This window comes from Dermacentor albipictus, chromosome 7 (assembly GCF_038994185.2).
Source record: "Dermacentor albipictus isolate Rhodes 1998 colony chromosome 7, USDA_Dalb.pri_finalv2, whole genome shotgun sequence".
NCBI lineage: Eukaryota > Metazoa > Arthropoda > Arachnida > Ixodida > Ixodidae > Dermacentor > Dermacentor albipictus.
This window is the reverse complement of record NC_091827.1, coordinates 16,223,114-16,366,637: the sequence shown is the minus strand read 5'-3', so window position 1 is coordinate 16,366,637 and position 143,524 is coordinate 16,223,114. Positions and strand designations below refer to the sequence as shown.

The window sequence follows — 143,524 nt, the reverse complement described above, 5'->3', positions numbered from 1 at the left end:
GTCTAAATGATTTCGGAGTGCCCCACTATGGAGTGCCCTACTTTTGAGTACCCCACTCATAATAATATTGTGGTTCCAGCACGTAAAACCTCAGAATTTAATTTAGTTTTTTTTATCGAACAAACTACAACGCTTGCGATATTAAGTTTTGCCATAAAGCTAACGCTTGCGAATTTGGTTAAATAATACTGTCTAACTAGGCAGTTAAGCAGAATACATAAAGAAATGTGGCTAGCTCCTCGAATAAACAACAACATGTATTTGATAGCGCCCACTTTCAGTGCTTTGGCATACATTTAAACATGGGCTAAAGTTGGCTAGTTGATGTTTTAGCAGTGGGGAGAAAGCGCATAGTTGAGTATAAAGTAGAGAAGTGCAAGTAGCGACGTCTTGCGTCAGAGGAGGTTGGTTTTCCGAGGCTAGCTGCCTCAGGTCATGCTCCCTCCTGGTACGTACTTTTTCCTCCATGGTAAAATAGCACTCCAGGTTACCGGATGGACTTTTAAAAGAAACGTACCCTTTGAAACTTGGCGGTGGCTGCTGCCTTTGCGCCATCAATGCTCCAGCCGTCTCTTACTCTTTTCCAATGTTCAGATTCATTAACTATTCTTCTTGCAGTCGAATAATAGCAGGAAATGACTGGACAAACAAGAAATACAAACGAGAAAGGGCTGACCTTTCTTCCTCCTACGTCGTTGAGATTGGTGGTCAATTACCTGTCCGAGGCGCGATGATGAATAACTCACTGCAAACACTGACGCGATGCTTGGCCCTATGGAATATTCATTATGCTTGGCTGCCGCCAGCATGAGTTGGCCACCGATCTGAACGAAACGCGACGCCCAAAGCTCAGCGCTCTGCCGTTTGTGTTCTTGTTTGTCCAGTGCTTTCGCGCTGTATTCTACTCCGGTGGCTATAGCCCACGTCGACGTTCCGGTTAACCTATCCTCTTTCATCGTTGAAGGCCGAGTACCTCGTGCACAATAACTGCGTCTTAATTCTCAACGTCACTTCTGGCGAGTTATTGCACGTGTCATAAACGAGAAGAAAGGGGGTTAGCCAAGGGGCCCGATTTTTATTAGTCATATCATAAGAAGCCAACAAACACTGACACCAAGGACAACATAGGGGAAATTACTTGTGCTTAATAAAATGAAATTAAGAAGCCTTTCCCCACCCAAGAAGGTAGATATGGAAACGGCGCCGCGCGGTAGCTCAATTGGTAGAGCATCGCGCGCGAAATGCGAAGGTTGTGTGATAGTTCCCCACCTGCGGCAAGTTGTTTCTTCATCCACTTTCATTTCCATTAATTTATCGTTTCTTCATTTCATTTTATTAAGCACAAGTAATTTCCCCTATGTTGTCCTTGGTGTCAGTGTTTGTTGGCTTCTTATGATGTGCCCGTCTTATTGATATTCGTGGTGCCGGTCCGCAATTGAAGACGGACAGAGACAGACACAGGCCAAGCCCTCTCGGTCTACGTCTATCTTCGCCTGCGCTTCAGAAGTACGAATATCAGTAGCACGAATTTATGTCAGTGGTATTAACATAACAACATCAATACAAAAAAATAACATAAGTAAGAAGAAATAGAGAAAAGGGAAAATAAATCGAGCCAAGCTGTCCACCTTTCTCTGCTGAAGATTTCGGTTCTATCGAATTCCCGCTTTTGTCAAACGTGCTCTCACTGAGCGTACTACTCCTTAAAAGACAAACGTTTATAACGAATACTTCACTCACGTATAAAGCGTTCGGGGACAGACGGGCTGTTTGAACCTAAAAAAAAAGATGATATGATTGCGGATTTACAGTAAACTACTTCTGCTTGCTAATATATTCTTGCATGAGCGCGGTTTAGAATTTGCAATCCCGCATTGTCAACGCTGAGCATTAGCTAAATAGCCTCCAAGAAACAACTCTGGCAGAAATGAACTAGCGGTCTGATGTTTGGAACGAACAAGCGCCTGACCGTGGGTATCAAAAGTTTACCGACCGCAACATTTATTTATTTATTTATTTATTTATTTATTTATTTATTTATTTATTTATTTATTTAGCATACTTACAAGGCCCGAGGGCATTACGGAAAGGAGGGGTATAAGAAATAACAAATCCAAGAATAGTTTGTGACCACGAAGTAGTCAGAAAAACCGTGCAATAGTATACGTTGTTCGCATGTACTATAGTGCACGATAGATATCCAATTAGTTAATTAACTAATAAGTAATTAATTAGTTAACAAATTTATTTATTTATTTAGCTATTTGTTTGCATCAGGAAGATGCGGGACCGTCCCAGGCAAAAGGTGACGAATTCGCTTGAAGCAAACCTAAGCCCCCCTTTGTACGTGGCGTACAGGAAACGGAAACGCTAAAAAATATATCTATACAACAACAACAACAACAACAACAACAACAACAACAACAAAGATGAGTACAGAAATATATATATACGTACATAAAAGAAGTGGAAAACAGTACATTCTCACAACACTCCTCCTACAGACTTCATCAGTAGTTCAATGCATATATCAGGCTGCGTGCCGAAGCTGCAGAAATATTAAGCGTTTTCACTATAGAGTCGGAGCCGAATATAATGAACCCAGTTAACGGTAATTATCTTATACATCGGACTCGCGAAACTTGCTGACCGATACTCCTGTAAAACAACTCCCTCGTAACGAACTGCGCATTGGATATACGTCGAACTCGGAGCGCATCACCGAAAGCCTCGGGATTCACGTCTGCATGCGATGGACGGGCTGCGCCGGTAACTGTACGGACATTACTGAGTGAAGTGGACTGGTGCAGGTTCACACAATTTCGCACATTGAGAGCGCCATTCTTAGTGATGCCGAGGCACAAAAGAAAGTAATAAAGGAAACCCTAGTTTTAGTGAACTCGCTTTATTCGAAATATCTCATTATACGATTTTTTTTTCGTGTTCCCACGTTACCAATTAAGACTTTCCAATAGCTGCTCCGCTCTTTAACGAAACACTGCTTATAACGAAGTCAATTTCCTGTCCAAATGACTTCGTTACAACGAGGGTTCACTGCATTGTATAATACCCAAAGTTTTGTTTCAAAAGGTGGGCTCCTTCCTGGCTTCGTTTTCTCCATTGGAGCTAACAAATTCGTATGTAACGAACGCATCGCAAAATTTCGTTTAGGTGCGTTATGCGCTAGTACAGTTATATCCAAATCACCTGATATGTCAAACTATTTTAGGCGGTCAAGCCTGCTGTCCGTTAAAATTAGGTTTGATGTAATCCCGCAGTCCATGAACCCCTGCGCCGACTCCACGATAAGTCATTTCATTCGGTAAAATGGAGCGGTTGCCACATACGCGTCGACGATTACTGTGTTGTCGTGCATGTGCTAATACGGGTAAATAGAGCGGTTAAAATTACTATATATACTGTTGTTGCGTGCGCTTGCGTCCCTCAGTGCCACAAGCAGCGTCCTTAGCCGTGCAGCACCGCAAACTGACTAATTTGCATAATGTTCCGCCTTACTCTGTGATCAATATTCTGTAATGAACTCAACACTTAAAACCTAAAATTTTCGAATCCTCATACTCGATTCGAGCCGGAAATCTGTCCATTCCAATACTCCTGGTGAATATACTATTTATACGCTTACCGGTTATTTCCACGGTTGTGTCATCTGTAAGGAAAGTAAAGAAACAATATGTCACCGCGGTCATCATAGCAAGCTGGAAAATTTCTCTTATGCTTTTTCTTGTTTCATTGTTCGCTTAATATTGCTGAAACTATATACGTGCAGTGTAACTTCGCATTTGTTATCATGAACTAGCGTACCTGCCACCTTTTATTAGAGAAAGAGGGTTATGATCGAATGTTGACGGTGTGGACTGAGGCCATGAATATTTAAATAGCCTGTCGGATGGGGGGAGGGAGGGAGAGGGAGAACAGGCTTTCAAAGCCACGAGTCAAGCCCCGTGATGAGCAGTAACGCGAGCAATGCACGAACTGCTCTGAAACTGGATTAGCACTCCGGCCGAGCATTCACTCGTACGCCTTAATTCAGCAAACGGATAGCTGCTGATTTTGGACAGAGAATCAGCGAGCGTTTGCCGTTCGCGCGCGTACAAGCAAGGAGAACGTGGCGCACTGCCACTTTTGGCACGTTCCAGGGGTGGTTCGAGGGGAGGTCGGATCATTTATAACATCCTTGCCAACTCACCCGAAATTGTCGTGAAGTTTGGGAATTTGGGCTCGTTCTACAGTTTTTCGAATGTTGCGTTGAGTTGCGCGAAAAGTAGATTCTGCTTGCGAAAAAAAAAAAGGGTTTTGAAGGTGCCATATTGATGGGAGGCGTTGTTATCTCGCAAAAACTAATGTGCGTACTTGCTACGTGCTTGCTTCAAGCAAGCTTATTCAGACAAGTTTCTTAAGCACGCGAAGTCGGCAATGTACCAAAGCGCCTGGAAATGAATGTGGACCGACAATACACGCGTTGCTTTTGAGCCTCCACTGTTTGTTGCTTCTAGTCTGATGCGTCTGAAAGTACAAATTGTCGTTATTAAAGTGTATATGTGTCCCACAAAAGGTGTGTGCGTGTGTGCACAGGGCAAACTAAAATAAAAACACACATGCGTGTAACTCCTCTCCCTCGCGCATCCTTCGTGCTATCAGCGCTGATCGGCCTGTTCGAAGCGTAAGTATAAGGAACAATCGATGGCTGTGCAAAATGGTAAACTAAGCTTTAGATGCAGATAGCTTGAGGCAGATCCTTAAATAAACAGCACAGTCATGTAGGGAACAGCTAGTACTTTGGTTAAGATTTACTTCCGATGTTGTTGGTGGCGTTATAGGTACATGCTGCTCACCTATTTCGGTTGTGAATAGGGGCAACCCATTTAAAACACCTGAAAGTAAAAGAACACTCATGCAGCATTGAAATGTGTGGGCAGAAGAGAACGCTTTCAACTGTGCGTTTCTTTCTTTACCTAAAAAAAAGCAAAAGTATATCGCCGTTTATCAATGGATTAGGTTTTTGAGGTTCCCGAAGGAGGGGAGGGAGGGGGGGGTAAAACTGTACGTCCATCTTCCCGCTACTCCAATGATGATGATGTAGTTTTTTTTTTTTGGCGCAATGGCCAGGGATGGCCAAAGAGCGCCGAGGCGCTACTCCAAACGATATCAGCTACATACAACGCTCAAGCTCTATTAAGTCACAGACATGGAGACAATGACATGGAATGACACGCACAGTTCACGATGAGAGGTGCTAAACCGGAAGAACGTCAAAGCCCTCTGCTTTGACGTTCTTCCGGTGTTTCTCTATACGGCGTATGAACGCCCGGCATCACAGCACTGCGCTACGCGGCGCAGACAGCTAGCGCCACCTGAACACGAGCCAAGGCGTCAGTCACAGCTACATATCAGTCAAGGCCGCATTGATCCCCACAGTCACTGCGCATGTTTATGTGAGAAAGTTGAACGGGGGAAACGACATAAAAGTCAAGGTGAACGCTAGCGCCCGCTTTACGTGTTGCCTTCTTGTCAAATCCATCCGTCCTTTGGGGCTAAAATACGTTCATCACCGTGTCCCATTAGCAACTGCAGTCTACACACAAGATATTGTATAAAATAATGTTTCATTGCGTTAGTATTAGGGAAAGTAGAGAAACCCGCGAATACACGCATAGTGCCTGGAGCGGCCAGTCGCGCGGTAATTTTTCGTGTATCCGCGGCTTCTTTCATGCTTGGACAAACACTTTGATGTAGCAGGTATTGACCTACAGAAAGCTGTATCGGGAGTTTTTCATGCTGCTCTAAAATTTTTTGATTGATCCTTTTCATCTAATTATAATATTTGAGACGCCGGTTAATTAATTAAGACTGATTATGGAAGTAGGCGGAATGCAACAAATAATCTGAGTATTTCCAAGCGACGGCAAAACAACGTTACGTTGGTTCTGTCCAGCTACGTGGCACACGCATATTTTTGAAGTTTGGCTCAAGTCAAGTGAAACAGCCTATATTAATGGCACGGGTCACCACGGTAGAGCACGAAAGAAAAAAGACGAGCCGTATCTAAGCTGCAGAGCTCATACTCCAGCCTATGTATACGCCCCACTACTTTCTTTATTTCCTTCGTTGTTCCTTGCTGTGAGCGCTCCCTGGCACCGCAACAGATGCGGCCGGCGCTGCAAGTTCATACAACTGTCAGAAAAACATTAGTAGAAAATAATTATAGAGCCTAGGTATACTTTGTGGCACAAAATACATTTCCTGAAAAGGGCGCTTCACTGTCTTCCTTTCTTCTGTCCCTTTTCAGGATATGTATCTTGCGCCACAAAGTATAGCTAGGAAATCTAAATACCAACTTTCTCAAGAAGATGTCCTTTTGGAATAATTATAGAACAAATATAATTCATTCGGTGATCATAGACGCGAACCTTCATCCGTTCGGAGGCAACATTATCACCTAATAATTTCACTGGGCAAGTTTCCAACATTCATTGCACACAAAAAATTCCTATAGATCCCTAATTGCATATCATTACAGTAGATACAAAATAAATAAGAAGCGTAATACGGCAGTAATGACCGCAATAAATGCCCCGTTCTTTTTTCCTGTCCGAAGACTCCTCCTCCACGTCACGCCGGCATCCGGTCGCTTACGCTGCAAAATAATTTACACCCTTAAAAGTGAAAGGGTGTAAATGTGTCTATAACTCGCACCGTTAGGGTGCCAGCGGTATATAAATCACACCCTAGGGGTGTCAGTTATTCACACATTTACACCCCTTTTTCACTTTTAGGGATGTAAATTATTTTGCATTGTATAGGCCTATACCCCGGCCGGCTCGATTCGCGTCCGGTCGCCACGCGCTGACAGCTTTAGTATATTTAGTCCACTTTCTAAGTTTTCGTGTCATCTACCGTCTGTTTCACCGTCAGCGCGAGGATGATAGATATTCGCCAGATCTACTATATAGCTCACTTTGAAGCCTTGTTGGCCTGATTCATCTCAGCAGGTTCCAAAACTGTTCAAATATATCCTATAAGGGGGAAAGTCGAGCTCACGTGATACGACGCGTTCCCTGCGCTCGTCTTCAGAGAGGACGTCGCGGTTCCCCGTCGGAGGCTGCGCTTTCATCGACGCCATTGCCGAGTACGTGTTCTTGTTCTTGTCGGTCGAGAAATAGCACCCACCCACTACGGGGTATCGACTAGGATGAGGATGGTTTTAGTGATGATGATGGAGATGGCGGTCTCGGAAACGATTTTAACATAGCAATCGTGGGGGATCGGCCAGGAAATTGGCAGAATAAAAAATCACTCATTTATTTAGTGAATCAGTCACTTATTTACCGCGCACAGGAACAACCATGCGGCCTAATTGCTGACGCACGCTTAGATTAAAACAATACGGCAGGTAATATAAATAAAACAAAAGCAACGAATAAAAAGAATAATCTTGAAAAGGCGAGTGCACATAAATCAAGGCGTAAGGCGAATACAAATGTAAAAAAGGAGAAGAAGGGCAGTTGAACAATATGTGATTGCAACATCTAACATGCAACATCTGATCTCCCGCATCTCAGTTTTCTTTGGAACAACAAACGGTCCTACTCTAGAAAAAGTGCAGTAACGATTAGAAGACTACGGTGCCGAGTCCCCCCACTGAACTTTTACCTCCGCAGGTCTGGTCTGACTATATCGCCCTTGTGCCCTTTATGTAATGAGAGTGAATCTCTGGAACACTTCTTTTTGACATGCCGCCGTTTTCTTATTCAATGGAAAATATTTTTGGAAGAACCCTTCCAAAAGCTTGGCTTGATTTTGACTCTTCCTGTAAATCTTTCCTTTGGGGCTACCGTACTGGGTTACAGCCAAACGTTTGTGAAGCCCTCTGCATCTTTCTGCATGATACAAAACGAATTGCATGTTAGAATTGCACCCCCAATGGCGTGTCACCAGACCACCCCTCCAGGCGGACCTACTATGCCCTTCCTGCCGTTTTGCTCTGCCGCTGCCATGGCGACACCTTAACTTTCCTCCCTCCTATCTCCTTTGTTCTCCCTCTACCCCCCCCCCCCCTCCTCTTGGCCCTGGGCCGTGCTACCGCAAGGGCAGCTGAAGATAGCGTCAACCTTTGCACTTTCCCACAACGAATCACTTCTCTATCCGTAGTTACGACAATTTCCGTTGGTCGCTAGCTTAGACCCGTCAAAGTTGCCTTGTACGGCGGTGTCAAAGTCTTGCTCGGCGTAAGGGGGAGGGAGGGTATTGCGTAACTCGAATTTGTGTGACGATCGGGGTTCAGCTAAGCGTTTCTGTGGCCGTCAAGCAACAAACACTCCCATCCTAGCTGTCTAGCAGCTCTGCGAATCACTTCACGCCGACCCCGTAAAACTACCGGCGCGTCGCGCTTTCGAAGCTATGATACAAAGTCACCCTCTTGACATGGTTCTCCACCCCATTCTCACCCCTGGCAAAAATAATTAAATAAAAAAATAAAAGAATAAAAAAAACTGCAGACAACGGACAAGGAATACTTGCCTTGTCGAAGCCAGAGTAAGGTCATCTTTTGCCTCACATGGCAAAAGATGACACTGAAGGCATACGCCTCATTTTCCCATTTCCGCCGAACCACTAAGCCGCAAATACCTCTCTTTTCCCTCCCCCCCCCCCCCCACCCACCGAAGGAAAAGGAGTTCCGTAAAAACTCGCATATAATACTCTCCTTCCTCGTTGTTTTTTTCTTCTCTCAGCTTTTAGCTAGTCAAATTTGCGCTTCGTATTATATGCGGAACCAATAAATCTTCAGCGCAAACATGCCGTTCCGGTTTCCTTTATCGTGGCTGCTACGCTATCACGCCACCACGCTTACATCGCGACGTCCCCCTTGACAGAATGAGCACGATCGCTCAATGTCGGGACTACGGCTGCGTTTTGAAAAAAATCGTAATTTTAGCTGCCGAAATCACCGGTAATCGTGCCATCGTCTTGCGTTCTTATACGTCCTTCGTTCGCGTTGTAGTTCGCTTTCATCTTAAATTGTCCTAACTAGCGTGTTAAACGCCATTTGAAAGATATTTTTTTCGGTTTTCGTTGTCCCCAAACATCACTGCACTTGTACGCTGAGCAAGACGGTACCTGCCTGGCCCGGTGCATAGAAACATACACACTGCACGCGACAGAGAACACGGGGAATACGGCGATGGGCGCCTTTGTACAAGAGCGACGACCTGCTAGCTTCGAGAATAGCCTTAGTGTGTCATTCCACCCTCTTCCTCTTGTTCTTTCTTTTCTTTTGTTCCACATCGTGCGGGCGAGTTACATTCCCACTTGGTTCCGCTCGTTCGTCCCGTCAGCGTCCACAGAGAACGTCGTCGGCAAGACGCTTCAACGGCGATCTTTCTTTCTAGGTTTACGCCGCCGGGGTCCATATACTCCTGGCTGCCGCCTAAAGGGGGAAGAAGACAGAAGAGGATCTCCCGCCTATCCATCCTTCCCTTGACCCCATCCTGGGCACACAATGAACTTTTACTCTCCCCCTCTCTCTCTCTCCCTCTGTGTCTCGGTTTCGCGTGGCTCCGCGCGGCTTTTCTGCACCTTGACGAGATTCGACAAGTGGTGACATGCCGCAGACTGGCCGGCGCCCGCTCTGCGTACTTCTAGCAGAGACGCGTACAGTCTGAAACACATGTCAATCGACTGATGTGACAGCCATCTGTCCCAGAAAAAAAAAAGCACAAAGCTCAGCGCGACCCGTCGTTCCGTCTCTGGAAAAGCCCAACAGTGGAAGTTCCGGTTACGGTAACAAAAGCTATGGCACTAAAAAAAAAAGAAAAAAAAAGAAAAAAAAGAAGACGACGCGCGTTGTGGTCGTGTATGAATAAGTTCAACTGTTCTAATGTAATCGAAAACATACTAAAAAGAATGTTATGGGCATTGCACACGACGTGACCGCCAGTGAGCTTGCCAAAAGCTGAATTACCGCGCAGGCCTGCGCCCCACGCGGTAATTGTTGAAGTCCGTTTCATTGTTCTTGTCAGTCAAGTTCTGCGACCTATCTGAGCGCATATGTATACATAGCCCGTGAGTTACGTCGTTTGTTATAGGTTTCATCCGGCTGATAGGCCGACGAGCATTGGCTGCGAGTCGTGTGTATTCGTGTCACAAATGCCATGCAGAGAGAAATTCCCCCCGAACTGCGAGTAGTTCGTCCGGATGGGACTATGCTTGACCCATCTGAGGGCGACCTTAACCTCGGTTGGCAGTTCGTTCGGAACGTTCCCTCAAGTACCGGAGACGTTGTCGTGTTGCGAAGTGACATTGCCAGTGAAGAAAAAGTGCTTCCGAGTGGGCGCTGCATTTGTGCTGTACAGTTCAGTACAGCTCAATACAGAACAACTCTGCCACCTTTACTTTATAATAAAAGTCCCTGATGGCATTGCCCTGCTTATCTTTCTTTCACTGCACCAATCAATCCAATGCAAACTTTCCTGGCAAATATTTGAGATGCGTCGCATAAAGCCATCTTTCGTATTACAGAGGTAATATGCGGTGATGCGTACGCAATGTATCGTGGTGAAGCATAATAAAAGTGGAAAAGCGCTACATCTCGATGGATTACGAGCTAAAAAAATATTGTGCAGATACCATCGACGATGATTGTCAGTGTAAGCGAATAGCCCGAACGAACGAGTTAGTGAACGTTTTCCTTGTTGAGTTCGATCGCAGATATGCCTTTGATATATTCCTTTGATTTACAAAGCAGCTTCTCAAGAGGAGCATTACCTCATGGTTAAGTAAGCAGTTCTGCACACCTCGTGTGGTGCATGAAGTCATGTACAATGACTATCCAAACCGCTGCCTTTCTTTTCTTTTTACTGGCTGCTTCTTATTTCGCGAAATGGTACTAGGCCACGTTACGATCTCATACGGGGCGCTCAGGATCGACACAACACCGACTAATATAGCTACACCTTAGTCCGAAATAGCTCTGAAGGCCTGCCGACACACTTAATATGCGTATCGGTTCTGCTTCGACAGGACACCGCATGCTCGACATGCTCTTGACATGCTTCACCGCAATACAGCCTATATGCGTCACCGCATAACATTTTTGTGCTGCGGCAAAGCCCACATTAAAAACCAAAATGTGCAGCGTCTTTACACCCTTGCAAAGTTTTCTTTTAATTTCAAGCTGCCTCCATTCTTTACCGCTTCTTCAAACACATCTTATTCTGCATGCATGTGCTGACATGACTGCACTGTGTCTTTCCATACACTTTCTGGAGTATTTATATGTTACCACTAATACTAACGTGTTAGCCAGCGCCATTACTCACAAACCTTGGCGGCGGATGTGGAATATCCTTGCTGCCGCAGGCGTCACTATTACGTGATCTCTTTGGCTGACGACAACTGGTCAGTAAACCCACACGTGCTACCTGAAGGCACCAATGTTTCTGGGGACGAGACCCTTATGTAATGAACGAGAAGAAAGGGGGTTAACCGAGGGGCCCGATTTTTATTATTCGATTTTATTAATCCTTGCTGTCTTTGTTTGTTGGCTTTTTATGAGCATATATGCACACACACACACACACACACACACACACACACACACACACACACACACACACACACACACACACACAAACACACACACACACATATATATATATATATATATATATATATATATATATATATATATATATATATATATATATATATATATATATATATATATATATATATATATATATATATATATATATATATATATATATATATAGTCATATAATGAGAAGCCAACAAACACTGACACCAAGTACAACATAGGGGAAATTGCATGTGCTTAATAAATGAAATAAAGTAATGATAAATTAATGGAAATTAAAGTGGATGAAAAAACAACTTGCCGCAGGTGGGAACCGAACCCACAACCTTCGCATGTCGCGTGCGATGCTCTACCAAGTGAGCTACCGCGGCGGCGTTTCCCCATCCACTTTCTTGGGTATTTATGTGTACTAGTAGAACCCTGGGAGTGTTAGCCAGTGCCCCCACTCACAGGCCTTGGCGGCGGACGTGGAACGTCTTTTTTGCCGCAGGCGTCACGAGAACGTGAGCTTTTTCGGGTGAAGGCAACTGGTCAATAAACCCACATATGCTACCTGAAGGCATCAATGTTGCCGGATTCGAGACCCTCGTTAAGTAATAAACGAGAAGAAAGGGGGTTAACCGAGGGACCCGATATTTATTAGTCATATAATGAGAAGCCAACAAACACTGACACCAAGTACAACATAGCGGAAATTGCATGTGCTTAATAAATGAAATAAAGTAATGATAAATTAATGGAAATTAAAGTGGATGAAAAAACAACTTGCCGCAGGTGGGAACCGAACCCACAACCTTCGCATGTCGCGTAAATACCCAAGAAAGTGGATGGGGAAACGCCGCCGCGGTAGCTCAATTGGTAGAGCATCGCACGCGATATGCGAAGGTTGTGGGTTCGGTTCCCACCTGCGGCAAGTTGTTTTTTCATCCACTTTAATTTCCATTAATTTATCATTACTTTATTTCATTTATTAAGCACATGCAATTTCCCCTATGTTGTACTTGGTGTCAGTGTTTGTTGGCTTCTCATTATATGACTAATAAGTATCGGGTCCCTCGGTTAACCCCCTTTCTTCTCGTTTATATATATATATATATATATATATATATATATATATATATATATATATATATATATATATATATCGCATGTTGGCTGCCAAATTTAGCCGGCGCTGCTGTACGGCTCGAGATTATCGAAATGTCGGACAGCAGGTGTTGTCGCTTGTTCGATCTCGTTTGCGATGCTCCCTCCTAACGTTTTCCTTCTGATCATCTCAACGACCGCCATGTTGGATGTACAGCCGCGCCACCTACAGGCTGAAAAACTTGCGAATAGAGACGGCTACCTCAGGCCTTGATGCATGAAATCTCCTACGAACAATTTTTCTTTCATTTTTTTTTCATCAGCCCTATAGGCCTCGTGCACTGCAGCTTCAAGCCGCGCACGTAGCGCCCTCTGTCGCGGGTGACGGCGATTATAGGTTGGGGGTGAATGCGAAGTGGACGCGTTGACAACGTAGGGGAGCATGGCGCCTCGTCGCGTGGTTGTGAAAACCGGGTCCAGGAAAGGCAATTCGCCGTATTGCTGCGTTTATGGCTGTCACAACAGCTACAGGAACACTGCTGGATAATTGCCGCCGATCAAATTCTACCGTTTTCCTAGGAAATCGTATGAGAATGAAAGAAGACAGAGGTGGATCGCAGCTATCCGCCGAGCAAGGTAAACATGTCTTACTATCGATTAATGCCAGTATAATGTTGCACATTGGGCTTCTTGGTATATCATGATGGAGGCAAAGTAGTTGCGCATCAAAAACAGAACAAAAGAACACAGACAACACACACCAAAGCGCCAAATGTGTGTGTCGTCTGTTTTCTTTTGACCTGTTTCTGATGGGCTGCGCCTTTTGCCTTTATAATGCCAGTCTGTGCGCCTTATGTATTCAGACACGTTACCTTCTTGCTTTCTAACAGCTCAGAGGGAGAGCTGTGGCAACCGAAAAGGAATGAAACGCGAATATGCAGTGCTCACTTCGTGGGAAACGAGAGAAGCAACATCGCTCAGCACCCAGCGTACATTCCAACAATATTTCCACCTTGCTACAAAAAGAGTGATGCCGCCTTGCCCCAGACCATGTTTTCACTTTTCAGAATAAAAGGAGAGGTCGAAGTGACCCTTAGCGCACTGTGTATGCTGCCCTCCTTATCTAGTTTTTTTTTTAGCAACTCTCGGTCGAAGCTGTCGTCTGCTAGATGTGCCGTCGACGGCACCTGGATCATGTCCCTGCGCTCCTCAAGCTCCTTAATGGCACAATTTACACCTGCAAACTGCGAGAAAAGAGCTGCAGGGTTCACCATCTGCAGAATTGGTTTTCGCGAAGGTCGACTTGCAAAATTGATTGCGTCAATCAGCGGCAAAGTCGCATCACACACACACAAAAAAGTAAAAAAACGAACTTCCCGTACGGGAAAAGACTTCCTTGATTGATTTTTTGACATCGACGTTGGGACGCGATGATGGTTTCTTCCATGCGCATGGAACATCCGTGCACGATGTATATTCGTATTCATTTACGAATATCGCCATGGCCGCGGCGTGCTTGCACCAGCCTCCGCAGCCAGCTTTGCATGTACAGCTTGCGTGCAAAATATTTCTGCAATTTTCAGACAACTAAAAAAGAAAAAAATGAAGCGGTTAGCGATATTGAGGCACTTATTTATTTATTTTTTTTGAAGAAAGGATTGGTTCACCTCAAGACGCACATCGTAGTCCACGCTTTTCATCTGGACGACACATTTGCCGACGATATCCGACGGGCCTCTTGCGTTCACCGATTCTTCTCTTACTGCGTAAACGTGCCTGCTATAGTACAACCTCGCACCCATGCGTAAGAAGCTCTTCTTGAAGTAGCCATCGATATTTTCTATCTTTAGAAAGCCGCAAAACAACACACGCCGATCACTCGTCAACGCCATCTCCACCCATAGCGCAGTGCGCGGCGCGGCCGTAAACAGTATTGCCCCCAACCTGAAATCTCCGAGGATGGCCGCATGTGGCGCTGCATGTACCGGTACAGTGGCGCCGCGTAACCAGAGCTCGAGGCCTATACCGGGAGCAGCTTCTCAGAGCACCAGCAACAATGAAACACTGTGCTCCATGGAGGAACGTGCCAGACGCTGGCATCGCGGCATTGAGTAACCACGATATAGACCGGAAGGTGTTCATCTGCTACAGCCCCGCTCTTCCCTCCAGTACGCACAACGAGCGAGTTTCCAGCGTCGCCTTCTGATGTTACAGGAAAACGAGCGAGGATGACTGACGAGAATTGGGAAGCCAGCTTACTAAAGAAAGACACCGTGTGAAGGGCTGCGGAGGACGCACCGAGCCAACTGGTTCTATTCACTGTATTGGTACAATGTTTATAATAGTTGGGAGAAAATTAACCTAAAGCAATTGTGCCACTAACTGGTCACTGTAATCAATTATATTTTTGAAAATAATTCGAATTTCAACCGGTTTCATGTATGTATGTATGTATGTATGTATGTATGTATGTATGTATGTATGTATGTATGTATGTATGTATGTATGTATGTATGTATGCATGCATGCATGCATGCATGCGTGTATGTATGTGTGTGTGTGTGTATGTATGTATGTATGTATGTATGTATGTATGTATGTATGTATGTATGTATGTATGTATGTATGTATGTATGTATGTATGGCAGATCGCCGGTTGCCATAATACTTTGCCTTTTTTATTAAAGGGAACACTCTATGATAACCCATCTCATGATAACCGTCGACGCCAACGTCGACGGACGCCAACGTCGACGCCAACGTCGACGTCGACGCCAAAGCTGGTAAGGCTTTCCAGGGGTGCATCCACGGTTTTGATAAAAAAGAAAAAAAAAAGAAACAGATGCTTCCCTGGTTGAATGGGTAGAACATCGGGCTGTGCTGAGGGACCCGCAGTTCGAACCCAACTGTTTCTCCCCTGCTGCTGCGCCGAGAAAGAGGACGTGAAGCTGGAGTTTGTTGGCTGCGGGCGAGGCGCCATCCTGTCTCTCGTCTCGGCCACATCTCTTTCGTGTCGTCGCCTGCGCATCTTGCGCTCAGGGGTTCGAGAGAAGACGGCGAAAGCCGTGATCTCCTTTGTCGACTGGGGGACACACAGCAGCGGACGCGGCGCCGGTGCGATGTCGCTGGCCGCGGCTTAACCTGAGCGGTTTCCAGAAGACGGTGTCGCCAAAGCCGGGAGAGAAACCCGTCCTCGCAGCCACGGCCGCGCGACAATGCTGCCGAGAAAGAAGGAACACGTGCGGAGGCGTCCTTCACACCTCCCCCATCTTTCGAAGCGATGCCCGAAGCAGCACAACGACTCAAGGCAAATGGCCGCTGCCGACGCGTCCGCTCCCTGTCCCGAAACGACGAAGAGGCAAAGGAGACCAGACACCGATAAGTGCGTAAAGCTCCGGGGCACTGCTAATCGCATTAAAGGTTTGCACCCCGTTGGGGGTGTATCTTGACCCCCGAACAACGGTCTTCGTCAGTCGAGCTTGCGCTTTTTTTTTCTCCCCCTTTTTCTTGAAAGCTCTGCGCTCACTACTTTCCTGTCAAGAATGTTGTCACGCTGGTAGCGAGCATGCCATTCGTAAATGAAAGCACGCAAGAGATGACGATAATTGTTTGGGGGAAAGATAGGGACAAGGACAGGATAAGGGTTTGATAACTGAAGGTTATCTAACTAACTGAAGGGTTGACTTAGATTTCAGTATTCAAGTACGGGTGAAACGCATAACCGCTTTCGTTCTGTTGTATCGAATCTCTTGCACTGAAAGAAAAAGAAAAAGATTATATAGACTCTATCAAGCAGAACTTTAATTTATGGGGTCATTGTATTTACAAAAAAAAAAACATTACGAAAAATAGGTATGCTTTAAAAAATGTGGAAACTGAAAGTTGACAAATGCGCAAATCTGTACCACAAACAGATAACGCACTATTGTAAACAGCATCTCCTAGAGCATCAGAAGCGGACAACCTGATATATGAGTTCATAACTTACGGGAAACAATTATTGTGTGTACATAAGTTCCACAGAAGTTCTACTCACAAATTGGGGGTATACTTATGAGCGATGTGCACTTTCATAATGGGTGGACACTTTACAGACTTGTGATATAATTTGTTGCGGAATTACAAGCTTGTTAACTTACTACTTGAGTATACTGCAATTTTCAACACATATAAAAAGCTTATGACCTAAATCTGTAGGTAAGCTTAAACTTTTCATTTCAATGCAACAAACCTGATCGAATTCGGCGCAGTTAGTGCTGATGAAAAGGATTGCTCCGTTCCCATGCATATGGGAGCTACTGGGGTAATACAACTTCCTCTTAAAAACTACATCGGACAGGCCACCACTGGAAAATGAACCTGGCAACGTTCAACACACGAATCCTCTCGAACGAGGCTAGCTTAGCAGGACTCTTTGAGGAGCTATCAGGCATTCTGTGGGGTATTATTGGCCTTAGTGAGGTTAGAAGAATTGATCAGGCTTGTACAGTGCTGAATAACGGCCACGTCCTCTACTACAGAAGACTCCCAGATGCGAAGCAATGTAGGGTAGGATTCCTAATTCATAAGGAGATAGTGGGTAACCATTTCGAATTACACAGCAATAATGAGAGGGCAGCAGTAGTCGTAATAAAGCTAAATAGGAGGTGTAGAATAAAGGCAGTACAAGCCTACGCTCCAACCTCCACTTACCATGATGATGAAACAGATCAGTTTTATGGAGATGTTGAATTAGCCATGAGGAAAGTGCAAACAAAGTATAATATTATCATGGGTGACTTCGATGTAAAAGTGGGGAAAAAGCAGACTGGCAAACAAGAAATTCGCAACTACGGCGTCGATTCTATAAACAATAGAGGAGAGATGCTGGTAAAATTCGCGGTAAGGAATAAGCTGCTAATAATGAACACCTTCTTCCGGAAGCGTAGCAACAGAAAGCGGACTTGGAAAAGCCCTATTGGAGAAACAAGAAATGAAATAGATTTCATACCTTCTGCCCATCCCAGCATAGTGCAAGATGTAGAAGTATTAGGTAGGATAACGTTCAGTGGTCATAGGTTAGTGTGGTCTAGGATTTACCTCAGTCTGAAGAGAGAAAGAGTAAAGTATGTCAATAAGAAGCAGGCCAACCAAGACCCAGCAAGGGTAAAAGCAGACCAATTCAGGTTGGTGCTTGCAAACAGATATTCAGCCGTAGAAGAGACAGATGAAGATGACATAGAGGTAATGAACGAAACCCTAACTAGACTGGCTTCAGAAGCAGCAATTGAAGTAGCAGGTAAGGCACCAATGCAACCAATTGGTAAGCTCCCCCAAGTATCGAAGGACCTAATAAAGAAACGAAAGTGAATGAAAGTGTCCAACTCATGAGATCAGGTAGAATTCGCGAAGTTGTCGAAACTGATTAACAAGGAGAAGGTAAGGGACATTCGAAATTATAACCCGAGAAACACTGAGGAATCAGTGAAAAATGGACGCAGTATGAAAACAGTGAGAAATAAATTTGCCTTAGGACAAGCCAAGATGTATGCACTGAAAGATAAGCACGGTAATATCATCAGCAATTTCGATGATATAGTAAAAGCAGCAGAAGAAGGCTTTACTGACCTGTACGGTACCCAGAGCAGCCACGCTACCTCCCTTCGAAGTAGTAATAAACAGGATACAGAGGTCCCTTCTATAGCTAACGATGAAGTTAGAAGGGCCTTGCAAGACATGAACCATGGAAAATCGGCAGGAGAAGATGAAATAACAGCCGATTTAATCAAAAATGGAAGAGATGATATGCTTGAATAACTTGCCGCTCTTCACACGAAATACGAAAGGGAAGAATGCCTACATTATACTAATCTCCAAAAGGGGAGACGTTAAAGAATTGGAAAATTATAGTCCCATTAGCTTACTTTCACTATTGTATAAAATATTCACGAAGATAATTTCCAATAGAATGAGGGCAACGCATGACTCCTGTCAACCAAAGGAACATGCTGGATTCAGGAAGGGATACTGTGGAATGGATCACATCCATGTAATCAATCAGGTAATCGAGAAATATTCAGTGTACATTCAACCTTTCATAGATCACGAAAAGGGATTTGATTCAGTACAGATACCAGCAGTCATAGAGGCACTACGTAATCATTGAGTTGAGGAGGCTTACGCAAATATTTTGGAAAATATCTACAAAGATTCTATAGCTACCTTAGTCCTCCACAAGAAAAGTAGAAAGTTAACTATCAAGAAAGGGGTCAGGCAAGGAAACACAGTCTCTGCACTGCATGCTTGGAAGAAGTATTCAAGCTATTAAACTGGGAAGGCTTAGGAGTGAAAATCAACGCCGAATATCTCAGCAACCTTCGGTTTACAGATGACATTTTCCTGTTCAGCAATACTGGGGATGAATTACGACAAGTGATAGAGGGCCTTATCAGAGAAAGTGTAAGAGTGAGGTTGAAGATTTGTAGGCAGAAAACAAAGATAATGTTGAATGGCATGGCAAAGGAGCAAGAGTTCAGGATCGCCAGTCAGCCTCTAGGTCAATTACTCACAGGGGACCCTGATAATGAGAAGCACATTTATAGAAAAATAAGAATGGGTTGGAGTACATACGACAAGCATTGCCAGATCCTGACTGGGAGCTTTCAACTATCATTGAAAAGAATGGTGTACAATCTCTGCATCCTACATGTGCTAAAATATAGGCAGAAACTTGGAGGTTCACAAAGAGTCCTGTTCAGCAACACTGGGCACTAACTACAACGAATGATTGAGTACGTTAACAGAGAAAGTGTAAGAGTGGGGTTGAAGATTAATATGCAGAAGACAAATATAATGCTCAATAGCCTGGCAAGGGAACAAGAGTGCAGGATCGCCAGTCAGTCTTTACAGTCAGTGAAGGTGTACGTTTACCTAGGTCAATTACTCACAATTACCCTGATCATGAGAAGAAAATATGCAGAAGAGTAAAAATGGGATGGTGTGCATACGGAAGACACCACCAGATCCTGACTGGAAGGTTACTACTGTCATTGAAAATAAATTAGTGCAATCAATGCATTCTTCCGGTGCTAACATATGGGCAAAAACTTGGAGGTTCACAAAGAAGCTCGAGAACAAGTTAAAGAAAACGCAAAAAGCGATGGAACGAAGAATTTTAGAAGTAATGTTAAGAGACAGGGAGAGATCGAGCGTTGGGGATCAGAGGGCAAACGGAAATAGCCGATATTCTAATTGACATTAAGAAAAAGAAAGGAGCTTGGCAGGCCATGTAACGCGTAGGGTAGATAACGAGTTGACCATTAGAATTACAGAATGGGTGCCAAGAGAAGGGAAGTGCAGTCGAAGGGGGTTGGTGAAATGAGGAAATTCGTAGGCGCAAGCTGGAATCTGTTGGCGCAGGACAGGGGTATTTGGAGATCCAGGGAGAGGCCTTCGTCCTGCAGTGGACATAAAATAATGTGACAATGATGATGATGATGATGATGAAAACCTCGTTATAATGAAGTTGTAGACGAAGACAAAATTAGATATATCCATTATGTCGTTATATCCACAGTCGCACGCTCTGCAGAGTAAATATTTATGGGAATTACGAGGGGAACTTCACTTACTTCGTTATATTCATTGCTTTATTATATTCCGCTTCGTAATAACAAGATGTGGCTGTACTACTACGAGGGGAACTTCACTAACTTCGTTATATCCATTGCTTTATTATATTCCGCTTCGTTATAACAAGATGTGGCTGTACTACTACTATTACTACTACTACTACAATTGTCTCTCCGATGGTGATTCGTGTGATGTGCCAACGTGGTTTTGCTCGGAAGGCGGTCAAATGAATTGGTTTCCGAAGGGACAGACTCAAAGTTACCCTTTCGTCAACGGGCTGCAACTTAAAGCTGATTGCAATCGACGACAAGCAGCACTCGTCTCGCTTTCATAGTGTAACCCTAGTACAATAAAAAAGTTGACTTGTCCTATCTAGCTATCACGCCACAAAGTTAGGTTCTTTGTTCTGAGCACGTGACTGACTGGCGGAGTTGAATGTGCCAGGCCAACACTGAATGCGACGCCATCGCATCGCATTTCTTCGCGCATCATAATGCGACGCGCCAGCGTTTACATGGAACTTTTCAACTTTCGTGAGATGGCGCGTGGATCTCGCGCCTGATTTTTTTAATACAATAATATCGTAGGCAGACTGCACGCACTTTGTAGGTATCCGTTTGAAGGAAATTGCGGGCCGATCTCGAAGGCCGTGCAGCTTAACACAGCTTCTCAACGCTCTAGCTGTCGCGAGAAAGGAATGCAAGAAAAAGTCACACGACGTACGCGCAAGACGTACGTAATCCCTGCAAGTTGATTTTTTTTTTCATCAGGTTCACCTACAAGTTGCCGCGATTATGGGCTCCTCGGTGCGAATTGGTGCCGCAAAGACAGAGAAGATACGTTGTAAGCGTTTGTTAATCTGAGCGTCTGAACGAGTTTCCTGTCACGACTTCGGGCTTGCGCATTGCTGAACCGGGCTTAATCTTTTCCTGAATTAGGCTCTCCCATTTTTTTTTTTCATTTGTTATATCCTCTTCTCTTTTGTACGCAAAGGAAACGCAGCTCTGAAAACGCCGTGAGTGCCGCGGGAATCTTTTGTAAATATTGAGAATACCACCTCTTTACCTCTCCCCTCCTTTCTATTATTTATTTCACTACTTTCTCCTGTTCTCCCCACCCCCTGTAATTGCCGAGGCCCATGGGTCAACCGTCGGTAACTTCAATTAAAATTTATTTTCAGCATCGCGAAGACCTTGTGGGCAGTGGACACAAAGCCTCGAAAATTAGCTTTAAATCTTCCGCTGATCATCAGATTTGACAGACAGCGATACAGCAGCGGAAAAGATAATACAAATTGGAATTTGATCACATCTAAATACATTAAACAATGGAAGGAAATATTTTCATTGTTTGTGCGCCACTGCAGCTTAGAACACCCATTCTCTGCTGCATTTGATTATTGTAAGAATGTTTATTTTCGGAATGTATATTAATTGTAAGAGATTGGTTCTAATGTTTATGTCTTAGTATATATCCATGTTGACTTATATTCCCAATGAGACGACCTGCATCTGACTAATAAATACTAATTGGATCCACTCAGAGCTTCTCGCGACGGGTCCAAATGTTTTTTCTACCACGTGGGTATTATTTTGAAAGCCAAATAAAGAAAGAGAAAGAATGCATATTTCTCTGTTTCTTCCCCCCTCTCTCTCGCGTGTCACATAAGAAGGAGGTCCAGAGACCATTAATTAAATGGAGTGGCACCCGAAGCTTATCATCCCGTCATAATCCGTCGCGCTGTTCGCGGTACTATTCCTGGAGTTCAGCTTGGTTGAACTGGAGGTAGGCTCGGTTATGAACAGCGGGTTATCGCGAAAATAAAAAAAAAGCGTAATAGGCAAAACGAGGAGCTAGACAATTTTGACCGAATCGCCTGTTCGGTTGGACAACTTATAAAGTAAACGGCGCCTCCAATAAAGAAAGCGGCATTTATTAAGTGCGTCGTTCTGATCCCTGTTTCGGAGCCTCAAAACGTAAGAGGTTAATAAATCCCACTTTATTTTGGGGGGGCTGTAGATATTATTAAGCTTATCGCATAATGTATAACGGCACACTGTGATCAGTCTGGATGTGTGGGGCTGCGCTGTTGCAAAAGTAGGTAAACTGGTCTTCCGATGGAAGATTCTTATAATTTTGTGACTGATTCATGGTGTTTCATGACAACCTGCCAAAGGAACGCTTTGGCTATGAGCAACGCCTTGGTAGACGGCTCCAGCTAAATTTTGATAATCTGGGGCTCTTTCATAACGGGCACATTATATATATATTATCTTATTTGTCTAAGTTCCCGACCATTATCGCGTTTCGCCCTCGTCGAAATGCGACCGGGAGTCGGACCCCCCCCTCGTGCTGAGCGGAGGGACACCATAGCCACCCAGCCATTGTCATTATTATATGTTTTGAAAATTTTCGCTTATCCTGCGCCGCTTATCCTGCAAACGAAGAAGACGTTTCGTTTCGTTTACAAACGCTGGCGCACGCGTCCACTAATTAAGACGCTGCATAGCGGACGAGAAAGAGGACGAGCTATGCTCCGGCCCGCCATCTTTGTTGTTGGGGTTCCAATCGCTGCCACTGTGTAAATATTGTAGAGAAATCCTTTTTCACATCTCCCCGTAACAAATATGTACGCCAGACAGGAAAGGGAAAGCGAGGAGCAGGCTCAGCCGTTCATCTAGCGCTGCGGGATACAATTTAGTAAATTTTTTTTTCAAATTCAAATTCTAATTCTTTATTTTTCCATGAAAATACAATAAAAGTGTCCAGTACTGTTTGGACCCGTAGCCGTAGGCTAGTTATGGGTCCAAGAAATGAAATTATATAATGCAGACACTTCGTCACATAAACAATAAAAACTTGGAAAAGTGGAGAGGGGAATATATACATAATATATATGACAAAAATAAGGCATAGCAAGAAACAGTTGATTCAATTCAAGAACATCGTACACGCTATATATAATAAATGAAATGTAAGCAGCTGATAGATGTCTTGTAACTTGTTTAAAGCATGCGCTGCATCTTTCTATGTCTCTTCAACAAGTTTTACTCAACGGGACCACAGGCAGTTGCAGCAGCAAAATCCTTAGCATTGTTCCGTCGTCTATGTTACCTCCGACCATTTTTTTTTTCACTCAGTGGGATTGTAAGCTTTGTCTGCACAAAAAAAAAAGGAAAAAGAAAAGTGCATGCACTGGCTTATATGCGTGGCCGCCGGGGACGGTGGGTTGAGGGGAGAGTTGGGTGCAGAAGGAGGGACCGTTTCCTCGGAACGACTGGTCGTTGCTCCCGCATTCTCGCTTTGGACGTCGTCGGGCTCACCGTGGCGAATGAAAAAGAGAAAAACCCTTTAGCGCCGCCTGACGCCGAGCCTCCTGTTTGTGTTGTACAGGAGGCCCCCGTTCTTTCTGAACAATGTTCCGCCCGTCATCTTCCAGGGAACTTCTTTTTCTTGGTGCTTTCCTCGGCCGGGTAATGCTTAAGCGAATATACGCCGTGTGGACACTCTGCATTATCAATAAAAAGAGTTTCTATGTCTCTTTATCACGCGCGAATCAGAAGCAGTGTGTACGAATCGTCGGAAGGGGGTGGCTACCGCAGAAGGCCAAAATTCGGTTCACTTTGGTTTGGTGCCTGTAATGGTGTGACTCAATCCATTGCGGTGGATTGGCCATGAAGCGGGCGGAAAAAGGGAATGTCACCGCGCCGAAGCAGCTCGTCATTGTTGAGCTGCCTTTCAGGGACTGGCGAAAAATCGACGCATTGTACAGATGAGTGCGACCAAACCGTGTGCCTGCACAACGCCTCTGAAGATAACGCGCCAGTGATAATAGCACGGTATTTCCATATCGACAAGTTGAAACCGAAGAATGCGCGGTTCCCCCGTGTTTGTGAAAGACGTTCTTCGCAGTGACGATTCTATTGTATACCCACGTCGAGGCTGGGTGGAGGTATAGAGATCCCACATAGTGCAAACTATATGTGCGTGTTTAATGCACTTTTTTTACAGCTATAGCTAAGAGAGTTTACGTTACAGGGACATACATTAAGGATGTGTACTGCCGGAGTTTTTTTTTCTTCATTCTTTTTTTTCAGCAGGAGCCCTGGAAGGCTTTCGGAGATAGAAGCTACGCTGGAAGCTCGACAAAAGCACTGAAACTCCCATGTAGTTTAAATACACAAAAGTAAGAGGAGAGACAGGAACAAAAATGTACAGCAGCGCGATCAGTTACACAAGATGAATGCGAAAGCCAGTCATTGACGCAGAAAAAGAAAACACCTATAGCTTTTATAGAATACACGTGCTACGTGACAGCGTATTGTAGGTAGACTGCAAGGTTCAGGAGACAGCGCCATATATACATCATAAACACACAACGTGAGAGAAAATCACAGTTTGAGACAGACATTTCATCATTATCAGCCCATCTTTATGTCCATTGCAGGACGAAGGCCTCTCCCTGCGATATCCAGTTACCCCTGTCCTTCGCCAACTGATTCCAACTTATGCCTTCAAATTTCCTCGTTTCATCACCTCAACTTGTTTTCTGCCCTCCTCAACTGCGCTTCCCTTCTCTTGGCACCCATTCTGTAACTCTAATGGTCCACTGGTTATCTATCGTGCGCATAACATAGCCTGTCCAGCTCCATTTTTTTCTCTTAATGTCGATAAGAATATCGGCTATCCCAATTTGCTCGCTGATTCACATTGCTGTCTTCTTATCTCTTAACGTTACGCCTAACATTCTTCGTTCCATCGCTGTTTGCGCGGTCCTCAACTTGTTCTCGAGCTTCTTTGTCAACCTCCAAGTTTCTGCCCTCTATGTTAGTAAAGGTAGAGTGCAGCAATTGTATACCTTTCTTTTCAATGATAGTGGTAAGCTCCCAGTCAGGATCTGGCAATGCCTGCCGTGTGCACTCCAAGCCATTCTTATTCTTCTGTAAATTTGCTTCTTATGATCAGGGTCCCCTGTGTTTAACCCTTTACTGCACAATTTTTTGTTTCCTCAAAATATTATTCATGGCATTGTAGGGAAGCATAATAGTACCTGTACTCCCGTGGAAACTTACATTAGCGAATGTCTGTGGTTTCAATTTGCAGAAAAAGGGTATGTTGCATATTTGCAACAATGTGCAAATAAAGAAGAAGTTCAAAGTAAAAGATAGATTTAGTGCGATTCATACTCAGATGCCCATTTGCACAAGACAATCATTGGTGCACCTATGATTTAGTGTGGAACAAAAAGAAGCACTTGTACATGTTTGTGCAGCACAGGTGGTTCCCACACTTCGTGCAGTACGTCATGCAGATTCCCGTCCAGCCAGGAAATAATGCAGTGTTTTCGGGTTATTGACAAAATATAGAACATCGAAGCACAGACGTAAAGCTGTGCCCGTGATGGCGTGACACGGCAACGTGCGGAGGCACAGCGTACTTTTGAAAAGAAAAAAGGAAATCTGACCAGAGAACATCTTGTCCACATATTGAATCGAAACGGACTTACACTCGTGGCTGTCGTAGCTAATCGAATAGTCACTGCCTTCACTATCAGAAGGAATTTCTAGGCCATACCAGCGTTTCGAAGCCATGTCATTATTCCGAAGAAAATAAACCATGTACACGTTGTTGCATTTCTGCAACATAGCAACGTTCTGTCGCCAGGAACAAACTATTCCGAAATTACAATATTTTCTTGAACCTACAGAGTCAGAAGGATGTGGAGCATAGCGTAACAATTTTTTTTGCGCTTTGCCTTATGGAGAAATACATTTACAATTTGTAAAACTTACCTATATCACTGCTCCTGGGCGCGCGCAGCCTCCGCCACGTTTGTTTTGGTAGAAGATGCAAAGAATTAGCACAGATTGCAGCACAAGGTGCCGCGTTTTACAGACCAATGTTGCGGATATGCAACAACATGTACAGGAAGCTCGAAACTGACTTTGCTTCAGTTTTTAACGCCGTTCATCAGAATGTTGCGTAAATGCAACAAGGTGCAGTAAAGGGTTAATTGACCTAGGTAAATGTACTCATTTGCAGACTCTAGAGGCTGACTGGCAATCCTGAACTGCTGCTCCCTTGCTATGCGATTGAACACTATCTTTGTCTTTTGCATATTAATCTTCCACCCCACTCTTGCACTTTCTCTGTTAAAGTCAATCATTTGTTGTAATTCGTCCCCAATGTTGCTGAACAGGACAATGCCATCTGCAAACCGAAGATTGCTGAGATATTCGCCGTTGATCCTCACTCCTAAGCCTTCCCAGTCAAATAGCTTGAATACTTCTTCCAAGCATGAAGTGCAAAGGTTGTATCCCCTTGCCTGACCCCTTTCTTGATAGGTAACCTTCTGCTTTTCTTGTGGCGGATAAAGGTAGCTGTGGAATCTTTGTAGATATTTTGCGAGGTAGTCACGCATGCCTCCTGTACTCCTTGATTACGTAATAGCTCTGTGACTGCTGGTGTCTTTACTGAATCAAATGGCTTTTCAAATTCTATCATAAGAAGCCAACGAACACTCACACCGAGGACAACATAGGGGAAATTACTTGTGCTTAATGAATGAAATAAATAAATCATTAGGGATCGTTCCCCACCTGCGGCAAGTTGTTGACAGTTGACAAGTTCGCAAGTAGAGAGATGATGCAGATTTGGAGCATGCATTAATCGTAGTTTTTTTATCTCTAATGACAGCACGACAATGGTCCAAGTCCAGACTGCGGGTCGCACGCAAGCATGTTCGTGTAACAAGGCGTTTGCAACGTTTTGTTCTTCTGTTCTGTTTATTGCTGCTTGCAGAACAATTACGTCATTTAATTTATGTGGAATGCATTATTTTGGACTTCAGTTTATTTGTACTTGATGTGGTTCCTGCTGAGTGCGAATTATTTATCGGTGACTGTACTCGTTCCATAATAAAGTTTTCAACGCTATATGCACATTGTCGTGGATCACCGATTATATCGGTGGATCAAATATCGATAGATCATCGATGAGCGATCAAGAAATCGCGACATCACAGATTACTGATTTTTCTTCTTATTTTTTTTACTAGCTGCTACGTTCACTTCTCAATACTCAACATTTCTAACAACAATATTAAAAGGGTGTATGACATATAGTGCATTGTGCACATCTTTCTCGGTAAATGTAACTCCTGTTTATCGAAACACATCTTTCCGGTCCTTTGAGATTCCGTTTAACGAGATTGTACTGTAGGTTATATTGCTTAAATGTTTTTTTTTCACGCCGTAATAGGCTGTTGACGCTATTTCTCTGAATCTCAAAACTTTGCAAGGTTTTATCACTCGCTGTAGTTTTATCACTCTTTGTATTTATTAAAAGCTTGTATAATTTATTTTTCTGGAGCATTTATTCATGCAGTTCTTTGACTTCCATTTTATCTTGCTACAGCGGTAATGTTTTGGAGTTATGCATGAAAACCATTTGTCATAGACAGATTTCAGCATATAAAAAGTCAAAGGCTAATTCAGGATCTCTCACGCAATGAACATTGAACCAATCAACTGCTGATAAATCCCGGCTGGAGGCACGAAGGCTAGATATATTCATTCATTCAATATATTTCATTCAATAGATATATTCATTCAATGTTTGCATTCCTAGCTGTGCACGTGTTATGCACAGCTAACGCGGGCAGGTGACCTCTGACACCTGCACTTATTACACCTGACAGATGACTTGAATCGTGAAGGTTTGGGATAAGAATGTACTTATTACCTGACAGAATAGCTGAATTGTGAAGGTTTGTGATAAGAATGTCACTTATTACCTGACGGAAGAGCTGAATCGTAAAGGTTTGTGATAAGAATGTCACTTATTACCTGACGGAAGAGCTGAATCGTGAAGGCTTATCTTATTTTGTTATAGCGCAAGCTTGACAAGGACAACAGAAGGCACATTTGACACACACAGCGCTGTGTGTGTCAGATGTGCCTTCTGTTGTCCTTGTCAAGCTTGCGCTATAACAAAATAAGATATGCCGTACCAACAAGCCCCTATTGCTATCCTCGTGAAGGCTTGTTTAAAAACCTTGTAGCCATATTTACTGCGCATGGGAAACCGTTTACTTCGAGTGCTACTATAAGAAGTTGCGCATCCACATGCACAAACGCAGAAAAACACCGTCTTTTTTTGTTCATTTGAAGCTTCCACTTCGCAAGGTACTTCTGTACAGTTTCGTTAAACCGCGGTATTTTTTTGTTTGGCGCGCTTCCACTGAAGCTATACGAGAAGGAGATAGTGGCAGAAAAGGCAAAAAGAAGAAAGAAAGCTCGTCAGTCAAGGTGGCGGCACTTCTCCCCATTTCCCTTTCACCGTACAACTCCTTCCCTTTCTTAGGACTCTCTGTGCAACGGCCAGGGTCCTTCAAAAGGATTAAAGGACCCTGCTACTGCTTACGACTGAAGAGAGTAGTGGTTCGTTGTGAGAAAGGAAAGGTAGGTGCTGTCTTCTGCAGCCCTTGAGCTAGCACGGGTTAGTTCCAAAAAGAAAAATATACAACAAGAACTTTTTGACGAGGATGGGATTCGAACATACGCGAGCACAGCCCAGTGGATTAGCAGTCCAACACCTCGACTACAAAGACACGCCGCAAGGTGACTTGTGCGCCTCCTCTCTGGCTGGCTTGACTCGGCTAGTTGACTCGCTTCCCCTCCCCTGACATGCGGGACTCTGTGGGAGGGGGGCGTGGGGGGCGAAGGTACTTGCCCTCTTTTCAGATTCTTGCAGTCTTACTTTGCCTCCGCCACGTCTCCCTCTCTGTGCCATCCACCCCATCCTTCTAGAGAATTCGCCTCTAGTAGACTCGGAAATTCCTTTTGTTCTGGGGACAGCGCACCCTCGTTGGGGAGATGCCCCACTACCCGCCAGTGGCTGGGCTGGCTTGTTCGAGCGACCTGCCCTCTCTCCTTTACGTCACGAGGGGCGGAGCATCGCGACCCGAAGCAGGCTGGGAACTGGTCACGCTTGCTTATAAAAGAGAGCCGGCACGAGCATCCACGCTATAGGGGATAGCCTAGCGACTACTCTTAACAACAACTTGGTAAGTTGTTTGCGTCTTATTAGCTGGCCTCTTTGACAAAGCAAGCGAGTGTTTCATTTCTTACTCCGCCAGTTGCAATCTCTTTTTTTTTTCATTTTGTTGTAAAGTGCATCGATCTTTTCCTTATAGGCGTTTCATTAAACGTGCGCTGTTTACGTTTCGCTTTTCTTAATGTAAACCACTGTGCTGCATCAAACTCTGAACATACATTCGTTATTGTACGCTTGATCAGCTGCTATACCGGATCGTTTTGTTTGGTACCACTATGAAAAACGTTTGCGCGTGCGTGCAGTTGAGTGTAGGGTAAGCAGTTATTTATAGCCCTTATGTGAGGAGCCGCTTGTTCCCCCTTTGGCACTCAACGATTCGTAGGCTAGCTCGCAAATAATTCAAGGACGGCCCTCTCCCTCTCTCCCCACACACATCCTTAACACATTCTTGTTCTTACGTTCCGCTTATAAGTACGGACACAAGTTCTCTCGCCTCCAGGCTCAGACATACATTGTGTATCATTTGAGTTCCGCCTTCCTGGGGCCCCATTCCCCAGACTTTCCAGGCGGGAACAGCACTTAAGACGCATAAAATACTCTTCTGTTCGCAGTTTTACCTTTTCGGGTTCATTTTTGTGTGATTTGCGCGCAACCAACTCGATTCCTGGCCCATCCCTCATTGTGGGCAATGAAGCACTCGTCCATGGCGCTGTTGCCAACTAGCTGATGAATTAATGTTACGGGATGTCACGTTGTGATAACTTTCCACTGGTCTGCCAACATAGCGATGGGCTGGCATCTGCGTTATATGACGTAGTACGTGAGATGACGCGTGAGATGACGTATGATGGTCCGCTTTAGCGATCTACCTTTTCGCCGACTCTTGTTCAGTAGCATCTCTCCGCTTCTCAGGCCCACGACTAACGTGCGATTCGTAAACTCGTCCTTTGTGAAGTAAGGGATCGGGGCGCGTTCAAGTGTATTACAACCGCGCTATACATGCATATCTTTCGCAGCGCCTAACGTGCACTATTATCTCTGACTGACTAGCCGTAAATGCGCTGCAAGTATTTTATGTGATTTACACTTCAAATTGATATTATCGAGGACACTACACGAGCATCCCACTCATGGTTCTATTTGAAATCTTGCGAATTTCGATAAATCGTTCATTTTAGTTAGCGCTGTATCTTTAATATGCCCCTAAACCTATACACACAAGCCGGAATCGATCCCGCAACTTCGAACTCAACAGTGCAAACGCTATATCCATGTTTCTCGCTTATTTCGACTGCTGTCCAATGATGCTTCCATATGCTTTGAATCCTAGCAGCGTTACATATATCTTGCTGGATAAATATATTGTGTTCATATATCTTGTAAATATATATACATCTTATAAATACATAGCATTTCATTATACGATGTGCCGAGTCGTTTCCCGAGTTTTGCTGCTGCAGACACGTCTCATCCTGTGGCGAATATTTCCTCCGACATGCTTTTGTCCTAAGGCAGCCAGCTGGCAAGGCACAGCTCCCGATTTGTTTCTCGTCGTATTCGTAAATATCAATGTCCCCTTACACTGTCACTTACCACGTCCCATTATTGTCAACTTTCTTGACCCCTTTCTCCATTCCGCATCCATGCTTTGAAAGGGCACGTGACGTTTGTGCGCTTTAGCCACTCATCTCTTTTTTCTTTTGTTGTTCTCGTTCTTGTTTCTGAGTCTTTCTTCAAAACTAAATTTTTGCAGATCCCCCACTGCAGTGCCATCATGAGGCTGCAGGTCGTATTCGTCGGGCTGCTACTGTGCCTGTACACGGCAGATGCAACGATGCCCATCCTCCGCTGGCTGCCCAGCCTGTTCACCCCGCCGTCTCTGACCAGCCTGCTGCCGTTCCCGCTGGCGCTGCCCCTGGCCCTCGTGGGGCCCCTGCCGTTCGCGCTGCCCCTCTTAGTCGGTCTCAAGGGCGCCGGGCTGGTCGGCGTGGGCTTTGCCACCGGAGGAGCCGCCGGTGCCGGCCTGGCCGGACTAGGAGCCCTCGGTCTCAAGGTGAGGCGAGCTATCCCAATGGATACTGATATATGAACAGGACGGAAGGGTACGTGCAGTAATGGATGAAAGGGACTCGGGATGAGGTATAATAGGGGATACAGATAACAATTGACAAGCAGACAGACCGAGCAGATAGGTAGGTATATGTAGACGGCGTTCTGTTTGGGACGGCAGTATGGACAGTGACGGGTCAAGGTGACTTGGGACGGGTAGCTGGGAGTCCTTGGTCTCAAGGTGAGGCGAGCTATCCCAACGGATAGGGATATATGAACAGGACGGATGACTACGTGCAGGGATGGATAAAAGGGATGAGGTATAATCGGGGATACAGATAACGATTTATAAGCAGACATACCGAGCAGATAAGTATATATATGTAGACGGCGTTCTGTTTGGGACGTCAGTATGGACAGAGACAGGTCAAAGTGACTTGGGACGGGTAGCTGTGGAGGTAGACTGGCAGTAGCGGTAAACAGAGATGACGGCCGTCCGAACGAGGGATCACTCTTACGTATAAGAGAAACTTCATGATTATGGGGCCTCTCGCGCGTAAGCATTACTACGTTTCGAACGAGTCTGGACGTGTCTATACAACTAGTGTCCGTCCTTTTCTTTTTTCCCCCAAGGCTGCCCTGATCAACTCGGCTGCTCTCAAGATCGCCGGCTTGGGCGCCATGACTGCCAAGGCTAAGATCGTCACGGCTGCTGCCAAGGCCGCGGCCGAAGCCGGAGTCAAAGCTGTTGTCCACCAGGCCAAGTCGAAGATCGCAACTGCGCCCATCGTTTCACGCGTAGCTCCTGTCGCACCAGTCGTCGCAGCGCCAACTCTTCCAGTTGTTCCTGGTAATCACATCTACGTGTTTAATTTGCAAGTTAACACAGAAATAAGCGGCACCGTATACAAATCATCCTTGAATAAATCCATATAAACTTAATCCGCAAAGGGTAGAGGGCAGGTTGGATGGAGAGGTACCAGGATGGATGAACGGGAAACGATGGTGTCAACGTTGAGATAATAAGACTGCATGTTCAAAAGCAAAGGCGTATCGATGATACACGTTTGATTTAGGCGGAACGGGTGAGATTAAGCATAGTGCAAGCCATTCCAGGGTCTGGCTGACTCGAGAAGGGCGTAAGGGTAGGCGAGGCATCGTGCAGGTTGACTCGGGTAGCAGTTTTTCGTTGCCACATATGGCGGTAAGGCACTCGCATCACCTTCTTCCTTCCTCGCAGCGGTTACCAACGTGAAGATTATTAAGACGCCGCCAGTCATCACTGCCCGCCCCGTACCCGTTGACCCATGGAAGGTCGGCGCCACTCTGCCCGCTGGTTGGGACCACTCTATCATCTACGGACACCCATTCTTCGGATACGGCTTCACCAGGAGCGCCATCGAACTCCGCAAGTCAGTGTTTTTTTAATTATTATTATTAGCAAGCTTACGACAGCAGACGAAAACACGCATGCGCCAAGGCATGCGGTTGTCCCCGTAGACGCCATCTTGCCAATCGGGAAAACTAGCTTACCAGCCTGAATGACTCCTCATCCTTCTATTTTTAAGTTGGGTTCAAGAAATATCATCATTTTGGGTTTATCAGAAGCGCTGTTTGGTCTGGTAAGGTTCGACAGACATTTGGGGGGAAAGGAGTCGGCGATTACGCTTCTGCGAACATTGGGTGCATGCGTGCTTTGAAGCTTCATCGCATAATTCGAACTTCGCGTAACAGTCGTGAAGATGGACTGTACGCACTCGTGGCTGCCCGCAAGGACCCACTTTCTCTTGCACTTGCAGACTCCTCGCGCGAAATGCATTCCCTACGGAGCTGATCCACAGGCGTCGCCTGCACCGTCTGCGGCGCCGCTCGCTTGGTGGCGCTGAAGGCCAAACGACCGTGGTGACTCCTAGCGGAAGCGCGCTGTCTATACGAACACGGTAATGGATGTGCGGTAACGTTAACTTCCACTTCCAGACCATAGCGAGAACCACTCTTTCCCCCTCTATCCTCTCATCTTTCATTCCCCGCCCCCATCCCCAGTACGCTGCGCCGTGCTCCCTTATGGGCTGCAGAATTGAGCGTGTTTTCTCTCTCCCAAATCACGAAGAAGAATCGCAAATCGTGTGCATTGCTCACGAGTCGTTGTTCAAGTGTTTCGGCACGAATCGTTGTTCAAGTATTTCGGCAACAAGCATGCCTCCGATGAAGCGATGATGTGAGGTGCAGTTTTTTTTTTTTCGTTTCCAACACCAATATGTCGAACAGTGAAATTTCGACACTGCATAAACACATTCAAAACCGCGCAGGCGCAGGGAGGCCGTCGTGGCCGACACTGCAGCAGCAGGGATGAACCCGCAGATGCTGAAGAACATCTTCGAGTACGTGAGCAGCTACGACGCCGAGCGTTGCGTTCTGCGCGTGGTCTGTGAGGTGGCTGCCCAGCCTAGCCTTGCCGGGCCCCAAGGCAGGAACGTCGCCGATTTCATGACGTGAGTCTCGTCTTATGCTGGTTAATAGTATACATGATGCAACGCAGACGATGTTCACGTGGCGAGGTCATCGTGCCTGTCAACAGAAGTGTACTGAATCTATAGAGTGGAGAGTGTGTGCCCCTAATCCCCTAATTATGACCCCCACATCTCGCTCGTTTTTCTCGACAAGATCTCTGTCCAAGGACGACTCCGGAGCCCCCTGGATGCCGTACCGCGACGCCGCCCTCACCGGCCGGGTGTCGGCTGACCGCACCCGGTGCCACGAGCGCTACCCGACCTGCTCCCAGTCCACCGAGACGCTCGTCAAGATGGCACAGACCAGGATCGCTCAGGTTTCCGAGTCCGTGAGCGGGGCCGCTACCAGAGTCTAAATCCTGTTCATGCCGGCGATCATGGACCACGGTGACCGCCGTCCTCAACCGTTAGCAGTGTCGCCGCTGTGCTCCATGTCTACAAAGGCACTTCGTCAGCGCACGAGCAAGGATCGCACAGGCATCCGCTACCGGTGGTGCTACAAGTGCATACGTCCTCGTCAATCCGCAGCTGTATATTACTGCAGCTACAACTGTTAATATTCTATGTACATAGCTAGTAGCAACATCTATAATGAATCAAGCGTTAATTCGCTTTTTTGTATAAGTCTTTGCGTCCACTGAAATAAAAAGTACTATGTGGATTCGCAATGTTTCCTGCGTCTTGGGCGAAAGCTGGCGGCTTGCGGTCTCGCCAATGCTTGCGTACAAGGCTGTGAGCGGTGCAACGACAAAACGGTGACGCGAGTTAACATTTTAAACAGCTGTGCGAATGCTGCTCCAGACTGCCCTAAAAGGCAGATCACAGATCACATTTTCGAAGATGTGCTCCAAAGCTGCGCCAAATGGTGTTTTCTGAATATTGTGCACCTAATATCGATGGCGGAGTTTTCTTTAATGTTAGCAGTGGTCAGCGAAGTGCAGAGTCCGATCTTGCACGTCATTTTCGGCGATCCGTTGCCCGTTTTACTGCCGCACGTCGCTCTTACACTGGCAGACATCCAGAAACGCGATTTTCTTTTTTTTTTCCACAAAGTGATGATTTCCAGCGTTCTTATATTCGTCATGCTCAAGATGGTACAAAAACATACTTTCCTGCTCTGAATGCACTTTTGGCATGCCCCAAAAGCCTTCTTGTCTCGTTGCTAATCGAATACGAATTTCGCCGTAATATGTTGATATAAAAATGAAGGTGAAAGTTCGATTTTATGAATTTCGCGTGGAAACAAAGTACTTTTTTTTTCGGCCATTGAGGTTCAGCAACAGCTCTTGAAAGTTACAGGCGCCGTCAAAATTAATGACTTCATGGCGAACAGGTGTCATTGTTGTCATGTGTGTGTTTGTGTGTGTGCGTTTGCATTATAGAAGAGTCGTTCACTCACACAACTCAAATACATTTTCCTTTAATGTGCCCTTTTAAATAGCACAAGTTGGAGACTATGAACATATACGTCTGGACATTTCGTAGCATAAGTGGTCGAGCGCATTATATCAAAACGAAATTTTGAAGCGGCACTATTCTCCCCGTTATGTATTTTTGAGACTAACCCGGAAATGGGTGTATAGTTTTCGACGCTGGCCTAAGCGGAAGAAAGTGCATTTCTCTAGTTGGAATGACGTCAGCATAGTGGCGCCGCTATCTATTATATCAAATAACGTGTCACTGAAGCGTATTGCGATTTACTCGGAAGACAACAGGTGCTGGATCCACGAACAGTGCACAAATAGTGCCAATCAATGCCCACGGCCGAATGCCTCGTCTGAATGAAACATGATGTGCAAAAATAATCGTGGCTTATAGTCTGAAAAGTCTGACAATTTTCGACTCCTTTTCAAAAGTTGTGAATGTTCGCGCGCACCTACATAGCGGCGTATAGTAAAATATAATATAATAGTACAATAGTATAGTAGTAGTAGTAGTAATAGTATAGTGGTATATTAGTAGTATAATATAATAGAATAGTATAATATAATACTAACTCGACGGTCGAGAAGAAGTGTCCAGTCGAAGTCAGTTTGTGAATATGGCCGCAGTTTCAAAGTGACAACGCGAAATCTGCCCTCGATAAAGAAAGACGCAATAACGTGCACGACCGTACTCCGTGGCCTCCACGTGACCAGAATCACAGAAGGGAAGAAGAAGAAATCACAGAATGGCGATTGGTGGTGAGTACGGCACCTTATTAATCGGGGTATCAAATATTTACAGGCGATCCGATTTGCCCCTGCCTGCTGTTCTTGTCTCTTCATTTTTATATTTAAAAGGAGTTAAAAAATTAAGTCGCATTTCTATAGTAACCATAGCTCGTGTATCTAGCGTGTGGATGAGATGCGCAAACCTGCGTATAGTGCTCGTTAATGTTCTTCAGGGGGTCAAAAAGCGATGTGGAGTCATCCATTACGACTTCCATCGGGGCCCACTATTGAACTCCAATTCGTGAAACTTCATAAATCAATATCTTTAGCAAGTCGGTGGATTGTCGGTGGAGGGCTATGAGCATTTCACAGCGCTTCATACCGAGAACATTGCAGTCTCGGTTTTAATCGGCCGGTCGGTCATTGCAGCAACCAGTGACGTCATCCGCCTCTGTTTTTGATCGCTGGCGTGACTATTCGCTAAAGCGTATAGAGAAATGAGAGTTGTTGAAAGCTCTCAGCAGTACTGGACTACGAAAGCCTCCTTTGAGAGCACAGTATCATCCAGTCTCCGCTGGCCGTTGCCACGACCTGTGACGTCACAGAAAGCTGCAACAATCCTCCTTTGGTCGTTTTCTCGCTGCCTGCATGCTATTGCAGAAATGTAATCTACTATAGCCTAACGGGACATAGTAGTATACCCTTTTCAATGTCATTCTCATTGTTGACGTACTACATCCTTTTTCTGCTCCCTCCCCGCCCTTTTTTTCTGCCGTGCATTTTATTTTTTTCAGACAGAAACAGCTCCAGGTTAGTAGACAACACCCCTGTGATCATACGGCATCCATAATACGTATACATATATATTGTGCAATGGATGTGCCGTCGTTAATTTTTTCTGTTCAATCGCATGCCCAGGATAGTCGGAGTGGAATCGGGTGTCAAGTAAGTCAATCATCTACTTACAACGCGCTTTAGGCGCATGCAGGCTTTCAGGAGATACTAAAGAAATGTGCTTGAAAGAGCCCAGTATCACGTAATATATATATATATATATATATATATATATATATATATATATATATATATATATATATATATATATATATATATATATATATATATATATATATATATATATATATATATATATATATACATATATATATATATATATATATATATATATATATATATATATATATATATATAGCAGGATACAAAATCCTACTTATTTCCGAAAAGTGCTTGAGAAGTTGGTTACTAGGAGGATACTTACAAAATACAGTTTACTTCAAATTCAAAACGAAGAGCCAAGTATACTTCCGAAGGAGGCCTATTGACTTGTAGGAATTTGGGTCATTAGAGAAGCCAAGAGACTATGAACATCGTCTGGCAGTCAAAGAGCGCCTTTAATTATTGGAGTGACCAGTATGGTACTATAGGAAAATTATTTCCCTTACTATAGAAGTTAACACTTATTCTTCGAAGTACTTGAAAGAGACCGAGATATTTCGAGAAGTGTTGGAAGTTACGTTAAGTCTTTTGCTTTAGCACTTGTTATTGTGGTACAGCCTTTGCAAAAACAAACGAAGCCACGATGAAGGCGAGTGCCTCTTATGCGTGACTGCGTCGATTGAGACCGCGCTGTAATGAAGTAACGTTTTCTTAACGGAAACCTTAAGACTAGCGTCACTTACGACATGTTCAGTCCTAAAGGTTGCGTTAAGTTCATTGGATGTCCCGAAACTGCCGCTATAGCCGCAGTATTTCTACAGACACGACTTCACTCATGCTCGTCTTCAAGTTAGCCATCGGAAAGTGTGGCCTAAAGTGACGAACTACAAAAAAAAAAGTGAATTACTAAACGTTGGTAATTAGCTACCTATAGACATTGAGATTTGTCGCGCATTTCCGTTTCTCCTGGCAACCCACCTGACAAAAAAGAAGAGAGAAAGAATTGCGCAACAGGCCCGCTATTAAAAAGAAGTATGTGTAATCAATCCAAGAGGGTATCCAATAATGCGCTTAGCATGCTTGGAGAGGTTTTTTGTGGCCCCATGTTGCACTATGTGGCGTTCCCCTTATCAACGTTGTCTGGCCGTATACGCGGGAGCCAACCGGTACGTCGAGTGCCACTCCATCAAGGACCAGTTCTAATACCACGTGCAGCTTCTTCAACCAGAGGTGCTGCAGAGCCTCAACGACAGCGCCTCAAAATGCCATAGCTGCCGCGGGAAAAGCATGCAAAACGGCACCCCTATACCACCAAGCGGTGACACCGTCACCATGCATTGCGGGCTCGCTTCGACACTCCCAATGCTAAGTCATTAAGAAACTGGCAATGGGCTTTTCAGTCAGCCGTAGACATGACTGCAGTGGCTCCGTTTCTTTCAACCAAGGCTGTACCCCCACACCTGGTTGTGTTGATGTACCGACATTTCACCGCGGTGACATCTTTTCCCAAGTCCCGCAGGCAGAGGTGACTCTCCGGGACTACGAGCAACAAGAACGGTGAGGTGAGCACAGCCATCACGGCAAGTACTAATTGTGTACGGAAGAGTCGCTAAAGTTCGTTATAAGGAGGCAATATACTTTGCGACCTTCCGGTTACCAATAGTGGCCATCTCTAATGAAAGCATGGACGCACGCATAGTGAGATTTCCGAATCGAATCGAATACGAACAGTCGATAAAACAAAGCGAAAAGTGAGGTTTCCGCTTTGTCCGTTTGTTTAAGGATGAGTCGTATATACATTACTTGATACATGAATGTAACGCTGTTCGCAATTGAACGTCCGAACAACGGGATAGCCTGTAAATGAGAAACGAGCGATTTCAGTTATTTTGGGCATCGGGACAATGGCAGTAATGAATCGAGGGAACAGTGTGTCGCCAGACGTGCGTGCGATGGTCGTTAAAAAAAGCGAAGTCCTGTACTAGCACAAGCATTGTCTTAAAGGGAACTGAGAAAAACCAAAGCACGCAAACAAGCAAGCAATACACAGAACTGAGAAAAAAGAAAGAAAAAAACGCTGCACCTGCGCACATTAATCTAACAAACAGATATAGCATAGGAGTTAGGCGAGAATGACATAAAAGTAATATGGAATTAGCTACAACTGAAGGTATGAAAATAAGTAACACAAGTAACACAGGGATTTGATAAGAATGCCACAAACAAAGCTAGGGAACTAGAAGATGTAATAAACAGGACTAAGTAACGCGGAGATTAGGCAGTAACGCAATAACAGAACAAAGGAAGTAAGACGGATATTCGGTTCGAAACTTATAATAGACACGAATGGTTGCCGCTGCTCTTCACGGTTCGCGGGAAGGTGCTGCCTGCTACCGCTGCTCATTGGTCATACTCACGCTGCTGCGTTGCCTAGGCCACCACGGGGAAGCATCTACCCTGAGGGCAGCCGGCGGATGGTCATCGTCATCGTGGCGGCCCTGGTCATCGCCATTGTGGCCGTCATGGGTGCCATCGTCTACATCCTTATGACCGGTGAGCACGGGTGATTCACCCACTTGCGGTAGTCAAAGCAGTCTTAAAGGCGAACTGCAACGAAATTTCGGACCGAGTGAAAGACGTAGTTTTTTTATGATGTAGATATACAAAGTCTTAAAGGTGAACTGCAACGAAATTTCGGACCGAGTGAAATACGTAGTTCTTTGATGATGTAAATATACAAAGTTTTAAGGGTGAACTGCAACGAAATTTCGGACTGTGTAATAGACACAGGTTTTGATGATTTATATACGCAGAGTTTTAAAGGTGAACTGCAACGAAATATCGGACCGAGTGAAAGACGTAGTTTTTTGATCATGTAGATATACAAAGTTTTAAAGGTGAACTGCAACGAAATTTCGGACCGAGTGAAAGGCGTAGTTCTTTGATGATGTAAATATACAAAGTTTTAAGGGTGAACTGACACGAAATTTCGGACTGTGTAATAGACACAGGTTTTGATGATTTATATATGCAGAGTTTTAAAGGTGAACTGCAACGAAATTTCGGACCGAGTGAAATACGTAGTTTTCTGATGATGTAGCTATACAAAGCTTATACAAAGCGCAATACCATGTTGAAGGCGCGCGCGAACATATAGCAAAGTCACAAATCAGTGTGAACACATGCAAGGACTAAGTTTAAAATAACAGACTGGTGGGCTAGCTGGTGCTGCAGCGCTCCGTCTTCCTCCCCGTCTGTTGGCCTACGTGCTCTCTTGCGCTTAACCTCAAGTTAATAAGCTTAGGCAGATCCATGCAGTACCCAACATTCCCATGCTAAACTAACCACCGTGCTTGCAGCTCCCAATGACACTGGCGCCAAAGTTTCATCTAGTAGTTTTTGTAGGAAAGTCCATGATTGCATCATGACTTCCGATGACTCCGGTAGGCAGTTTTTGCCACAGCGCGCTGTCGCATTGTAGTGAAGGCTAAGAAAGACTCCAAGTAAAATTGATTGACAAGTTTACCTGTTTATTGGGCTAACCTGTGCCCAGCGAAACACGTAACGCTTAGCACAATGACAGGGGGCGAGCGCACTCGTCGATCGTCAAAAATCTTTAAAAGAAAATTAAATTATGAGGTTTTACGCCTCAAAAGCCCCTCTGTGATTATGAGGCATGCCGTAGTGGAGGACTCCGGAAATTTCGACCACGTGGGGCTTTTCAGGTGCACCTAAATCGAAGTACATCGGTGTGTTCGCATTTCGCCTCCATCGAAATGCGGCCGCCGTGGCCGGGACTCGATCCCGCGACCTCGTGCTCAGCAGCCCACCACCATAGCCACTGAGCCACCACGGCGGGTGATGGTCAAAAATCTGATGTGTACCAAGACAGGAGGCTTTTATACAAGCATGACTCGTCGAAGGTTCTTACGTAATCGCTGGTGCCCCCGTGTCTTCCAGAAAGTACTGTCGCACTACACAATTCATGTCACGCGTACAACCTGCTTACACAGGGTTGGCGGTATACAACAGACAACGCATAGAACCCATAACATTCGAGAAACTTCCGATAACAAAAAGGCGCGTACAATGTCTTGCGCTGAGCGATAACCTTTAAGATTTCTTTGCCGGTGAAATGCGGTCACCGGGAAAAAAGGGTAAACAAGTGCGCGTGCCAGTATGTATATACTCCGAATTGAAAATTGATACCGTCTCTATATAGAGCGCACGCTAAAGAAGCCTGGCACTTGACTGCAAGCTTGCTACGTTACAGATGACTCTGGACCGTCGTCCTACGGGGCGCCGCGACTGGGAGCCAACAAACGTAAGGTGTTTGCGCTGACGCACAGGTAAATCGGCGCTCTCGCGAAACGCACAACGGTGGGCTCGAGACGCTGCAGATCAGGCAAACGGCGTGTGTTCCTCACAAATAACGTATACATAGTGCGCTATCAGTGGCTGTTGTCTATATCTTCCCTCGTGCGTTTGTTGGTTGCAACGTCAGGGGAGCTTTAGCACATCGAAGTAACGTAATAACGTAGTCCCGGTCCACGTTTGAGCGTGACTGGATGAAGGTGGTACATATACGTCACTATACGTGAATACGATGTGCTAAAACTCGCTGTCGTAACGGCGGTATGTATACGATGTTACTATACGGGAGCATACGATGTGCTAAAAACTCGCTGTCATGGCGGCTCTTCACAAGCTGCGTGGGAGTTCACGGAGCCAAATCAACCACTTGCTTTGGGTACGTGCTTTGCCTCTACGTTTGTCTTCTCTGCAATCCGTCCATCACGGTTCCTCCCCCATGGAGTGGCGGCGCAGCATGGCTCCAGCACTGCGGCTGACTTGCTGCAGACGGCAACATCAAAGTACCTGCATGGACATCGACTAATTGGTAAGTGAAAGCTGTAACAAATTCGGAAGAACTAATAACAGAACTAATAGAAGCACCCACACAAAATCCCCGACTCGCCTTAAGAGACTGAATACTGACACGTTACCGACTTGTAATGTTCTATTACGTAAAAGTCCAGGAGCGCTAACAGCCCTTCTTTCTACCCTCCCCTTGCACCAGTAGAAATACGAAACAGAAAAAAAAGGGGGGAGAGAGGAGTAAATAAAGAGGGAAGAAAACGACAATAAAGTAAAACAAAGCGTCACAACGCCCTCAGTAATTCACTGTAGCTTCCAGCTTCCACGTGCGAAGGTTCCGCATTTGCGTAGACGCTGAAGAGAGAAGCAGGAAAATAAGTCAGACTTAACACTCAGTGCTGGTTCCTCTTTTCTTTCTTCCTTCTTTTTCTTATGCTGTGGTAAATGTGGTGTCTACATTTTATCTTCCCCAGCAGCTAATAAACTAGTGCGGATGAAAATTTGAGAATTATTTCAGGAGAGCCGTTACTTGTGCGCGCTTTGCTATATGCTGTGCTTCCGTAGCTTTCGATCGCTTCATTGTCACAGATAGTTGCCACCGCTAGCTCCTGCATGCTATTTCTGAATTGTTGCGACTGCACCACCCACGGACCCAAAGCTCTGGAAAATACACGCTCAGCGTTCTTGTCTATAAATGGCCACTCGAGGTGCGCTCACGCCATCGGCGGCGCCGCCGTGCTGTCCTGGTATCGACGGTGCAAGCGCGACTCGCGCGTGGAGGGTTGAGATGTCTCGAGAGACGCTCAGTTGGCACTTTATAATGCAATGTAGAACATATTTACAGACGACACGTCAACAACGGCCCGAGAAGACTGCGTCAAAATCCATGACGTCATGGCGAGCTGATGCAGGAACTTCAATGCGGCGTCGCCAACCGTCGTCCGTTTTACCAAGCCTTTTCCGACGGTAAGAGAATTTTGTGCGCGTGCGTGTGAAAAAAAAAGAAAAACTGGTGACACACACACACACACACACACACACACACACACACGTATATATATATATATATATATATATATATATATATATATATATATATATATATATATATATATATATATATAATGCAATTTCGGCGCCGATGGCGTGAGCGCACCTCGAGTGGGCACATATAAACAAGAATGCTTAAAAATGAAATTTTCGTAAGTGTGCTCTTTCGTTTCTTCAACTACCTATGCATCGGACCTACAGAACTCTTCCTTGAATTACACACACACACACACACACATATATAGGTTATGTACAAGGCCCTGCTTATTTCGCTGCGTACGTTAGAAAAAAAAAGACCAACCCTTCCCCTACACTCTTAAGCAAATGTACACCCTTTGGGGTGTATATATTTGCCACACATCTATAATTTTCATCTGTCTTGCTTGAGTTTTCTTCCTTGAAAACGCTGCACTCCCTACTTTCCTGTCGAGAACGCTCTGTCATGCTGATAACGGGCATGCCGTTCGCGACATGCAAGTACCAGGCTCGCCGCGTTAAAGAAAATGCGGACAAGACAGATGACGATTATCGTTGTGTGGCAAAAGGGTGTAATTTTGCCTAAGAGTGTACCAGAAATGGGGGTAAGCGAAGCTTGTCCTGCATGCACCCGACCTTCGTCACGTTTAAGTAACCCACAGGTGACGGTGCCGCATCGTTTCGGCCTCCGGCTTCCTCAGCTCGGGATCTTTTCGTTGCTGTCGGATTTCCTGGGCTCGGACGGCTCTATCGGCGCGCCGACGGCGAGTCCTTTCACGGGCGAGTTCTCGCCGCCGCTCGTCGAAGGTTGCCTGTTCCTCGGGAGAACGTGCAACGCGAGGCCGCCTCATCCGCATTCCGAGACTGAACGGAAACGAACCCTGCGCAGCGCACGCGACACCCTTTCCTGCCCTTTCCCTGCCCAGCGTAAGCGAAACGGCTCTGATTGGTTGCGCGCGTGGCAGGAGTGAGCGCCTATGCAGCTGGAATCCTTGCTGATGACTAACAAGGCCACGAGTGCTGGTAAAGTGCACTTTTTTCTAAAATACTGTCGACTAACTGTGCCAATTAAGTGTTATACTAAATGACGTGAGGCTTTTCTTTCGAGGATCCTGTATGGATTTCCTTTGTAGAATTGCTACGATTGGGCGGATGTCTCATTTCCCCTTAATTAATTTCTTCTCTGCACCTTGCGGGTTTCCGCGGAACTATTAGTTAAACGATGTGAACTCAGAAATTCGATCTTTCTGGAAAAGTTCAGCAAGAACAGTGCAGCAATAAGCGCAAAATCTTCTTTGGAACGTACGCAGCGAAATGTGCAGGACCCTGCGGGGGAGGGCATGGGGGAGACGCTGGTAATGATGGGTTAGGGAGAGAGAGAGAAAGAAAAGAGACTTGCTTTGGCAAAATAATACGGCTAAAGCTTTAACAATAGAAATGAAATTTTTACCATATAGATGGTGTTTGAAACCCTACCTTTACGCCATACAGATGCATACAATATGGGCTACGCATGTTTTCGGCTCTCAAAATCACTTCCTCCGCATTTAACGAGTGGCAACATAGCCTTTAGGATTTGTATATTAAATCTAGAGGGCGTAGGTTTCGACATACAAATCAAAGTAATTTTTAATAATTCAAAAATATTATCGGGTCTTGTAGCGACGGTCATATTTGGTGCGGCTCGGCGCGGCTGGTATCGGCCGTTCGGCTATACGCTTCGGCGGTGGACGCGATCCAAGTCGATCCGTGTCGAGACTGCGAGCCGGTTCATGGCCGGTTCGCCGGCTGCTCTTTAAAACACATGTGTAAATATTGCCACCTGACAGGTATGCCTATTCCGTATTCGCCATACACGCTGTCAGCTTTTTGACATCTTCGGGGGTGCACATTTGCTTCTGAACTTCTCGGCGGTTACAATTGTAAAGATGGCACAGGGCGTCACGGTGAAAGTCGAGAAGCTCGACGCTTCAGAGATAGAGCAAAAGTAAGCAAGCTTTCCGAGCTCTGTCGACGCATTTGTCTTCCCGACCACTCTCGCCGGCAACACACTTGTGCTTTATGCTCAACAAAATTATGGGAATGCAGGATCGTCGAGCTCTGCTCGGCCAACCCGACGGGCATCACGGACAAGATCGTGCAAATGCACATTCCCAACGTTGAACCCACCGTCCGAGTCGCGGCTTTCAACAGCTTGCTGGCACAGGTAGCTAATTAGTCACTGCTCTTACACTGCCACGCGTATATATTTCGCTCCCCTGCGTATGAGACCGTGTGACGGCTTCATTTTTTTTTCAATACAGGGTAAGCTAGAGATCCTGAAGCAGAAGAATCAGCAACTGCTGTATCGTCTGAAAAACTCTGACGCCGACAAGTAAGTCGCTGTTGGGAAACGCATTTAGACGTGTGGCTCAACTTTTTCCTTTGTCGTTCTCAGCAAATGCAAGGGCTCCGACAGAGAAGAAAAGGTCGTGTACAAGATCGTGGAAGAGGCCGGAGACAAAGGTGCGATTGAAACGAAGATAGTGTGGCGTGACTTGCGTTTGGTGATATCACCTTCTGCGTGCATAATCCGTACACGTCGGGCCCTCCTGTTCTGCAGGGATTTGGATTCGCGACATCCGGATAAAGAGCGGTCTCGTTTTGACCTCACTGAACAAGATTTTGAAGAGCCTTGAGAGCAAGAAATTGATCAAAGCTGTCAAATCTGTATCGGTGAGTGGCCTTTACTGTGCCTTGACTTCTGGTTTCTGTCATAGCAATCTGTCCCTGTTCATCTGCAATACAAACGAGTCCGTAAGAGTGGTTTAATCATTCCCCTATCAACTGCATGGCTTCGCCAGCATAACATGAGAGAGCATGACCTTCGAACACTGCTAACTGACAACACCAGTTATCAATGTTATACAAGAATTTATGTATGCACATGACTAAAAAGGCCTCTGCCCTGCTGCCAGTGAGACCATCTTATACACATAGGACAAAAGATTTTAGTTAAAATATCGAAAAATGAATAAAAACTTAAGGACATAAGCAACAACAGGACAACAAAGATAGGAAACAAGGACGACTACAATTTCAGTCGTAAAGGACGGGTGTCGTTATACGTGTTAGGGAGGCTCACAAGAAATCAAGAACTAAAGAGGTTCAAATAGCCAAATTTTCAAAACCATCACAATATATTCTAGAAAATCTACCGTTGGACAACGAATAGAAAACTGAATATTTTCTAAATTCAGGTAAAATGGAATGCAAACTGAGACAAAAAGTTCGTAGTCCAGCTAAAGGCAAAGCGTCCATATCTATCTTAATGACTAATGACAAAAAATTACAGAGAAGTTATTTGCTTAGGAAACTGGTGCATTGCATAACATTCGCAGCTCTCCTACAGCAAAATCACTCGGAACCCTTGTCATTTGCATTAGTGTTTTTCCTGTAGATTCTGATAAGTGTTGTTTTACATTCTATTTGGCAGGAAAAAAAAAAGAATATTTGTCGATTTCAGATAGTGAATTCTCTAATCGAACAGCAAAAGCTATTCAAATTGTATTAGAAATTTCAACTATTCACGCGCCCCTAGCAAAGGCACAGAAACAATACAAAAGAAATCTTGTTGTCTCTCCATTCCAGAAATGTTTTCTCTTTTAAAGACAGTCTTTTTTGGTGAGGTACTCCTACTTTATTGTGACCACTGTAATGCCCCGGACACATTTTCCCCGCCACGTCATGTCTCGCAATAGATCATAGTTCTGGCTTGTAAAACCCCCAAAATTATTTTAGGTAGCACGTCATACATAAAATGAGGGTGAATCCTGAAGATAGGGCAGTCTAAAGTTGCGGGCTGATCCCGATGGTAGTGCAGTAAAACATTTAAGCAGACCGACACTCTTCCTACTCCTTTCACATGAAGGGTGATGTAACAGAGTGTGGTGCCCAGTGAATCTTACCCATTGTCATTCCCAACTCCCTTAGGAAGACTGTCTTTCATCGACTTCAACTGAAGGTTGAATTGCCTTCCAACTTTTCGTATAATTAGGTAAAAGGGTGTCTTGTGCACTTCTCTTTTCTTATCCTGATGCAGTATGCTTCTACGATTTTCCGTCTCATCTAGTCAGGACGTTATGCATTGATATATATGAGCTCTTGAGCAAAGATGCGCAGTTGCTGTGGTTATAATGTGCCATTATGCCATGATGATCTTTGTCCTTAAATCTTTCCCCACCATGGGGAAAATAGGTATTTTTTGTAAGTTGCACCAGATTTTTTTTCTCAAGGATCTGCTGCACTCAGTACTTTATGTAATGCGTAAACAAAAAGCAGACTGAATGCGCTTTTCACGCATAAAAGTTTCATTGATGAGATGTATGTCATAAAAAAGGTATATATTCCAGGATCAAGACTAAAGGATAAAATTGAACAAATTTTGTAAGGACACATTTGTATCTGCTAAGAAAAAAAAAATTAATGAAAATGTTGAGATATACAAAATGTATTGCGATCTAATAGGCAATACAGTTTGACGTGGCGGGCTGCAGCCGTCGATTTTCAAGGCTGACTTCCGTTGTCATCGCTCTCAGAGTCAGTCCGACAGAAAAGGAATCATCCTCAGACTAGCTGCTGCTCAATTCATTGATAAAATCAGCTGCATATGCAGAGGAATTGCAAGATCTCCGATCTTTCGAAGTGCACGGGCTGCTGCCAGAGTTGGGCATTCTTTATTTCTGCTTTGACGATTGCAAAACTTCGAAGGGAATAAAAAAATTAATGCCTGGCAAGGAAAAAGCAAACTGCTTAGAAAACAAAAATATAGTTCTCCTCCTTCACGTGCCGTGGCACAGAGTGTCCGTGAGCGGCGCGGAAGGTCTCGAAAGCAGTGTCCGAAACCATCGTTAGTGGGCTAATGATGCCAAATGGGCGCGGTACGGAAAGAGTTAATCAGCAGTCTCCACGTTCCCCATTCTATCATCCCTGCCGGAAGTGAGGCTGGTAAAGCAAATTTATGTTAATGGACCGTTCTATTTTCAAACTGCATTCACGTTATCATCGTTTCATTTTTGCAGGCCTCCAAAAAGAAAGTGTACATGCTGTACAACCTCGAACCTGACCGGTCTGTTACGGGCGGCGCATGGTACAGTGAGCAAGAATTTGAGTCCGAGTTCGTGGAAGTTCTGAATCAACAGTGCCACAGGTTCCTCGTGAAGAAGGTGACTTGACATAAAGACATGTTCCCGGAGCTTAATCCAATCTAATCCGATCCAAACCTGCCGGCCTTAAAGTTTGAGAAATGTTCTAGTTGATGCCCCAAAAGGCTGAAATTTCATGAAAAATGCTATAAACTGTTTCATTGCTGAAGATGTTGACCTGTTATGGTAGTAATGGGTGCAGTGCGAGAAATAGAAGGGTGACAGAAGAGCAGACACCACAAGCACTGACTCGCAATGAATTTTTATTGCCTAAAAACTAAATTAATATAGGGTTATCTAGTAGAAACATGACAATGGATTGTTAACAACACTGTGTCTGGCAAATCAGCAAAAACCACCTAGAAAGCTTGTCTCCTGGACAGAACCGTCCGCACTTGGATCACGCATACATCACAATGTTTGCTGATATAGTAGGCTTCCATTCTCTAGTGATTGCCTGCCTATGTCTGGGCACCTTGTTGTGGTGTCTGCTCTTCTGTCATCCTTGTATGTTTTGCGCTGTATCCATTACCATGAATGCATGTCAACTCGCCCAACTTTCCATATTGACTGTTCATTAAAAAGTTTGCAGACTTTGTTCGATAAGGATGCTGTGAACGGGCACTCTGCCCAAATTTTGCAGCTATAGAATGGTCTGCACCATAGAAAAGTGCAATTATTTATTAACTTTGTTAATAAAATGTTCTGACATTTTCGTTGCCACCACAAAACTTCAACAGAGTAGGTATTGGTGCTGCGTACCGAATAAATGAGCATGTCTGAAAATTTTGGATTTAAAAGATGAGTTGATAGGTGTACTGATAAGCGTTGTTATAATGTAGCTGTATCCTGCACAAAAATACTGTCATTATATCTGATAATTAGCTATATTCATTACCTTTACAATGAAGCCTAACTGTGTTTATATTCTATTGAAATGATGATTGCCCTAAACTGGGCTCATTATTCCTACAGTGCAAATGCCGAAATGGCAAGGTGAGACACAAATGACAAGACTATGCGTTGGTCATTTGGATCTTGTTTCTGATTACTTCTGATGGTGTGCGCACGTTGTTTCCATCTTCCCTGTATCTTTTCGCTGTAGGAATAATGAAGGAATACCAACTCACCCAGTTTACCATTCTCCTAAAGTGCCAGAAATAAAAATTTGAAAAATTATCAGTTACTATAGTCCTAGCCAAGCTCTAAATTAGGCATTGTATGATAATATCATAGAAATTGGCAGATATGCCAGTCTTTGACGGATGCCTTCTCAGCTTGCAGTTGCCAAGGAGACGACAAGCGACCCCTTGTTGGAGAAAAATGCTTCCTTCGCCTCTTCAAAAGAGGTCTGGGAATTCATAAAGAAGCTCGGCATCAGTAAGGTATGTGTTGCGGTTACTGTATTTACCCATATTTAATGCACATCTTTTTTCTGAGAAAATGGATCCAAAAACCAAAACCACATTCATGGTATTGGCAACAGCCTACTGTCGGAGCCGTCAGACGCACCGTCATACAAGATGGCAACAGGGCACGTTTTCGTGAAGGCTGCAAGGGGTTCATTTTGTGCTCGACTGTGATTTGGAGGTCAATCACTTGGTCAATCACTTTCGCAAGATTTCGCATGACTTGGCACCGGATGTGTTGGTGTATACGGCCACCAGTGTTTCTGGTGCTGTGCTAAGCTCTATCTGTGCACAGTGCCAGGAACTTGGACAAGTCCAATGCAGACTCGCATAAAATCTTGTGAAAGTGGTAGTAGTAGGATGTGTGCAAAAACGTGGGATATAGATGGGAATTTGTTAGCATTTGTATGATATCTACAACTATGCATACTTTTCTTTTTTGAGTGATTATACAGTAAACGTGCAGAGCCTTTACTTGCAATTCTTGTACAGTGTCGCAGAGTAGAGCTGTTTCAATCTTCAACTAACGCTGCCGTTAAGAGTGAGTTAAATATGTAACTCCTTTTGGGTGAACTTGTACCCAGAGAGGCAAGCAGCACTCTTATCACCACGGTAGCAGTGAAGTGCAGTGTTCGGTTGTCAAATCTTATCTGATGGGTTGAATACATCTGCTATTTATACATCGCTTAATGTACATTCTGGATTGAAATGGTGTTTGCACACATTTCAGAAGGTACAACACTATTCACGATGCATGCACAATCAGATCAGACATGGCTGCTTTGCTGGATATAGTAATTGGTCACAACATTCAAGACATCTAGGATACTGTAGGTGTGCCTTGCACTCTGTGATAGCACCGATAAAATCCGGTGAAAATGAACCAAGAAAAATTTCAAAATGATGGCACATGGTAACGGTTATGATTTTTAGTGCAGCATTGCTTGTCCAAATTGTCCAAATTGCCATTATTATTTTATACCTTCTGACTCAAACCAACCTTAAGCTTAAGGGCCTACTCACATTTTTGCAAACTGTGTCCAAACAAGGAAAGTGATAGTTCACAGGGGCAAATAACTTTTGCTGACAGGAGAAAGTACTTCTTTAGATCGGCCACACAAAGAAGTAGTGAGTAAAACAATGCACTTACTGAGCGAAGCGCGTTGAAGAGCTGATTTCAGTGGGCAACTTCTCATAGTAAAAAAGAAGTCATAAACATGAGTGAAAGGCTGTGTTTTAACTGTTCCCCGTTTACTGCCTTTTAAACACACAGGTTTTCTAACCATAGGTGAGAAAACGTGGTAGACATTGTAGTACATTGGTCGCCTGGCAGTAAATTCAGTCTGGGCTTCTTGTTTGTTCAAACAAATGGGTATTCTTCCAGGGGAATTCGACGCCAAGCTGCTCCCCCATGCAATAGTTCAGGCAAAGATCTACTGGGGGCCATGTTTTTGTAACAATTACTTTGATATTGTTACGGTGAAGTGAAAGAAGAAGTTGAATTGGACTAGAGAAAGACAAAGTCTGGCAGTTGCCTGAACGCCATATCCATCATCTGTAAATATACGTTATTTTACTCTTGTGGGCCTGCTTTCTTCCCGCAACATTTTGGTGGAAGGTGCGGGGTACAACCACGGAACTTCGCAGCGGACGTCATCTACCTGCTGCCACAATGGCAAATCAACCAACACAAGCGACAACACCTCGGCAGCCCGTGCCAACGGTCATCCTCACTCACCCACAGGACGCGGCCTGCTTTCTTCCCGCAACAATATTTAATTCTTTTGATGCGAATACATCAATGGCTCATTGAGTGAAAAGCTGGCCTCAGGCGTCAGTAGCAGCAAAACGGCACCTAAATTTCCATTGGCTTTAATGTCACATCACGAGTGCGGCTTGATAGAGCTGAGCAGGCGAAAGGGAACACCAGCTGATGCAGTAGTGTGCTAGGTGTTGCGTGAGGGGAGAGGGCATCACGGCAATGCCAAATCATCCCCGCTCTCAGAAGGCTGTGTTATCCGTGCGCTCCTTTTCCTTGCAAGCTCTCATCTGCTTTCTAATTGCGCCTCAGTAATGCCAAATCAAAATGAACCAAGTGCCTGAATGCACTCACTTGCCCGTGAGGAGTTCATAACTAAGTAAGAAGTGCTTGGGTGTCCTCGGATTTTTGTCTTTTGTTGTTGGCTCGCATGAAGCTATGTCCTTGCTGAAGTCAGGATTGGCGATTTGTTGAGGTAGGGATTAAAAAAATTGAATCGAACAGAACTGAATGGAATTACTACAAGACATCATCCCAGGGCGTAGCTCATGAAAGGTGTTAATTGGTATTTGTCCTCCTTCAGGTTCAGCTAAGTGTGGAGGACATTGAAATGATCCTGAACACGCTCATCTATGATGGGAAAGTGGAAAGGACAGTCGTCTGCGGCTCGAGCAGCCTGGGAGGCTCTTCAAAGGACAGTTCTCCCGGAGAAGACTTGGTGAATCTCTACCGTGCCGTCGAGCCATTGATTGACAGCGCGGGCCTGATGCGCATGCCCTGTGGAACATGTCCGGTGAGCCATTTTTTCATATCGCACTTATTTAGTAGTATCTGCAGTCTAAGTCTGTAGGGCGTCCCACTAACTTTAGCCAAGTTTTAAAAATATTCTGGTGTGCGATAGCAGGATGCAGCTGAAAGCATGTTCGAGACTGTACTGAAAAATTTTGCCAATTCGTGGCATTCTGTGTGGTTGCATAGTTAGTCAAGATTACTTAATTAATTTCACAAATAACAAAGTTAAGGAAAACACCCAATCAGAAAGTTGCGAAGTGTTCCAGGAAACGTCAGATTCAGCAGTGCGTGATAAAGAAAGCTCCTGAATTATGAAAAAAATCCTTTTGACTAGCCTTTGTGTGGTGCAATTGCAGTGCTCTCAAGCTTGCTGCGCATAAACAAAGGATGCTTTTAACCTAGTGCGCTGCAGCTTTGGAGATGGGTTTGCCTGCGGCTCACCCTTGGAGCGATAGTCAGGAAAGGGCATGATGCTCCTCCACTTCGCAACGCACAAAGGTGCAGCGACAGGGTTTGTCGACTCTCCGACAAGCGCAGAGAAGGCTCTTGAATCAGATTTCCAACAAACACGGGTTTATTAATCCAAGATACAACACAATCTGACAGTCATGGCCCTTATGGGCAAAGGCTCTCTGCAAGACCAATCAAATGAGCGTGCCTGCTGCGCTAGGGCTAACTAGGTAGTAGTACACCAAGCGCGAGAATGAGACGTTGCGAGAGCAAATGTCCCAAGTAAGTGACATATGCTCGTGCGGTGACTCGACGCCGGGAGGGAGAAGCACAGTTTCCATTGGAAGCTTGCTCTGGCATGCAAGCAGTGTCAGCCATGTTGTCACTGGGATGGCAGTTCCCATTGAACGAACTAAGCACCCCGCACGAACTAGGATATGACACGGTGGAGGGCACTTCAATCCCCACATCGCGGAGAAAGTGATAAAACCGTGGTGCAGATATTGGCTTCAAAATTCATGCAAGCAGTCTTTATCGGTTGCACTGCTGAAAGCTACAGGCACTGCTGTCCGCAATTCTGATAAGCAGAATGAGGAACCTGAAATCTTTGCTGTTGTGTCACTTTCTCGGTGGCAGGGCAACTAGCTCAAATGTGCTGTATGTTCGTAGGCAGTATGACTGAAAGCACTGCGATTGCGACAGGCAGCCGTCACATTTTTTTGTGTGCATATTTCGGAGGCTTTGTTTGTGATGCAGACAAACTGATTGCATAGGACTTCAAATATTTCTTCAGGTGTTCTCAAGAATTCTCTACAATTTCCTCATTAAAATTTTCTAAATCTATGATTTGTGGAGTTGATCAATTACTTGAGCAGAAACAGCACAAAAAAAAAAAACTGGTTATAGGAAAGGGACAGACAGTAGCACTTTCTTACGTCTCCAGTATAAATTTGTACACCGATGAAACAAGACTATGGAACAGGGTAAATAAGTTAATAGGTCGGGAGTCGCATCCCCTACCCTTAGTAGGTAGCCAAAATGATAGCCTGCAAGATCAGGTGGATTGTCTGGTGGAATGTGCTAGCAGACCAAATAGCCTCATCAGTTACATCGCAAGCTACTCCTACCACTGCAGTCCTTGCCACAGATCTGTAGCCTTTCTGACGAAAGAAGTTGCAAAGCCACTGGCAACGCTTGTGGGACGCTGAGACAAATAATAAGCTACATGTGATTACACACCTATAGCACCCATAATATTTTACTGAATGGAAATGAGCTTCCAACCTGTGATAGATGTGGCGAGAGGCTGACTGGCTGTCCTCCACATCTTCTTGGAGTGTTGGGAAGCCGAAGCTGAGAGAAACATATTCCTCTAGCATACCGCCAGCACGCCCCTCTCCATCCTGTAATGTTTCTCAGCGCAGATCCGTTCTTTGACACCAAAGCAATTATAGGATTCTTGAATGATGTAGAATTGCATGTTTTTAGCCCCATAAATTCATAGCACATCCTCTTTCGAGAGGATGCCGCTGTGATAGTAGTTTTGTATAGCACATGCCTCCAGGTCCTTGTGTTTCAAGGGTTTTGTGAAGGCGGTAGTGCTTCTTGCAAAAGTTTAGCTCTGACATTTTACTATATCATCATTGTTTCACAATGTATCTTTTGTGCCCATAGTACAGCTCATTAACCATTGGCATAATTTTATCTCATATAGGTTATATGCATTCTGCAGTGACTGTTCTTTAGGCCTCTTTACAGCCATGTAACATCTACTTCTCATTATTCATGGCTCCACTGCGAACTCATTGTCACCAGCCTAGTGCTATTTGGCCATATTTGGCACTTGCGCCACAAAACACCACATTCATCATCGTCATCTTACGTCTTGTTCTTTTGCGCCACTTCTTCTGAAATTCTGTACCCACCAACTCAAATGCGTATGCTTTTGCAGTTAATGAATTAATCTTCACTAATTGCATAACTAAAGGCAGTACAAGAAAAGTTCATGGTTTTCTCGATAGAGTGACCAAGAACTTGCTTTTAGTAGTCTCATCCTCCTGTAGTTCAGCGGCAACCATGGCCACAAGGGGGCACTGGCCAACACTCCCGGGGCTAGGTCTATTACACATGCACCAATGCACAAAAAAGTGGATGGGAGGATGGCTGCCACAGCAGATCTATAATAGTGCATTGCATGTGTTATGTGGAAGATGTTAGGTGAGCTTTCACCTGTGACAAGTCGTCTTTCATCCACTTTCATTTCCCTTTTCATTATTATTTCTACATGTCAGTTAAACATGAGAGTCTTTTTCCCACATGCTAACTTTGGCTTCATTCTATGTTGACTTCACATGGTTGTAAAAAAAAATGTTCCTTTAATGGTGCCGCTTGATTCCTCTTATTCTTTTCAATTGGCGCTCCTGTATAGTTTTCTGAAACTCTGACAAGTTAGCTGGGACACCCTGTATATGAATGCTATAACGAGCTTTTTGTCTGGGCGTTGTGTACAATTCCAAAAGTAAAAAAGAAGCTACGTGACTGTTTGGAACTGTTCACTCATTGAGACGTAACAATGATAGCTGAGGTGATGTTATGTTTACTTCGGCAAATGCATTTATGCAAGCACTTCATATAGCATTTGTCACTCATGGTGTGTTGACACCATATTGAGGTGTGTACAGGCTGTTTATTTACTCTTCCTTCCTCCGACAAATGTTTCCGGTTTATGGTTCATTACACAAGCAATGTGGCTGCGCACTCCAAGTAATCTGCCTTTCCGCTGTCGCGAAAGGTGTTTAAATGTTTAATACACTCAACTGCAGTCCTCTAAATAGTGTGCACAAAGTAGTGCACCTAATTAGCTTGCTGCCCATGCGTTGAGATGCATAGTAATGCACTCCCAATTTTTGTCACTTCAACACTGAACGTCCATGCTGCAGTGGTTAGATCACCTGGCACGAAACTGATAATGCACATCCTCTGTGTTGCGGAATAGCAATACCATTAATGAACCTCATCTTTCAGGTGATCCACAACTGCTATGAGGGTGGTGCGGTTTCCCCAGCTACGTGCCAGTACTTCAAGAAGTGGCTGTCTGAAGACTTCGATGATAACGGGACGTTTGAGGACGGTATGCACACCTTGCGATGAGTGTTAACCAGATGTCCCTAGCTGTTAGATAACCTTGCCCCACAGCTTTGCTTGATTAGAAGATAACCTTGCCCCACAGCTTTGCTTGATATAGAAGTATAATGAATTGCTGAACCAATTAATCAAACGTCCCTAGCTTAGATAACACCAACCCACAGTGCTGTTTAATGTAGAACTCTAACAGATTGCTAATCTGCAAAGGATGACAACTCTGAATTTCGTTAACACTTTGAGGACAGTGCCTATAGGCCACCGATCATATATGATCGACAGTTTTGCGTGTGCTAGAATTATGCAGTTTAGTGTATATATCAGCAAGTGTGAGCAGTGAGGGCCCCATGGGTTGGCTTTCGATGTAGTTTGACAACTGTGTGACAAATATCCTGTTCAGGGGTACAGGATACTCATGCGTAATTTTTACACTTCTACATGTTTGTGTGGTAATTTCCTCGACCGAAAAACGTTGGCTTGCGGAACCACATGCAAAGGATTGCTGAGGATTTCCTGCCGAACTGAAAGATGCACGATGGGAAAAAAAAAAAAAAAACTTGGCAGCATTCGATGGTTGTGCAATCGTAACGTTCTGTACCTTCAGTGGAAAGACTGGTGTGTTGTTAACATGAGGAGCACAGTTCATACAGCAAACGACCCGGTCACTCAAAAAGGTAGGTAAAAAGGGGAAACACCTGGACTCTAAATAGCTGTGACGAAACCTTTGCTGGTTCATGATTATAATGTTGGCATGCTAAGTGTTGATAAATTAGATCAAATAATTGGCTACTATAACATTCTAATGATAAGCATGTGGTGGTGGAAGACTATTTTCTTCCATTGCGTCAATATTGCATGTGTGAAAAGTTTTGTACTATTCCAAGCGTACCGCACATTGCACCCAGAGATTCCTCAGCTAGCACGCAATGCCGGGTTTGACCGCCTGGCTTTTAGGGAATAGCTCATTCAACAGCTTCTGAATCTTGACTGTGCCAAGCAATCTCATACTCTTCCACCACCCTCCACGCTCCACCCTCCTCCGTTTGGCAGGCTCCTTGAAACAAAAACTGGCTGGCAAAAGAGCGCCTATGTCGTTGATGTCGCTGCCTACCCGCCTTTCGTCACGTCTCCGAGGTCACCGCCGATCCAACGAAGTTTATCACCTGCCTTTGCTACCCTCTCCACTGCTGCATTCTTCTCGTCGCCATGTATTCTCAGCATCTCCACACAGCACAGCGAAAGATACGAACGCATCAGAAGAAAGGCTCCTCCATTGTCTGCCCCTAATCGCCCTCCGCACGCCTGAGTGAAAGCTTCATAAAAGGTTCATTGGCACACAATGGGCTTAGCCCCCATTCCATTCTCAGAACACACAGCTGGCTCTTGCCATGTTGGTGCCATCATGCCGTGTTGGCTGACCAATCGACAGGTTTTTAACCTTGGTGACATCGTGCGCAGCACCTTGCCAGTGTTATAATGTGGGAAGAAGAGACCGGAAAAGCCTGGAGAGTAACACAGGATTGTTTTTTGAATTCATGGCTTCCCCATGGTAGGTAGCTCTGCTGTCCTCGCCAAGTATAACTGTCACGGTATACTGTACATGGTGCATTTTTATTTAGAATAAGAAAATATGTCAATGGTAGTTTAAAGTGCCTTTAATGCAAAACCCCTAGTAGCATTTGGCATGCTGGAGTGAAGTTTCAGTTGTGGATAGCCCACCAAACCAATTAATTTTTAACCCAAACAACATTTCGTTGTTTCTTTATTTTTAATGCATTAGCATTAAGTGTCAAAGTGGAAAAAAGTGTGTGTTTGTGAAGTGTGGGAAGCTAGTCGTGTTAGAGAAGGAATGGGAGAGCTTAGAATACATATATATATATATATTATGGCCATCCGATCAGCTCGGCTAAAGCACCAGCTTGCTGAAGGCCCCAAATGAAGACGGCACCTTTCTTGAGGAGCTGAGCAAGAGTAACGTCCGCAAAATTTTGTACGAACTGATGGAAGTAGGAGCAGAGGCCCAAGAAGCTGCGAGTATCCTTGGCGCATGTTGGCACGGGAAAGTCCTTCACTGTCCGCATTTTATCTTGATCAGAACCTACACCATAAGAATCTACAAGATGTCCGAGCACAGAAATTTAACAACTGAAGTGGCATTTGAATAAATTTAGTTGTAGCCCCACCTGACAGAAAACAGGTAGGATCATCAATAGGCGTTCAAGGCGAGTTGCAAAGTCAGAGAAAAAACAATCATACCATCCAGGTAGCAGGTACAGATGGAACACTTGAAAGCGTGTAGGAGGGTGTCCAACATTTGTTCAAATATGGCTGTGGCATTACATAAACCTAAAGGCATCACTTTGAACTGATAAAGGCAGTCAGGAGTAATAAAAGCTATCTTCTCGCGGTCCATGTCATCGATGGCAATTTGCCGGAAGCCGGAGTGAAGGTCTATGGACAAATGTCCATATTGTGCTCCATGGAGGCAATCCAGGGCATTGTCAGTGTGTGGTAGTGGATAGACATCCCTGTTCGTTACCTTGTTGAGGTCCCGATAATCCACGCAACATTGCCAATTGTTGTCCTCCTTTTGAATTAGTACAACAGGGGATGCCTGTGGGCTGCAAGAAGGTTCAATGATGTCATAAGAAAGCATCTTGTCAACTTCGTGTTCGATGATGTGTCATTCAGTGGGTGAGACGTGGTAGGGTCGCACATCACTGGTGTTAATTTAATGCTTGACAACAGATGTTTGTCCTGGAGGACGGTCTCCAAGGTCAAATATGTCCCAGTACAAGGCAAGGAGGCAGTGCAGTTTATGAGCACACTGGAGCAGAATGGTTGGGAGTAATCTTTTTTTTTTTTATTGCGATGAAGGCTTGCCCTTAAGGCATAATTGTTGGAGCGTATATGTGTATTATATGTGTGCTGTGAGGCCTGTGTTGTGTATGAATTGAAGCAGTGTTTTGTGAAATTTGTAATCATTTTCTTTAAGGCATTAATGTCTGAAGGGGCAGGAGGGGAAGCAAGAGTTGCACACGAGGAGTTGTCACAAGTTAAAGCTGAAGTGTGGTAGTCTCGGGCTGGCATGATTTACGACTGCGATATGCCGCAAAAGAGAGCTTGCGTACAAAGTCTAAACTTCACAAGTGGAAGACGAAACGTGTTGTCCATAATGGTAATGACAGTGTGAGAAAACGTGAAGTTATGCAAGAGCAGGACATCTAGATTAGGGAATACGATGTATTCATTATCTGGTATATGTGTAACAGGGGAAACACCTACGTAGGCAACAGCAAGATGAGGGAGGCGAATATGCTCTGTGGAACATAGCCGTAACAAAGCACTGTCGAGAGGATCAATAGCAACAATATATATATATATATCGTGCAACTGATGGTTGTATGCACCAGACCACAGTCAGTTGCACTTCACTCCATGAAGAGGCAATTATGTATGTGGAGTGAGCTCCTGAACAACACTTTTCAATGTGGTGAACACAGTTTGAATCGTGGAGCTGGGACGTCGAAGTGGTGCAGCCTAATGCTAATGCATTTTTCTTACAATTACCGCTACAATTTTTTGTGCAAATGTGCTCTCCATGGCTAGAAATAAAGGTGATAAAGTGTTTTATTATTCTTGAGATGGAATGTTTGGGCTTCATGGCTTCTCATTCAAACGTGAAAATTAAGTGAAATAAATTGCGAAGTGCGCCAGCGAAAGCTGTTGAGTAGACAGGTATTTTTGAAGCAACTTCTCGAGTCGGAAATGAGCAGCATTATGGCATAATTACAGGTTTAGCAGGTCCAGAAGGGATTTGTGCTCTTGGGAATGCATTATACTATGTGCTTACAGCATATTCCTTTTCCTCTCCTTGGACAGGGTAGCCATTTGAATGTTCTTGTGCCTGTCTTGCCTAGATAACATTGCCCAGCATTCCACTACTTTGATAATTGGGTGCTGTGTTGTAGTTCATCCTCTAAAATGCAGAAGTATTTCTCAAGCAACTCCTCACAGCAGGGATCACTGGCAAGTATTATTGTGCTAGCACAGTGACCCCTAGGTACATCACAGCCACAAGTTGCTGCTGCCACACTGTCTCGTGGATTTGCCTAGTCTTTGCAGCTTCAGATGACTGTGTCATATTGCAAATTGACGATGTTCAATAAAATATTGCACTATATAAATACAAGTTTACAAAGACTGATTGCCTTGCTGTGTTGAGGGAGGTGCGAGTGTTTTGACGCTTAGGATGAAGCATAATAGATGTCACAAGCTCAAAGAGCAGACAAATGCATGTACTGCTACAAACCATCATTCCTGCAGTAGTCAGACGATTGCAGGGCCACTGTTCCAAACGATTTTTGTAGGAAGCTTCATGGCTGCCACAAGCACAGAACAAACTGTTTGCTTGCTGATAAAAAATGTTGCTTAAAACTTTCTTCCTTTTCAGTGTTCTGACAAGAGGAACAGCAGCAACACCTTGTACAGTTAAGAAGACAAATTAAAACAGTACCAACACATTTGTTTCAACTTACTTTATTGACAATATTTTATCCTCATTACCCCCGCCCTTCTCTCTTCGCAACTATCTTGGAAACTTCATGATCTGCTAACCCTTTGCAGTGAACAAGGAGGACATCAACATTATGTCCAAGAAAAAACAAGCCTCATTCGGCAGCAGCTGCATTACATGGGCGGGTTGTTTTTTGCCAAGAAACAATTGTGCGCACACATTGGCCGTGTGATTTGCACTAGCTGCATTGCTTGCACAATTAAAATCACCGTGTGTCTTTTCTTTTTACCAGATTTTTTCTAAAATGCTCCTCGAGCTTTCAAAGTGGTTGGAGTGTGTCACGCATGTGCAATTCTTCTGTGGTTCTCGAAGCGAGTGCACAATTCAAACGGACAGACTTCGCTTCTGGCACACTTTGTAAAATAAATGCTTCAAAATCAAAAGGAAAGAAAAACTGTGGCAGCAGGGGAAAGCAATAAAGCAACGTCGTCCACATGCTTGTAAATAATTACATAAAGGAAAAATATACACAACATATCTCTCTCCCCAGTCCCCACCCTTGCTTCAGTTCTGGCCGTTCACGGAGTGACTCCCATGCTCGAACTGCGACTTATTTTTCATCAGGTAGTTTGCCAGGTATTCGATCGGGTTGGGGGGCCTGCAAGGAAATGGATGGCATTGCTGTTGAACACCTTAGCAGCAGTTCTGACCAAGTTTTCACAGCGTCTTATGAACATAGCACACACTACCAAGTCACCATTGTTAACCCACTGAAATAAGTTTCACAGGCAACGGCCGTACGGGGCCAATCAAAGTAAAATGTTAAGTCGAGTTAGATTGCAACTGAAAATACTACTGCTGCTTCTCAAATTTCAGTTGCCGATGCCAAAAAATACAGACATTAATCTCCCTGCCTGCTGCTCTCTCTGAATGAGCCATAGCTGGCATTGCCCAAGAGGTGCTACAGTCTAATTAGTCATTTTCTTGCTGACAATATGTCCGTTCTCACAACAAATCCCCTGTAATATTTTCAATATAGCTCAACTTCATACTTTCCTTAAGTGCCCCTTCAAGTTTAAAAGAGTACTGACATTGCTTGACAAACAAATGATGAAACCCAGCCTTCGAAGACGCGTACACAAGATGAGAGAAAAACACACCCAGCGTGTGCGTTTTTATACCTTCGTTATATCAGATAATTCATTATATTACAGTTCAACAGCAGAAACTGAAGCACAAGTTTGTGTGTAAAAAGGATGACACATGGATGGATATGAAACATAGGAAACCTAACGGTAAGGAAGCATAACGGCAGCGAAATGAAAAAATTTATACCATTTTTACTGCTTGAAATAGTCTATTGGCATTGACAGACTACTGCAATAACTACATGTTGTCGGTTCATAGACCTCTAAGCTAAGCATAATGGAAGTGGTGCAACGAAATTGCCCACAAGAACAAGAACACAAACTGCTTCACTTTCAAGTGAGGTTAGTTGGAAAAAACATGAAACATGTTTCGTGTTTTTCCCAACCAACCTCGCTTGGAACTGTAGCGCACTGTGTGTCCTTTCGTTCTCGTGTGCAGTTTCCTTGTGCTACTGCCATCATGCTTAGTGTAAACGAGCTAGCCCAATATTCTGTTCTATTAAGACCTTTACAATATTGCTGGCAAGAACAAATTGTCAAAAAACACACTGCCCAGGGCAAGTCATCAACAGAGCAAGGCAAGTTCAGGTAACTGAAATTCACCAATTCAAATGCACACAAGTAGAGCTTTCGCAATGGGCAAAGGGTAAACAGTGTTCATTTCTTTTCCTGGCTGTCCTGTTTACTTGTCAATAACTTTCGTTTGTGAAAAGTCTGATGTATGCCACTTCCTTTACCTCTGGCAAACTATGAGAGCAGCAGAGTCTGCCAATAATAGAGACCTTTGGCATATCCCGCATTCCGGTACAGGCAGTGGCGTAGCCAGGGGGTGGCACACCGAGCACCTGACATCCACAAATGACGCTCTGCTCGGGAAAATCCGATACGATATTCTTGGTATGCACAGGCATGTCCCCTTAAACCTCCGGCAGGCGCCAACGCTTTCAAGCAAGTCAACATGACGCGCAACGTAAGGCGTACACACGAGACGGAGAAAACGATGTCTTATAACAATACCAGATAACTGATTTTTAACGGAAGCTGCAAGGCTGCGATGGCTGCTGCGCCGCAATTCCGCATGCAGGCAAGACAAATTTCCGCGATAACAACAAAAAATTTATCAGCGGCACAACAGGTACCAGTAAATGCTGCTACGCCCTGCGTTGCTCATCTTACGAGCGCCCCGAGTACACGCGATTGGGGCTGCACGTAGCTAATATTACTGTCACACGTATACGGTTCAGCCAGTTTCATCCACTACCTAGCGGTTATTAAATGCAAACATTGCATGCCACACGCCGGTAAACATGAGCAGTACACAGCAATTCGAACGACTCCGTCGTCCATGTACGGCCCACATTTTGCAGCAAGAACATCGGAGCATCACCGCAAAACACGGACGTTCATCCCAAGTTTTACTGCACTCACCGCTCCTTGGCAAGCGTCGATAGTGCCTGAAGAAGAATGGGCACGACAGTCTGGTCCAGATACTGCCTCGTTGGTAGGGAGTGGAAGTCGGTGTCCATTTTGGACTTCTTCGGTAAGCTAGCGCCGATGTTCTCCTTGTCGGCGCTTGCCTGAGGGCGAGAAGAAACACGTTACAGGCGTCCAGTATTCTGAACCCTGTGCGTCCGTTAGTAAACGCAGCGGCACGTGCGTGATTAAGACTACCTGATCCTGCAATGGCGTGCAAGCAAATTTCACCTGAGTGTTTTCCGATGCGCCGGTAGTGACGGTGTCCGTAGCAGCGCGGACTTCGTCGGCCACTTCTGTCTTGGCAGCGTTGTTCTGGTCTGAAGCGTGAAAAAAAAAGTGCGTCGGCACTCTACAAGGCTGGACTTCTATCTGACAAGCTGGCCATGGAAGTAGCGCTGCTGATTGTTCTACAGCACCAACAATAAAAGGCAAATCACATCAGTCGGCCATTTCATGCAACTGTTTCTCAACCAAGCAAGGAAAGCGAGGAGATAAGGAACGCATCACAAGTGAACACGTGTTTAGAATCAAAAGGCGTAAGCCCGTGACTATCGATTTCCAGGAAATAATGACCCAATCTAATCGAAATTTGTTTATATCGAAGCGTCTGACGGCTAGGCAGCATCTTACCTTCCGCCATGATCCAATATAAAACGGAAAATGCGTCCCGGAAGCCAAATCATGTTGTCTTGTCTTGGCTTCGGTTGCAGTTTTAACCGGCCCTGAATGGCCCCGTATCGTGCCGCCAGGTGCCGCATCCTCCGCAGCCTGTGCCTGTGCGTTCTGCAACTTTGTGGAAGCTGTTGTCGCGAAGGGCGGGTCTTGTTTTTGGTCAGCGTATGTCTGCGCGCTAGAATGTTTAACTCAGTTTAACTCACTTTACCGAGTCAAACTGGTCAAACCACGTCAAACATCTCTTCGCAACGCCGTCGACGTCGCATCTTTTGCTCAAGACGAGCGTAGCTACCCCTACGTTATGGGTTCGCCGTTACTAAGAGACGGTGGCGATTTGCTTCAGCAAGTAAGCGCTGACAATCTTGAGTTGCTAGAACAGGTCAGACAGCGAGTACTTTTTTCCCTCTCAGCCTGCTTGAGCATCCCAGCAACGGAGCATTGCATGGGAGTCCACCGGCACCAGAGATTGTTGTTACGGCACTGCTGCTCCGGTTGCATTGATGTCCTTTTCTTCGTTTTCGTATTGTCGTGTCCTGTGATTTTCGTTCATTAGCTCTATTATTTTTTTGTCGCCATTCAGTCTAGACGTAGCCGAAGCACGCACCAGTCGACATCACGGAAAGATATATGTACAGATGTCTACACTTATGTCTAGAACGCTCGAGCGCTGTTAACCAGTCTCGGATGTTCAAGGTACCTGAGCTTATTAACGTGCGGTCTACATGACCTCGTAGCTTCCGCTGTTCACAAGCATCTTGTCTGAAACCGGCCGGTAACGCATACTTGGTCGATTTGCATTGCAATGCGCTGCTTCGGCGCTCTAGACTTGTAGACGACCGTACTGCATCTCTGCATGCTCTTGTAGAGAATGTCCGGTGCTACTGTTCGGGTAGTATGCCTGTAGTGCGATGTTTAGTGTGATTTTACGTCTGCCACGTAGGAAGCTTTGTGTATCTTTTTTTTTCTGGCTGAAGCTTACGGGCGCCCGTACATCACTTCAAAGCTCACTTTTATCATGTACACACTTTCTCTTCAGATTGGCTTGTTTTTGTCCCTGGAAAAAGTTGAACACGCGGACAAGTTCTACAAAACGGTAGTTGGTGCGAGGCTCCTGCAACACCTCTGGAAGAAGCTCAGCAGAGAAGATGAGATTGAAGCACACAGGGTAATGCAACTATACGCGTGGTGTGTGCAGAATGCACTGATGTGGGCCGAGTGCAAAAGCTTGACTCATCAGAGAATTCTCCGCACACAATTCTCCCTGCGCGGATCATACTGACCGTGGGCAAATTCGCCCACTGTTCATGGCCTTCGTGCTGGTGACAGTAATACCGCAGTCAGACTGTCAATTTGAGCAATTGCACCTTGCCACGGCGAGCGTCTTTGGCAGCTCATTGTCAGGCGTGAAATGGGTGTCTCTTAGAATTGATGGTAGTGTTGATTGATAAATCAGCCAGCACATTATATACGGGTGCCACACGGTGCACTTTCAATCGTGACTGAACCCAACCGGGATCGAGTTCAATTGTGGTTGGCTTATGTGCATAGGCTGCAGAAGGGAGCGAGTGGCATTCAAGAAATTTGATTGTGATTGTAGGTACCAATTCGCAAAATTAGAGTAGTCAATCGTCACAAGTGAACACAAAATTTCGTTGCATCCAACAACATGCTGTTCGTTTGGAAGTGCTAAATCTCTCAAAGCGTTGGTGCTCAAAAAATGAGATGCCTTTCGTTGGTAGAAGGCCGACAGTTTCCATCAGCATTGATAGTTAGAACTTTTGAAATAGCAAAATTGTGGTTTTAGAATTGGCACCAACCCTGTATAGAGAAATATTTTATTATTGAAGCACTGCAATCGGTGCTACACACTTGGATGCTGCAAAGCAAGGTGGTCATAATCAGCCCAGCCGATTGTTTAGTCTGAAGTCTGCTACTGCGGTATACATCACAATATCATGTTTCTCACATGTGAAACTCCAGCATTTACTTTTATTTTTAGGAATTAGATGCCAGCTACCCGGAGTATCTTGGCTTTTGCAGGGCCACAGATGCAAGATATAGTACCAAGCTGATTCTCTTGTATACGGCTACGGCCTCATGACCCTTCAGTAAGAAAAGCATGCATATTCAATGCAGTGTTAGAATCTAAACGATGCAAAGCTTGTCTGATGCAGTGATGTCAAAGCAACAGCTGGTGAGTCATGTGGCCTTATTGCCCATGGCCGTCAGCGCACACTGTTCAGAGGACAAAGGTTATGTACGGTACTTGTTGAGGAAAGAATGTTTGAGAGATGTACATACACTGCACAGGCCAGTACAACACATATCTAAATACATTTAAGGTTTGTATACCTCTTAGTCAGTGGCACACGCCCACTCTGAAGGATTGATCAAAGATGGGCACATAGAGGCCAGGTAGACCAAATACAAGAAGAGCAATGAAACCATTTACGATCATCGGGTTCGTATTCCATTAAAAGTTCTGTGTGCTCTAGAGATCCCCATGAGCAGACGCTACCTATACACATTTTATGTCATTGATTACGTATACCCTGTGTGCGCCCGCTTGCGCCACTTTGTTGGTCACAATTCGGGGCTATATAACTAGTTAAATTCTGCAGTTTTAGCAGCCAAAACCATTACATCATTATGATACGCAGCGCAATGCATGGTCCGCGTACATTTTTGCATTCTGCTTTCAATGGCTTGTGTCCACCACATCTGGAATCGCACCAGAGACCTTGAGCTCAGCAGCAGAATGCCATAGCCACTCAACCATCGTGCGTAATGCTACATAAGCTTGTCTATTCAGTGAGAAGTGCAACTTGCGTACTGAATGCCGTCACACCCTAAGGGGGTTAAGGTGAAAAAAAGCGTCGCTTTGAAAAGCTGAAAAAACCTTTTTATCCTTTTACGCAGAATGAAGCTCTGCTTGCCATAGCAGAATATGTCAAGAAAAACCCGAGAGCCACAGAAGAACAAATCCTCAAAGAGGTACAGACCCAGATAGATGCATTCGTTCAGAAGATCCAGTAACCCACCTGAAGCGCTGCCTTTCCACTGCGATTCCCATACTGCCTACTTCTTTACTGCAGCATGTTGTGCAGTCAACTTGGGCACAAACAAGGCACAAACAAAACAAATGCAGGAAGTGCAATGATTGCATAGCTTTTATTCTCCGTGTTCCAAAACCATCACGACACACAGACCTTTGCATACGTGATTTGATTCAGCGTAAGATCCCAAACTCTTTTCAAAAGTTAGCTGCAGATTTGTCAAGTGGAGGACAGTTTCTTGCCATTCCACTTTACTAGTCATCAATCATAAAAGAAAAAATACTTTGCTAAGCTGTTCTTCCATGACATTCAGACAGCAATGAAAAGGAAAGCTACAAAAAAAAAATACTGCAAGGCTGTAATTTGTCGCTGAAACACAGGCTCAAAACAAATTTGGGAAAACTTTTTTTTTTATTTCATTGGCCATTGCAGTGCTGATCGCTATCATCAGTGGCTGTCACTTGGATGCTAATTCTCTTGCAAGAGAAATTCGAAATTTCGCAAATAGCACAGGTTGTGCATTTCAAATAGCTTTCTGGAAAAAAAAAGAAACATTAATCTGCAGCTTACCATGTGAGGCACTGTCCTCGTTACGTATACAACTGTTTGTACATGTCTTCGTGATGCCGTTCTTAAGTATATTATCTATCTCGAAATGTTAAAAAAAAAAGAGAACACAGGAACAACCTTTTAAACTCTGTGGCACTACTGTAACACGCAACAAAAATACACGCTCATCTGTTGTAAGGCACAAAAGGTCTCTTTATATGTGGCACATGTGTGATTGTTTGTTGTATGTATGTATATGAAAAGAGAAATATATAGGAATACTACTTGCTTGCATGTGTATGTACATGTTCTGGAGACAATTCTGTTCAGTAATAAAATTTCGGCAAAGAAGAATACATTGTGCACACATTCTGTTCAGTAATAAAATTTCGGCAAAGAAGAATACATTGCGCACACATTATCAGTCACTCCACTGGTTGTCAACATCGAATACACCACAGAATGAAGCTCTTTTTTGTTTTTTTTCTCGGCAGTTCAACAGCATGCCATCCTGGCGGCAACGAACCTCTTTGAAAAATGCTAAGTTATAATTTTTAAGGTTACACAAACCCTTCTGGCACTGACAAATTATTGACAGAATTATTTGTGTCAGCAAAAGCTGGCTTTGTATTTCCAAAATAGTGGGACCAATCCTAGCTCTTGCGCCTATGTCCTCTGGTTTACAAAAGTGTTGGTGTCTGATGCAGTGGTGAATTTTCTTTCGAGCAATAATTTCTTAATTTAGAGTTATAGATTAACCTAACTCAATTGACTTAATTTTTGTTACTGTTCTTTTTTTAATATGATGGCGAAGTGTGAGGTGTCATCGTTTCTTTGAGGATGCTCTCGAAGTCACTTTGCATGCACATTGATATAACTTTATACTTAACATCTCTCTAGCGTGCTAGAAAGGCAACTTAACAGTTTTCAAAAGGGTCCGTTGCCAGAAAACCTTCCTCTTGCAAAGCCTACTACAACATGCAGACACTAGACTTCTGTCTCAGACTATCGCCGCTTCGGGCACCGTAATAAGCTGGTATCAAACTTCAGTGCAAAATACTGCACAGAGGAGTTTGTTGCCACAACGCCGCTGTTACCAATACAACTTTTTTACAATTCTCGGTGATACAGCAGTACAAACATGTATTTAGCACTCGTAAGCACTGTTGTGTTCTTGAAATAGTGTGCCATGAAGGGAAATGAGACATTTGTCCAGAAATTGCAGTATTCAGTTATTTGAATGGTTTGAGGCCACTTCAAACGGTATCAGGCAGCACTTATGGCCACGATGCTAAGAAAGGTCCTCCAGAATCCCTTCAATCTACTACTAAACTCCACAGAAATGAAAAAGAAACGGCAATATTTTAGTTCTCTTGGACCGTACGTACACAAACAGTGCAGCAGATGACGGGGTTGAGTAGAAGCCTACCCCCAATTCTTTGTTGCCTCTTACATTATGCCGGTGTCACATGTACACTTATTGCGATTGGGGTTGATGCACATTAAGCTGGACCTGGATCGTGTTACTACACGGTAATTTGCAATCGCGATCCTGCGGGATCTGGACGGTCATGATTGCAGGCTGATGCCTGCACCCTCTAGCACAGTATTCTGAAAACGCTAAGAACAAGTGAAGGCAGCTCAATAATTAAAAAAAAAAGAACATTTAAAAACTTTTTTATCAGCAACAGTAAGCTGTAAAATTGAAATATTACCAAAGTTTAACCATATTTTGCAAATCTAAGTTTTTAGCCAAAGCATTATGCAGTTCTGCGAGTCGCCAACGATCAGATGATGACATCAATTTGATCTGGATCGTCGGACCGTGTAGCAGCGATAAAAAAAATGCGATCCGGATGAGTCCCGATCGTGATTGGAAGTGTATGCGTGACGCCAGTATTACATATGCCAGCCTACACCACTGCCCCTAACCATTTGTTCTCTAAGCTTTGACAGAGCATTGTTTTACCCTAATTTCTGCAGCTTTAAGTTGCAGGTCGGCACTAACCGGTAAGCCGACAATGCACACTTTGTAGTCGATGAACAGTAGTTCACTGAATTTGTCACAATCTGCAACAGCCCGTCAACTTCATAGTTGTCTACACAAAGCATTTAGACAACTGTAAAGACATACACTTGCTCATCTTCTTGTTCCGAGTTTATCGACACAAAGTGGCCTCAATGTCGCGCTTCCTTGGTTCTCAATAAAGAACAGTATACTCTTCTTAGAGAGAAGCTGTTGCCTACCCCTCACCTAGTACCAAATTATCCTACTTTCATCAGCCTCATCAGCACATTTGCGTGAGCAGATGTGTCTAACAAAACACCCATCAACTGCTGCAATGTGTAAAAAAAGAAGTCTAGGTCACTTCCTCTTGTTGCTACAAGAAGGAATGCATTCGGCGTCGGCTCGAAAAAGAGACTGTGCTTGACAACACAGGGCCGAGACGATGCATTTCCAGCTGAGAATCGTGCAGGCTTTGTCTTTCTTCTAATGGCACTCGCGAGCATCTCAACGCCCTCTTCTGGTTAAAAAACAAACAAACACGATCAGTCGCCGCTACGAGACGACACACCTCCTTGACAGAACAGCTACAAATACCCTGGTTGTTTTCTTTCCGTTACCTTCCAAACATTTGCCTATAGAGGAGTTCACAACCTATATATTTACACTGGGTTCAAGTTGGGCACAAAACGCCCAGAAAGGCAAGGCACTTTTCGGCAACTGACAAAAAACAAATGGGGCAATAAAATCCCTAGAACCTTTGTGGCTGTCTCAGAGGAATAATAAAAAACAATGCACAAAAAACATAAAATCGCCATACTCAAACTTTGGTCAGCGATGGTGTGTCTGGTCAGGTTTGATAGCAAAATATAACGAGTTCATCACATCAAATCACGAGAGATCATTCTTTTTTACAGGTGATAACAAACATAAAAGGGAAAAGTTCATTATGTATAATACTTTTACAATCAGATGCTGCTATGCAGCTTAAGTTCTAGTGATGTGCTTACATGCTTTGGGCAAATGTTATTGCATTTTCATGCCATTTATACTTGTAAAAAAGATTAATTTTGTACACATCATAGGTAACGAAGCCAAACCCACTTACATAAAAAAAAAAAAACGTGATTCATGGAAAGCTGATGTGCCCAGAAATGTTGTATATAATACTTTTCACATGGAATGATGCTACAGCCTCAAATTTCCATGAATAGGCCTACATGATTTGGGTCAATGTTGTTGCATTTTTATGCCAGTCATCCATAGAATTTGATTGGTATGTTTCATAGAGAATATGGCCAAACCCCCGGACAACGAAGAAGTGGTCAAATATAAAAATTTGTTCAATTTGTCCAGTGTCTTGAACATATTCTGAACAGAGTACATTTAGATTTTTGATCACTGATCATAAATTCATTGTAAACATTAATAAAACAAATATGACAGAAAAATTACATGGAATGGAATTGAAAATGGAATGAAATCAAATGGAAAAATTAAAAAAGAGAAACTAGGCCTCCCTTAAATGCAGGAATAAGATGCACCATGCATGAATACAATTCAGCAATTCAGAGGAACAGCTTTACGTAAGGATCATAAGGGGGAACAATGTTCTTGCACACAGGCTCTATGACTGAATAAAATTGACATTTCACATGATTTAAGATGTCGGTAGCCATTTTTTAGCCTGCAGTGACAACAGCTCACCAGTGTGCGAAGTTATCTCACGTCATGAATGGGTGAAATAAATTTGGAAGGAGAATTGGGCCACATGTGAAAATAACTGTACTATCATACAAATAGCAATTGGAGGGCTACAGGTTATTTCTGGCTACTTGAGGTTCCTTAATGTGCACGTAAATCTAAGCACACGGGTGTCTTCACAGTGTTCCCCCACTTTATGTATCGTCGGTGAAGACCATGCTCAAAATACAACTACTACAATACCAACAGTAGGCAAGCAAGATCTTTCCTGGTGCTAACAGTGAGTCATCAAAAGAGGTTGATACATATAACACACAGTTTGAATATAAGCAATGAATTTGGTACTTAAAATCTAAGAATGTTCAGGTTGTTCAATGTCTGACACACCTCACTGTGTTTGAGTTCATTGTAACTGGGTTTCACCCTATTGAAATAGACTGATAGTTTTCTACAACTGTTTCCATACAAAAGATGAATCAAACAGAAATAGCATTCAAAAATATAATACTATTAAAAGCGATGTGATGGCGCAGTCCTACAGGACATCTCGGAAATAATCCTAAAGAACTTCAAGCAAAAGCTGGAACGCTACTGCGCTATCATACGAGTAGAACGAAATGCACTTCAGTCCTTGTCAGAAAACATCCCGACGTAGTGGCTAATGTTTTTCATAACATGTTTTCAAAACGCGAGAAGATGCGGTGAAGAATAACAAAGTGCAGAGGTGTAAATAGGAGAAAAATATATGCAGAGATTGCTTGTGTTTTGATTCTTCCAGCTACTGCTTCAAGCAGCACTCTTTTAAAAAGAGAGCATGACGTAACAATACTTGTATGCCGATAAGAGGATCAGTTGTGCCTGAGCTCACAAGAATCAATATCTTAGGTAAACATAACAAAGAGCAAAAGGAAAGACGGCACAATAGATAATGAACAAGTTCAACGAAGGATATGTCTATGAATGCTCGCCACCGTCATTTTTGATGGTCATGACTGTTGTGGTTTTGCTTGCGCAGAATTATACTAATCGCAAGCATTTGTGATGAGAAGGACGGAAAGATGGCCAACGTTATCATGAAAATAGTGGCCAAGGGGGAATGCACGAATGAAACTTAAGAGCGCAGAATGAATGAGAGAACCGTAGTACTCCTTTCCTGCTTAGCAGGCAAGCCACAATAATTCTGCAAATAGTGCAGTCACAGAAATCTGACTCCGTGCATTCCGCAGTGCACTTATTTTTGATCTGCGGTGCTTTCTTCAGAATAACCACTTCATATATTACAAATGCAATGTGTGCACATGGGATCATGTCAGATCGTACATAATTTGTGTGCCATTGTGCTTCCAGGACTACCTACTGGGCACAAGTAGTGCGCCATGGTCAATGGTCATAGAAACACGCCGCTTCTCTCGGCTGTCGGCAAATAGTTTCAAATTGGGAATTCCTACCACGTAATAATCGTTACATATTGTATTGATTTGATTTATAAGGCGTTACAAGATTATAAGGCAAAGGTGCAGCTGACAAAAAACATCAGTATACACACTAATACAATAAGGCGATATAGTAGCCTACGCATTATTTAGACTCGGTGGGATTTGCTCGAAATACCGAGTAATTACAATAACCGGTGCAGGTTTAAGTGCGCAATAATATGATACTGTCTCACTTGCCAAGGTTTAGCGATACGATTTGCATTGCAATCTAAAATTTGGATGTAACTGAATCTATCAGCCTTGCATTTAAGGCAGGCGGTGGACTTGGAGGCTAGTGACTCTGGGAAAAAAAACCTCAGCTTACATTAGAATTGCAGCCCAAGTGTATGAGACAATATAACACAGAATCACATCGCGTGTACATACACCGTTCATTCATATAATTCATGCATTGATTCATGTGAGACACACTAGTTTAGGTCACGAATGCATGCGGTGACAGAACTCCTTCTTAAACTTCATAAAGTTGCCTGCTATGCTTGAAACAGAATGTACAATGCAAGACTGAAAGACCGAAGTTGGTGGCTGGAAGGGGAGGGTTGCAATGATGATGAAGTAGTTCCTGAACTGAAGAACTTGAACAAGGGTGAGGAACACGTTAATTAGGGAGGTTTCATGTGCTCTGTGTTAGGGTGGTGAAACGTGCAGAACCAACTCTCGAATTCCGCAGAGGAAATGTGTTTTCCACTTCGCTGATCTAGAGGAAGATGTGTTCAGAAACACAGGTTCACTGTGCTTAGAACACGTTTTGGATACATTTCACTGCATGTTTTGGAAACACATAGAAAATGCATTGGGGAGACATTGCAGAAAGTGCAATTGAAAATATGTTCAAAGTGTTTCCAAAACCCATGCCATGTATGTTTTGGAAACTCTGGAAATGCGTTTCCAAAATACATTACGGTCTAATATGTTCAACGCATTTTAGGAACTCATAAAATGTGAGTTTCAACACAAAGGAGGTGGGCGACCACTTTGTGTGTCAGCCCATTGTAGTGTCTTCTTGCAGCAAAACCAATTTCAGAGCTCCAAATATGTGCACTGTGCTAACAGTTGTAGATGGCACGTCATCGAATAGATGACAGCGATATGCACTTCACGGGCCAATGGATGATGGAGGTGGCAGTCCAGCAAATTGGAAGGACGCTCCTGGCGGCAGTTTTGTTGAAGACTGTCAATGGCCATAATTGAAACATAATGCACATGTATCTACCTCGTCTTTTTTTTGTGTTCGTTCGTTCTTAGGCGCAACTCTTCCTAAAACAGCCATGCACCAACTCGCCCAGCAAAAAGTTCTTCTAAATGTGCATAGAAGCCACATGATATCGGCAATTGGACATGCGCATTCCCATCAAAGAACAAACGTTCTTACGACAAACCTGCTAAGTTTTCAAACAAAAACTTTCACAATGGAAGTTCATGGATGCTCAACGATAAGGACACTGTAGCACATTGCAGTGACAGGAACCAGCACGACCACACATGGCACTGGCCCGACATTCCAGCCCAAACCACAGCAATCAAAGACTCCCCGAAATCGGATGCACGGCAAGAAGTTCAGCATGCCTTGACAACACTGTCGCAGTTGCATCATACTGGCCCATCTTCAAGTTTCCGCCAGACAACCTATGTAAAAAAGAGAAAAGTTGAATGTTACAGATTAGTATTCAGCCTGGGTATCTGGCGAATCACATTTTTCTAGGGATGGGCGAAAAGTGAACTTCAGGCTTAAAATCGAGCTTAGGCATATAATGATACGGGTCGAATAATTTCTAATAGAATATTTTAAATAGTACAACTGTTGTACACCACATATATCGGCAAAAAAAGACTGCCGCAGCACTTTCTATAAGGCTGATGCAATTATGAATTTCTTGATACGAAGTGAATAGTTGTAATGTTGCGTAATACCTTGACCTAAGAGCCAGAAGTTTACTCGTAAAAAAATAAGTGTGGGTGGGGGTGCATTTACTTGGAAAGATGGAAGCAGCTTTATCTGCAGGAAACAGTTGACTTCTGAGTGCTATTATTCACATACATTTATGCGAAAATGCAATTTCAACCAGCTTTTTTTTTGCAATGCCAGCGGTATCGCCATTACGAAAGCAAATTTATTTACAGACTTTTACTCATTGTTGTAGCTAAGTGTACTTGAATAGCCTGATGGTTGAGGTTACAAGGCATTTTCCGTAGGCCCATTGCGAGGCTCAATGAGTGTCGCGCACCGTCAAGATTCCACGGAGTGCAGATGTTACACGTAACTTTGATTGTGCCAACTGCACGGCGCCGGCAGTTAAGGTGGTGTTGCGCTAATTCAGCTCGGTATTTTCTAGCTACACGCGAGCTTGACCCATTCTGTCCATAAAGCACACAGACAGACTTAAAGGCACATTCGCTGTAGTTTACGGCTGGTAGCCTGTGGACCCGCATGCCAATTATATGGTCCTCTGTCTATCCTGTGAGTGGTACAATCTCCGGTGTGATCATTGATGAGCCACTCCACGAGCAGCAAACTTCTTGCAGCGGTTTCCGCTCGGCACCACGCAGGCGAGCAGTGAATTTTTGTCACAGCAACATTGCCTTGGCTGTTAGGACTAGTGCTTCTATGCCAGGTGTTGGTGACTGAAGACTTGTTCACCAAAAAACGGTAGGTGAACACGGTAATGTGATCAAGCGTGCCCTAGAAAGACGAGGCGGGGGTGGGGGGGGGGGGGATATGTAGATGAGCATGGCAATGTGATCAAGTGCGCGCTAGTGGCTCCTTCCTGCTCCTTTTAAGTAGGAATGAAGGACATGGTTGGGGGGTCTCGGCTTCCGGCAAGCCGCATCTTTTGAGTAATGGATCAAACCTTCACCTTTGGCTCGGGCTTGTCCGAAAGGCGGTGCATGGAGTGAGCATGAGAAATTGAGCACTTTCTTGTGTGGACACCATTTTATGCTACACCATTTGTGTGGACACCATCTTATGACAGGAATTGCTAAAAAGCAGCCCCATAATGCATTGTCTTTAAATGCCAAGATGAAGTTCTCGGAAGATGTAAAGCATGCCCAAGAGTCAAAGACAGTTATCGCGAAAAGGCATATACCAAAGTGCACTCTTTTGAGCATTCTGACGGATCGTGACAAGATTGAGAAGGCATACAACAGAGGCGCTTTCGCACCCAATAGGAAAAGGATGCATGTAGCCGACCAATGTGGATCTCAAGAAGGCACTTTTACTGTGATTCAAGCGTGCCCGAAGCTCCAATCTTCCAGTGACTGGACCTGTTTTGGAGAAGGCGAGTAGCCTCCAGATGGGACTTATGGACTCCAGATGGGACTTATTTTACCCAAGATTTGCTAACCTTGGTTAAAATTCAGTTTTAAAGGGATCCTAAAGGCAAATATTAAGTCAAGCTAAAGTGATAGATTAGTGCGTGGGAATCTCTAAGGTGTCAATATTATCGCGAACAGATCCTTAATAATCGAGAAATTGAGGTAAATGCAGGACATGATTAGAGGCTCCCCCAGGACATTTGAGTACTTGCCCAATGACGAAGGCACTCCTCAGTTAAATTCTGTCACTAGTACTCAAGGACTCATTGCACAAAACATCCTTGTATTGTACTATAAGGCGGAATAAAACGTTACTTGTCCAGTTCTATACCACTTTTACAAAAAAGTACTTATTGAAATAACGCTGACAACGAAGCGGACGGTCGAAGGGTTTCATTTTCGCTCGACTCCACGCCGCCCACGCTTTCATGTTTCAGTAGCTATCGCGTGGTGCTGCGCTGGTTTTGCTGGCTTGCGAAACTCGCACAAACTGTTAGTAGCAAAGAATTCAACTTCCATGTGATGATGCGGAATGCCCGAACGGTCTACACTACTTTACCAAAAAGCAGCTGCAGTGGCGAATCCACCGCTCTGTCTTGGCTCAGTACCGCCATCTGTCGGGCACGGTTTCACTCACTGATGGCAGCAAAGAATGGAAATGGCGTATGCAAGGTCACCACTCCCCGGTTCGGTGGTGGGAGATTTAAAATGTGATAAAGGTATTAGGACCCTTCAGATGCAATTTTCTCGTAAGTTAAGTCTTGGCACGAAACAAGCGTTGCGAGATTTCTGGAATGGTATTTAAACAGTCCATGTTGACTTCGTATTTGCCTTTAGTGTCCCTAGCACTATCAGTTAAACTCAGGATGAAGTGACCTCTAACATGGAGTCAAGTATGCACTGGTGCTATAATGGCGTGCAAACTTTGCGATGCTGACCACCATTCCTCCTGAGGCATGGCAGACTCGTAGGCATGCAGGAGCAAGCTAGCACACATAGGCAAGTGTACGCAAAGTCTGGCCTTAAGCGCACGTTCGCCGTAGCACACAAGCATTCAAGCAATGATGCCCGCCACAGCTCTGCAGCTCACCAAGCTTGAATACTTGACAATTGATACTCCTTTTGAGTATACTTTAGAGCCACCAAAATACAGTAGTCCAAAGGGCACTCTCAGCCACCAGATACTTACATTGCACATTTCACGCACAAGTGCCTTCTCTCCTTCAGCAAGCTCTTCATACTCCAGCTCACTGTCCAAAGCCTTGTCGAGTTGCTCGTGAACCTCAAGGACCTGCATTTTATGATTGTAAATATGAGAAATGCACCTCAAATTTACAGCTACATAGCTTTATTAGCAAGAGCATATGTGCAGTGGCTAGTTAATTAATTGTACAATTCTAGGGAAAGAACTGCCTCGCATTCAACATTGTCATACTAGTTAGTACAGCATAGACCACTTATAACGTTAAGTAGCCAGAGTTGCAAATTTCTGCACTACAGTCGAACCAACTTATAACAATATTCAAGTGCCACGAAAATTCCATTGCTATAACCGATAAGTATTACAACCGAGTTGCAGGAAAAAAAAAAAAATGGGGAATGGCGTACCTATTCTGAGAAAACCATAATGGCGGGGTCGCCAATTCTCCCCACCACCTTTTTCCATCAGCTTCTGATTGTGTTGACTCATTTAACTGTTTAACTCTGCTTCCTTCACGCTCCGATCGCATGTTATTAACACGCCACGGCTTTTGGCATTCAAGAATGGCACTGGTATAACTGCAAAGAGGGGTCACGGGTGGCAAGTGACATACAAGCTCCGCCAAGGCATCGCTTTGGTGGCCCTGAAAGACGTCCTTTAAGAAATGCAGGAAGGTAGCCACGGCAGCATCTCAGCTTGAGAAATCCAGAAGAAACGCTGGGATGTGATTGCCACAAGCATCTCGCCACATACTTCCCACTGGCTTGCGCAAGAAAACCGCATGCCCGTCGGCCTTGCTTGCTTTACGCGAAGCTTGCCCACATCCTTCTCCAAGGCATCCAGGGGCTCCACATAGTGAAGCACAAGGTCCCTTGTGAAAACAAGCCCAAGCGGGACTGAATTATCTACAGAACCTTTCGTAGGGACAATGTTGAGTCGGCATGCCCCAGCGCGGCAGCGCTGCCGTCGTGGCCGTCATTGTCGCCATCCGATGCAAGCACAATCGCAACGATCTCCTCATGGGTAAGAAGCACTTCGTTTCCAAATCTATAGTAGTGCACATTCTTTTCACTGGGAGCGTCGTGCATTGCCGATGATCAGCGGGCGGATAAGCTATCTTCCATTTCGGCAACAAGTCAAACGAGGCTCAGAAACAAAGTGGCCAGGAACGACTTCGACGCAACGGACAAAGACAAGCATGAATGACTTGCCCAGATTGTGGGCCATAAATAAAGAACTAACTGTGAGGGCCCAGCAAGCAACCTTAAGGCAGCGCGGGCAGGGTTGTCGGAGCAGTTGGCGCGGTCCATTCATGTTTCGGAGGGTGGCACGGTGTAGAGCTATGAGTGCAGCCCATCCATATTCGAAGGGGTGGAACGGCAATGGAAGAGATGTGCGCAATGCTGGTGTGCATCTCTCGTGGAGAGGAGTGCACGATGGCAGTTAGGGTGGCGGGCGATTGTGTAGTGGCTCGCATCTCACTTTTTCTTTTCAAGGATTTCGCATTCCATTACCTTTCGGCATGGACACCCAGCAGCCAGACTTCATCATTATAACCGATGATGTGGCATGGGGACATTGTAGTAAGCGGATTATTTCCCCATAGAAAACATGAAAACATAGAAAAGTTGACGGTGCAGCAGCTTTTCGTGGTTATAACCGATATGTTGTTAAAACTGGTATCATTGTAAGTGTGTTGAACTGTACAACCAAAACATTTTTTTCAAAGGCTGTGCACGTGCGAAACATGTAGACCAAGCAGCCGAGTGTGTCAGGGAACTGAAGCATACGACGGGACGCATGTCTGCACTTTCGTTGGCGAGGTGGTACCTCCACTTTCCAGGTGCCGCACAGTCACTGCGAAGCGTTTATTTCGTTGACTCTGCACCGAACAGCAACTTCAGCCGCCGACTCCCAAAGAGACGACGCTGGTTACGCCTAAGCCGGTGGGAGTGTCAAGCAGCATGCTGTCGCAAGAAGCTCGCCTTTGACATACGTTTGCACCCGTAGAGGAATACACGGCGATGCAGCGCGAGATGACGTGCACAGGCTGCACTGAGGGGCAGTGTGCATGAAGCAGGGTTCGCAAGCGATCGGCAGGCAACTGCCGTGAACGCGATAGCAAAAATTCGTAGAAGGTGACGAAGTGGCACAGAACTCAGATGCCGAGTGTTTGAAAGAACTAGCTGGCTTGTGAGCAAGAGAAGTAGTGAGTGCAATCATGACATAATGGTTAGAGCACCTGGATAGTGTGCTTGATGGCAATCAGTTCCTGCATCGGTCACACCACATTTTTTTCTCGGAGCGAGGTGAGACCTACCTACCTACTGCAATGTGACAAGGAGGTGGCAAAGAATGCTTCACACTTTAAAAAAAAGAAAAGAGACAAGGTGGCTCACAGGTAGCATTTGCTCACCTTCATGGCATGTACCACTGCCTCTGGCCTTGCCACACCCACATATGGTTCCTGGAAACAACAAGCTCAAGATCAAGTTTTCTGTGGCACTGAATGCAAGAGGTCATGAGCACACTTGCACAGTCATGCTAATTACTGTTACCTTATTACTGACAGCTACATTAAGAAATCGTGCACCTTTCCCTTTAGCGAGAACCTTACATCACTCAACCATTCTGTCCATTCCTCAAACCCTGAAGTAGCGAAGTTCTACTTGCAGCAAAAGACTGTGCTAGAAAATTGTACGAAAAGAAGGGATCTGAGGGGCTAAATATTTTTTTGTTGCTCATTACAGCCATGTGCAGAAAGCAGACAATGAAGCCTGAGAAGGCACAGGGAGTATTAATGGTTACATTTAAACGAAATGTAGAAATGATAAGCTAAATAGAGATGGAAAATCGACGGAAATAAAATTTGTTGCATTTGGGAGCTGAATTCACTTCCTCTGCATTAAGAGCGCAGCGCTTTACAAATTAAGCTACAACAGCAGTTATCACGGCAGTGCATTGAAATACCGTATTTACTCAATTCTGATACGCCCTCGATTGTAACGCGCACCCGTTTGCCGTGACCTAAAAAAGAAAAAGAATTACAGTACCGCGCACCTCATTCTTTCATACAGAAAGACAACTTTGTCTCATGTGGAAAGATTTACTCCCAATGCGCTAAAGTTGCAATAAATAAATGTTGTAGATTCGCCCGAAAGGCGAAGCACTGAATATGATAGCAAATTAGTAGACAGCTATACGAAAAGTAAAGATAGTAGTTTTATCGGCCGTGTAAACTTTTAAACATACTACTTTACTACCAAAATTAACAAGCATGGTGACATGAGCGCACAAGCAAACATGAACACGTCTCACTCAATAACTGCAGAAACTCTTTATCATAACGCTGGAGCGAGGAAGTGCGGTAGCAGGAGCGAGGGAATTGATCTTTGTGCGGCCTCTTGCTTCAATGCGAACTAAGTGAGAAGAACACAGTGCGGTGGGCCTAGATGCTTTCAAGATAGGGGCAGCGCGGCAGCACCGTATGTAGCAGTCACTGGTGTAAAACGCCTCCCTTGTTTGCGCCAGTACCACACGCAAGTTTTGGGAACTCCGAACGCCTGTGATGCGGCCAGATTTCCATCCGTCTACGTACACGTGATCACTTTCCTTTTAATTGCGGCATCGTAATGAACTCAGCATGTCTTTGCAGTTGGCACTTCCATGCTGATAGAGTAAACGCAGAAAACGGGAAGACGGACGATGCACTAGCCTAAGCCAAAGGAAGCATTGCCTAAGCACACATATTGCAGCACATGGAGGCAGCTAGGCTCAAAGCGCGTACGACGTGGCCATTTTGAAATGCCAATGGCGAAAATTTAAGACAGATTTAGGGCCGTACTCAATTCCAATGCGCACGCAATTTCTGGACCCGTTTTACCGGCAAAGGGTGCACCTTAGGTTCGAGTAAATACAGTACTTGCTGGCAACCTTAAAACAAATTTTCAACAGGCAGAACTAGTTCGAGAAGAAAACAAAACAGACGCGGACTAAGATGAGGATATTATTAAAAACTTAGGTCCTCACAAGGAAGCTTTGTTGACAATGAACTAGTCTTGGCCTTCACATAAGAACCTTGTTCACACTAAGGAACTTGTTGTGAACAAGGCTCCTGTGGGGGGGGGGGGACGAAATAGCAAGTTTTTAATAATTTGTTCATCTTGGTCGGCGTCTGTTTTGTTTCTTAAACGAGATTTCATCAGACCATTCACTTGAGAACTATTTGGCACATAAAGTGAGTAATGTTAAGATTCAACTCTTGCATCATTATTTTTTCCTTGACGCGATCATACTTTCAAAGTGAGATGTATCCCATTCAGTACATCACATTATGCATGGTCGTTCATTCCCCTGCACCAATATCAACTGTAACAGCTTGTGATGTCATATTGCCACAAAAACTGAATTTGAAAATTTCTGCAACCTTTCTTACTGTTGTAACATTCTAATCGTTCGTTTTTTACTTTATTTTCCTCTCAGATTTGTTTGTGTTGACAGTTGTAATTGGCACTTAGTTTTTCTGCTTGCACTTCATATGTTTTCACAACATAAAACCAGGTGTTTCAACGAACACTTTCAAAAATTCTTAAAGGTTGCCTGTGGCAGATAGCACAATTCTAGTCCGTGAGCTGGTCTACTAGAAGAGATGGATATTACTTGCAAAAAAATTGAAATGGGTAAACTAATAATTAACAAACATTGGCTAATTAAGTTTTTAACTAATTACCTTAGGGCACAAATCGCAATTTACAAATTCTAGCCGGGGAGTTGGCAATGCAGATCAACTTGAAGCTAATTCTCAGGACGACACCAGTTTCGGGATAATAATTCCTAAACTTTTTGGAGAAATGCATTGGCGTTTCAGTTACTTTCATGCATTCAAGTGGATATGCCTTGCACTCTCACCTGCTAGAATTTGTAAATTACAATACGTGCGATACAGTAATTTAGTTGAAAACTGAATTAGTGAATTTTTGTTAATTACTTGATGATGCATTTCAATTTTTCGTGCAAGTAATGTCCACCTCTTCGAGTAGGCCAGCTCATGAACTAGAATTGTGCAAACAAACTTTTTGAAAGTGTTTGCTGAAACATCCTGTATACTGCACTGTGTAGAGTCTGCTTTTACATTTTTTTTTAACCAGATTATTTTCGCTATTGCCCCTGCCACTCCCTTGTGTAACACCTTCAGTTGAGGGCCTTTGATGGTACAATAAATAAGTAAATAAATAAATAAATAAATAAATAAATAAATGTACTGACCGTGTTATCTGAGGTATTTTTGTCGGTGCTGTGGGACACGGGTGGCGGCAGAATGTGACCAGTGTCTTCAGGTTTCCGATATTGAGGAGCACGTGGAATTCCACTTTGGTACTTTTTGTCGAGCCCTCCCTGCGGCTGCTGCGGTGGCTTATGCAGAACTTCCTCATGAGGCTGCATTGCATGCGGTGAAAAAAAAAAAAAAAGGCTAAGTAATGTCACTTGAACAAGCTTCAATCATCCTATCCTATTCTGAGTTCACTGCAGGACACAGGTCTCTTGCGACAATCTCCAATTGCAGTAGACTCCTGTTAAAGCTAACCCAATTAGGCTGAACTTTTGGATAGGCTTAACAATGAACATTCGGTTGGTTTCTCGATGACCCGTGGCAGAAAACAATCCGCTTAACACAACCCACATTGCTGTCCCCTCTCACATTTCATGCAATCGTTCTGAATTTGAAACATTTTGTTATCGAACTGGACATGCAATTTGGACACTTTCGCAGCCGCCAGTGACACTTGGAGGCCCAGATCAGTAAACTCGGAGGAGCAGACTCTGCTAGCTATACGTGAAGCAAATGGCATTTCTGTGGGCATAGAAACTATGCTAGCGTCGACGTTAATGCGGAAACCTGCAAGGCTGACGCTACAGAAACAATAATTAGAGGGCTCTTGCCTCTGCAAGCGGATAATGACGGCGGACACGTTGCCCAGGAGCCACAAGAACCAGCAGTGATCACATATCGCAGATCGATTCTGTTACGACAAACTTATGACAACTACTCCATGCTCAATTGATGCGCAAGTTTTTCTGCAGAAAGTACCCACGGTGGAGCATTTCACGTTTGCATTGGCAGCGCTGCTGGCAAGGCGTACAATATCAGTAAATCAGGCTCGTTTTTGTAGATACCATTTACGTGAACAAGGAACAAACAGGAAAGAAAAATGCACCAAGCTTCAATGCTAAGATATGGGCACACAGAGTTGGAGGTGGCGCCACCCTGTGGTGCTACCGCCTCCTATGCCCAGCACTATAATAAGGAGATACTCTATTACACTGGCTTAGCACATCTACCAGCACTTCTGCTTCTGAATCTGGTGATGCTGTAGTAGTTAATGTTTCAATCAGCATGCCATAGACAAAAGTGTCATAAAAATGCTAGCAGATCAAATTCAATAATACGTTAAAGGTAACGTGAAATGGTCATACTGCAAGTGGCTGCATACTGTACAAGGAAAAAAATAAAAGGCCACTTACAATGTTTTTGACAATGCCCTTCTCAGCTTCCAGAATCTCGATGCGTTTCTCCAAATTCCGGATATACCGCAAGACTTGCTCTGCCAAAAAAGAAATGCCAAGGTTATTGGTCGATGCTTCAGAGTACGAGCAAAGCTCTAATACAGCCATATTTTGGCATCTCAGACACAATTGTTCCCCAGAAATGAGTGAATCAGTTAATTATTCGATGCTTTATCCAGTCAAAGCATGTGTGCAACTTGGTTGAACACTTTATCCAAGCAATTATCATGACTGCAAGTCATGCTGAACAGTTTGCACTCTGTGAAGAGACTGAAATACAGTTTCTGTTACGAACATATACTAGAATTGAAATAGTGCTGCTGGGAGAATGTCATTAAAGGGACTGCCAGAATGTGCTGCGAGACCTTGATGGAAACGAAATGACCACGACTTACAGTGATAGAATCCAGCATGCTGTTTCGCCATGTAAGTAGGAATTATAATTTTAAGTTGGCAAAGGAAGTCTCAAAAACCAGTAAGTGGTGAGGCCTGGCATCTTGGTACTTCAGATGTAGTCTATGAGATTATTGTATGTAAGTTGGCTGTTATTAAGTATAACATAATTATTGCTTAAAATTGCAGTTGCTACCTATATTATTATACGCTCGTGCTTTATGCTGTGCTTCAGAAACCAAAAGCACGTGCAAAACTTTGATAAAAAATTTTCCACAATGTTTTCCGCGTTACCACTTTCTGATCAGACACTCTGACCACTAAGCTTTCCATTGCATTAAAGAAATAGGTACCATGAAAGTTGCTTATCAGTCCCCTTTAAGGCAGTTCCTCCCATTCTCTCAAATATAAAAGTTTGACAGTGGGCTAGTTTGTGCACTAATGTTATAAAGCATGCCTGAAAGAGAACATACAGACACAAATTGAAGTGCTTCATGCAATTTGTGACACAAATGTTGTTCTAGAATCTCTAATCTGCTCAAGAACCAGCAATTGCTCTAGATCGTACAATGATGCGCACATGCACATATTTGACAGACCAGAGCAGTGAGATTAGCTTCAATGATTGATGGTCATGCTCGCTGCTGTGTGTGTCGCCTAAACATTTCCTCTCTGGCACAAGTTTGTCCAATATGGAAGTTAGATTCTTTTTAAAGCGCGCCTCACCAAATCCCAATGCATATTTTAGTCATACACTGGAAGTTCTAAAACACTGTCTAAAGATAGTTCTACCAACATAATTTTTCAATTCTGCTTATCTTTGGGGCAGATAGAGGGAATTGAATGCCTGGTTACCATACCGCCATGAGGCAAGTGCGACTGCCAACGGCAGCACTCTCTACCTTGAGTAGCGTCCGCAGGCAACATTCCTTTCCCTCCTTCTCCTATACCGGAGTCATGGGACTGCATCACAATCACGTGATTGCTTCACCTCTGTTTTTTTTTTTAAATTTCCCCTTCTCTTCCTTTTTAGCTGTGCGTCGCATTTCCAGTGGCAGCATTGCACGTTCCTCATTGGACGATTTACCAAAGTCACATGAACTGCATTTACATCATGGCATGTGGCTTGAAATTTCAGCTGTTTACACGGGCGCAGAGGCCTGTAAACCTTTGCAGAAAAAATCATCAGTGTGTGAAGAATGCGCGGCGCTTGTCTGTTTAAAATGGCCAAACCTAGTGAGGGGCCCTTTATCCACTCTTACCAGCGGCGTTTCTGCCATTTCACCATCGTTACACTCCGACGAGATGTTGAGAAATGCTCTCACCATTGATGACGGTTCTATGCCGATGGATCGCCTCCTTGATGGCAGGCGTTCTCATGGGCGGCTGGCTCCGGCTGGGCAGCCGGCTTCCGTTTGGGACAACAGAGGGCGGTCGTACGTGGCCGTTCGCCGTGCCGTTGGGTACGCCACTGGAAGGCACGGGAGGCAGCGATGGTGAGGGTCGTGGAGGTGGGGAAGAAGGCAAAGGGGAAGGAAGCTCATCCTGAGTGGTGATGGTCGAGGATGAACTGCCATCGCCATCATCACGTCGACCCTCGGGCAGAACGCCGCCGCAGTTTGTGCAGAGCGTCTGCGACCGCTCTTGATCCAGGTAGAGGCAGAGTTCCTGTTGGGGGCAGCAGAAATTGACGAGCCTTGTCAGTTTGTGAAAGAGTTAAGCAGGAAACCTGTCACTTTTGTAATGCCAAGTGCTGTACCTTGGGCATATTGGTTCCATTTATACAGCCGATGCTCATTACAACAGACTGTAATAACCCAGCTCGAGAAGTCCATTTATCCTAAGTCCATTCAAACCAAAATTAGGGCCATGGTGTGTTCTCAAATGGCAAAACTTTACATACCGTCAACGTCCGATATTTCAGACTCCCAGGTACAGTGAAAACGTCCGAAAAATCTAATGCATGCAGAAAATCCGCCGTTTTACAGGTGTTTCTCAGATGGAGAGGGTCATGGACGGAGTATCAGACTTGCGCAGCTCCGCCAATGCATCACTGAGGTGGCTCCAAAAGAAGCTGTTTACAAAAATAAAAATCCGATAGCAGATTTCCGATGGCAAATCCGATAGCCAATAACGCATTGGCCGTATGCCCTCAACACTGTATAGTCGCCATCAATGATCATGTTGACAGCAGCTGTAGTTTCTTTTGCAATGGTTGTGGCAAACAGTAGTTTTGTTTTTATTCAGTGCAAAGCTGTCAAACATTAAGAGCACTGTCTAGCTCGTTATGGGTGGCAACCTGGCAACATTGGCAATAAAAATAATCTGGATGTGCACGTGGCAGTGAAAAGCGCCTCAGATGAAGACGCGCCGCGGCCACACTGTAAAGGAAGCCGCAAGGCCTTTACTGCTGCAAGCGCTAATCAGCCATGAGATGAGAATTGCAGCTTCCACACTGCTTTCGTGCATAAAAGAAACAGGATTTGCTGATTCATTCAGTAAATAAAGGTGTATTGACATAGTGTGCATTTGCTTATTATTTTCTTGATAGCGTAAATAATTCGACATTCGCTTAATTCAGACACATCTTTCAGTCCCGTGAAATCCAAATTAACGAAGTTTTACTGTAACTGTAGAGCCACGCGGCACGGTGCCTTTCTGTCTGCTGTTTTCCGGATGCTGGTTACAGAAAAATGGTAGTTTCCCTGCACAAGATTAACAGCTGGCGCAATGGCGGGGAGCCAGCCAGCCAGCTTCTCGTTGTGCTGGCCGCCCAGCCCAAGTCTGTCTCGCCGCCAGTGGCACCAACATCGGCTTCAGTTATTGCACACAAAACAGTGGATGGCAGAATAAACCGCTGTCGTAATTTTATCTTTCACAACAAGTGACAACCACTGCCAAATCTGTAGCACAATCAAGAGCTGCGGTACAAGGCAAGTTAAACTCTGAGCCCGCTCCTGGCTGCCACTGCAATGCATGCGAGACGGCCGGACCGCATCATGCACTCCGCTGTATGGACGCCATGAATAGCAGTCTATTTTCATTTTTGTGCGAATTGGTGCACCGAAAAATAAAGCGTTATCAAAACAATGGATTTTGAGATCATCAGCGGTTTCTAACGTCAATGGCCTCGCACAACCAAGCTGGCTGCGAAATACACGGGGCGCGTGGATTTGCCCTACAACTTGAGCATTGCGACTGACCTTCAACTGGATGTTGTCGCGGATGAGGTCCTGCTGCCGCGCGTCAAGGCCCCGCAGCTTGCCCTGGTAGGCGGCCACCTCCTGGCGCATGACGGACGCCGTGTAGCGGCCGAAGCGCTGCCATTCGCGGGCCAGCTTGCGCCCCTTCTGCCGGTCGTCGTCCAGAAAACAGCATAGATCACGCAATTCCTGGCTGTCACGCTGCAGCCGCTCATTCACCTCACGCAACTGCCGGATCTCCATCAGGTGCACCTGGGGCGAAAGGCACCATGCAAGATGAACTGCTTAGAAAAGTCACCAGACAATGCTTGCGCAATAAGACCTGAGTCAGCCGTAATTATTCAGATAAGGCCCGCCCTTCTTTAAGGACCGGACCCCCACTTTGGAGCGCAAATATTTGGGAGAAAAAGTTTCACTAAGCGTCACATACATACTCGCATGCATGGCTTCTGAGATTGCAGTTGTGACCTGTTGCAATATCAGAGAGGGTGCCTGCCTGCTGTTTACTTTCTGCAAGCCACTGCTAGATAATACTAGTTACTGTCCAATGCGTAATTGCATTTTCATCGTCAATGTGTCCTACCGAATTGTGATCATGCTCATCACGCGGCATAGATCCAGTGTGTGTACCTATCCGCTTTGTGATGAAGTGTGTTGTTTAGTAGCTTAAGCTGCATCGCACTTTCAGATGCATTAAGAGAGCATCACTGCAACATGTGCATGTGGATGTGGATGTTGAACACATGGTGTGCGCTGTTGCACGGCAATGTCATAGAGAGCTTCAAACTGATGGAGAAAAGAATCTGAAACACTAACGGAAGGTACAGAAGACAACCACAGTTTTGAGAGAGTGTCAAAGATGTGAACTTGGGAAACGAGGACTGAATAAATGTTTTCATAGCCAGCCACTAGTGGCTATGTTATTCTGCAAAGCAGTCTGAGCTGCTGGCTTTCACAGTTGCCGCATGAAAACCACTGCAGAACTCCCCTTAAGAGTTTTGCTGCAAAAAACTATTAGTTGCCAGTGAAACGCTTGCCCTGTTTCATTTTCGTCTCCAACATTCTCGTGGTTGTTGAGTTTTAAAGAAAATTCAACATGAACATCAATAAACTAGCCCAAATCACCATTTTGTCCCACTTCGCTCACCTGCATGCGGCGGTTGACATCCTGCATCATCGCACCATGGTCGTACATGAGCTTGAGGTTCTCCCCTTCGACCTTCTGCAGCCAGCGGAGGATCTCCTGGGGCGGCTTGCGCAGCAGCTCCTCGTTGCTGGGTCGTCCCCTAGGTGTCGCCACCGCAGCCATGCCTTGTGGTGGCTCTGGGCCACCTGCAGGCTTGGCCGCTGCCGGTGGCTTGTCCCAACCGTCCGGACCCTTGGCTGTGTTCCGGATCATTCATGGTCTGGGGCTGACGACAGGGTGGTTAGTTACCAGCCGCAGCTTGCTGCAAGTGTAGACAAGAAAGAAGGCTCAGAATCAACACGGACTAGCATGCCATTTGTAGACAGAATGTAAAGGGCCCCTAAACTGCCACTGACATTGTCAACAAATTTTAAGTAAACATGCCCATCGTGTACAAAATACTGTGATGATCATCTTTGCCAATCATGCCAAATTAAAAAAAAACAGACTTCTCATGCTCCTCTCTGGCCTTTGCCAGTTTCTTCTTCACACAATGTGATGCCAGCAGGGTTGTGCGCATGTCATAGGGCTAAAAGCTGTCAATTGGTCAGTCAGCAAAGAACAAGAGAACACAATGAAAGCTGGCTGTGTGGTCCGAGAGGAACATTCTGCATCACTGTTTATTGCCTTGACACTACACCTATCACCCTATCAGTACATACTGACTGGCTAAACCAATGGAAGTGGGCTTGACGAAAAGAGTTGTGGCCGATGAACCTACCACGAACATCTCTTCCGTGTCATGTAATCCTCAACTGTGCTGACACGACACTTATCACTCCAGTAAAGTGACCGCAGAATGTTGAGTGATGCAAAAGTAAACGCATCCCCTAAAGCGAATGATTGGGAACATAGCCACCTGGGCTGTTAAAAGGGCCCTGAAACACTCTTTTTGAACATAGTAAGAAAATGTTTTTGATCTGTTGTAGAGGCTGCTGTGACCATGGGAACCAAATATTACTGTACTGCATGCAGCAGGGAATTCATTATCTCCTGTCAAGCACAGTGAAAAATTGCTTGCTCTTGCTTCTCACTTCTGCAGCATCATCAAAAGCAACTGGGCCTGCCAACACTACAGGCTGATTTCGTGATCGCTAGAGTGTTCCCAGTAATGCATAATTGCTAATTTTGAGTTGCACAAATAAAAATTATATGTGACCGAGACCTCAAAAAGAGAGAAAAATCATTTCATTTTTGCACTGTGCATAGCTGTGTCTACTGTGCATGGCCTCTGAGATGGCAGGGGCATGCTGCGAAGGCTGCCATGGGGTGCCGCGACACAACTTTTGGCCGAAGCTTTGCCCTCTTGGCTTCTCTGCTGTGTAGCTTGCAGCATTCTAGCGGAGACGATAAGAGTGACAAGGCCGGGTATTTTGTGCAATAACTCCACTTATAGTTGAAGGATGCGAAAAACTTTTGTGCTGTGAAATTCACGAGATGACGCTCTTAATAGTGAGGCCATTCTGTGATCAGTTAAATAAAGTGCTTCAGGGCCCCTTTAAGGTATGACACAGTGGAGGGCTCCAGATTGACTTGAGCCACACATGTGCCTTAATGTGCACTGATATTTACAAGTACTCAGGACTTCTGACTAGTTATGGCCGAATGGGCTGTTATCACAGTTCAGCTTGTCAGTTATTTTTTCACAAGGGAATCACAACTTTTGTGGCTTGGAAGCAGCGACAGCTACCTGAACCTGCTTGGAACAAAATTTCAGCACGGTGACGACAGAAACAGAAGTCATGCCGTCCTCAATATGAACACGTGCGAACAACAAACTGTCAAGATCAGAAACTGTGTTGCTAGTTAACAAGGTCAGCTAAAGCTTGCGCTTCCATTCATTCACATGTGCTGATACCAGAATTTCTGCTCATTTACGAAAGTAGTTGACAAATCAAGGGTCCTATATGTGAAGTGGCTTCTTGAACTGCAGTTGCTGGCGCTGTCATTCAGTGTTTCCGAATACGACGCGCACGGTCACCGATTATTTAGCATACAGTTACCGGTAGTGCGCATGCGCATCAGGCGCAGCGTAACGCATGCTAAAGTTCGCAAAAATGTAGTCTTGCGAGCACCACAGGAGGCTTGCACACAGCCAATACTGTCAATTCCATGCCACACTCATCCGGAAAGCACAGAGATATCAGTCTCTCTACAGCACTTTCAACAAATGGAAGCGTTTCTGACGTCACAGAGCTGCATACGCGCGAGTAGCGAGCCCGTCATATCGGGCGAGACACATTTCGTACGAACCTGAGAGCAGCCGTCTCAACGTAACCCCAGTAAAAAAGAGATGCGCCGAGGTCGCGTACGACGCGTCGAACGGCACGGGTCACCTAGGTTCAGGTTCGCGACGAACGCGTACTCGTGTACTACGCACTTGTGGCACCGCCGCCGGCTTTTCGCGTAATTGCACAAGTCGTGTCGCTTTTATATCGCACTTTTTTTTTATTTTTATCTCCGCAGCTCCGTCGCAGTCGGCGACAACACACTCTTCTTCAAAACCTTATGCACCAAAGTTGCCAAATCCAAATAGGTCAGGGAGACCGGGAGCGTGCGAAACCAGCGGCACGTCGTCGTACGTGTTTCAAATAGTAACGATCAACAAATCAAAGTAAAAAGCGATCACGCACGCTTGCCCGCCCGCCCGCCCGCTCGCTTCGACGAACTCGGTTGCGGCGGGGTTATGCCCCGCAAGTAACTTTTGACACCGCTTTCGGCGCGGCCTCCAGGACACACCACCCGCAACGCGGACGGCTCGCAACAACGAAATATTTGGCACAGATCGCAATAAAATGCGAAGCTCATACGGCAGCACGTGCTCCGATATCGCTTCGCAAAAGGCGACGCAACAGGTACTGCTACGCGAGCGCGAAAAAGCCTAGCAGCGCGCGCCAAGCGAACTTTCAACCACTACAACAACGTGTCACGACAACGAAAAGGCTGTTAATTCGAGCACGATCGCGCTGCCAGCGATTACAGACGCGTGCACGGACGGTCAACGGCGATCGACAGCTCCACGTGACTTACGTGTCTCCAAAGTGTCGCGCGGTTGCGTGAGGTTTTCGATCCGATTCGTGTATTTACATACGGTCAACATGGCAACGAAAAGTAAACAACGAAAACGAAGGTATGCGGCTGTTCTATCCGGCGTGCAGCATCACGCAGTTCTACAGCGATACTAACCACGAACTTTGCTTCAAAATTCGGCCCACAGATTTACGAACGCTCGCGAACCGTGGAAAAGCTCGAAGAGCTACAATGTATGTATTTTGCTTTTAAAAATACTAAAAATAATTTATATTTATTTGCATAGATGGCGCTTTAGTCTCTTAATGGTCAATTTTGGCTTAAGAAATGGTTCGTTTTTGAACAAGAGTTTCTTAACTGGCATTTAAAGAACACATTTGCCTCTTAACAATTGTATGCTCGTATGAAAATTCAAAACAAAATTATTACATTTTATAATTATTGTCTACTATTGATCTACTAATAAAAGCAGCAGAAAATTGTTCTTTTTCAGACAAGGTGACTTTTGTAGGGAGGGAGCCCACTACAATGAATAGCAAAGATGGCGGCTTTCTTTTTCGGTCGTAGTTTTTGTTTTCGTTCCGAGCGCGCCCGGCAATTTGACTTGGGGTCACGCCTCGAGCAAAGTGCACGGCCTTGGAGCGTCCAACATAAGCCTCAGATTGTGATAAATCACAAACCGGGCTTCGTGGCCGCTTCGTCAAGAAGCTGCAAAAGGGACGCGCGTCACGAAACATTCAAACGACGGCCGTTCGCCGGCTGCTGTTGGAGCGTCGCGCGTGCCAGCTTCAAAAATGAATTTCAACGGACTCGAGCGGTTACAGAGCGTTTCGGAGCTTTTCGAGGAAAGCTTTAAAAAATCGCTCGCGGACCTCTGATTATTTTGACACGTTCACATGCGCAATAAAGGCTTTGAAAAATCGACAATCCAAACTTGATGCGTCAAAGACGAGGAGGAGGAGGTGCCGGTGCCTGAATGCTGCGGCCGCGAGCGGCGGCCCATCCGATGCCATGGACGACTGTAAGTATCTTTTAAATCATTTCATGCTCCACTTCTGGATACAATAAATACTCCGGTTCGTTATTTTTTGAGGTGCCTGTAATTGCGAACCGTGTACTTTGGGTGGTGCAGTGAGCATTCTCGAATTGCTTTGCAGCGGAATCTACTGAGCAGTCCCAGTCGCAGCTGTCACAGGCGTCAGCGTGAGTACCCTATTCATTGTACAACTGTCGATAACGCGGTAAATGCCGCTCAGTTCGATAAAAATTTCGCTTGGTGCACATGTATTGTACTGGTGTACACGTTGTACGACATAAAGAGACATCATTTGAATCACTAAGTCAGTCTAGGCTCATTCTAGACTGATAAAGTATTCTTTTAAAATACAATTTTCGTAAATTTCACCGTATTAGATTTATTACCATAAGAAAAAACAATGAAAGTGGAACTCCCACATTTGAATTTCGCGCTGAAATTCCGGCGCCATACAGTATAGCCTACGCTAGAAAGTCTACAGCACGGTTCTACAGTGTACTGCTCGGGTTTGAGAGCCACGCCCACCCGTTACAAAAGAGAAAAACACCGTAGGATCATCATCATTCTGTGGTGAAGGGTTGTAATGCTGCCCGTCTCGAGATTATCAGCAGCAGCACCACCACCTGCACAATTAAAAGAAAGCTTTAGCTCAGGCAATACCTTTTAAAAATATCTACTTGAAATGCAGTAACGAACCTAATGAACTGACGTCGATGTGAATGTTGCATTTTGAAATCAGGCTACTAAGTGTTAAGAACAAAGGTTCTTTTACATGTTTTCACATTTTAAAGAAATAATGATGAATATTAAGCGACAGTGATAAAGATATCGAGGGCCCGGATTAAAGAGACACAGAAAGATCAACGTTAAATGGCTACTGGGAAGGTATTATGCAAGAGTCCACCTAGTGGACATGTCCATTTCGTCTGCTGCTGAAGTTGTGATTGGCTGTGACGCCTGGTTGCTGCGGACGCGCAGCCCATCCGAACCAATCAGAAACATGGCCAAATGAACATGTCCACTATGTGGACTCGTGCAGAGTACGTCCCCTGGTGATATTTTCTTTCAAAACTCCACTTTCGTTCATTATGCGGGAAAAATTGTTTATCGTTATCGATATTTTTTTAATGTCGCGCCAAAACATCAGCACCGTTACGGTATTGTGACGTCAGGGATTTCGTTACCTCCCCCTTCCCATCTCCTCCGTATATATTTGGGCCGTCCTGGGACAACAAAATTTATCGGAACTTACTAGGATGAGCTTTTGTGGTTACTTTTATAGAATGCTGTGAAGTCCTTCATTGCCGGTGAACAATTGATTAGTCACGACTATAGACGCCCTCAAAATCAATGACGGGACGGCCGACTGGCGCGAAAGCTTCACGGTGACGCCGCCATCCCCTCACCTTTTCCTTCCTGCGTCCTCACTGGCTTACAATGCATGCTCTGAGAGTAATTTACTAACAAGGCTGTGCTTTTTCTTAAAAGAGTACGGACACATATTTTAGAAGTTGCAGAAACTCTCCTACGGGCTACTTGCGCGTACAAGGATGAAACTTTGTGAGCATGAAGGTTGGGAAACACGTATACGATATTCTAATTTGGTGCTGAAATTGGTCTAGAAACGCCGGAGTTGTTATCACCGACGTTATCCTGGTACCATGGCACCGAGCACAATGTCCGACGTGACCTTGTCATTGGGCGTGGAGGGAAGGAGTCACGTTAGCCCTACCTCCTCTCTCGCATGGGTGAGGCGTGGCGTGCTGCCGAACAATTTGGCGATGTTTTAGCTCGTTCTCCGTGAAATTTACGCGATGTCAGTCATACGAGGTCAGCGAAGAACCACTGTGTACTGTGGGCGCAGCAGTAACTACAGTATGCGGAAATCTCAAACGACCGCGCCAACATGCGACGCGCATCATCAGCCGTGGTGCGCGGGCGTCTGGCGAACAATTATGGCTCTATCGGTTTTAAAGCGAAGCTTTCGTTGCCTCTTCCTTCGTCATTCCCACTGCTGCTGCTGTGGGCTGCTACGGCTGCTGCTGTCCGGTATGCCGCTAACGCCGTTTACGTCAGGACGTAGTCGAGACGTGGCCATGTCAGAAAAACATAAAAGGCATGCGCTGTCGATGCTTTGTTTCGTGACATTTGTTTATGAGCCGTCGTTCTCAAAATTCCTAGGAAAGACATTGTAAAGAATGAAAGACAAAGTTTGCGCCACGTGGAGGGCCTGCGCGGTTGTAGTTCAGAATGATTATGCGCCAGGCGACGGCGTCGATATCGAATCTTCAGCGTTAAAGTACGGCAGCAGTGTGGCACAAAGGAAAGACGGCCAGAGAAGCTCGTGTCAAGATTTACGCCGCATCGCATCTGCTCAATTCCCCGTGGACGCCTATCTAGGCGTGACCCCTCACAAACGCTGTGCGCATCAACTTAACTGCCGCGCTTTTCTGTCTCCTCCGTGCTCACCCGCAATGACAGTAGAGGGAGGGGGTGGGGAGAAGGTTAGCGAGGGAATACATCTCTCTCTCTCTCTCTCTCTCTCTCTCTATATATATATATATATATATATATGTATATATATATATATATATATAGAGAGAGAGAGAGAGAGAGGAGGCACTTTTCTGAGCTACGTTCGCTACAACCCAGAATAAAGCGTCGAAAGGAGCAGGCAAGGTAACATTTCACATCCCGTCACGGCTGTCGTATGCCGTCGATATGTCACAGTCAAATAACGCCAATGAACGCGAAGGGCAGACAAAGCTTCGCTTATATCGATTCTTACAGCCCGTAGCGTCTGCATATTTTTTATTCGCTGAAGAGCAGCCGCGTTTCTGAATTGCCAGGGTGAATTGGAAAACATTCTCATTATCCGGTCGCTTGGCGTATAAGAACTAAAATATAGGAGTGCTCTTGTATATTTCCAACTCAATGGAACCCCGAAACATCTAAGCGGCAATCCTTATAAAATATTCGCGTCAGCTACCGACATCGTCTAGTCTAGTAGACCTGAAGTCAGTGTGCTATTTCTACGTTAGCTTCCTATGTGATGCCGATGGCGTTGCTCAATACAGGGGTCACTGCGGTTGGCGAACCAGCATGATGGTTGATAAGTTATGTGCGTCGGCATTGCCTTTTGGCCCTGTAATGCAGTAATATCCAAAGGGGACCGCATTAAAGGTACCCGACGGCTATATGTGAGGACACAATTTCCGATAAACGGGTGAGTGCGTCTTAAGGAGGGGATGAACAAGAACGAGAGAAATATCGGTTTTCATACTCTTCTTAAAAGAAAATAAAAGAAAAAAAAACACTGGTTAGCGCAGCGATAAGACCTCGCATGGTCATGCCGCATGCTTCAACGATGCGTATAGAACAAACATAGCTATAGCGCAGCCTCTATCACTGCTTCGCGCTCTGTACGGTATGTTATTATAACTAAGCGAAGCTATTTTATTCGTAGAAGGAAACCTCGTACAACGATTACGAGGTAGTTGCGCAATGTATCTACAGATAACAATTTGAACCCTTGTCAAAGCAAACGCCACTTATTCAACAGCAGAACGGTACCCACGCTGTTATATTAGGATCGTCTAACGTTTCGTGTCTACTCAGTGCTGCTAAACCACAGCTTATAATTACAGCTGGAATGCTGCAGTCAGGCGCTACTGCTTCCCTGGGCGTGAAGCTCTCTTATATGAATTAATTTTTGTTTTCGTGGCCGACGTTCCCTCCACCCCGAAGACATATGCATTCGTTCATTCTCGTTTGAAGTCGCGTTCCCGCTGAAGGAGCTTTTGAATACGTAAGCTCTCTTCGCATCTTGCTGGTTGAGTCCCCCATTTCAAGATCAAGAAAAAAAAAGATTACAACTTAAAGCAATAAAAAATAAATTGAATTCATTAATTTCGCCGCCATTGGTTAATTCGGCCTTTTGGATAACTCGATCAAACATTTCAGCCCCGCAAGGGTCGAATTAAGGGGAGTCGACTGTATACTCCTTTAAGTGTTCCCTTAAATATACATCTCCGAGTGCTGTATAATGTATATGTCCCGTCCTCCTGCAAGTTTTCTGACATGACACCAATCCTCTGGTCGCCTACCGAATCCGAACGACAGGAATGTGACCCTTTGAGATCCCTTGTGCCCCTTCGTGTTCATCGGCTTCCTTCATTTTCAATATTAAACAGGTAAATGAAAACTAATGACCAACTTAGCTCACTGAGTATGTGGTAATGTATATTAATATATATACCGCTCTTCAGTGAGCCTCTTTTACATTGCCACACACTCAGTGATCCAAGTTGGTCGGATGGTTTGTTTAAAACCCTGTTCCCTTAGCCCAGCAGCCCGATGAGCTACACATTTGAACACTGACTACCCAGTGACCCATGCAATCGCGAAAACAGTTAGATACAAACATACATAGATACAAACATAAGTGGATACACACATACAGAGCACCCAGATATGGAGTGATAGTCAAACCCCGACTTCTATGATGTGCTTCCGGTTTCAAAAATCGCTTCCGCCGCGTTCAACCAGCAAAAGCATATAATTTAAGATCCGAATTTTAATTATAGAGGGCGCCACCCTATGGGGCGTGGATTTGGACGCCATTTATTGCGTGAAGAACCCCAAGAATGCTAACGAGTTAATATTCTGGTGCCAAATAAAGCTAGATGTAGGCAGCACTATATGTTAAACGTTTAATCACTTCCTCTTTACCGGCTTTCGAGAAAATCGTTGTCTTTCTGTGAGACGTACCGCCGCATCGTCATCGGCGACGAAAAATAGATGTTTGGTACGTGCATTTTAGATGTCGCAAGGTGACGCGGCAGTGGGGGATCAAAAATCAAGGCAACGAACCGCCACGTGATGCTTAGCCTGTGTCTACGCATAGACAAAAAAAAAAGAGTGCTTTCATATGAACAAACTGGAAAGTGTAAACGCGATTTTGCAGCGATGCTTCCCGCGCTGCGTCAGGGGTTAGAACTACGCTTAAACCGCGTTATCATTGAGCTCAGCCGGCCGTGAATGCTGGATCATGAAAGTGGCATAGGATCAAGCTGAAAGCACCTCTGCAAAATGGCGGCCACGGACTATTCGCAGAGTACTGCTGTGAGCATGCACCAGTGCCACCTCATCGCCGAATATAGTTCTTCAGGTTTTTAGAAGACAGGTTGTTGATAACAGTCGACTTTAAAAGCTATTTTGTATCACTACTCAAACCTCGTATAACGAAACTGTATATTGCGAAATAACGAATATAAGGAATTAAGTGGAATTCCCCTTGAAATGCTCTTACATATTCATATTACATTACATGCAAAAATAATGTAAGGACGCAATCAATTTAACGAAGTCATTCTGGCTTCCCCTTCAACTTCGTTATAACGAGGTTTTACTATTTTATTACGGGTCCGAGGAGGTTATGGGGTGGGATGGGCGTCTTATCAAAAGACGGTAAAGCATACGTCGGGAAAGCTGCACTGTCGATGCTCACGCGTTGCCGTGGCCCTCGGCTTTGGCGCTGCGCGCGCAGGGTGTCTGACACGCAGCTGCTGGACTCGTCGGCGCTGAACGAGGAGGCTCTGAGCAGCACGAGTCGTCGGCAGGATGCGGTGATCCCGGACTCGGCCATCTACGTCGGCGGCGCGTTCATCGCGCTCGTGGTCGTCGGCGGGATCCTGGCTAGCGCCATGGCGCTCAGGACAAGCACGTCGCGTGCGTATGGCTTCGCCTTCTTACGGCAGCGATGGCCCTTGTAAAGCCCCTTAAACTTCGTAAAGTAGCGGCACGCTTTGCAGAATGCGGTCTCCTCCTCGCGCGCTCTGGCCGAGGCCGACGTCGCGTCGCTATTGGCCTAATATCATCACGTGGGCCCTCGCGCCGTGCATCAGCGCCATTTTTGCTCGAGAAGCGTCTATACGGAGTGGCGAGGAGCGCATGTTGGCGCCGTTGCTACGCGCGAGCAGTGTAGGCGCCGCCACGGTCGAGGATGCAGCGTGAAAGAGAGTGGAAACGAGGAGGAGTGAAGGCGGAAGAGGAGAGTGTCGCTACTTTACGCAGTTTAAGGGGTCTTAGGCCCTCGGTGTTCAAGCCTTTCCAGATCGCCGTCGCTTTGCAAACTCCGCTTCTTCAGGCGTCGCGGAGACGTGACCCCATTTCCTCCGCCCCCGGAAAGACAGGTCGGGCGTGCAGAAACACGACGGGGAACAAAGGGGGGCATATAGAATGCATGGTAGAAGCGTGGCGTACGGCTTTTGAAAGCACGTCACCCGCCGGTCGAACGGCCCTTTCTGTCGCCTCCCCTAAAGCTGGCGCTGTGGTCTGGAGGAGCCGCGCAGTGTCCCTGAATCATACAGGGTGTCCCACGTAACTTGTGCCAAAACTTTGAAAAAAAGAAAAAAGAAATATGCGAGTACCTCGTCGCTGGACTGACTCATGGAGGTAATGTTCGCCATCGCTAGGAACAAATGAGACAATTTTTTTTATTTCGCCTAAAAAGCGTGATTAGTTATATTAATTAACTTCTCAAATATTATAATCAAAGCAGAATTGTCAATCAGAGAATTGTAGGCCATCATGAAACTTTACCGATCCATTTTTCTGTTGCTCAATACGTGCTACGTAAATGTTTTTCTTTTTTTTCCCGAGCGTTTAAGATAGCCCACAAAACAAAAGAAAGTACCGAGCGAAAAGTCGCGCGGCATTTTTACAGTGCTCTTGCGGGCTTCCTGAAATTCTTTGATTACTTTTCTTTTGCTTATTCGAAATTATTTCAGAGTTTTCAACTGCATTGAACCATATTAAGCGTGCCAGAAGACGCTCAGAATGCAAAAAAAAAGCAACAACAACTTCTTTGACGTGATGAAAAAAAAAAGCAGTTGCAATCTAATGCCGTTGGCATTTGTCGCAACGAGCGCATCGGTGTACACGATTGTGTTCTTCGCAGATCTGGACATATTGGGCACGGGCCTCCCGCTCGCGAAAGAGGAAGAAGGCAAGTGCGGCGCTCCGCAGCTCTTACAACATTTCAATAAATAAAGGAAGTATAGCGAAAACAATATGGACCCCTTACCATAATGCCATATATGATAACATGTTTTAATGAAGGAAAAGTCAGACATACACCCGTTCGTAGCAACTGCTACAAAGCAAACCCATACGGGTTCCTCGAAAGAAAAGCCTCACAGTTGAAGAAAAATTCTTCCTAGTCCGGGACTCCAACCCGGGACCACCGCCTTTCCGGGGCAGCCGCCCTACCATCTGAGCTTACCAGGCGGCTAGCAGATGGCAGGGCGAAGTCGAATTTGTTGACAACACGAAGCAAAGTCAAGAGTTTGACGTAATAGTTCTGCGGAAACCCACAAGGTGGAGAGAAATAATTAATAAAGGGAATATCAGACATCGCGGGTTCGAGTCCCGGACCAGGACGAATTTTTCTTCAACTGTGAGGCTTTTCATTCGAGGAACCCGTATGGGTTTCCTTTGTAGCCATTGTCACAAACGGGGTTTGATGTCTGATTTTCCCTTTATTGATAACATGGTTTATATGGAGACATGCGGGTTTTCATACTGTATCCCGTATAATCGTATAGGGTAATGGGCACGGAGAATTCGATGTCAGGTGCATGTTTAGAGGAGAGGAGTGAAGGGGGCTCGGGCTTTATTGCACTGCAATATAATTTACACACTTAACCATGAATAAGAGTGTAAATCGGGATTTAACTCATATGTTTATACCCCTTTTGGTGTACATGTGAGAGTTATATATCTATTTACACCCTTTCTCAGTTTTAACAGCGTAAATTATTTTATAGTGCATGACAGCGGAGTTCTCATCACAGACTTTCCTTTTTAAAATTCCGTACGTTTACGTCATCTAGCCGGTTCTCTTTTTCATTTCAACTGCACCAGGAAATTCGTCAAAACTGAAAATAACAGTCACGCTTGGCGTCGAAAATGTGGGCATCGAAGAAACGCTTAGAGGAGAAGCACAACCACTCATAATCTGGTTGACTGCGGGACCTCCTAGGTGACAAAACGTACGTTTTAATTAACGAACGCAGAAAACCATCGAAAAGGACTGTAACAGCAACGCAAGCACAAATATCTGCGGTATACGTGCATGTTGTTAAACGAGTGCTGTGTTATTTGTACAACTGCACATAAACGACAGCAGCTGCGCAGGTTGCGATGTCGTGTGACGCTTTGCTCAACCGCAACACGTTATAAATGTTTTTGCGTAACCTAAGCGTTTTCAATAAAGGAAAAATAAAAAAGAATAAATAAAATGCCAATATGTGTTAATAATCATGTCGCTGCCAACGTCCTTACGTCTTCAGCTAAGTACGGCATAGTCGGCCATTGCTGTAAGAGTTCTATGTCCTACGGTTGAACCAGTAGCGGTGCTCTACTGTATTCGGTATTCCGCGAATTATATACCTGTAGGTATATAATACCTCTATACCCGCGAATACCATACCTGTAGATACATACTTAAACTATAAGCGTGGAAAGTACGTTAGGGCTGATTACATTTCAAAGTGGCTGCGTTCAAAATAAAAGCAAGTGATTATAATTGCTTCCAACCACATGAAGCAAAGGGAAGTGTAGATGAAATTATCTGTTCTTTCTTAATTGAAATGCGCGAAACAAGGCAAATTGAAACGAGAACACAGAATTAAAGAGTCAACAGCCGTCGGTGAAGTAAAGCTTAAACCACACCTTCCGCATTATGCATGCGATGTTCTATAGCCTCGAGTTATAAAGCGGCTGCTTTTCGTCACGTGTCAGTACTTTAGCCAATTGACTCTTTGCTGAGTTTGCTAAACTTCAGTTCCGTATACAGGCGGTCGATGGAGAGAGTACACACACAACAAGATTGTTGTCTATATATTGTATATATATACATACTCTGTGTCTGTATATGTATAGTATAACCTATAAGACTGAAACTGTCGCAGAATCACCTTCTCCGCCCATGGTTTTGCCGAGTGGAGTGCAAGGCGGAGGTGCGCCGCACGACCACGACCAACCTTCGAACCTCGGCGTGGACAACGAGCCGGAGTCCGACGAGCGCAGACAGACCAGGCCGCGTGAGTGCGACCGCGTCGCCCTGATGTGGTTCCACGAGCACACGTCACCGCGTGCACGTTGCTAATCACGAGGTCGCGGGATTAAATCCTCGGCCGCGCTTCATAATAACGTCGCGGTTTTGGCACGTAAAACCCCATGTAATAGAGACGTTTAGCGTGTCCGATATTCCGGCAAACCGGGGCGGTTTGGGCGGATTACCGGGTGGTCGGGGGCGTAAACGTGAGCGGCCACATTGTTAGCGCCAGCTGGTGGTGCAAAGATCAACCACATAAACACAGAGCGAATTACTATATTTTTCTTAGCTGGGGTGTAGCTTCTCAGCAGCGGCGTAATTGTGTCCACAATTACGCCGCTGTTGAAAACTTACGCCCCAGCTATGAAGAATAGAGTAATTGGCTCTGTGTTTAGGTGGTTGAGCGCAATTACGCCGCTGCCGAAAATTAGCACCAGCAGCGAAGCAGAATAAAGTAGGTTACTGTAATTTTAACTCTGTATTTGTCTGATTGAGCTCTACAACACCAGGCGGCTGCATCACGTTTATGCCCCCGCCCATCCGGTAATCCGCCCAAACTGCCCCGGTTTGCCGGATTAGCGGACACGCTAAGTCTCTAATGTTTTGTTAAGCCTTATACCGCACGCTTTTTGCTACGCTGCGTCGCTGTGTAATCATGAAGCCGATAACGCAAGTTGTTTTCTTTGCACTGAGCTCCGGCTTGAGCCCTAAGAGCGGAGACAGACCAGAGCAAGTGCATGGTCGTGTTCCTGAGCACTGAACGAGGGCGTCGACGCGGGGTGACTGGTACGTGTACACCCGGCCACAAAAGTTTACGGACCACGGGATCTCGGAAAACGTTCAAATCCCGAGCAGCCTGTGGCAGTAGCCAGTAGAACTGTATACACGACAATGTTGTTAGCACATTATAGACGAGGCCAGAAATGCAGATACCAAGCTGCGTTGTAAGGTTGCGTAAATATTCAGCTTTTTCTCCGATTTCATGCATGGTCCATAATATTTTGCGGCCGGGTGTACATGTAGGGTCCATTTGGCCAAACGAGGCGAAAACATGGGACGAAAGAACGCATGGCATAAAAAAAAATGGACAGAGTATGCCGCCTGTACCACCGAAGTATTATAATTTTAGCTGTCTTGGGGCAAATTATACTTTAGACAAACGGGCCGTTGTATGAAGAACAGACAGCGGGTGCACGCAACTTCTTTAAAATGGAGTAGTCAGCAGACTGGCACTGCATTGCAAAGATTGTCGGGTGCTTGCGGAATCTTAACGACAGCCCCCTGTGGAAGTATAAAACAAGAGGACACGCCAAATCGACGAAGCAAAGCAAACAGTAACAAAGAAGAGCGTCCATTACAGCAGCTTCAGTTAATCTAGTTGATGAGGAGATCAACATTTTGTGTGGATGTTCACGTGCGCGACGACTGACAGTTTGACAGACCCAGTAATATGTTCTTACCATTTTGTCCCTCCTCCCTCCCACTCCTCCCCCTCCCTTTTCCTATGCAAGTGTATTTACACTCCATGCGTAGTACGCAATAAACGTTAGTTGCAAGCAGCGCAGTGTCGTCCGTTTATGACGCTGCTTCCACTCGTATTCTAAACCGCTTCACCACGTGCTTTACTGCGTGGCATAACTGTGGAACCGTGAAGCCACAATAAGCAACGCAACTTGCTTTCCTTGCATTGCGTGAGTGCCTTGTAAGCGAGCGCATTGACAGGGTCAATTTCTTGATTCATCTCAAATTTCGTTGTTCTCGTTTTCTAAATCACAGCGAAACAGCGAAAAACACAGGCAAGGGAAGGCAGCAAAAGTAAGCACTCTTTGGTGTTTCGTTTCTTAAACCTGTTTACAAAGGAACGTTCTCTGGCATCATGGTAGCAGAGCCACGTACACGATGACTATGACGATGACGATGATTAGGCGCACTAATGCCTATTCAAGCCAATGAATAACGTGAATTAATTCTACTTTCTAGTAAAAAGAAAAGTGATAATGGTGAAGCACGTGGAAGACACCGTTTGTTGAAAGTTCACTTTGCAATACTCGGTGTGAAACGTACAAGCTGATATCAGTTCTGGAATAGCATGCTTACGCGAATCTAACTCGACACTCTGTTATCAGGAGCACAAAAACAAACAAACAAATAGCTGAAATTACAACAAAACAACTTCTTGTGGCGAAGTCCATTGAAACCAACACTTGTGGAAGGTTGTCGCATATATATATTTTTTAACGATGACTTTTTTATTAAGCCAACCACAATTTCAACGACATTAAATCGTTTTACGTACTTTTTGTCGTACGCTACGTTTATTTTTTGTCGCAAATGTTTTAGATGATTGCGCATGACAGGTCGTAAGCTTACTTCTCGTTACACGAGCTCATCATCAATCGCCATTCATATAGACACGATTTCCACGAACTATTCTGTTCTGCAGCGACGACTGGCACCATTTTTCGACGCTGTGCGCAACGAGAATGCGTCAGAAACATCCCCGCCGTAACGCGAGTCTTCTCTGATTCACCACGCGGGATGCAAATAAGGGCGGAAAAAAAAGGGGGGGTGGGAGAATGACGGGTATACGAGCTTCGACTTTCGACCAAATTTACCTTTGAAAGCAACAGATGTTATACAAGCACGTACGATTCCACAATCGACGAGCCATTCAGCCGTGACGCTCGTCGAATCTGCAAAAACCAAATCACAATTTAAGAGGATCGAAGCTTTAGCGTGAAAGCGTAAATGAGCGCAAAATGCAGAAGTGCTCTCGCAAGTCAACTGCCGGACCGACTTGAATGAAAGTTATTGCACTCGAGGGAGAAAGTTGAATCCTAGCATCTGTAGAAAGCAGACGTTTCATAGATACCTCATACATTAAAAAAAAAAGAAACAGTGAAAAAGAGAAGCCGTAATTCTCCATGAATAAAAAAAGAAAAAAAAAACGGAAGCACGAGATTGTGCATTTCTGCATAAAAGACAGATATCACACTTTTGTCAGCTGCATCTATTAGAGCATCTAAAACGCACGAATGTGGTGTATGTGTTTATGTGTTACGTGTAATTGTTGCAATGCTTACGGGTGTTTAGCAAAGCCCTGCTCGCAAATTGCTGGTGATTTGTATAATGGATCGATTTTATCTGCTTTGAATGCCTTAATAGATGCAGTCTGCAGAATTGTGACAAAAGTTGCAAAGTTCAGAACATGGTATCTGAGGTTCCTTCTTTCTTTTTTTGCATTTGAAATTTTCAACAATATCTGTAAAAAAAGAATTGATCACCTAAATATAACGTCTGCTTCCTAGAGTCATTGGATTCACTAGCGTCACCGAAGATGTTTTTGCTAGACAACCGACTTAACTTGGTTGAATGAAATTTATTGAATTTGAAAGCGACAGCTAAATTCTACCGACTTTATCAAGCAGAATTTTGATTGAGGGCATCAGCCATTGTATAGAATTTGCCACAAATGGGCAAGTTTAAAAAAAAGATTAAAAAATACAACTGAAGCTCGAAGTGTAGAACTCGTAGCTCCGCAACAAAAAAAAGATGTCGGAGTTCTGTAAACGGTACCTTTTAGAGAATACTGAGCAGGAAAATGTGATGCATTGGTTTACAGCCTACGGAAAAGTATGAATACGAGAGTCTTAACCATGGCGTAAGATATATATATATATATATATATATATATATATATATATATATATATATATATATATATATATATATATATATATATATATAATATTTAGGTGACACTCGAGAGGTGCGATGAAGCATATAAAGTAGCAAAGGCGCACGCCCGTCGGTCTATCTATCGGCGGGAGGACGCAATTTCAAGACAGGAAAGGCTTTATCTAACGTTGCTATAGCAACCGTCGCTTCGCGGCTATATCTGAATTCCCCGACAGACGGGCGCTCTTTCTGCTGCGTCACCTCTCACATGTGCAGCCGCCATTGTCAGGAGCAACGTGACGGGCGCCTTTCTCCGCGAGCCCGGTGTCCGCGAGTGACCGTGCTTTCGCCGCGTCACTCAATCATTTCGGATTTGCCGCGGAGCGCCGGTTGCTATAGCAACGGGAGAGAAATCCTTTTTTGTCTTGAAGGTGCGTCGCACCACCGATAGCTAGCCGCTGCCACCGGTGGACCGATGGCAGAGCGAACTTCACCGTTGTTACTTTGTCTGGTCGATCGCGCCTCACCAGGAAGCCGGGAAGTGTCACCACCTAAAGAGTATGCATCTTACACCGCGTTCTTCATCCAACTCCCAAACTAATGGCATGTTTCACAGTTGGTCACGACACATCAATTTCGTCCGCTTTCGACGTCTCAATAGATGCATCTTATACCTAACTGCGACGTCGTTTTTTTATTGCTGAGTTAGAGTTGCAAGCTTGGTGCTTCAGTATTTTTGGCAACTTTTAACAATTTTTGTAAGACAGTTCATGGTTTAAATAGCTAATGATAGGGTACTATCGGCGTCAAATGAAAGTTGAACAGCGGAGCGCGTGGCCCAAGCATAAGCGAAGATATAGTGCGCGCCGTCCAGTCATCACCATTGACAGGCGCGCACATCCGATTTGGCCGCACTGCGCGATCCCCCTCTAGTGAGATAATTTCGCTTCTGTCCTGGTTCTTACATTTGAGAGGGAAGATATAAAAAATAAAAATGAAGCTAAAATATCGCAGTTTACGGCGAGTCTTGTCGCACAGATCGCCGAAGCCACAAGTGCTGTCAGCGCGAATAGCGGTGCGCGTGGTGCAGTTTGCACCGTCATCGCCCGCACCGTGCACCGCCATCGCAAAGTAGATTCGCCCGCGCGGTGCGTGCGATGACGGTGCAAACTGTACCACGCGCACCGCTATTCGCGCTGACAGCACTTGTGGCTTCGGCGATCTGTGCGACAAGACTCGCCGTAAACTGCGATATTTTAGCTTCATTTTTATTTTTTATATCTTCCCTCTCAAATGTAAGAACCAGGACAGAAGCGAAATTATCTCACTAGAGGGGGATCGCGCAGTGCGGCCAAATCGGATGTGCGCGCCTGTCAATGGTGATGACTGGACGGCGCGCACTATATCTTCGCTTATGCTTGGGCCACGCGCTCCGCTGTTCAACTTTCATTTGACGCCGATAGTACATACTACCTTTTTAATGTAACAAACGTAATTAATTTCCAGCAGTGATTGCCGAGCAAGGCTGTTTCTCCGACACCGTTTATTTAGGTCGAAGCTCTCGAGCTAAAGCTTCTTCCTTTTACGGGATCACGAGCTAGCTAAAGTAAGATAAAATAAACGCGAAAACAAGGGCATGCAGCTGTACGGACAGGACAGTTTTTTTTTTCGCTAACTGTTGACGCAGACTCTTCAGAATTACTCAGCTCCGAGACTAGGCGTAACGCGCTTGTATCCCGAATTTTTTGTACTTCGAGATAACGGGATTGCTGAACAGAACATTCGATGCTTGAGTCAATAGAGGAACTTCGCCGCAGGAGAACGTCCTGTGGCGCCACCTGACGTGCGATGCGCGCGTTAACTGCAGAGCAAGCGGCTCGTACCAAAAGGCAGCCGAAGGCGACACCAGCGCCGCCGCCGCTCGTCACGGCCGAAGAAGATGAGACGGCGGAGTCTGAGGCCAGCGAAGAGGGTGAGGAGGCCACCACGACGTCTGAAGGTGCAGTACCTCTAAAGCGACAGTGCACTGCGCACTGATTACTGGGGAGCTTTAGAAATGTGAAACCCTATGTTAAAGGGACACTAAAGCGAAACAATAAATCAGTTCAGACTAATGAAGAATTGCTTCAGAACCCTGCAGGCAGTCATTTAAAAAAAAATAGTTTGATTATTAGATGAGAAAATGAAGGTTCAAGTACCAGTATTTGAATTTCGCGTCGAAACCCCCATGCCGGTACGTCAGCGTGACGTCAGGGATTCCAAAGTATGTTTTCGCATTTGGGCCGCGTTGGCTGAGTAAAGGTTCCCGAAATTTGCCATGTTTAATATATGGTTCCTTTAGAACAGAATGTAATCAATCTGTGCAGCTATATATAATTAGTAGGCCCTAGAAGATGCCATAAAAATCCATGACGTCACAGCCACCAGGTGCGGGAACTTAAGCAGGTGTCGGCACCCGTATTTCGTTCTTGCGCTTTTTTTGGCTTACCAGACGTCTTATCGTTGTAAGAGTGGTGTTTTTGGTGTTGTAAAAAGGTAATTTACTGATGCAGAAGAAATCATTTTTCACTTTAGTGTCCCTTTAAGGAACATTAGGGAGTTCAAGGAATAGGGGACCCACACAGGCGTTCAAAACAGCGCGCAAAGCGTACAAAGGAGTTTGCGTTTTTTGGCCAGTAAGGTTGAGGAGAGGTTCGACTCAAGCATAAGGTTTGTTTATGAAACGCGTTGAGGCGCCGAAAAGGTAAGGAAGGCAAAATATAAGTATAAGGTTGGTTTGTGAATACGGGCCTTAGAGTATAGGGACGTAGGAGGCTTGCGTCCGACTTGAATAATAAGCAATCCGCATGAGTCTCACCAATAGCCAAGATGAGGCGCCTTGCGTTCCCTAATCTAAAGCGTTCTATTACACCCAGGGCGTACAAGAAGCAACGCAAGCGGAGTTTGGGTTTATGGTTAGGCTAAGCCACTCGGGGTGTTAGTGCTCTTTATTACCTAAACATGCATTTCTAACCCATAAGCTCTCAGAGACGAACTCGGCTGAAATTCTAAAAACAACAACAACAACAAAAAAAAAAACGATTTCGGATCGCTTGTCGGTAATAGAGCGAGCATACCACACTGTTGATTGGTTGGATGAGTTTTTTATTAAATTTTTTCACGGATGGGCCTTCGGGCAAGTACGGGGAAAGGAAAGAAAGGGAAAGGGAAAGCGCGCTGCTGGAGCAGGATCTATACAGCCGGCGTAAGACGTCAGAAATTCTGACAAAATCGAGGAGATACTTCAGGGCAGGGGGATGACGGTCGTCTAGGGTTTTCGCTAGTGTGAAGATGACTTCGCAACTGCCCGGCTTCAGTTAAGGAATTTGCAATATGTGGTCCAAAGGGAATAATTAAGCATGCATTTAGCGGATATACGGTGTTTGTCGAGCAAGTAATGTCTGCACCGCCGCGAGTAATCAACTTGAAGAACTGGAATTGTATCACCAGCCTCAAGAGAACTATAATTTAAAAGGACACGAAACAGAACGGTTTAGTCTGTTTAGACATGCAAAGTATTTTTCAAGATTCTGTTTTCATTATATTCGCTAAATATAATGTCGGTTACTCGCAGAAGAAAACAAAATGCGATGTATTTGTTGTTCAATTTGGCGTTCAGGCGGCAGGACCAGCGGGTCATTGTGTCCTAGGTGATTCCAAAACATTTTCGACAGTTTGGGCCCTTCTTGTATATACGCAAACAGTTCTGCAATGTTGCTAGGTCGTCCTCAGTTCCTGCAGAATTTAGTGCGAGTTTTTCCCTGTTCATTGATAAGGCACTAATTTACAGTTTCGAGTACGCGCTGTCGCAGTAGCAACGGTCGTCGCGGAGAACTAGTGCGGGAACCTAAAATTTGCGTCGCCACCGCCATTTCGTTCTTTCGCATTTTTTTTTTCCAAGACTTCGCTGAACGCTGCTGTGCGACCTATATTTTTCTTACTTCCCAAGTGTAGAGTTTACCAATTTAGGCTTGTGTACCATTCTTCTATAGTGAAATTTATTGCATACGTCCGAAGAAAAAAGAAAGAAAGAACAAAAGCGGCGTGTGCGATTTCGCAACGTTGCGGTATATTGTGCTGGCGTCGTCTGTCATTGGCTGCAGCTTCTTGCGCATCTCATTAGCCGCGCTTGTCAATGACAGCTAACTTGCGTTAAACCAGCGCGTACACTTTTTCCCAGCGACCACCCGTCGCCGGACTACGAAGAAAGTCAGCGGAGCCAAGGGAAAACGACGACGCAACGAGGGTATCGTCTTTTCGCTCCTCCTCACATCGTTCCCGTTGATTTGACGTGTGCCATTACTGCAATTGGTTACGTTGCTGCAGACGCCTTTATTGCGTCAGCTAAGTGGACCCCGCAGACGTTCCAATTATAGTTAAATTAGCTATATATGGTTAAACGCGGCCTCACAAGATGGCGTCACCAATGTTGCCGCTAATGTTTTAAATCCTTGGTATGTTGTAAACGATAAAACATATACGCACTGTGAATGTCCTTTAAGTTATAGTGGGTTTACTAAAAACAGAAATCACCGATCATTACGATACTCACTAATGAGAAATTTGAGCGTAGCTCTCTCTCTCTCTCTCTATATATATATATATATATATATGTTTTTTTCATTTCGCAATATATTGGCTGACGAGGACACTGTCTCGCGGCACTTTGCAAACGGACCGAAGTGTGGCGCGACTGCCTCGCTAACCTGGAGATCGCGAGAGACGGCGCGTTTCACACCAGGTGCCGCCGACAAACTTCCCAGACTGCGCCCGCTACTCTGGCGCCAACTCGTAGCCATCGTCGCCGCACTACCCTTTTCTTCTCACCCTATCGTCATACCCTCCTCCTCCTCCTCCGCTTTCCTCCTCGCGTCTTTCATCCCTCGCTGCACTCGGCGCTCGCTCTTTCGTCTTTTGCTGTGGTCGTTCGCTCGGTTGCCGACGCTCGCCGCGGGAACCGGCGTCTAACCCCCGTATGCAGAAATGCAACTTAAGTCGAAGCACATGCTTGACTTGATTTAGATGACGGCTGGCGTTAACGTGCCCAAAGACGCTCACTGCGTTTCCTTCGGTGCGTTCCCGATAGGCGTCACTCGGATCAAGTCAAGCATGGGCTTCAACTTAAGTTGCATTTCTGCATACGGGGGTAAGAACTGCGCTCTAAAAAAATGCAGTAGCAGGTTTGCTATTTAGCTGTGCTACTCGAAGAGCCTAGGGTTATGTCTGAGGAACCACAACATTCAATAAGCTATTTAAACCGCAATAAATATATGTATGCCTAAATCATATATTTGTTCGGGAAATATTCATACGCAAGTGTTCAGTAAGGAATTAGAGTGCTCTGAGCATTACTAATGCAGTATTCCGCTTAAGAGCAGTCAACGTTGCCAGTTAGCTTGCCTCTCAGCGACTACTTCCTGCGACTATCCTTCTTTATGCAGGACAGTTGCATCCATTTTTGTACACGCACTAAAACTGAATATATCAGAAGGGGGTGCCAAGGGAAGGGTCGAGGGCGATAGTAGATTAGGCGCTACATCAGGAAATTTGCAGGCACAGCACGTAGTCAGCTAACGCAGAATAGTGGTAATAGCAGATCGCTTCTGGGAGAGGCCTTCGTCTGACTGTGGACTTAAATAGATTCATTATTATAGTTTTTTAAAAGTATCAGAAATAAAAACTAACACACACACACACACACACACACACACACACACACACACACACACACACACACATATATATATATATATATATACTTATATTTCTGATACATTTAAAAAACTATACTTTTTAAAAGTATCAGAAATAAAAACTAACACACACACACACACACACACACACACACACACACACACACACATATATATATATATATATATATATATATATATATATATATATATATATATATATATATATATATATTTATTTATTTATTTATTTATTTATTTCTGATACTTCTAAAAAAACTATAATAATGAATCTATCTAAGTCCACAGTCAGACGAAGGCCTCTCCCAGAAGCGATCTGCTATTACCCCTGTTCTGCGTTAGCTGACTACGTGCTGTGCCTGCAAATTTCCTGATGTACCGCCTAATCTACTATCGCCCTCGACCCTTCCCTTGGCACCCCATTCTGTTACTAGAGATCAGCTATTGCCTCCACTATATGTATTACATCACCTGGTCATGTACAGTTCTTTCTTTATTATCCCAACGCCGCTGAGTAATATACTAGAACACAGTAGCTGAGGCCAACCCCTTACCGTTCCCAGCTTTTCTTTCATAAATTTCTCTCTCTCCTAATCAATATACAGTTTCAGCTAGCCCATGTTTCCTCTCTGATCGATACTACCGTCTTCCTTTCTCCTATCCCGTTAAGCCCCTCCCCTCCCGCCACCCTCCTTTTCCCTATTTGCTCGCTGCGTCGTCTTTGCTTCATTTGAAGTTTACTTGTAGCACTGCCCCAGAAGGTTAGCACACTTCAAATAATACTCGGCTGGGATTCACAAAATAATATCTGGAACGCTCCCGGGCATTGCGTAGATAAAGCGCGGAAATCGCTGTGCCAGAGCAGCACAGTCTTCCGAATTGAAGGCGGCTGGTTTGGTGCCGTGTGCAGTCGCCACGGGACGGCGCCCGACCCCTCCGCCGGAAACGCGCGCGCGGGACGGTCTCCCACGCCGCGACAAAAAAGATGATGAACCGGCCGAAGAGGAACAACCCGAAGAGGAATCCGAGCACGAAAAACCTGCGGTGGAACAACCTCCAGGGGAGCATCCCGCAGCGGAAGAACCTTCAACGGAGCATCCCGAGGGTGAAGAACCCTCTGAGGATGAGAACAAGGCCGAGGAAGAGCGCCTTGTCGCCACATCGACTCGACGTCCTGCTGCCAAGTCCCGGACGAAGTCCCGGACGAAGTCTCGGACGAACGTCAAGGCGGGTGAGAGGTTTCCTCCTAGTACCCCTAAGGACGATATGCAAAATCCGCAAGTGCGCTTTTTCGCACATGTAGTTTGACCGAAACAAGAGCTGACAGCAAGTCCGACCTCGTACTGCAGTCGTAAGCAATTTAGGGCGTTAACGTGCGGATTGGCGCAGCCATCCCTATTTTACCAAGCTCCCTTCCTATATCACCATCAAAGCTTTCAAAACGTGTCTCTTCGACGCACATACTACTAGCGAGATCGCGGCGATCTTGCCTGTAAGGCAACAGTTTGGAGAATGAGGGAACCCTCAACCTGGGGAGCCAACGTCTCCACAAAGGGACTCGTCTTCTTCATAAACCACAACGAAGAGAAGCCCTGACGAAGGCACGTCAGCTCTTGTCGACACGTTGGCTTCAGACTAAGGCTGTCCTCGTTCTCTCACTGCTGATCAAGTATACCCATCTTGCTGCAACCAATGTTTTGTTTGGACTGGTTAGGACTAGTTAGATGAATGCACCTTCCTATAACCTGCCCAAGCACGTTCGCGTAACAGTTTGCACCATCGTGGGCACCCTGTGTACATTTAACTCGTTGACAGTGCTTGGTTCTCGTGTGCCGTGAATGTTTTATTCCAGTTCTCGCTCAAGCTGCGCTCGCAGTTATGCTTGACGTCGAGCCACGAGCGTATTAACTACAGCATGATGGGGCAATCATCACGTGTACACGCTGCTTGTGCGCAGTTTGGATTTATCTCACTGATCGCTGGTTGCAGCTAGGATGGACGCCCTGTAAGTTACGAGGCCGATTGCTTACACTGTTGCCGTTGCTGAGTTGTTTCTTCTGCGGGCACAGTGGCCCCCGATAAGACAAGCATAAATTTATCGCATCCCTGACATCTGTTTGTCTGCCTTCCTGCGCTCTCATCACTATATGGCTTGCCAAAACTGTTAGTTTGGCGAATAGGCATGGTTGCGTACGTAGAAAAATAACTCCGAAAGATATAAGGAATGACAGACGGGGAATGGACATGTCCCCTTCTCCCTACTCCCATATTCTTCTTATCTCACGTCGTAAAGCGAGAAAAAGAATGAAAGAAAAAATTCAGCGGTAGTTGAGGCGCCAACTTCGTTCTCGAACATGAGCTGTCGCTGCTGGAACCGATATCGCGAATCCTTCGGTGTGTGAGGCTTGCCAAGTCTATCAAGATATATATATATATATATATATATATATATATATATATATATATATATATATATATATATATATATATATATATATATATATATATATATATATATATATATATATATATATATATATATATATATATTTACGATCCTTGACTACAAAGGCTAAGTATAACATGCGACAGTCACCAGCGTCGTTATCAGTATTCGCGTTGTCGGCAAATAAATGTACAAAAAAGAAAGCAAAAAGAAAATGGACTTGGAAAACCTAGGTAGAAGGCGACAACAAATACCTTTAACCTCAAGTACACTGAAACCCTCAAGTACTTAGCAAGCGCCAATGAGCGAATGCCTCGAGGACCGTACTCGCAGCGTTTTTATTGTTTTCTTTTGTTTCACAAAGAACGTGAGAGGTCGCACGGGAAGAACGTTACACGGCGTTATTTGCTCGTAAACCCGCGCTCTCGCAGGGAAGAAGGCGCAACCGACGTCGCCACGGACGACGGTGACAAAGACTACGACGCAGGAGCCTACCGTCGGAGTCCAGCGGCTTCCGGAAAGTGAGTGGTGCCTGGTTCAAATCAAGGCCGCGCGTTTAACCGAACGTCCTGTAACAAAAGTATGACGTGAGTGGACGTGGTCTGAGGCAGAGAGCGAAGTTTTCGAGCTAAACTATTTTTCGCAAACCCTCCCGGTATTTGGCGACCGTGGCTGCTGTTGCTGCTGCCGTCTTACCGAATGGCTCTCTCACACGCAAGACAGCTCTCGCTTGTAACGGATAATCTTATATCTGTAGCCCCATCTCTGGTGCTACTATGGCTGTACCAGTGGCCTGCTGTATTTTCTACGGAATCACGCAGTGAAACGACAGTATGTCTGCAACAGTTAGGTGCGGGCCTTCACGCTCATCATTCCGTAACTGTACTGTACTGTACTGTAACTGTACAATGTACTGCCTTTAGCCTTGCCATCCAAGACCTTCACTGTGTCTATATCAATGCTGAATAAATAAATAATAAAAGAAAATTGCTCACGGCCGTCTTCACGCGTTGAGGCTTCACTGTAGTCCACCTAGGTGCTGCAGCAAAGCATCGATAAACGCGTGCAGGCGCTGCCAGGCAGCCAGGCAAGTGGCGGCACCGCGCAACTGATTGGTGTACTACAGCGCTGGCGCCATGTGGAAGCCTTCGTGCCGCCCGCGCCAACGCCACCAACATTCCTTCAGTGTTCCTACAATACGATGCGCGTTGAATCGAATCGACAAATCCGGCTGCCGCCGAAGTTTGTCAGCCTGCCTCGTAGTTAGCGAAAAAGGCGGAACTCATTGGCAGTATTGGTGCTTTTGTGGCTCTCGAACACTCGTAACAGAACAGTTTTACCTTGATCGAATAGCTGCTAGGTTTCGCCGAACCGTGAGCAAGTGTTGGCTTCCAGCACGTGTCTTTTTGGAGGCATGTTTAGGATTCTGCCCGTGCCAACGTCCATTTCGTGCGACAAGCAATTAAGGCACTTCGGTGTGCGCGACGCGTAGTTAATATTTCAGCGAAATCGCAGGCCAGATCTTGTGGCGACAGCTTTTCTTTTCCACACTTTCCACCCGTTCTAATCAGGTCGTACCGTGGTGGGTTGGACGCAGTCGCGCCCTGTCCGATTGCTCGACTGCCTACATCCCAGTAGCCGTCATGTGTTGTAAGTGGGAATAATGGAAAATGAGATGGTTTATTTGACCCGGCTTGGACATCGCATAGGTTGATAGCGAGAAAGAGTAAGGCTTCAAACACATTTTGTACTTTATCCTTGGTTCGCCGTCACTTTTTCAGTTTCTAATGAGATCAGAGAAGAAGATGGCTTTATATGGTGGCGCTTACCGGGATGACATCATACCTTAGTTTCCTTGACTGACTGTGCTGTAAAAAAATAAAATAAAAATACTAAAGAAAAGAAAAAGCCATCATGGGGTTACTGCTGGAGTCTTCGAGGGTCCCTTGTTCATCTGCTTGAAGGAAACATTGAATTGTCGCCGTCATCATCATTACTGTCGTTCTCAATAATCGCACATTGTTCTTGATGAATGTATTGAAATACAACAACAACGATAATAATAATAACAGTCAGCACTGGCATTGTGCTTGAACATGTATTGAACTGTCGGCGTCGTGTTGATACCGTCAGCAGTGCCGCGCTTCGTTGAACAGTTCGTTGAACTATATGACGCTGTGGCAACCATGGTCATCTTTGTTGCCAGTGTCGCACCCCCTGCTGTGCACGGTGTCATCGCTGGCCGTCGAGGAGCTGCGATACCCGCACCAGTACTGCACGCACATAATCTACACGCACGCCGAGTTCGACTTCGCCAAGAAGAGCTTCGTCGCCCCCATGGCCTGTGAGTGACGTGTCGTTCTCTCAGCCTGGCGTAACTGGAACGCGCATGCGCGGCAATGAATGAGAAAGTGACGTCACCGATGTCGTCATTGACCGGAAGCAGTCGGTGTCGCCGACGCCAATGTTTATTTTACTATGACAGTGGAACGACAGTCACCGGAAACCATGTGCTGATTGCAGGGTCATAGTTGTCATAGCCGGTGGCTATTTATCGTGACAGTGGAGAGCGGACAAGGGAAGCGCGCACAACATTCACTGAGCCTTTGTCAGGTCGTACCGTCTAAAAGTTCACGCCTCGTACGATCCCAGTACTTAGGTGCACTGAAAAGCATCGATAATTGTCGACTATGTGCCCTCCTCCTACTCGGCATCGCCATAATTATTGCCACGACCGCCACCGCTACTGTCAGCCTAATTATGTCGCACGGCAGGACAAAAGTCTCTTCGGGGATCTGAATTTGCCCCGGTTTTCTGTCGACAGCCACTATTTATTTCAATTTTATCCTCTCATCACTCCGACTGATACTTCCACCCTCGATTGCGTCCCATTTACGTTCGCATGCTTCGTCGCATTCTAATGTCTTGCCGCCTACCTGTTATACGCATTACATGGCCTGCCTATGGTTTCGCTTTTCTTGTTAAACGGGCCATCGAACACCTTTCAAGCCGCCGTTTTTCGGTCGTGGGCCCCTTGGCCACTCGCATATCATTTTCTATTCCATTGTAAAGTTAGCTTTCCCGCTAGGAAGTTTGTCGAGTTAAAGGTGCCATATTCATTTTTTTTTAATTAGGCGCGTGCAAGCACAGTTCGCTTGTCTTAGGACACTGGAAGTGTAGGCGAGGCGCTCAGGACGAATTCCATGCTCGAGGGAGAAGCCCCATCATGGGCAGCTAGCGCTTCGTCTTCATTGGTACCATTCCCGGTGCCGCCGTAATTTGGGCGAACCTGCATTGAAGAGAACCCGAATTACAAGTTATGGAACGGGTCTAATCACATACACTGGCGCGGCAGCATTTACATGCCCTGTCACGCATAGAAGCATAAGATTCGTTGGTCACGGGTGTTGCTCGGGTTAATCCTTCTGCTTTCGCTTACTTGAAAATGGTAAATTAAGTTTGATTTAAAGGGACCGCTGAAGGGAAACACGAAATCAGTATAGAATGATAATATATTATTGGAGAACTCTAATTTCGCTTATTTCGCGGTAATAGGTTCATTGTTAGAAAGTAAGCGGTCCAAGTTTCAGTTTTGAATTTCGCGCCGAAATTCCAGGGCTGTTACAATGTATGTGTGACGTCACATAGACAAAGCAATTTTTTTTTACATTTCGGCCGTTGTGGTTCAGTAAAGGTTCTTGAAACTTGGTATGTTCAGTCTTTGGCTTTACTGGAATACGATGTAATTCATTTTCATCGATAATCCGTGACGTCATGGCGAACTGGTGCTGCGGGAATTTCAGTGCAGCGTCGCCAGCCGTCCTTCATTTTTTTGCGTGTTTTCTGGCTTGCCAGGCGTCTTCTCTTGGTGTGAGTGGCTGTTTTTTTTTTTTTGTATTGCGGACGAACGCGTCGCTCATCCTCGCAGCGCTGAGCTTCACCTCGTTCCTGGAGAGCAAGTCCAAGTGGGCCAACAACACCGAGGGTCCGCGCTACTTGGTCTCCCTGTCGCCGGCGTTCGTGGCGCAGCACGCGCCAGAGATGGCGGCGGGTCACAAGTCGGCTTGGGACATGGCGGCCTGGCTGGAGGCCAAGGACCTCGCGGGCCTCGCCCTCGTCGAGCAGATCCTGACGCCCGAAAACGCGGACTTCTACGTCAAGTTCAGCTTGGTATGGCTGCGCTTGCGGGGCGACCGTTAGTGTGTCGCGCGCATAGAGTTTCTCACTACATTACCCAGAGGGAAATCTGGCGCTGCTGCGCTGTGGTATGCATGGGAATGCCGGTATATTGTGGATTCAGATTGGCATCGTTCTCGTAGAGACAGGACGCCTTGAAGACGCGCTTGGCAAGTACCGTTCCGTCTGTCACAATGATTCATTTTCTACTAGAACAGCACGTGAAAAGCTGTTTTAGCTTTATTATTACGCGAAAACATGTTTTGTTTAACTATGAGAACTTGTTATTGTGTGTACGACTACATGTTACGTAAGAAGTATCAGCGGGCCGCTAAAGTTGGAGGACAGACGACAAGGTTCGCGCTCGCTTTGAAACAGTTGGTCGTCTGCTCTTGCTTTTCTTCGCTTGGTGATGCATCGTGGGTGAGTAAAGATGTAATATGCGTGAATGGAAACATTTTATGAAGATTTTACTTTGAGAACGCGTTATTTGCGTAGCCATATCCACGTTTTAGCGAAGCCTCTTACAACACCAGCCAACACGAGCCTCGCAGACACATATACCGTCATTCCCATGACGGCACGGTGCCCCCTTAAGAAACTCCCATAGACGGTGGCGCCAGATTACCCTCTAGGTGTTATAGTGAGAAACTCTATGGTCGCGAGGTCCCGCCAGCCACTACCACGCCCTGGCCTTCGAGATTGCGCACGCTGGTGCAAATCTTGGAGGCCACGACCTGGCGCAATCTCGGAGGCCATTTTGTGGTCGTTGGCCGGCGAGATCGGGCCGCACGCTGACGGTTGCTCTGGCCTTCGAGATTGCGCACGCTGGCGCGAATCTCAGAGGCTACAACATGGCGCAATCTCGGAGGTCATGCTCACGCTATAGAATTTCTTATCGAGACTTCTAGAGGTAAACTTGGCGCTGCTATCGTTCAACCACCGCTTGTAGGAGTCCTATGAGGGCGTTACGAGAAGTTTTTTCAGTGCTGATGCAAACCTGTAGATCTATAGACATTTTTTTGAGATCGATATTGATTATTGGAAATTGAAATGGCGCCGAATTGTGGGTCATAAGCTTGTTTCCAATAATTTGTGTTTGGAATAACTTTTATCATAGGTGGCGCGTACAGATGTGCAAATGCGGCGACCCGTTACAAAGTGAAAGGCACCACGTCATCATCATCATCACCATTGCTAACTACTCACCCCCCCCCCCCCCCCCAATTGAGACAGAATATACTCTATATATCGTCATTTATTCTAGATCAAGTCGAACTTGCTGGAGAGTTGATCGTGTAATTAACATACGGCATATACCATACTTACTTTACAAGGTCTGCCTTCGTGCAAGGACTGCACGGCCACTTCAGCGTGAGGAAGCTTGAAAAAATTGAAAAAAAAATAAAGCTTCACTAAGCGTCGATTGCATACCACGTGCTGGTTAATTTCCGCGAGCCGCTACTAGATAGAACTATAGTTGTCCTGTCAACGATGGCATTATCGTCACCACCGTATTCCGCACTCGGCACCGAACACGAGAGCTTCTTACTCGCGTCTGTCCGACCCAAGGTGGCCCCAGAGAAAAATTCGGAAATGTTTTGCTGGGGAATCTTAACTCTGTTTAACCGCAAAGCGTACATTTTCCTAGGTACTACGGAGAACGGCGCGCTTTGCTTCGTCGGCCGGCTAAACTTCCGTGCAAACGGCATCACGGCAACCGATGCGGAGTCTGTAACGTCCTTGACATAAGAATTGTTACAGCGCAAACACATGCAACCACAAAGTATGAAGGGCGGGACACACGCGCTTGTGTCCCGTCCTTCATATACCTTGTGGTTGCATGTGTTTGCGCTGTAACAATTTTTATGTCAAGTATGCACCAACTTGCCCAGAAAGAAGTTTTAATCTGTAACGTCCAGGCGTCGGTTCTTTCGTCGCCTGTGGTTGGCCTGTGTCACTGTGGCGTACACGCAACGTAAGGTTTTCCGGCTTTTCAGTGCCCGCCATGCGTCTTGGGCGCTCGACCAGTGGCGTGGTCGTCGCCTATAAGAAGAGTTCGGGCCCACATTAGACACGCTGTGCGCATGCGCCGCCTTTAGGCATGAACAAGAACTGCAGTATAACCTACAAACGAATATTTAACGCTAAAGAACGAACTCGCAGCAACAACTTCTCGTTATCCATTTGTGTGTGGTATATATATCCATATGTGTGTGGTATGTATCCATTTGTGTGGTTCACCCCGGTGGGTGAACGCGAAACGCACCCGCTGCCTCGGCGATCACGTGATATGTAGAAAATTTTTATTTGAATGCAGCATAAGAATGAGCAAAAGTCTGCAAACTAATTTTTCTGTTGTGCTGGCACTCTAAATAAACAACGAAATCGATTTTACCATCACATCTTGTTTTTTTCGGACTGCCTGATTATTTTCGGAGTTTTTCGCGGCATTGTCCGTCCCTGAAAAAAAAAAGAAAAAAAAAACCATCATTCCGTGACTGCATGTGTTCTTAGTCCGCCGTGAGTGGTTGGCGTTATCTTACAAGTTACCTTTTCGTACATAGCAGTCTGAGTATAGTTCGAGCCTTCAGGGAGTAGCCATAAGTCTGCCTCGCGTACATAGTAAATCTAGAAAAAAAGAAAGAAAAGAAAGAGTGTGGGCCTTACACGAGTAACTATGGTAATAAATCAAACTTATTACGTGTGTCAGCCGCACATTAGCAGAACGTGTTTTTCCCCTTTGGTATAGGTTACTAGTGAACTCAGATTTTGGTAGATGTATTGTTTTGACGAGCTTTGTTAGCGCTTCCACTTGAGGGTTTGTGATGGTCTTGCGCAGAAGGCTATGAGTTAATTGTCTAAATGTCGAGCTGTATGCGCCAAACAGACGTGTTATCAGGATGAGGGGGTTATCAGGACCCGCCGTGGTATGTCGCTTTCCATTGGCTTTGGCGTTGCGCTGCCTAAGCGCGAGGTTGTGGGATCGAATCCCTGCAGCCACATTTAGATGGGGGCCAATTGGCAAAACACCCCTGTGTCGTGCATCCTGCGCGCGTTGGGGAAACGCAGGTGGTGAAAATTAATGCGGAGCGCCACCACTACTGCGTGCCTCGTAATCGGATCGTGATGTTTTGACACGTAAAACCCCAGAATTTAAGGTGAATTTATTTGCAAGGCGCTACATTCTGCGCATGCGTAACTCTTCCTTCTAAGTCAGGCGTGTGCTACCTGGTTCATTTACTTGCATGCATTAGCGTTGGATTGCTCCGATGCTACGCGAACCCTTCGCCGATCAGAGCTTTGAGCTGTAAGTCAGGGCAACATTTGGGCCAAATATCATTTCCTTTGCTCTCTTTTGTCGCAACAGGTGTTCAAAGATGCCCAACAAGTTAGTCTCGAGTTTGTTCTCGGGTTTTCCTCGGGGTACTTGAACGAGCTGCAACCAAAACTCAAGATTCTCTCATCGTGAGTACAGCAGTTCTGACTTTATCTTTCTGGCCGTTTTTCTTTTTGATATTAATTCTTGGATGGCTTTTTCATGCTTTAGTACAGCACTCTGCATACTTACGTTCCTCTACCTATTTGTCGCTTCCCGGTAGACGCGTCATTGGGTTCTCGTATGAAGACATGCTCCACGTCGTTACGGCTTAGTAGTTCTGATGCGCTTGTTTGCGCATTTCACTCGGTACAGCGAAATTCACAAAAGCTGACACAGACGCAAGAAGGGACACTGGTCCTCTTCGTGTGTGCCCCTCGTTGTGTCTATTTTACTTCTTGTGCCTGGTTACTTGCAATAACAAGTTGTATGTAGTGTTTGGACTGATTTGTGTAATCTTGTCTGAAGCCTCTGGTGCGTCATATGTGCAGCCACGCAAAAGGAAAAAAAAAATACTGAAAAGACGCAAAGGTACAGGCTCCACAACACCGCGCCGCCGCAAACACAGAGGCTTCTGTAAAGTGTGTCGTGTCCGCACTTTTCTGGCACAATTTGTTCGACGTGCGCCTGCGGTTATTATGAACAGGAGCACGCACATCAGTGGCACCGTGTGCAAAAAAAAAAAAAAAAGCCTGAACTTGCTGTCGCAAGTCTTTCAGTTCGCACTGTTATTTGAAGAGCCTTTAGTTAGTTTTGATTAGCTCGTAACACTTTGCAGTACAAGTAGATGTGCCACTCCAGTAGACGAAGTAAAAGAAAAATTCACCATAATAATGCATTAACCGTGGCCTCCAAGAGCAGTGCACCGAGGTAATCTCGGAGGTCATGGTTTGCTAAAGGAGTTTTCTGTAAATCCGCAAGGTGGAGGAAATTACGCGCACGGAAGAATTCCCATACAGCTGGCCGTTAATGGCTATGGGATGCTGCACTCACGCACACACTTTTTCTCGTCAGATTTTAAAGCTAGGCGTCTTTGGGATGCGTTTGGGATGGAGGTTAGGGAGGTCGCTCGGGAACGCCGCCTGTGAAATCAACGCTGAATCGTTCTTCCATCTTATGGCGCAGGCAAGTCCACTACATGATCTTGGAGACGCACGTCAAGCAGTTCCCCGATAACTGCGTCGCCCTGTTCCCCACCGCTTTCAACGTGTCCCGCAACCCCAAGGTCCTCCAGCTAAAGAACAACCTGTTTCCGGTACGTTTTGTCATCGCAACCCACATTTCCGTCGCACTCTTCATGGTTGTTCGGTTTGTGGCACTTTAGTGGTCTCGTATCACCGCTGGCGACGTCAAGTTGCAATGTATTATGGACGACGCAGCCGCGAAACTAACTGCATCTGAATATGATTAGATTGAAAATATGTCAAATTACTTCTGCGGAAGCCCGAAAGGCGGAAGAAGGTAAATGAAAGAAAAATGAGTAATTTACCCAACTGTAGCACGAAGCTACAAAGAAAACGCATGCGGGTTACTCAGCAGGAAAGATTCGCAGTTGAAGAAAAAAAAGTCGTCCTGGCCCGGTGATCGAACCACGGATCAACGCCTTCTAGGGCGGTCGCTGCACCCTCTGAGTCAACTGGGAAAAAGCTCAGGGTTTTTTGAAAGAACAGATATTCACCCGTGCGCGTCACTCGTACAACAGTGGTATGTATCAATACATGTGCATACAATGACTACAATGTGCGTTACAATACTATGTGCATTACATCCCGCTCGATATAATCAAAGCAAAAAGGAAGAAAGTGCACTAAATGGTCTTTGGTGCTTTTCTGCACTGCCGAACTTCAAAAACACCATTACAGTGCACGTACAAAAACAATATTTGTCAACCTCGGATTCATAGATGAGACCCGAGGCTTACACGAGCACAGAGTCTTTACTGAGACAAACAGAAGCTTTTTAACGTCAATCTGAACGCAGCAGAACATTTGCTCGATATGTGGTAAAAAAAGAAATTCAATTTCTTTTACGAGCCAGAACCGCGATATGATTATGAGCCACGCCTTAGTGAGGGGCTCCAAATTAATTTTGACCACCTGGGGGTCCTTCGACGTGCGCCCAATGCACGGGCGTTCTTGCATTTCGCCCCCGTCGATCGAAATGTGGCCGCCATCACCGGGATTTGATCCCGCGACCTTTGCAGCGCAACGCCGAAGTCGTTACGCCAGCAAGGCGGGTCATATACGGGTAAGTACAGCGTAGACTAGCGACGAAAAAACTCGCCTTCACCAAGTTTAAACAGCTGTTGTTTTAGATGCCCCTTTTAGATTGCCCGTTTTTCGGTCAGTCCAGGGTACATCCGTACATCCCTTTATTTGATTGCCGAGATCGCTCTGCAGTCTTGTAGCAGTCAGGTTTGAGAACGTTTTAATGATTATGACGAAGCGAATGCACATTTATCTCTATCTTTTTTTCTTTCTTTTTTTTTTTTGCTGAGCGGATAGTGCTGGGCGTGTGTCTTTGTATCACTGATTTTGGGACGAAAATAGGATATATCGGAAAGTTTTTAATGGGCGGTTACGATATCAATGTTTAACCAACTAATATTTCAGCAAGAAACAACGAAATTTTAGTCTACAATTATCCTAGCATCTGCACTAAACAAACAAAAACACTTTTGCTGTGCGCGAACGCCCAACTTGAACGACTTGAATCTCCTTACCTTTTTGTGAATTTGCGATGCAGGTGTATTCGAGAGCATCTTCTGAGTGAAAGATACTATAACCGTGGCCGCACCCATCGCTGGTGCAACTACCTGTTTGTGCACTAGTGCAGTTCTTGGAAGTGCTCCTGCAGGAGTAACCGTTTACAGACCTCCTGCGCATTCCCTCCCGCGCGCGCGCTGTGTTAATTTTCTTCCTATTTTTCTCTCTCTATTTCACTTTCCCTTACACGTAATGTAGGGTAGCAAACCGGACGTTCGTCTGGTTGACTTCCCTGCCTTTCATACTGTTGCTCTCACTCTCTTTCTCTCTCTCCTATGCGGGTAATGAGAAAGAAAATAGGGGATATTGTCCTCGTACTATCGACGACAAAAATACACGTAGGCTCGAATGAGTCGGTGACAGCGGTGCTTATTATTATTATTATTATTATTATTATTATTATTATTATTATTATTATTATTATTATTATTATTATTATTATTATTATTATTATTATTATTATTATTATTTGCAGAGGTCAGCGTTGCAGTACGTGGAGACGCTAAACGCGGCAGGTCCGGGTACCCACGCCAAGGCGTGCATTTCGGTGCTCATGGGCGTGCTCATGTACATTGTACCGAAGGGTCTCATCCACGCGCCATCCCAGGACTGCATCGACTTCTCCTGGTGCACCTACTCCGACGTAAGCACGATCATTCGATCAAGCATGGCCTCCAAGATCGGAGCAGCGTCTCGTTATTCCGGAGGCCATGGGGGTGTGAAGTACAAGAGTTGACACCTTGAAGAGAAAAGTGGCGCTTTTCATCTCCACGTTCCTTTTGCGCCACGTTTAAAAGCAGAAAACTATTCGACATTCCGAGTCCATATTCTAAACCCAGATTATGCTTTCTTCCGAATATTCGTATCCGATTCATTTGGAAAAGTTCACTGTTTGGAATACAACTAGAACTTACACTCTACGGTCGCGACTGTGGCGCTTGGTCGCAGGTATGTCATTCCAAGTCCAAGTTCAAGTACTACGAGTGGGCGGAAGCCGTGACTCAGTCTGAACAGTCCCGGATGTACATGTTCGACGACGAGACCACAATCGTCAACAAGGTATGTCGCTTTCGCTCGAACCTGTCGACTTTTCTCGCTATGGCTACGTTGGCTATGGCTACGCTATGGCTACGCTATGGCTCGCTACGGCTACGTATGGCCACGCAACCCGGAAGTAGCGGCGTCGAGTCAGAAATCGGGCTCTGAGACAGCTCGACTCGACAGTGTTTACATGAACTCGTACCTGACGGGTCGAGATTATTGCGATAGACTGCATGTAAGCCAGAGATAGGACAGCATGTGTCTGGTTAATGGTGCTGGCTGCGCACCACGGACCCGATCCGTCCGTATTACCACGTGCCCTTCAAGTGGATCGGGTTGGGTCAACCTATCTCGTGTCAGTCGGGTTGGTTCAGCTCGACTCGACGCTCGCCAGATCTAACGGTGACATTCGGGTAGAAGTTTGCTTTCGGGTTTGTCTTTCACGTGTTTTCGTCACTTACAGTTGTTGCGCGAAAAAAAACCCCGTTAAATATTACAGATACGAACTCGCCCAAACCAGGACTCTACAAAGGGCGCCTTTTCGTCATAAAGCTGAGCGAATTTGCAAGGACTTAGGGCTTAAAAAATATCAACGAGAATGAAGACATACGTCTTCTGGTCGACGCGCGTCATGCGAACGATTTCAATCTGCCTTCGATCATCCAAATTGTCACGTTTGAACCGCAGTCTTTCGAGACCTAACACGCGTGTCCGTGTTTGGATGGATTGACACTGCTTTTGCTGGAGCAAACGTAGATAGATATCCTTTAGCTTTCTTTCCTTTTTAGCCACACTGCGATCCTTCAGATGATAGCCGGCGTTTGCGTTGCGATTTCGGGGCTTTCTTTTGTGCTTGCCTTCTTTTACGCTTGCTTTTATGCGAAGCATATTGCAATCACTCAGTTCAGCCCTTGGGCGCGGCTGCGCAGCCACCATTGAGGGTATGAGCCATTGTTCATTGCTGCGCGTCTCATATGTGGGTCTGTTCTCTTTTAAGCTTGCTATGTTTGTTATTAAGTTGCTTCTATTTTTATGCGTTGCATATTGCAATCACTCAGTTCAGCCCTTGGGCGCGGCCGGGCAGCCACCATTGACCTTTAGCGCAACCACGTGACGTGACGTCACGACAGCCGGAGGAAAAGCTGGGCCCCAACTCGCGCATTATGCAACGCATTCTTGGCTTAACCAAGCTAAGCCTGGCCATTCCTGTTGTTTCTTCGTCTAGCCGAAGCAACTATAGCCAAGCAACAGGAGTTCACCAGGCTAAACAGTGGTTCAACAACTAAAATAAAGGCTAGTATGCTTCGCATCCTGGGCTTAACCTTAGCTAAGCCACAGCCATTTTTTTAAATATCACGGCTCTTTTTCGTGTTGGTTACTATATAACGTATTAACGACGCCTCTATACACAACACAACCTGTCGATATATGTGTTCAAACGCCCGTGGTTCGCGCGCGGCGTTCTCTGCGATGTTTGTCAGGTGATGAAGACGAAGCACGCAAGTCCCAAGACCTGCGTGTCCCTGTACCGGACGGACCTGGATGACTTTTCCGGCACGTGCAACAACGGTTCGCCGTTCCTCCGGGTGGCCGCCGTTCGCAAGGCGATCCTGTCCTGATGAGTCGGCCGGGCTGCCGGACTTTTTTTTTAGCCCGCAGTCCGCACACACAGCGAGCGAGCTAGAGAGAGAGACCACACACACGCGCACGCTGGCTTACCGTCGTCCATTCTTGTCTTCGAAGAAGATCTCGGGCGACGACGTGTACGTGAGGCACCTCAAAGGACGGCCTCAACCGCCTTCTCAAGCCTCATTCATCTGCACGAACCTCATATCATTTCAGAGACTCCACATCTCTTGAAGAGAAGGCGCGCTCCGCGTGATTACGTCAGTGGTGCTGTACAGTGCGTATTTACGAAAGAAAAACGGCGAAATTTCGAAACCTCGTTTTTCCTTGAGCCTGCCCTTTCTGAAAAACGCAGGCAACGCGTTGTGCTCTTTTCCTGTGGCAGTTACCAGCCTGCTATAGCCTAAAGCAGCACAAGCTAACCTTAACAAATTAGCAGTAACAATTATTTTCGTTCGTCTAACGAGCCTGAAGGGCCAGAACTCGGAACGAGGCAGTCGGACCAGACAGCATTTGCGTGAAGTCTTTTTGTGCAGCGAGGGTGTGGGGGTTTCGTATTTCAGAATGATCGACGTGACTTTCGTTTCTCATTTTGCGGAGAATGTCTTCTTAGCTTACTCCACACGGGGCTGCCGTATCTGGGATCTCATGATAGTGTAACCACTTGCAGAGAAAATTGGTAGGTCAGGTGACTTGTAGATGTCATATGAACATAAACCTACTATATAATGACGCCTCTTAAGGCTGGGAAAATGTAGCAATAGTTAGAAACTGAGGATATAATAAAAGGTAATATAATTAGCAGTATAGTGGGTGGTATGTCAGTACCTGTGTCGTCGTCGTCCTCTGACGTGCCGCCGTTCAGTGCTCTCTCAATTAACTAGCAAGTAAAGTAAAGTAAGTAACGGCGTGCAGTTGATATGCCTGTTCGTTGCAAAGGGCTTAGCCGCATTACATCATCATCATCATCATCATCATCATCATCATCTTCATCATCGGGATGGCGAAGAGCTGGGTCGGAGAAGCAGGGAGAACGACGAGACGTTCATTTGAGGGAAATTTGCGTACTTGTACGTTGAGCTACATGTCTTAAAGAGGCGCGCACCGTAACACCCCGCAAAGGTGCTTGCCCCCATTCAAAAACGTCCTTAAACACTTTTACAGCGAAGCTGTATATGGCTCAGACCCGGGGTTTCGTGGCGTCCGTGTGCAGAAACTATCATCATGTAGGTCGGTCCTGGTGATAGTGCAGAAAGGGTCCAAGCTCAATGGCACATGCACCTGTGGGCTAGGGGACCTGTAACGCGCCTTTGAACTGCCTTTGTCACACTTGGGACCCAAGGAGGTTCTAGGCACAAGGGTAAGAACAGATGTTTTTAAAAAGAAAAATGATTTGTACAACTTTTTCAGAAAGGACTGTTAAAATATTCTCGGTGCCAGCCGCGCCACCACGCTCGTGCCACTGCTCGCGCGTTTGTCGTTGTCGTCTTCTTCCGCAGCTGGCTCTGTTGTGCAAAAAATTATCATCATCAGCAATGGCTCGAGCGTCGTCGTCTTCTTCCACAGCTGGCTCCGTTGCCGCTCATCATTCTAGCGTAGAACTTCTCTTCTGTCGTCGTAATCGGGAGGCCACGTTTACGGGGGTATGAGTCATTGCTTAAGGGGGTATGAGCCATTCATTGTCTTACGTGACGGACACATTTACTAATAGAGGTGATACGTGAATTTACTTGCGTACCTATATCGTCACGATGACCACAGATCAAGGGAATAAATATGTTCGTACCTTTGTTCAAAATTCTGTCACCTCTGTGTCGTGCGCTGAACAGCTTCGCTGGTCATCAGCCTTTACATAGTGGAATGGAATGGCTCACGGATTTTCTAACTAATCATAAAATGACCTCACTATTGAAGGACCTCAGTATTAAAGGACGAATCTCAAGCCGTAAAACATTTTCGAATCCTTCAACTGTAAGTGTATAGTTATCGCACCTATATCCGTCGTTATCCCCCCTTTCGTCTCCGCTATAGCGCTCTGGAAGCTACACAGCGAGAAGCGAAGAGGGCAAAGCCTCAGCCAAAAGTCGAGTGTCGTGGCGGCGAAAAGGCTTGTGGCGGCACCCCGTGCAGTGCAAAGTAATTTACACACTTAAAAGTGAAAAAGGGTGTAAAATATTTCACAGTGTGGCGATCGCGGTGGAGGCTACGTACTCTACGCAGCACGCCACTGTCACGTAGGAGACCACGCGCAGTTACCGCAACTACGCGCAGTAGAAATATGAAATGATTTTTCTATCTTTTTGAAATCGCAGACGTATATTCTTCATTTATGTAACTAGAAATTAGCAGTTATGAGTTACCGAGAATCTTCTCGCGATCACGAAATTAGCCAATAGCGTTGGGGGGTACTGCTTTCGATGACGCTGCGCGACAGCATTGCGGAAGCTATAGAGCAAGCGATTTTTCCCTGTTTATGACACGAGATTGCAAGTTTCCTGCTGCGTGCAGTGCAGTAAAATATGCTTGACATGTTCACAGCAGCCTCTACAACAGAACGGCCATCGTTTTATTACTTTGTTCAAAAAAGTTTTTCCGGGGCCCTTTACCGTATGCAAGGCGACAAGCGATATTCTAACACTCTCTAATATTTATGCCGAATACTGCGACACCATTGCCATTTTGATCTGTGCATGGAAGACATAGCACCAACTTGGCCAAATCTCTAGCTTTACAGCAAATCTGGGCCCGAATTCAGAAAGGTTTTCGTAGTGCATGCTCTTTGACGTTGGCCTAGCTGTCGCCTAAATTCGCTTACTTGTCCAGTATCAGCATTGGCTGGAATTCCTATTGCGAGCAATTCCAACGTAAAGTCAGTTTATTTTTTTTACTATACGGGCTCTGTTTCGCGCGTTCTGAATATAAGGCGGCTGTTGATTTTCTTAATTAGCAAACCGACACCTTCTCCAGGAGGCCTTCCACGGACTGAAGGTCACCTATTCGTCAGCGACAGGCGGGGCCTGGCTGATAACAAGCAACCCGTCGTTCGTTGGTGCCAAACCACGCGTCGAGCAGTCGATCGAGCCAAGCGTGCGTAGTTTGTCCGACGGTTGTCTCGTATACATATCGTTCTCGAAACACTGTCGCGTGCCGGCGAAGAATTCACGGCCGCCCTAATTGCTTCACCGATAACGGCAGTTCGGCCCGATTCGATAGTGTACTCGACCTCCGGAAACCGGTGAAGGGGGCCGGCCTAACATTTTTCAGGGTCGATCTCTTGGAGCGCGCGCGCGCGCGTTCTATAGCTCCCGAACGTATATATCTGTGCAGCGGAATGGATGCTGTTCAGAGTGCACAGCGAGATGGAACGAATGTTTGCTGGAAGTTGTGACCGCTCGAATCGCTGTCAGCTTGTAGATAGTTTTCACGTGACGTCTAACACTCGGCTTCTTACCATACCAGTAGGTGCACACGTGGCGGCTGTGGTGACACTAGTGCACCGTATTGCCAGGCTTACATTGTTTCGATTTTGGATGGTAACCGTTTTTCGCCGGTTTAACACTGTTATCGAGACGTGCGCCTCTCTTGTTGTCGCGTTTCTTTATCACGCGGCTTCTCGACCTGCTATAGTACCCCAAGATGGCGACCACGGTGATATGAACGGAAACCGACGACAGATGTCAGTAGCACTGCAGACAGCCTCACAAAAGCCGGGATAGTTGAGAAGTTATTAGACGCAGCGGTCGAGTGCCGTACGTAACCTCGACCGAATATGTAGTCGCGGCGGAACTGAATCGCGAGAGAGATAAACCAGCGGGACAATAACAGTTGAGTTGGCGAGCGGATTGGGAAGACTGTCCCAATTGATAAACGAGGACTTACGTGATATCGATGAAAGATATTCGAGTATTGTATCGTGCCGGTGCGCATGTGTGGGCACCCGGGGCTGACGCTAACGAGAAAGTCCCGAAAGTGATCACCGATCGATTGATCGATGGAGTTCAGCGTCTCAAAGCGACTCATAAACTTAAGTATACTCGAGCGTTTCTTTCTTCCTTGTCGCCCATGTCCGAATGCGGCCACGTTGCGAGGGGATCAAATCCACGACTGGGTGCTCGGACTGCCGTAGCCAATCGAGCACGTAGCCAATACGAGATTGGGACGCTGCATGCGCTATAGACGCGATTACGATGCCGCGCAGACACAATGTCGGAACGCAAAACTCCAGATTGGCTCCCGTAAAAGAATGCCTGTAGTTTCTTTTTGCCTTCGTTGATACTGGGCCAGCAAGCGCTGTATACGGAAATGAGCGCGCGTACTACAGGGTAGCGCGCGCCAAACTTAGCTCGAAGCGCGGCCGACGTGGCGGCGTGATTTGTATCGGCCGCGGAGGTAAGTGGGCTTGTCCAGATAGTTCCAAGGCTAGCTTCTGCTGCTGTCTTCGCGAACGCGTTTTGTGCAACCTGATTGCCGCGGAATATTGTGGCGGTATGCCACTGCGCGTGCACCAAGCATTCTGCGGCCACTTCTTCTCCAGCAGACTATACGCAGTGACAACCGCGGGTGCGGATTGGGACCGATTTCCGGAAGCTTATAGAATGCGCGCTCCGCATGCGGCACTCTCCTGGGAAGCAGCTATAACCACCGGGCTGAGCTTTAACGACTGATATGGGAGGGAGAGCCATTATACTTACGGACGTGGCTCCGTAAAAACTACCCATTGCGCGCACTTTGTCTTCTAAACGCGACGGACTATTGGGAGGCGAGATCGAATCCCCCGAGTCGTGGTGGGTTGGTGGGGGAGCAAAGATTGCCTCGTTCTGAGCGGGCCATAGCTCGGCGCTCGCAGCGCGCCCTCTGGAAGCTTCCGGAGACTGATCGAGGCGTGCTACTGGCTATAAAGCCCTAGTCATGCCCTAGTCGCTCTAGCGCCGCCTGTCGTCACTTATCAGCGGCCGCCATCGCTTTGGGGGACCGAGTGACTTATGCCCTGGCTTCGATTCAAGGCGGCGTCGTGTTTAGCGGCGGTGGTGGGGACACGGCCATGCCCGCAAATGGAACGGTTCGGCGAGCTGCCCCCCCCTCTCCTAATGATTGGTTTCCGTCGCTTCTGGTGTTGTTCTCTGTTGCTCTTCGTTTTTGCTCAACGGGAAGGCTATTTCAGCTGCGATTTCGGCTCCTTCCTCGCTTGGGTCTCGCGTTGTACGTGTGTACGCGACGAAGGAAGGAAAACAAACTGCGGCCGATTCATTCCAGATGCATCCGCGGTCTTTAGGCGCCACGCCCGAGGACGATGCTGCGATGCGCGTGTATATACGAGGCGCTGTTTTGGTGCCATCAAGAAGCGCGATGTCATTCGCAGCATGCGTCGCGTATTTTCGTTCCAAGGGGCCGCCCGGCGTTTTCGCGGGGCGAAAGTTGGTCGTTATATCGTCCCTCGCCTTAAACACCGCAGGAGCCGCGATTCGCACGAGATTTTCATGACCGCTACTTTGTCGGAGACCGTGCCTGATTAACTTTGCTGTTCGCTGATATGACACTGATCGCTTCTAAAAGTCGGCAGAGAAAGTTTATTTGCAAGTATATGGAAGGAGGTCGGCATGACACGAATTGTCTTAGAGGGATGTTATGCTGTAAAGAAAAGTGAGGTGAGTGGGAAGAGAACGACAAGAAAGTTGGCGGTGAGCGACGCAGCGTTGTAAACGCAGCCTGAACCACTAAAAGCAATTGTCACTGGCTGATGTATAGTTTTCGAGAGTAATAGAGGTGAGACACTTGCGGGATAGGAGGTAATTAAGTCCAAACACTTTGCCTAATAAAATACAAACACTTTGGAGCCCCTGACACAGCTTCGGAGTCTTAATATGCAATGCCACGGAAACTGTGAACCTTGTACTCCGTGTTCAATGCCTTCGCGATCGATACAGTCTTTTGCATGTGCTCGCGCCCGTCTCAACAATCGGCCATTACCAGCGCAAGTTACATTTTGCCCTCGGCAAGACCACATAGTAAAGGCCCTGATGGTTTTACTTCATTTTCTTACTTCGTTTTTTTTAAGGTGCACGGGTTTGGACAGCACGATATATCAGCAGACCCTCTTGTCACGTGCTAAACATATTGTCAATTAACCTGCTAAACATTTTGTCACGCGATTGTTAATTCTTTGTGAAAACGATGACGTTGCACTAATAAGAGCAGTGGCGCCGGAGTGTTACACACGCACTTTTTCTTTTTTCTTTTTGAACTTTAGGCTCTCATCAGCCGCCGTGGTGGCGTAGTGGCTATGGCGTTGCGGTATACTAAGCCCAAGGGCGTGGTGTCAGATCCCGGCCACGGCGCCCGCATTTCAATTGGGGTGAAATCCAAAAAGCACCTGTGTACCGCGCACCATGGGGGCACGTTAAAAAACACCAGGTGGTTAAAGTTAACCTGGAGTCCCCCACTGTACGGCATGCCTCATAATCAAATCGTGGTTAAAACCTCAAAATCTAATTTAGTTTTCTTTAACTATGGGCTCTTTAACGGAGGTACTGAAGTCTACATTGTATAGGTGAGCTGCAATGGAGATGACAAGCTGTTGTCAGGTGTAACCGCCAACGAAGTGTCGCTGAGCCTGAAAGTCGGGGAAATGTTTCATCGTGTCGCCTTTGTCACGCCACCACCTTCATATTTGTCGTCCTCGCCATGGTCGTACCTTTGCCACAGCATCATTTTCGTGCCGTCGTAATGTCGTTGTACACTTCATGGTCATCATGCCGTCGCCATCACCGCTGTCACCGCGTCGTCGTCTGCGTCATTGTCGCGGCATGGTCGCGTCACTGTAACCGTTGTCATCCAGTTCGTTGTCGTTGCGTACCTTTCACGAAGTGTGCTCAGGATTGAAGCAGCATTACACCAAGTTTGGGCCCGAAAAGTTGGCGGGAAACGAAGTCACAGTAAATGACTTTAGAGAGTTGCAGCTCAGCGAGCCAGCGGGAACAGCGGGCTAGCGCTGACGTCACTGCGCATGTGGTACCGCGCATGCGCACTGGCGTCTACGCTGACCCGCTGGCTCGCTGAGCTAGAACTATCCTTTAGCTTAGACGCAAGGGTGGAAGAACGGGTATGTTGGTAATGTTGCACCTTTGGTTAGCAGCGCGGCGGCCGACATATATGGGAAGTGAGAGAATAATAATAATAATAATATTTGGGGTTTTACGTGCCAAAACCACTTTCTGATTATGAGGCACGCCGTAGTGGAGGACTCCGGAAATTTTGACCACCTGGGGTTCTTTAACGTGCACCTAAATCTAAGCACACGGGTGTTTTCGCATTTCGCCCCCATCGAAATGCGGCCGCCGTGGCCGGGATTCGATCCCGCGACCTCGTGCTCAGCAGCCCGTGGTGAGAGAATAGACAGGAAATAGGCGCTGATTTGCAACAATTGTATTGCGCACACAGACCTGAGGAGGTGTTCTGTAAGAGCCCACCTAGTGTACATGTCCATTTGGTCTGCTGTTGAACTTCTGATTGGTTGGACTGCGGTGCGCGTTCGCAGGAGACAGTCGCTACAGTCAATCAGCACTTCAGCAGCAGACGAAATGAACACGTCCACTATAGGTGGACTCTTACAGGATGCCTCCCTAGGCTTATGTACCAGGCGACGACACAACAGAAGAGACAGGAGGGACAGAAGAGACAGCAATACACATAGGACTTGTGTATTACATGCGCCCTCAATTATCTCTCTAGTTTGTTCGCTTTTGGGGCGACTGATGATTTGTATGCCTTCAAAAATCAGTCGGCGGTGATGGTGGAGGAAATTAATGCCGAGATGGCCGGACATAAAGACACGGTTCTTATGCTCTTTTAATCGTTCATTGAGGCAGCTACATGAATCAAGTTTAGAACTGAAGGAATCACCGGTCTGCACTCTTCTTTTTTTTTAGTTTCACCGACATCAGAATTTGCCCGCAGAAGCGGGGAATCGAACCTGCAACCTTCCTGCTCGACGGCAGAGCGCCGCATCCAGAATCACAGCAGTGGGCAAACATCTTGTATACGTCGCTGGCTCCGTCTATAGGGAGTCGCTGGAAAAATGCTCCGTGCCTACGTTTTCGCACGCCCTCGGTCTAGTGCGGGTTGTTTACCGCTGTCTGCCTGGATAGATCCCTTAGTATTTCTTTGTCATTTCTTTCCCTTCTAGCGCGGAGGCTGTGTCTTTCTTTGCTCGCTCAGCCCCGTGATGAAGATGTGGTCCGCCCTTTCACTCCACTAGAGCCTTGAATGATGGAAGCAGTCTCGTTGAGGAGTCACGGCCCGCCCGCCCTCTGTGGTTCGGGGGCGCCGTTAAAAGAACAAGCGGCTGATGTTGTTACGGAAGAAAAGGCCCGCTTAACTCTCTCTCTCTCTCTCTACCTGAACATGCTCGTACGTATAACCTCGTCGTCCGTCCGTGTAGAGGTGAACACACACCGGCCCGGTCGCCGCCCGCGCCCGTCGAAAATAGAATTGTCGAGATTCGGAGCACTTAGCGCTCGCCCTGCTTGAGACAATGCGAGCATAGGCGCCCTGCGATAAAGTAACGGGGGTTTTCGGGTCGTCGTAAAGACAAGGAAGGGATGTTGTTATACAGAGAGAGATTCGATTCAGCTTTCTGTAGCTTTACAGCATCGTGGGCGCTTGTACGGTATATGCATAACCCCTTTTAGTGGTGGCAAGCGCCGACTGTGATTGAACGCTCTTCCGAGCGTTGAGATTTGAAAGCGGGACTGACTGCGAGGCCAGGAATATAGTTTATCTGGGATGGGAGAAGGGAGGCGGTGGAAAGGGCTCCACTTTCCTATGTCCTTTTGGTTCTTTCTGGAGCGAAGCTTTCTTTGACTTCTCTACCCTCATTGCCTAGATCTTGGAGACAGTGCCGGTCCCGGAGTCTGTGTAATCAAAAGTCAGAGTCACTTTATTCCATCATCCAGCGCAAAAAAGGTACAACGCTTTTGAGTGGTGTAGGCAGAAAACCACATAAGGATTGACAGATATGCACCCCGGTTCAACACAGAGGCAGTATACGATGCAGAAATGAATAGCCTGCGTTGCAGCCTATAAATAAAAGTATACCGTACATATTTTAAGCACATTTGTACAGTACAAAACCCAAAGAACGCGTAACGTTAAAAAAGGAAACACTCCTTAAAAACACGTTCAAAGTGTTCCAAAAGAACTTGCTGTCGGGCTAGTTGGTAACCAGTCCTAAATAATTAGGAGAGCATTTCGTGGGCAGAAAGATATTACTATAGTGTGTGTGCGTGCGCGGGTGCGTGCGTGGTTGCGAGTGTGCCTGTTCGCGATCTCTCAATTATCTAAGATGTTGAAAGTGAACAACCGTTGCAAGTGAGAAAAAGTGGCGAGCGGACCCTGATACCAGTGAGCGTGGTACGATATGTATCTGGGCAAGGGGTATTATCGCGTGTTTGTAATGCGGACCCAATTCGGCAGAGATATTGTAACATCACAGCACTCGGAGGTAGGTAGTGCAAATTCCTATTTGCACTGCCTATAGGGGCGTGCAAGTAGGGATTTTTTTTAGAAGAAATTGAATGCGAATCGAATAGTGCCAAAAGCGAATCGAATTCTTATGAAATAGTTTTCTAATAAAAGAAGCGGCCGTTATCATAAATAATATAAAACTATGTTCACGTCCCGGCGTTCATAAAGCTGGCAAGTTTCGTTATTACAAAGTATGTTACGAAGCGTTGTTCATTAAAAGCACTAACGGAGATAGTTTCTTCGCATGCACATTGCTCTTTAGAGAGCGCGAAAAATAGGCTGTACAGCCTGTAAAGTATGGGTATATATATATATATATATATATATATATATATATATATATATATATATATATATATATATATATATATATATATATATATATATATATATATATAGTCATATCATAAGAAGCCAGCAAACACTGACACCAAGGACAACATAGGGGAAATTACTTCTGCTTAATAAATGAAATAAAGAAACGATAAAGTAAAGGAAATTAAAGTGGATGAAAAAACAACTTGCCGCAGGTGGGAACCGAACCCAGAACCTTCGCATTTCGCGTGCGATGCTCTACCAATTGAGCTACCGCGGCGTCGTTTTCCCATCCACTTTCTAGGACACATAAATACCCAAGAAAGTGGCTGGGAAAACGACGCCGCGGTAGCTCAATTGGTAGAGCATCGCACGCGAAATGCGAAGGTTCTGGGTTCGGTTCCCACCTGCGGCAAGTTGTTTTTTCATCCACTTTAATTTCCTTTACTTTATCGTTTCTTTATTTCATTTATTAAGCAGAAGTAATTTCCCCTATGTTGTCCTTGGTGTCAGTGTTTGTTGGCTTCTTATGATATGACTAATAAAAGTCGGGCCCCTCGATTAACCCCCTTTCATCTCGTTTATATATATATATATATATATATATATATATATATATATATATATATATATATATATATATATATATATATATATATATATATATAGCAGTTTGCTCCCTTCTTCGATACATAGAAAGTATTGAAGGACCCTGCTTCAGTTTGTGAAAGAGAACGAGGCAGATGAGTACAGTGGTTCATATAAATCAAGCGCACACCCTTAAACCTGGCCTGACGTCGTGCCAGCCCAGAAAAAGTCATACGAGCACTTCTTCGGTACCTGAAGACAACGGGTTATGAATGCCACCAGCATACCACCTTGTCTATGAACCATAAAATATTTTACAGCCTTATATGTGAATAAGGGTGTAAATAGGTCTATATGTCACGCCATTACACGCGAAATATGTAAGGGTGCGAGTTAGACACATTTACATCCCTACAATTAAAAGGAGTGCATATAATTGGTAACCCGCACCCTTACACCCTTTTTGAGCGTAATGGTATGAGATATAGACGTAACAATTGCACCCTTTCGGGTGTATATTTGCCACACAACAATAATCGTCATCTGTCTTGCCCGCACTTTCTTTCTTTAACGCTGCGAGCTCGGCACTTCCAAGTCACGAACGACATGCGTGTTATCAGCATGACAGAGCATTCTCGACAGGAAAGTAACGAGCGCAGCGTTTCCAAGAAAGGGAATGCAGGCAAGACAGATGATGATTATCGTTGTGTGGCAAATATATGCCCCAAAGGGAATAAACTTATTTTAGGTTGTATACACTGTTATTCACTTTTAAGAGTGTAAAGCATTTTAAGTGCATAGACAAGGTGCTACCCTGGGGGTATTCAAAACCCGCTGTAAACATGTGCTGAATAAGAGCACGTGCCGCTTTTTCTGGGCTGGTGAGCGATGAGGCCCGGCTCCCAGCCCGTTAGCTTTGGCAAACGGACGATCACCCGGTCTCTGAAGGCTCACCGAGAACAGTGTGGCATTGTTCACCGAAGCAAAAACTCTGGCAGGGGACGTGCTCCAACAGCTTCCTCTCATCTGCACTGGGACGGCATGGGTGTGTCAGCCATTCCAATACGATAGCAGTATCAATAAATGCTTAAAGATAACCCTCGACAGGAGCCGGCACGACCAACGCTTACATGATGGACTGCACCCAGAAGTGCCTGGAGAAAATACACCAGCGGAGCTTTGGACTGGGGGTTTCTTAGCATAGCGACTACATTATCGATGCGAAAGCATCAAATGACCCATTGAGCGAAAATTCCGGCATCTGTCGCCTGGACAAACGAAAAACGGCACCTAAATTCCTATTGGCTGCGACGGGGACGAAAGCGAACACCCGCTGCCGCGATAGCGCGCCAGGTGCCGCGTGAGCGGCGAGGGCATCGTGGGACGCTACGTCACCCTCGCTCTCGCTCTCCGAATCCTGTGTTATCCGTGCATTTCTCGCCCGCGCAAGCTCTTGCCTGCGTTTCAACGGGCGTCTCAACGGGCTCGCTTGTTCGCGCGAGAGAGAAATAACTTTATTTTGCCCGAAATTTGGTTAGAGGAGGGGCTAATAACTAGAAGTCTTCCCCCTCCCCTCTTTAGACGGCGGCCGGCAGCCCCTGGGCCGCGGCGGCGTCTTCAGCCATTTGGACTAGACATGCTTGAACATCCGGGTCCGAGCAGAGTTGCACGGTCTCCCATCGCTAATCTTTCTTTATTAAAGTTGACTGCTGTGTTTCTGATTTATTGTTATTATATTCTTTCTCTGGGCATGCCCAGATTATGTGTTGAAGGTATGCTCTGTTGTTATTGTGCTTACATGTGTTTGTGTATACGCCTGGGTGATAGTGACTGAAGGCAATGGGATTGGGGAATGTGTTGGTTTGTATTAGCCGCCAAGCCACCGATTGCCACTTGGCTAACGTGCAAGGGGCCCGCGAGGAGTCCATAACTTGAAGGACCGCTCAGCGGCGTTTAATTGGACGTTAATGGTTTCGCGTTTAGAACTCATAAGAAGTGCTTAGGTGAGCTCGGCTTTTTAACAATAAAACGGTAATTAATTATTTCAGTCATTCGTTCGTTTGTTCGTTCGTTCATTCATGCGTGCATGTAAAAGCAGCGCATTAAATCCCGTCCCTCTCTTTGTATTTCTCGGAGGCTCTGTACACGAGGCGACGAGGTTCTCAGACGCGACCTTTCTCGTTCAAGAAGAACGGGGCGGAGCCCATCTGTCAACGCAAAGAAAGGTGCTCGAATAAGGAGCGTGCGTACATGTAGACCTTGCCCATTCCACCTAAAAAAAAAAGAAAAAGAAAAAGCTGTTCGATGTGGAGACGATAACTGACATCTTGTTGACTTTGCAAAGAGTCTACGGCGCCGTCGGTGTATAGCGGGCGTCTCATTATTTCCTTCCCCCTTCTCCTGACCTCTCGTTTCTGTGTTTAGCCCGAACGCTTAACTGGTTGCGTGGGAGTACCACGAGACGGCGTCGAGGGAGTCAAGGCGTTTTCAGGCTCGCCCGTCTCTTTTTTGGTTCTCGGTACTCCAGTCTTTCTTTATTCCTTTCCTTCCTTCCTTCGTTCTTTCTTTCTCTTAACCGCTGCTGATGAAGGGGCGTGTCCGAGACACGTTCGCAATTGTCGCTTCAGAGGCGTACCCAGCCATTGTCTTGGATTGCTTGGCAAATCGCTGCCGCAGCAGCTGTTGCCGCTGTTGCAGCGGGCGGGTCCCGTGTGTGTACACTGCCGGAGAGCGAAAGCGGACACCGGCATGCGTAATTGTCCGCTGCGCACACTTACGACCGAAATAACGGCCTTAGGGGAGCCCGATAAATAGTGCACGCAACATTTTTGCGGTACCCCCATTACGAGACGGACGGGCTTGCAAATTCTGTGCAGTGGAAGGGTAAGCTGCGGGACGTGGCCCGTTGCCGGCCAGCAGCGCGTGAGACACTCGCCGAGGGAACTTGAGCGGGTTATATATAGCGCACGCTGGTACTCGGTAGTGACGTATAGGGTTCGATTTCCAGCTGCGACGACCACATTCTTGGTGAACCAGAATATTGGAGTGGAATCACGTCCATAAGCTCAGAAATTGATGCACATTAAATAAATCCAGTAAATCATGGTTGAACCATCCTCCGCTAAGCACCCATCGCTTTAAAAACGTAGCTGTGGGATCTTTATTATTCAATCAATCAAACAATCAATCAAACAATCAATCAAACAAACAATCTGGAGTAAACAAGACGAAATACTATGCCATTTCAATGTGGCCTGGCTTTAAGGGTTCACTGGTTCTGGTCCCATGAACAGGCGAAAGCAAGCATGCATGAACTGCATGTATAAGCGTATGAATTTAGGTTGGTCATTTCTAACGTAATAATTAGTTCGACTGGTCAAGATAAATTTGTTGCTGAAGGTTCATTGGCGGACGTTGCCATGTGAGTCATCGTTGAAGTCCTTGTTCTTCAGTCGTCTTAATACGTCTGCTTTCGCGATATTCACCGTATTTACACGATTCTGGCGGACTTTCCTTTTTTTCAGGAACCTTCACTGCAAAAGCAAAATAGAAGAAAAGACATCCTCATTAGAATCAAGTATGATACAAAAACTGCAACAGTAACATCCTATTCTCATTGCCACTACAAAAATGCCGTAGTCTAACCCAGTGCCTATGAAGATTGTAGCTACAGGAGCTGTGATGGCTGCGATGCTGCGGCAAAGTTTGTATACACCGTGTGCGAGGAGATTATCGAGCCACGCTATATTCACGCTTCGACGTTCAACGTCAGCCACTTCGGAGCGCGCTCAGCCAACTGGACAGACGAGCGTTATTTCACAGAAGCAAACTAATTCTCGGTGTGCTTGTTTTTGTCCGTCGTCAATCGAGAAAGCGACGCATGCTGTAATGACTTTTCTGAAATCGACGGACCCTAAAAGAGTCCTCTACACACCCCACGCGTATACTGTACTGTGCGCGTTAGCCATCTCTCCCTGTCTCTTTTTGGCTTCTCCATAATTATTTCTACCCACGACTCCTTCAGCACCGAGCAGGGTAGCCAACCCTGTAGTTAGCCTCCTCGTTTTATCTTGTTCTCTCTCTCTCTCTGCGCATGTTCATTAGGCTGTCATATAAGCTTCAAGACATTTAACGACAGCAACTTTCAGTCATGCAGGATCCACTATGGCTCGGATGCAGCATACAGGGGAGCGCCTCTGCGATGAACGCCTTTACGTCGTATAAAATGACCTGTAAAAGCGAAGGAAGGATCGTGCCGGTTCTATATTGAGCGGTGAGGTGCGCGAACTTTACAGCGAAGTCATTTGCATAACGAATGATTTAGGAGGCCTCAAGCACTGCGTTATAAAGGCGTTCGACTTTTGCGTCATTTATCGCGATTAGTGTAACTCGGTGCAATTTAGAATGAATAGACTTAGGTACACGCTAACGAACCCCAGGTGGTCAAAATAATTTGGAGTCTCACACTACTGACTGTCTTGTAATAATATCGCGGTTATGGCTCGTAAAACACCCTGAATTTCATTAATGTAATTGCTGCGTGCATTTACCTTGTTTGCGCGGAAAGATTTTTTTCATGTCTTCCTTTCTTCTCTACTCTTTGCCCTTCCCCTTAGTGTAGAGTATAACCAACTCGATAGTCATTCCAGTTATTTTCCCTGCCTTTCATTTTTCCCTTTCGTTTTAATTATTTACTGCTTAGGACTATGTCCACTCAGTGTGTGCAAACATTGCGTTTCATGTCAATCAATCAACAGTAGGAAGGAATTAAGGAACTAAAGAACGAATAAGGTATTTGGCAGGATGACCTATGCGCCTAAGCGGCGGTGACAGGAGTATAAAGAAAAAAATAAATATATAAAACGGGCAGTCACTCTGCAATAGAAACAACACCACCACCATGCTTATGATAAATCTTGATTAAGATTAATTAATTAATTAAGATCGTTTCAAATTAATTAGGTCATCGAACATACGTGTCCGACCGGGAGGTTCTCCTTGGACGACTGAGAACGTCTCGAACGTACTCAACTTATTAAGGCGAATATGTCACCGAAAAACCGAAAATACAGCTAGCGTATTTGTAATCTTTAAGGATCATCATCAGTCATCACCAACTTTTGAACGAATGGGCCAGATACGCTTGAAGAAGTAGAAATAAAGAAAGAATTAAGGGAGAAAGGTATATAGTACAACCGAATGCTAATCACGCTAGATTACATCGCCTCACAGAGTCCGGTATGGATTTTTTCAGCGCTGGAATTGACGCGACCTGGCCTACGGTGGCCTATCCTTGGTTTTGTCCACCAGGCACCACGAGCAATCGGAACGCGACGAGCGCCCAGCCCAGAAAGACAAGAAAGAGAAGCCGCCCAGAGCGCTCACTCACGCGCAGCTGCTTCACGCGCACGTGAAATAATCTGTTCCTACAGAAGCGAAGCCTAAACGGCTGCCGCCTCTTTTCCTAGCCCCCCGTCTGTGGGCCTTAGGTTCGCCGCGTCGCCGTTCATCATAGATCGTCACCTACTCGCATTCGCAGCCGCTACCAGGCAGGACCGAGACGTGCCAAGCTTCTCCAGCTCGGCCATAGACACCCTCTTAGCTCATGGAGTCGTCGTCCGCGGGCCAGTGCAATGTGTCGCCCGACTCGGCAATAGCTGACGTCAATTCGGTTTCGGCCGCGTCGGCCGGCGGCGAGCCGTCGTCTAACCGCGGAGGCGATAACACCGGAGCCGCCGACGCGGCAACGACCACCTCCGGCCGCACTCCCGACAGCGCCAGGAGCGCCTCGGGTACCGGAGGCGGAGAGCAGGCACCTCACCAGATGACTCACTCGTACTCCCTCAGTGCCATTCCCACGGACCAGGGACAGCGGGACAAGAAGAGGGCCACGGCCAGGTCCTCTCTGCCCACTGGCTACTCCGAGGCCTCGTACCGCAGCGAGGAGTACGCCCACAGACAGTCGCCCCAGCAGCAGTTCGCGGTGCACCAGCAGATGATGGACTCCCTGCCGCGACCCTACCCTCCCCAGTCCAAGAGTTTTGGGTACGCACCCAAGGACCTGTCGCGATCCATGGGATCCACGGCGCTTCAGCGCGAGGACTCGTCCGGAGGGTACGCCGTGGAAAGCCCGATGGCCAAGGGGGACCCCGGGCGCGCCGTGCGCATCGACTACAGAGCTCCGGTTCCCCACGGCATGAGCCGCAGCTTGCCCAAGCAGTCCTACTTTCCAGACGAAGAAGGTGAGCGCGTGTACTATCCGTCGCGCAGTGCCGTGTGCTTGCAGGACGTGCCCCAGAAGCAACAGTACGCGGAGCCCTACTACGCGCCACACGTGCTCCGCAAAACTGACCCCGGCGGAAGGGTCTCGAGTTCGTCCTCCTTCAAGCCCAAGCGCGTCGTGGATGATCGGCAGGCCGAGCAGCGCTACTACGCCCCGTACTCGGCTGGGCCTATGCACCCGATGGTCGCCTACGACGACCTCGAGTATCGCAAGAAGCTGGCGGCTTACACCGGGGACCAGCGCTGGATGTACAATCGCTACCAGGCGCACCACCAACAGTACGCGGTGCACATGATGCAGGAAGCCGGCGGCAACGACGCCTGTCGCGAGGCCGGAGACACCGTGGTCGTCAAGTCGTCCGGAGACTCTGGCGGTGAAGTCTCGAAGTACGCCACCATGTCTCAGCAGAAGCTGACGCCCGAAGACGTTAACTCTATGTACGTCATCGTTCGCGACGCTCAGACGGGCACCGACACTCCGCTGCCCGCGACAGTGGATGTTGACGAATCTCCTCCGCCTTCGAAAGCAGCCGAGATGCCCTTGCTCGGTGAAGTCGCCGCTCGGCAGAAGCAGGAGGCTTCGGGCTCTTCGTCGTCGTCTTCG

The 143,524-nt window shown here is 45.7% G+C and overlaps 5 protein-coding genes across 11 annotated transcripts; 3 read left to right on the top strand and 2 right to left on the bottom strand.

The window, feature by feature from the left end:
* Positions 1-36,994: 36,994 nt before the first annotated feature.
* Positions 36,995-60,198, top strand: Polr3F (RNA polymerase III subunit F). Of its 3 annotated transcripts, none has more exons than XM_070521697.1 (14): positions 36,995-37,025; positions 38,549-38,599; positions 39,472-39,590; positions 41,311-41,937; positions 42,760-42,881; positions 45,030-45,147; positions 45,245-45,315; positions 45,379-45,446; positions 45,544-45,656; positions 48,002-48,145; positions 49,402-49,509; positions 51,876-52,085; positions 55,559-55,664; positions 56,726-57,069. In XM_070521697.1, exons 5-14 carry the CDS (start codon positions 42,802-42,804, stop codon positions 56,983-56,985), a joined length of 1,278 nt encoding a protein of 425 aa, XP_070377798.1. In that variant the 5' UTR covers positions 36,995-37,025; positions 38,549-38,599; positions 39,472-39,590; positions 41,311-41,937; positions 42,760-42,801; the 3' UTR covers positions 56,986-57,069. The 3 variants fall into 3 exon arrangements, with proteins under 3 accessions (XP_070377798.1, XP_070377800.1, XP_070377799.1); XM_070521699.1 differs by lacking the exon at positions 56,726-57,069 and adding an exon at positions 60,129-60,198 and having other exon boundaries at positions 37,007-37,025; XM_070521698.1 differs by lacking the exons at positions 36,995-37,025; positions 38,549-38,599; positions 39,472-39,590; positions 41,311-41,937; positions 42,760-42,881 and adding an exon at positions 44,658-44,928 and having other exon boundaries at positions 56,726-57,044.
* Positions 60,199-63,497, bottom strand: LOC135914396 (protein dpy-30 homolog). Its single transcript, XM_065447221.2, has 4 exons — positions 63,446-63,497; positions 63,044-63,132; positions 62,768-62,916; positions 60,199-60,849 (listed from the first exon to the last, which is right to left on the bottom strand). The coding sequence occupies exons 1-4, from the start codon at positions 63,453-63,455 to the stop codon at positions 60,756-60,758; spliced, it is 342 nt and encodes a 113-aa protein (XP_065303293.1). The 5' UTR covers positions 63,456-63,497; the 3' UTR covers positions 60,199-60,755.
* Positions 63,498-63,595: 98 nt separating this feature from the next.
* Positions 63,596-67,383, top strand: LOC135914395 (uncharacterized). The gene is made up of 3 exons (XM_065447220.2): positions 63,596-63,869; positions 64,527-64,655; positions 66,410-67,383. Exons 1-3 carry the CDS (start codon positions 63,792-63,794, stop codon positions 66,524-66,526), a joined length of 324 nt encoding a protein of 107 aa, XP_065303292.1. The 5' UTR covers positions 63,596-63,791; the 3' UTR covers positions 66,527-67,383.
* On the bottom strand, positions 66,643-91,328 carry Ccdc85 (coiled-coil domain-containing protein 85). Of its 2 annotated transcripts, none has more exons than XM_065447217.2 (9): positions 91,193-91,328; positions 88,124-88,424; positions 86,977-87,228; positions 85,099-85,441; positions 83,339-83,418; positions 82,082-82,252; positions 79,233-79,283; positions 76,805-76,906; positions 66,643-73,926 (listed from the first exon to the last, which is right to left on the bottom strand). In XM_065447217.2, the coding sequence occupies exons 2-9, from the start codon at positions 88,373-88,375 to the stop codon at positions 73,891-73,893; spliced, it is 1,287 nt and encodes a 428-aa protein (XP_065303289.2). In that variant the 5' UTR covers positions 88,376-88,424; positions 91,193-91,328; the 3' UTR covers positions 66,643-73,890. The 2 variants fall into 2 exon arrangements, with proteins under 2 accessions (XP_065303289.2, XP_065303290.2); XM_065447218.2 differs by lacking the exon at positions 91,193-91,328 and adding an exon at positions 90,416-91,160.
* A 781-nt stretch (positions 91,329-92,109) lies between these two features.
* LOC135914392 (uncharacterized) lies at positions 92,110-126,550 on the top strand. 4 transcript variants are annotated; one of them, XM_065447212.2, is made up of 17 exons: positions 92,110-92,213; positions 92,350-92,395; positions 97,777-97,958; positions 99,190-99,237; positions 101,204-101,335; positions 103,126-103,164; positions 106,895-107,026; positions 109,247-109,312; positions 111,691-112,011; positions 113,658-113,747; positions 115,433-115,570; positions 117,155-117,396; positions 120,773-120,870; positions 121,907-122,036; positions 124,022-124,189; positions 124,495-124,605; positions 126,069-126,548. In XM_065447212.2, exons 1-17 carry the CDS (start codon positions 92,204-92,206, stop codon positions 126,204-126,206), a joined length of 2,091 nt encoding a protein of 696 aa, XP_065303284.2. In that variant the 5' UTR covers positions 92,110-92,203; the 3' UTR covers positions 126,207-126,548. The 4 variants fall into 4 exon arrangements, with proteins under 4 accessions (XP_065303284.2, XP_065303288.2, XP_065303285.2 ...); XM_065447216.2 differs by lacking the exon at positions 109,247-109,312 and having other exon boundaries at positions 126,069-126,550; XM_065447213.2 differs by lacking the exon at positions 103,126-103,164 and having other exon boundaries at positions 126,069-126,549.
* The last annotated feature ends 16,974 nt before the right edge of the window (positions 126,551-143,524 follow it).

What these genes read in the sequence shown, in the direction of transcription:
- Polr3F (XM_070521697.1), top strand. Translation starts at nt 42,802, where the DNA reads ATGACGTCATGGCGAGCTGATGCAGGAACTTCAATGCGGCGTCGCCAA. An exon ending in TCAACAGCTTGCTGGCACAG is followed by an intron (nt 45,148 to 45,244) that starts GTAGCTAATTAG and finishes TTTTCAATACAG; the next exon opens with GGTAAGCTAGAGATCCTGAA. An exon ending in AAAAACTCTGACGCCGACAA is followed by an intron (nt 45,316 to 45,378) that starts GTAAGTCGCTGT and finishes TGTCGTTCTCAG; the next exon opens with CAAATGCAAGGGCTCCGACA.
- LOC135914396 (XM_065447221.2), bottom strand. An exon ending in GCGCATCGGAAAACACTCAG is followed by an intron (nt 62,917 to 63,043) that starts GTGAAATTTGCT and finishes TCTCGCCCTCAG; the next exon opens with GCAAGCGCCGACAAGGAGAA. An exon ending in TCGACGCTTGCCAAGGAGCG is followed by an intron (nt 60,850 to 62,767) that starts GTGAGTGCAGTA and finishes ATTTCCTTGCAG; the next exon opens with GCCCCCCAACCCGATCGAAT.
- LOC135914395 (XM_065447220.2), top strand. Translation starts at nt 63,792, where the DNA reads ATGGGTTCGCCGTTACTAAGAGACGGTGGCGATTTGCTTCAGCAAGTA. An exon ending in ATCTTGAGTTGCTAGAACAG is followed by an intron (nt 63,870 to 64,526) that starts GTCAGACAGCGA and finishes CTTTCTCTTCAG; the next exon opens with ATTGGCTTGTTTTTGTCCCT. An exon ending in ATGAGATTGAAGCACACAGG is followed by an intron (nt 64,656 to 66,409) that starts GTAATGCAACTA and finishes CCTTTTACGCAG; the next exon opens with AATGAAGCTCTGCTTGCCAT.
- Ccdc85 (XM_065447217.2), bottom strand. Translation starts at nt 88,375, where the DNA reads ATGATCCGGAACACAGCCAAGGGTCCGGACGGTTGGGACAAGCCACCG. An exon ending in ATGTCAACCGCCGCATGCAG is followed by an intron (nt 87,229 to 88,123) that starts GTGAGCGAAGTG and finishes CTTTCGCCCCAG; the next exon opens with GTGCACCTGATGGAGATCCG. An exon ending in AGGGCATTGTCAAAAACATT is followed by an intron (nt 82,253 to 83,338) that starts GTAAGTGGCCTT and finishes CATGCAATGCAG; the next exon opens with CCTCATGAGGAAGTTCTGCA.
- LOC135914392 (XM_065447212.2), top strand. An exon ending in GGCAAGGGAAGGCAGCAAAA is followed by an intron (nt 103,165 to 106,894) that starts GTAAGCACTCTT and finishes CGTTAACTGCAG; the next exon opens with AGCAAGCGGCTCGTACCAAA. An exon ending in GGCCACCACGACGTCTGAAG is followed by an intron (nt 107,027 to 109,246) that starts GTGCAGTACCTC and finishes ACTTTTTCCCAG; the next exon opens with CGACCACCCGTCGCCGGACT.